Source organism: Akebia trifoliata, chromosome 13 (genome assembly GCF_017979445.1).
Source record: "Akebia trifoliata isolate Shusen 1 chromosome 13, ASM1797944v1, whole genome shotgun sequence".
In the NCBI taxonomy this organism is placed as follows: domain Eukaryota; kingdom Viridiplantae; phylum Streptophyta; class Magnoliopsida; order Ranunculales; family Lardizabalaceae; genus Akebia; species Akebia trifoliata.
Window position 1 is genome coordinate 25,237,269 of NC_141387.1, and position 122,774 is coordinate 25,360,042.

General features: G+C 36.0%; 1 protein-coding gene and 1 long non-coding RNA gene across 5 annotated transcripts; one reads left to right on the plus strand and one right to left on the minus strand.

Moving 5' to 3' along the window:
* Positions 1-51,652: 51,652 nt before the first annotated feature.
* On the minus strand, positions 51,653-73,512 carry LOC147388119 (putative LRR receptor-like serine/threonine-protein kinase At1g56140). Its single transcript, XM_086420285.1, has 22 exons — positions 73,207-73,512; positions 70,148-70,337; positions 68,855-68,926; positions 68,520-68,591; positions 68,317-68,388; positions 67,618-67,689; positions 66,488-66,559; positions 65,674-65,745; positions 65,487-65,558; positions 65,335-65,406; positions 65,170-65,235; positions 64,208-64,273; positions 61,020-61,064; positions 55,953-56,017; positions 55,428-55,804; positions 54,307-54,505; positions 54,047-54,217; positions 53,691-53,809; positions 53,263-53,473; positions 52,922-53,153; positions 52,692-52,842; positions 51,653-52,289 (listed from the first exon to the last, which is right to left on the minus strand). The coding sequence occupies exons 1-22, from the start codon at positions 73,298-73,300 to the stop codon at positions 51,900-51,902; spliced, it is 2,952 nt and encodes a 983-aa protein (XP_086276411.1). The 5' UTR covers positions 73,301-73,512; the 3' UTR covers positions 51,653-51,899.
* Positions 73,513-77,746: 4,234 nt separating this feature from the next.
* On the plus strand, positions 77,747-112,055 carry LOC147388120 (uncharacterized). 4 transcript variants are annotated; one of them, XR_015171286.1, is made up of 5 exons: positions 77,747-78,100; positions 78,761-78,839; positions 79,574-79,693; positions 110,150-110,203; positions 110,531-112,055. It is a non-coding gene; the product is annotated as an uncharacterized LOC147388120 (long non-coding RNA). The 4 variants fall into 4 exon arrangements; XR_015171288.1 differs by lacking the exon at positions 110,150-110,203 and having other exon boundaries at positions 77,748-78,100; XR_015171287.1 differs by lacking the exons at positions 110,150-110,203; positions 110,531-112,055 and adding an exon at positions 96,653-99,011 and having other exon boundaries at positions 77,748-78,100.
* Positions 112,056-122,774: the final 10,719 nt, after the last annotated feature.

Below are 122,774 nucleotides of genomic sequence, written 5' to 3' on the forward strand. Positions count from 1 at the left end.
ATTAATTTAGAAAATCTAATATTCATAATTTTCTATTTTGGAAAATCATTTTTATAAATTTCTAATTTGGGACTCATCAAATTTGAAAATTTCTATTTTAAAAGTTTATTTTTCCATGTTTCCAACTTGGGAGCTCATCATGTATTCATAAACTTCTAATTTAGGAAGTTTCAAATTTCTAATTTAGAAACTTCATAGATTGCCAAATTAGAAATTTTGTATTCATAATTTTCTAATTTAGAAAATTTTCATAAATTTATATTTTAATTAATTGAAAAAATATTTGTGTATGCGGATTTTAATTGAAATATTGTCACGTGAACTTTGAAGCATGGGAGGAAATTAAGACTTTTTCAAATATTTCCATTTTGTGCGGAATTCGAGATATCATGTAATATTTGGAAAAATATTAGCCATAAGATTTGCCTGACACATTCGATATAAATTGATGATGATGGGACCCTAGCTTGACTTTAGTCTCTGCCCCATTGACCATAGGATAGTTTTAGATCGTAGTAGAGACTAATTATCTTTATCGGGTAGGTTCGGTACCTAACCCCTTTCGAAACCCATAATCTGACCCCTTACCCATTTCTCTTACTCGTGGACCAATCCGATCCATTTTGAAGTCATCTATGGTTCTTATATTAAATTAGGTGGTGACTCCCTATTCCCTAAAATCCCCAATTTACCAATTGTATCTCTATTTACTATTTAGTGAAAAAGGGTCGAGGTGATTTCAGATACTCAGATCAAACTTATGCTACTAGGCAGGTCTAGTCTCTACTAGTGTTGTCCTATCCTACCAAACAAGATAGATACCACTATCTTGGTCTATCATGCAATTGGGTAAGGTCGGATGCAATGGCTTACACAAAATACCACTTAATCGGCTTAGACACGTGTATGATTTGGATAACGTACTATTATTATCCTCTGCAATTACCCCTTCTTGAGGAGATGTGAAGTTTCGCCGTTTTCTCGAGACACATGTTTCCCTTCTCATTGATTGCCATGATTTGCTATCATTACCTCTGTCATGAACTTACCAAATATTAAATACAACATTGTTTCAAATCTTCTTACATGGATGAGACGAATCGTCTCTCATCTGTAGCCGTCTACATGTCCTACTAACGTCTCCACTAAATCAAAAAGCTGCGATGGTTATATCCTCCTCAAGCATACGTCTTATTTCTTGCTCTTCTATAAATAAGGGACTTGCATCATTTTCCCCTTCTACTATTTTTATATCTCTGAAATTTAATCTCTTAGTGCCTTCAAAGTTTTTCAGTCTTCCAGCCATTTTTACCTCTTTCGTATTGAGGTAATATTCTCTATTTCTAACTTTTAATCCTCTATAATTTCCTAATTTTCAATAGCCATCAAAATTTCACAACTTCATAAGAAACTTTTTATCCCCTTTTTGTGTCTGTTAGAGTTTGCAAAGACCCTAACAATCCTGTCGAATGTCGCTAAGGGAAATCCTGGTGTATGTCGGCCAAATCAAGGTTGGTTTATGTTTTTTTCTCTCCCCTTTCCTCAGGGAGGTGTTGAGCAAAATCAATCGGGCTCTTGGCCAAATGTCAAACAACTTTTATTGATTAGTGGAGAGGATGGAAGAGTTGAGGATAACCCTCAATGACTTCCTCTCTTGGTACAACCTGAAGGCCATTCCCCAGCGTCTTAGGTACTACTCGTTGTCCTCCAAAAGTGTAGCTGTCACACTGGTGCCATCTCTTCCTAGTATTGACAAAGGGTGGTATAAGGACCCCATGATCATCTCTAATATTGAAAATTTGGCTCTGGGGTCTCTCGTGAGGAATTTAGAATTCCTCAAACCGTTCAGGGTAAGCCATATTTTAGGTTTTGGTAATATTTGTCTTTCCATTGTGTTTTCATTGCACAAGTCAATCTAATTTGAACTTGGTTCTTTTGTAGATTCTTATGTATTTTCTGTTGCAGAGGCTAGGAAAAAGTAGCGTAGAGCAGCCAAAGTTAGGAGGGTGGTGGCAGTGGGTCTCCAAACGAGGGTGATCGATAGGGTGATCAAAGGAGAGCAAACCTGTCATTCCCTTTCTCTCCTGCCTCAGCTACTAGCACGATGTGCCCCTATTGATCAGGCCGAGCAGATCTCGGAGAGTATGCCCTCATCCCTAACTTTTGCACTTCCCTCTCTTTTATTTCCCTTTCCCTTTGTTTTAGAATCCCCTTCTGACGTTATGAACATTAACTTCTTGGTGTTCCCCCTCTCCCTCTCTTGCTCTACTAAGGTAACTCCTTCCGTTGACTAGAGCAAAAAGAAGAAGAAGAAGAATCTGAGTCCTCATGACCCCACTCGGTCTGTTAGGGTTGAGTAGTTAACATTAATTCGTGATGATCAAGCTATTGTTGATCTTCCTTAAGGGCCTCCGCCTAGGTGGTACAGAGCTTTGACACCAACAAGGAGGTCAACCTTGCTCATGAGCTTCAACAACGCAAAAGGTGCAGGCATAGGAGGAGGAGCCCTTCACCACCAGAGGAACCAAAACAGGAGAGCCTTAACGACTACAAGGCTTCTTTGGAAGATCTAGCCTTCCATTGGAGGAGTCGTGAAGTACTCTTCCACGGTGGGAATGTGACCAATACTTTCTAGCTTGACATACTACTATTGGTATTAGCCTGGTCAACGACAAAAGTAGCAGGGTGAGAGATCTTGTCACCATTGCTTCTCTACTCTCTTATCCCATTACTCCCAAAGACTGTGATCTTATTGACTGGGCCAACCTTAATCTAGCCTTTGGGAGGTTTGCCCATGACCTTGACCAAGTAACTTACTACTCTTCTAGCATTATACCCTTTGCTTAATACTTTGTTATTTTCTTTAACTATTTTTTTCCTTTCCAAGTAAAAGCTTATGGATCCCTGGCATTCATAAGTGGCATAAAGCTCATAACCATGAAACTACCTTAACCAAGGAGTATGAGGAGAAGCTGGCTCTACTCTAGAGCGAGCTAACTCTTTTAATCACTTCACCAAAGAGGCCAAGGAGGAAATGGAGGTGGACTTAGCCTAGTTCACCAAGGTAAATGAAGCCTTGGAGGCCAAGAATAAGAAGCTAGTAAGTTCCCAAGCCCAACTTCAACATGAGCTTGTAAGCTACAATGAAAGGGTACAAAAGAGATACGCAAAACTTGTGGATTTTCAAGAAAATGTAAAACAACAGTACCTTGAGTTGGGCTCCCTCAAAGCTAAATTCGAACGTCGCTTGGAAACTAATCTTAGCACTATTTTGGCAGCTCAACTTAATCAGCACAGATAGAAGCCAAGGCAACGTATGCCATGGAGGACGAAACAGAGACCAAGAAGCTGTTGGATCAACTATAGGCTTGCTACCCCCAAGTTGTGGAGGAAGCTTCCACCAAGACTTACCATGAAGGCATCTAGGTTGCTCGACTTCAGTATGAGGAGGAGAAGTCCTATGATGGTCCTATCCTTTCTCCTTACAATAATAAACCCATTTGGCAGGGTGACTTTGGGCGAGTCACTCCATTCCAACTGGACGAGCAAGGTCTATCAATTGCTATTCTAGACCACGTTTATGGTCTGGTTATGGCTCATAATAAGGTAATTGATCTGGATTAGGTCGAATAAGTCAACTGATTTACCCCTGCTGGGGACTTTCCTCCTGATTAGGTCATTGATGTTGATTAGGCCAAGCTAACCAACCTACGTAACCCTATTGAGGACTTGCCTATTATTGAAAAAATATTTTTTCTCTAGTCTTGTTATATTTTGCTTTTCTTTTGTGACCTTCTTGGTATTTCATTGTACATATTTTCCATTATTAATGAAAATTTTGTTTGCAACTATGATCTTCTCTATGTACTCTATTTTTTATATGAATTTTTTTCAATGAATGGTCATTCTCTTCTATTGCAGTTAACGAAAACTTTTCCATATTAGTTTTAACTTACCTAAGCCTTTGCAGTGTATTTAGTAAAGAATCTTGCTCTACACTTTAACTTATACTTGACCTAATTACTATAGTACAAATAATATAGATTTTTCCATATGAAAAATCTTAATCTTTTTCAAACGACACTTGTTCTGGTTTTTGCAACCTTTGCATTATCCTTCCAACCTTTGCACTAATCTTCCTTCTCCTAAGTGCTATCTTAGATTTCTTCTTCTACTTTAGGTAGCACCCTTTTGTGAGGGTAAGTGCATTATACTATCCCATGATGCTTCATACTACTGATCAAAGAAATGTAGATTACTTAGGGCCTTTAGCCATATAGGTATTTACTATAAGCATTACTACTTTTGACCCACCAAAGGGTTTGACTTACTGCTTTGTCACTTAGGATAGAGCGTGATCACAATTGACCTGGCTTCTATAGGTCAAAAACTTGATGCTTTGCCATTCAGGACAAAGCATGGTTAGAATGACATAACTTCCATAGGCCCACAACTCAATGCTCTGCCACTCAAGACAGAGCGTGGTCACGAATGACCTTGCCTCCATAGGTTCATAACTCAGTACTTTGCCACTCAAGACAAAACGTGGTCATGAATGACCTGACTCCCAAAAAGACCCAACTTAATGTTTCACGATTCAAGACAGAGCAAGGTCACACCCAACTCTACACCTTATCCATTCAAACAGAGCAGAGTCACGAAGACCTTGACCTCGAAAAGGGCCCAACTCAGTGTTATGCTACTCAAGACAGAGTAAGGTCACACCCAACTCTACATTATGTCCGTTAAGACAAATCAAAACCACAAAGACTCCTACCCGTAAAGGTCATGAATGACCTGACTCCCAAAAAAACCCAACTCAATGTTTCACCATTCAAGATAGAGCAAGGTCACACCCAACTCTGCACCTTATCCATTCAAACAGAGCAGAGTTGTGAAGACCCTGACCCCAAAAAGGGCCCAACTCAGTGCTATGCTACTCAAGACAGAGCAAGGTCACACCCAACTCTACATTATGTCCGTTAAGACAAAGCAGAACCACAAAGACTCCTACCCACAAAGGTCATGAATGACTACACTCCCAAAAAGACCCAACTCAATGTTTCACCATTCAAGATAGAGCAAGGTCACACCCAACTCTGCATCTTATCCATTAAAAAAAAACAGAGTCGCAAAGACCCTGACCCCAAAAAGAGCCCAACTCAGTGCTATGCTACTCAAGATAGAGCAAGGTCACACCCAACTCTACATTATGTTCGTTAAGACAAAGCAGAACCAAAAAGACTCTTACTCGCAAAGAGGCCCAGCTTAGTACTCTTCTACTCATGACATAGCAAAATCGCGCCTAACTCTACACCATATTCGATAAAATAAAATAGAATTGTGAAGACCCTGACCCCAAAGGGGCCCAACTCAGTGCTCTGCTACTCAGGACAAAGCAAGATCATGCTCAACTCTACACCCAATCCGTTAAAATAGACTGATCCACGAAGACCCTGACCTCCAAAGGGGCCCAATTGATGAGTGTCTTCAAATACTCAATTATACGCACACTTTCTGGATATTTATCTTGATTTTTGTAGCTATTTCTCCGTATTAAGATAATAATCATGATAAGCCTCAAACCACCACGTTGCATGTTAATTGGGCTTAATTATATATAAATAAATTCATTTACTAGATAAATCTAATTACGTGTGTTTCTTGTGCAGAAAATCAACAATTTGGAATCAAAATCTCAAGGCAAAAGCATTTGGGCCCACTTTGGAATGTCCTAATCCTTTGGAATGCCCTAATCCTTAACTCATATTCTCCTCTTTTGTCTTTTTGTGCAAAGAAAAGTGGAGGCTACTTTTAGACTCTTCTACACACATTTTTCTCTATAAATAGAGCTTTCATTTTTAGATAAAGGGTCCCATCTTGGTTCTCTTATCCAAGACTCTTAGTCTATTCTCTTATTTTTTGTATTTTTATTTTCTAGTTATTTTCTTTTGGTTAAATAGTCTTGTAAGAAGTAGAAGAAGAAGAAGTTGTAATTTTCTCCATGAAACGAAGAAAAGTTCTTTCATCTCTTATCTTCCCTCTCTTGCAATGGTATTAGACTAAGTTCCCCTCCATTGGAGAGTGAAAAAGCCTAGAGCAAGTTCTTGTGTTATTTCTAATTTCATGTCTTTCTTTTATTTAAAATGCTTATGAATTATCTTTAAGTTTCTTGCACCTTTTATTCTTAATATAGATACTTTATGCTTAGATTAGATCAAGATAAAGTATGCTTAAACTAGATAATTGATAGTAGGAAGTTTTCAAAGAATTCAACTTTGTTTATGTTCCCTCATTTCATTTTATTTGTAAAACTTTCGATCTAAGGAGTTAACACCAAGCCCTTACGATTGAGTTATAAAAAGGTTAGAGACTAGGAATTGCTTATCAACATGTTTTAGGTAGATCCACCTCCAATGGTGCTTTAATTTCATAAGGTTACTTACTTTTAATTTCATTTACTTTAATTCATTTTCTAGCAATTTTACATCTTCTTATAAGTTCAAAAATACAAAGAAAAACTGTTTTAATTCTTTTTAGTTAATTTGAATTTTATCCTCTTAGCTTAACTTTATTCTTTCTTTCTCTTGGGTTGGATCCTCTACTTGCCCCACAAGTAAGGTAAAAGTAAAATTAATATTAAATCTGGTGAGAAGAACAACATAGTCTCATCAGAATTTTGACGCCGCTGTTGGGGAAAGGTAAAGGTAGTAGTGATAAGTTTTGATTTAAAATTCATTTCTTTCATTTTTATTTTATTTTATTTTTTCTTTTGGTTTTTTTCTATAAGTTCAAGTATTCTTGAGATTTTAAGAGAAAAGAAAGAAGAAAAAAACTTTGAAAAAAAAAAGTCATTCCCATTTTTTTTTCACCCTTGACAGCAGAACTTAAACTGACTGTAACTTTCTGCTCTGATCTCCGATTATCTATTATAGTATATCAATTTGGGGTAGAACGAAATTTTCTATAAAATGTGACAAAGTCAGCAAGATTGTGGTAAGTCAAATTCTATTTTTGAGTCCGTTTACTATTATTTTTACTAACATTTCTGTTTTATTTCTTGTAGGTGAACATTTTTTTTCTTCTTTTCTTTCAATTTCCTTTCATCTTTAGTTAGGTTTATTTTTTTATTTTAGAAATACTTATATAAGATTTTTTGTAATTTTTTTAATTATCCAAGAAGGCTTGGATTGTAATAGGCTAAGGAAGGACGACGGGTGGACAATACCATCATGGCTCCTTAGGTTCGCACACCAAAATTGGAATTGGTGGCCTAAGTCGACTCAAACCGTCTTCATCCCGTTTAGCATGGGAGGTAATCTCGAAACACCAACGCCTCTCTTTGTTAGTGGGTTATTCCTTGTCTTTGTATGTTATTTTTTCAATTTGCACACACTTAGAATAGTTAATTAAGTAGTAAAGAACACCCCTCTCCTAGGGATGGCATGATAAGATAAGGATTGAAAGTCATTACCAATTCCTTACTCTAATTAGGATAATCAACTCACTAGTCATCCAATCAAATTAATTAAAATCAATTAGACTTGACTATAGGGCTTACGAGTTCAATAGGAGAAATTTCGCTTCAACTTGTGTCAATTGCGCTTCTTGGTTATCTTTCGTATCTAATAAGATCTTACCCTTTGAGGGGATAGACTCAATCTATTCAAGAAATGAAGGTATTTAAGCGTGCCCTTATTTATGCATTGTGCGCCTCCTCCGATCTAGAGATCCGAATGATTCAAACTTGACTTCATAGAACCGAGTTGGAAGGCTAGTTGCGCTATTTCTACCCAGTTAGGAGCTGTCTAGCTTTAGGCAACCTATCTAGGTCCAGTCTTTTCTTTTTGTGATTGTTTGATCGATTGTGTGATTTGCATGCTTGATAGACGTTCACAAAACAACGTGTTAAAATCATTTGGTCCTGAGATCGAACGTACCATCAGTAGGATACACAAGACACCATTAGTAGTTATGATGGGTGATCGAGAGCGAACTCTCAATGAGCTCTTCTCTCTAGCTTCCGCATCTCCTCCTACGTGCATTATTTTACCATTAAACAATGCACCTCAGTTTGAAATTAGGACGGCTACCATTAATATGCTCCCTAAGTTCCACGGTTTAGAGCGTGAGCAACCTTACACCCATCTTAATCGATTCTTGACTATATGTCAAACTTTTAGAAATCAGAATCTAGATGAGGAGAATATGAAGCTTATTCTGTTCCTGTTATCCTTGGAAGACCATGCAGCTGTATGGTTGAACTCCCTAACTCCCAATTCCATATCTACCTGGGATGTTCTATCCAAGAAATTTATGGCCCCTATGGCCAAAACTGAGAAAATGAAGGACTCCATTAGAAATTTTAGAGCTCGTCCTGATTATGAATTTTCCCAAACTTGGGAAATATTCAATGATTTATTGGTCAAGTGCCCACACCATGGCATTGACAAAGCATAGTTGGTGCAAAGTTTTTATAGAGGATTAACAATGAATCAACGTACATTAGTCGAGTCAATGCATAAGGGTGTCAGTTCATGAACCAGACTCCCAACTAAGCATACGATTTCCTCGTAGAGTTAGCTGAGAGTGCTCAAAATTGGAGCACTAACCAAGAAGATTTTGATAGAGACGATCATGTTAGGAAGACAGGCATGTATGAGATAAAGGCAGACCCTGATCTCAAAAATGTCATGTCTAGTCTAGTGATTGGGATGAATAATCTCATGAAGAAGTTAGATGCCTTTACCATCTCAACATCCAAACCTCACCTAGATCCTCGTACAATTTCGCAAGTGACTGTCGAACCAAGTTCTTTGTGTGTCATATGAGACGGCAACGACCATTTAGTCAAGTGTTGTCCTACCTTGCCTCAAATCAAAGCTGAACAAGAAAATACGATTAATGGCTATAGTGCTTTTAGGAAGCCAACTCCAAACTCTTTTAGCCAAACGTATCACCCAGATAATAGGTTCAATCCTAATTTCTCATACAGACAGAACGAACCTATTCAATTTAGTGGTTCGTCAGGTTACAATAGGAGTTTTCCAAGGCAATCTGGTTCTTCCACAAACCAAGTTATTATTCCTCAAGTCCCTTATCAACTCCAACAATCTACAGATTCCAGAGCCATCATACCAGATCCCATGACCAATTACTAGCAGCCTGCCCAACAACAGTCGTCCTTAGAATCTATGATTGCCGAGTTGATGAGGCAGCAACAGCAGTTCATCCAAACTCAACAGCAAATCCATCAAAATCAAATTCAGATTAACCAGGTCACTCCGCAATCCATAGCTAAGATGGAAGTTCAGTTGGGGAAGTTAGCTCTCTCCTTGAGTGGGAGAAAAAAAGGTCAATTTCCTAGTCAGACTATCCCTAACTCTAGAGGTCAACCTTTGATTCCAAATGGATCAAAAGGTCAATACGAAGTAGGAAGTCATTCTGGAGTTCCGCAAGACTCAATCCAGGCTATCCACACCTTGCGTTCGGGAAAAAATGTGGACAACAAGGTCCAACCTATTGACACAGAAAAAAAGTCTTAAAGAAGGATAAAATTCAAAAAAAAATCATAAAATCTCCAACAGAGAAGGAGAAAGATTTGAAAATCCTTCTATCATTTTGCCAATTCCAAAAGCTCCATTTCCCCATCGTCTTAGAGATTCTAAAAAAGATAAGCAGTTTGAAGGTGTCCTAGAAGTCTTCCAAAATGTGCATATCAATATCCCATTCCTAGATGCCATTAAGCAGATACCTTCTTATGTGAAATTCCTAAAGGATTTGACCACAGCTAAAAGTAAAACACCGTTTCCTCGGGAAGCTATCATGGCAGTCCAAGCTTCGTCGCTCATCCAACAAACGATTGCACCAACATTTAAAGATCCTGAATGTCCGACAATTTCTATTCATATTGGAAATCAAGTGGTCAAAAAATATCTCTTAGACTTAGGGGCCAGTGTGAACCTTTTACCATATTCGGTTTATAAATAATTAGGTTTGGGGGTTTTAAAACCCACCGATATCACGTTGAGTCTAGCCGATAGGTCCATAAAAATTCCAAAGGGCATAGTTGAGGACATAATAATTAAAGTCAAAGATTTTTATTTTCCTGTTGACTTTGTTGTCTTAGACACAGAGCTAGTCATCAATTTGAACAATCATATTCCTATCATTTTAGGATGTCCATTCTTAGTCACGTCTGACGCAGTCATTCGTTGTAGAAAAGGAATTATGACTTTAGCATTTGGGGATATGAAAGTGAAACTAAACGTCTTCCACAATTTCCAAGGAATTGATGTAGATGATGATATAGAGGAAGTGAACATGATAGATACGTTAGTCAATCAAACGTATCAAGAGTTAGGGTACTCTGATCCCTTAACGAAATCTTTGGCTCATTTTGGCCTTGACTTGGACGTAGAAGAGTCTATAAGTGAAGTCAATGCTTTTTTTGAATCCGTTCCACTCTTAGATTCTGTGCGGTGGCATGCAAAAGCTGAAAGTCTTCCTCTGCGCACATCCAATCTTGTTCCTTCTCATGCCGAGCCTCCAAAATGAGAACTCAAGTCGTTTCCAGAGACCTTGAGATATGCATTTCTTGACAAGAATCAAACCTTGCTCGTGATCATTTCCTCTCACCTCAATGAAGTGCAAGAGGGAAAGTTGTTAGGAGTATTAAGGGAACATCAAGAAACTATTGTTTGGAGCATAGCTGACATCAAGGGAATTAGTCCATCTGTGGTGATGCACCACATTCGTTTAGTGGATTTTGTTAAACCTTCCTTAAAACCTTAGAGACAGTTAAATCTTGTCATGAAAGATGTGATTCGGATAGAAGTGATGAAATTGCTAGATGCAGGTATTATCTATCCTATCTCTGACAGTCGTTGGGTGAGTCCTATACAAGTAGTTCCTAAGAAATCTAGTATCACTGTGGTAGTGAACCAAGACAACGAATTAATACCCACTCGAGTCCAAAATGGATGGAGAGTGTGTATCGATTATAGGAAATTCAACTCGATGACTCCTAAGGATCATTTTCCCTTACCTTTCATTGATCAAATGTTAGAACGTCTAGCAGGACATTCTTACTATTGCTTCTTAGATGGTTATTCCGGGTACAACCAGATACCTGTTACTCCAATCGATCAAGATAAAACAACTTCCACCTACCCCTTTGGAACTTTCGTGTATCGTCGCATGCCTTTTGGATTATGCAATGCACCTGCTACTTTTCAACGGTGCATGATGAGTATATTTTTTGACATATTAGAAAGATATCTCGAAGTATTCATGGATGATTTTTCAGTTTTCAAACCAAGTTTTGAGGAATATCTTCATCACTTGACTTTGGTTCTTGTACGTTGCAAAAAGGTCAATCTAATCCTCAATTGGAAAAAATACCATTTCATGGTAACATCAGGGATTGTGCTAGGGCACATTATTTCTGCTAAGGGGATTGAGGTAGATAAGGCAAAGGTAGGTCTAATTGAAAAATTACCACCTCCTAAAACAGTCAAAGAAATTAGGTCATTCCTAGGTAATGCGGGTTTTTATCGTAGATTCATTAAAGATTTCGGAAAAATCTCGAAGCCTTTATGTGAGCTATTGGGAAAGGATGTTCCTTTGGACTTTTCAGAGTCATGTCTCTCTGCGTTCAACAAGCTCAAGTCCGAGTTAACCTCGGTACCCATTATTCAACCTCCAAACTGGAGCATTCCATTCGAAGTTATGTGTGACGCTTCAGATTATGCAATAGGTGCTGTTTTGGGTCAGCATATTGAAAAACAACCTCATGTTATCCAATATGCTAGTAAAACCCTTAATGATGCTCAACTTAACTACTCTACAACAGAGAAGGAAATGCTAGCAGTGGTCTATGCCGTTGAAAAATTCCGCCCCTACCTCATAGGATCTAAAATCGTGATATACACAGACCACGCAGCATTGAAGTACCTTCTATCAAAGAAAGATGTTAAAGCAAGGTTAATCCGTTGGATTCTACTTCTACAAGAGTTTGATCTCGAGATCCGAGATAAAAAAAAGGGGTAGAAAATTTCATAGCTGTTCACTTGTCTATGATAGTTAACAAGCCATCCGAGGAATCCTTACCCATCTCTGAATCCTTTTCCGATGAGTAACTTATGCAAATCTCAAGCCAATGCTCCATGGTATGTAGACATTGTCAACTACCTAGTTACAGGTCAATTCATACTCGAAATGATTAGTCAAGAGAAACTTCGTCTTCTGTCAAAAACAAAATGGTATTTCTGGGATGAGCCATACTTATTTAAGTATTGTCCCAATCAAATCATTAGACGTTGTATTCCAACCTATGAGCAAGTCAATATCCTAGAGTTTTGTCATAATCATGCCTGCGGCGGGCATTTCATTGGTAAGAAGACCGCCATGAAAATCTTACAATGTGATTTTTTTTTGCCTAGTATTTTTCGTGATGCCTACGAGTTTAGCAAATCTTGTGATAGATGTCAAAGATTAGGAAAAATCTCTAAGAGAAATGAAATGCCTCAAAATCCTATCCTAATCATCGAAATTTTTGACGTGTGGGGTATAGACTTCATGGGACCCTTTCCTATCTCCCAGGGTTACCAATACATCTTAGTTGACGTTGACTATGTGTCAAAATGGGTCGAAGCTGTGGCATGTAGAACTAACGATCACAAGGTTGTGATAAAATTCATCAAGGAAATGATTTTCTCAAGATTCGGTACTCCGCGAGCTATCATAAGTGATGGTGGCTAGCATTTTTGCAACAAGATCTTTGCTTCGTTGATGAAGAAATACCTCATAACGCATAAGGCTGCCACACCTTACCACCCACAAACAAGTGGGCAAGTGGAGATTTCTAATAGGGAAATAAAGATTATCTTAGAAAAAATAGTCAATCCTTCAAGGAAAGATTGGTCGTTGAGATTGAGTGATTCACTCTGGGCCTATAGAACTGCATTCAAGACACCCATAGGGATGTCTCCCTACCGGTTAATTTTTGGCAAGGCTTGCCATCTCCCTGTAGAACTAGAACATCGTGCATATTGGACGATCAAGCGCCTCAACTTTAATTTTGATAAAGTCGGTGAGAAGCGAAAGTTACAACTAGATGAGTTAGAAGAGATTAGAAATGACTCGTATGATTGTGCCAAAAGGTACAAAGGGCGTACCAAATTCTTTCACGATAGGCACATTCTTAGGAGGAATTTCATTCCTAATCAAAGAATTTTGTTATATGATAATAGACTCCACCTTTTTTCAGGAAAACTTAAGTCTCGATGGACTGGCCCATATATTATCCAAATAGTCTACCCCCATGGTGCTGTTGAAGTCCTTAATCCTAAGGACGGATCCACTTTCAAAGTGAATGGTCAACGTTTCAAACCGTTTTTCGAGTATGTTCCGCAGGAGGAAGTTTTTTTTCTCGATGATCTCGTCTATCAAAATTAACTATGTTTTCGTCTAGCTAAAGACGTTAAACTTAACGCTTCTGGGAGGCAATCCATGCACTTTAAGGGACATTGTGTTAAATATCAACATGACTATAGGGTCTTTCTCAGGTGCTATCTAACCCACTTCATTTCATTTTGTCAATTTCAATTTTACTTTTGCATGTATATGTTGAAATATTTAAGTTTGGGGGTGTATGGGTCAGATTTCTACTTATTATTTTCTTCTTTCAAAAAAAAAAATTTAGTTGGTGACTTTGTTGTATTTTGCTCAAAATCTTAATTTGTATCTTTAAGCACTTAGTTAAAAATATTTAATCAGTCTTTCATTGGAAGTTATGATCTGGAGTCTCCATTTGTTTTTCTCTTAGGCAAAAATTAGAGCAAAGTTATCTTTTGGTTTATAGTTACTTCTAATAAGGTTACCAAGAGTCTAGATTGTATTAAAAGAGCTTGTTACCTTCTTTCTACCTAGAGTTTAAAGAAAAACTAGGTTTGATGAACTTTGACTTCATTGTTCAATTGGTTGGCTGATTAGAAGAAAAACATAACTGGGTTGTATACACCTTGTACAACAACCATTGAATTAGATTGGGTACCTTAAAAAGGGCTGTCTACTTTTCTTAGAAAAAATGTGAAGAAGTAATAGAAAAAAAGGAGAGACCTTTAAAAAAAAAAGTCAGATCCAAAAGTTAATGTAAAGTTTTAGTAGGGTGAAAGCCATCAAGTGTAAAAATGTGAGTATACTGGAATATCACAGATAAAGTCCCTTACATGTATTAAAGTGAATATCCACACTTCTCACTACCCTTGAAAGGATGCTAAGTTTAGAATTAAACCCTAAGTTACTCCAGTTATTCTTGAGTAGTTAGAAGGTTGAAACTCAATTTAGAAAATCGAATCTCTTAAATTTCTAAGTTAGAATCACTATCGCTCAAAGGTCAATTTAAGTCTAAGTTTTGTCTTAGAGAAATAAGGGTTGGGACTCTATACCAAGCAGTACTTCCAATTGATTGACAAAATAAAAAAAAGGACTTGTGCTTTTCAATATAAGTTTTGATTTTGACTATTTTTACTTCAAAGTTATTTTCAAAATTTTGTGGGTATATTTTCTACAAAATCCTCACGAGTCAAACTCGTCCACTAGGGGTAACCTAGCAGTTCAAGGGCTTGCTGCATTCGCTAAATGCAGTCGAGGTGCCTACGAAAGTAGTAGTTTTATTTTTTAGGGACTAGAAAAAGGTAAGTTTGGGGGTGTGATGAGTGTCTCCAAATACTCAATTATACGCACATTTTTTGGATATTTCTCTTGATTTTTTTACCTATTTCTTCGTATTAAGATAATAATCATGATAAGCCTCAAACCACCATGTTGCATGTTAATTAGGCTTAATTATATATAAATAAATTTATTTACTAGATAAATTTAATTACGTGTGTTTCTTGTGCAGAAAATCAACAATTTGGAATCAAAATTTCAAGGCAAAAGCATTTGGACCCACTTTGGAATGTCCTAATCCTTTGGAATGCCCTAATCCTTAACTCATATTCTTTTCTTTTATCTTTTTGTACAAAAAAAAGTGGAGGCTACTTTTAGACTCTTCTACACACATTTTTCTCTATAAATAGAGCCTTCATTTCTAGAGAAAGGGTCCCATCTTGGTTCTCTTATCCAAGACTCCTTTAATCTAAGGCTCTTAGCCTATTCTCTTATTTTTTGTATTTTCATTTTCTAGTTATTTTCTTTTGGTTAAATAGTCTTGTAAGAAGTAAAAGAAGAAGAAGTTGTAATTTTCTCCATGAAATGAAGAAAAGTTCTTTCATCTCTTATCTTCCCTCTCTTGCAATGACATTAGGCTAAGTTCCCCTCCATTGGAGAGTGGAAAAGCCTAGAGCAAGTTCTTGTGTTATTTCTAATTTCATGCCTTTCTTTTATTTAAAATACTTAAGAATTCTCTTTAAGTTTCTTGCACATTTTATTCTTAATATAGATACTTTATGCTTAGATTAGATCAAGATAAAGTATGCTTAAACTAGATAATTAGTAGTAGGAAGTTTTCAAAGAATTCAACTTTGTTTATGTTCCCTCATTTTATTTTATTTGCACAACTTTCTGATCTAAGGAGCTAACACCAAGCCCTTACGATTGAGTTATAAAAAGGCTAGGGACTAGGAATTGCTCATCAACATGTTTTAGGTAGATCCACCTCCAATGGTGCTTTAATTTCATAAGTTTACTTGCTTTTAATTTCATTTACTTTAGTTCATTTTCTAGCAATTTTACATCTTCTTATAAGTTCAAAAATACAAAGAAAAATCGTTTTAATTCTTTTTAGTTAATTTGAATTTTATCCTCTTAGCTTAACTCTATTCCTCCTTTCTCTTGGGTTCGATCCTCTACTTACCCCACAAGTAAGGTAAAAGTAAAATGAATATTAACTCCGGTGAGAAGAAGAACGATAGTCTCATCACCAACTCAGTGTTTCCATGCACAGGCTGCTCACGAAACAAAAATATTTTCTTTTATTGATAATATCGCTTGAGATTACAAGTGTTCCATGGTCTAAGCAATTTTTGATCATACATGGTGGACAAATAGTAGACCCTTTTTGGTCGATTTTTATCACTCTATAAGGCCCTTCCCAATTTGGACCTAATTTTCTACTATTCAACTCTTTTATATTTTGAAACACTAAGCGCAGTACTAAGTTCCCTTTCCTAAACTACCTGTGGTGGACTTTCTTGTTAAAGTGATTTTGCAGCTTTTGATGATAACTTTGTAACCTTACCAACATTGCTTCTCGCTTCTCTTCAAGCAAGTCTAACTCTGCTACTAGCTGCTTGCTACTCTGGTCAGTCTGAACTACTTTTGATTGAGTCGTAGGAAAATTATTTTATGTCGGTATCACTATTTCCATTCCATAAGCCATAACAAATGGAGATGATCCTGTAGAGGTCCTTGCAGTTGTCATATAAGCCCATAATACCCCATACAACACTATTGTCCACCTACCCTTTACCTCTCCTAATATTTACTTTAGTATGTCGATAAACACTTTATTTGTGGCTTCAACTTGATTATCACCCTATAGATATTGAGGTGAAGAGAACAACTGCGTTATCCTATATTTTTTGCAGAATCCCTTGATCTGCTCACCTGAGAATTGTCTCCCATTATTTGACACTATCGTGCGAGGCAGACCTAACAGACTATGTTCTCTTAGATGAGCTTCTATACTTCTTGCTGGCAAATCATGGATAAGGGAAGTGCCTCAACCCATTTAGTGAAGTAGTCTGTTGCTACTAACAAGAATGTTAAGTTTCTTCGAACCCTAGGCAACGAACCAACCAAATGTATTCCCCATTGTGCGAAAGGCAACAAGCTGATTAGGAAATTGAGCTGAACAACTGGCTGATGGATAAACCTTTCGTGTTTTTTAAAAATTATCACAATACTTGAAATGCAGGACAACATTTTTTTGCAAATACAACTAAAAATATCCTTGGGAGAGTACTTTATGTGCCAACGACCTTACACCTTTGTGGTTGGCACAGTCTCCTTCGTAGATCTCACTTAACACTTTTCTTTACTTCTTCAAACGTTAAGCAATGTGGAAGTGATCCACCCATAGAATTTCTGTATAGCTACCCATCCAAGAACATGTAGTGCTTTGCTCTGGCCTTCATTCGTTTTGCTTCCCTAGTAGGGTCATCCAGTAGCTATCCTGTCTAAAAGAAAGCAATGAGAGGACTCATCTATCCCTGATCTCTTGATGTGACCACTAGGCTAACTAGTTCAAGCTCATCGATAGATGGTCTTTCCTGGTGATCGAGTTGGAGTTCTTTTCTATTTTGTCCTACAAACATCAAAACCACGTAGGCTAGTCTATTTTCATGCCTGATAGTCGTCCTAGGCATGTGCTCTACCCTTACTTCCCCTACATGAAGTATCGCAGACCTAATCTTCTCTAGGTAGAGCTGCATTTCTAGGATTTTGTGCCACAAATGTTCTGTTGACTTGATTAACTACTAGCTGTGAATCACTGTAAACAGTGGCTTCTCTGACTCCTAACCCTGCCAACGTGTTCAAATCAAACAACATTGCTTCGTACTCTGCTTTGAATCCCAACTTGACTATTTTCTCTAGTCTGATACCATCAGGGGTGAGTATTTCCACTCTTGTCCCAAAACCTTTTAGGTTTGATGATTTGTCCACATAGACCTTCCATCATTGGTGGTTGCTTGGATCTTGCCCATATTTTACATTTTCCAACTCTTCTATCAGTAGGTCTGCTTTTTCTTTTGTTGGGAAGCCAACTAAAAAATTCACGATTCTTGCCCTTTCAACAAGACACTAGGTTTGTATTCAAGTTCAAATTCTTCTAGCTGCATTGCCCATTTTTCCATTTTGCTTGACCCTTTTGTCTTTCCCAAGATTTACTTCAATAGGTATTCCGTGATTACCTGGACTTTATGTGCTTGGAAGTAGGGCCTTAGTTGTAGATCTGTGTAAAATAAAATCAGGCCCATCTTTTTAATTTTGGAATACTGAGTCTCTATGTTTATGAAAGTCTTGCTAAGGAAATAAATAAACTAGTCTATTGTTGTCCCTATTCTGATTAGGACTGAGCTAAGTGCGTATTTCGAAATGGCCAAGTACAGCCCTAATTCATCTCTTATTTCTAGCTTTGAGAGGATGGACGGTCGTTCCAATTACTTTTTCAATACAACAAAAGCACGTTCACACTCCTTTGTCCATTCAAACCTAGTATTCATTCACAGCAAATGGTACAGAGGTCTACACGTGTCAGAAGATTTGGATATGAACCTATTCAGAATTGCTATCCTCCCAACTAACTTTTGGACCTATTTTTGTGTCTTTGGAGAAGGCCTCTTTAATAGTGCTTTGATCTGATCTGGGTTAGGCTCTATCCCTCTTTTCGTGATCAAGTACCCTAGGAACTTTCTTGATGTCAACACGAAAGTGTATTTTTTCGGGCTGAGCTTCATCCCAACCTTTACTACACGTGAGAAGACTTTCTCCAAGTCTGCAACATGGTTTTCTTTCCTTTTGCTCTTTACCAACAAATCATTGATATAGAATTTTGTAGTTTTCCTTAACAGATCTCTGAATAACTTCGTCACTAATCTTTGATAGGTTGTCCCTGTATTCTTCAAGCCAAAAGGTGTGACTCTGTAGCAGTAAAGTACCTACTTGGTGAAGAAGGTCGTCTTTTCTTGATCCTTAGGGAAGAGCTAAATCTGATTGTAACCAGAGTACTCATCCATGAAGAACAACTTTTCATGATCCGAAGTGGCATCTATCCATTGATCGATTCTTGACATTGGAAAGCTATCTTTTGGGCATGACTTATTCAAGTTTGTGAAGTCGATACATACTTTAACATTCTCATTCTTCTTTGGTACTATCATAATGTTGGCTATCCAGTTTAGGAACTGCACTTCCCTGATGAATCATATTCTAATCAATTTGTTTACCTCTTTATTTATTGCTTCTCTCAAGTATGGTACTAGTTTTCTCAACTTCTACTTTACTAGCTTCATGCCTGACTCAACGTTCAAGTGATGGCAAATTACTTTAGGGTTGATTTCGGGCATCTCCTTTATTGACCAAAGGAAGACATCCCTATTCATTTTTAAGCACTCAATCAGATCCTCCAATTTTTTTACCTTCCCCTATGTTTATCATTTGGACGTTTTCCAAGCATAGGGGTCCACTCTGCTCAGCCTCGCCCCGTTGTAATTGTTATTACTGGGTTTTATCTTCTGGGCACTCCTCTTGACCCCTAGTACATACTTGGGTTATCACCTAATCTCTCCTGATGTCCCACATCCCCTATGATGTTGGGCACCTCAAGACTTGGTAGTACGTTGACAGGACGACCCTCATCTCTTGCATCTACCATCTGCCCAAAATAGCATTGTACGAAGAGCTTGCCTCAACGACCATAAACCTGATCATCAACGTCACAAGTTCTACCTGTATATGCAAAACTATCTTCCCCCAAGGTTGGCTTGTCCTCCCATCAAGTCCGATTAGGGGAACTCTTGCTTGGGTTAGCACGTTCTTTCTCAGGCTCATCTTCTAGAAGGTTGAAGTGTATAGGATATCGACTAAGTTGTAGCTATCAATCAACACCCTTTTAAGTATAAAGGTGCCAACCTGAAGGGTGACCACTAAAGCATCATAATGTGGTCTTACTACCCCCTCTAAGTCTTTTTCTATGAAGGCCACAATCTACTCTCCATATGGCTCAATCTGCTTTGTGGGCCCACTCCTAGCCATGTAAACGGGTGCAAAATGTTCTATCCGACGTCTTTTTTACTCTCCTGTCAATCCTGTCCTACCTTGACCTCTTGGGCTCTTATTTTAAGACAACATGGATCACTGTTGGGCTTTTGTTTTAGCATTCTGCAAGAGGCTGCTCTGGCCTTTGATTCTTTTCTCGAGGACGGTCTCGTATTTCTCTCCTTGATAGATCTCTTAGTAAGCCTTACTCTGTCAACCTCTACAACAAATCTCTTAGATCTTAACATTTGTTGGTAGTGTGAGCCTGCATCTTATGATACTCATAGTACCTTTCATCCTATTTTATTTGATCTCGAGGAAGTGACACTGGTCACTTGAAGTAAGGCTCGTTCACGATAAGGGGTAGGATTTCACTAGGGGGCATGAGGAAGTACATCCCCTATCTCTTCTACCCTGTGCCCTACTCAGGTTGCCTTTTCCTCTTTTTCGGATGTGGCTGTTGTTATTTGCTGGGCTTGGCCACCATGTGTATTACTTTACTTTTTCTGACTATGGTTTGAAGATCATCTTCTAGTCTAATATATTTTTTTATTCTTTTGAATACTTAACTCAGCATTTCTGACCTCTTCTTCACAAGCGACTTGTATGACCCCAAGTCAGATGGCAAGGAATTCCTGAATGCCACTACTACAATTCTCTTGTCGCAGCTCTCCAGGGCTATCATCTCATCCTTAAATCTCTTGGTGAACTCTATGATGTTTTTTCACTACTGCATCCATATCTCCGCCAATTTTTCTGTTGCCAATATAGTGTGCTAGAAAGGTAGTACATAGCTCCTTAAAAGAAGCTATCATCCTACTCGACAGCTTATGGGACCAAGTTAGGGCATTACTTTACAAACTTAAAGGAAACAACCTACACATCAAGCCTTCACTCCCCTTCTATGGTGTGAGCATTTTTTGAAAGTGGAACAAGTACTTGATTGGATCCTTTATCCCTAAGTAGGGGTAAAACACAACTACACAAATTATTTTGGGATCTCATCAGAAAAGATCAGTCGTAAAAGGGTAATTTTTAAATACCCCTAACGGCATGCGTAGTCACCAGGTCTATATCTACACTTTTTACTGTCTCCTTCTCCTTCTGGATCATGTCTCTGATTTTCTCTCGAGTCAAACCTATCATGGGCTCAACTTGAGTTGTTATAGCAATAGTAGTTTTAGTATCCTCCATCTCAATTAGGTCCCACGATTAAGAGCTGCCCTTTGTGTTTGAAATGCGACAGTCTCCGATTAGAGGTGGGAGATCTTACCTTTTTTCTATTGGTTTTCTATGACTTGACTTTGCGTTTGGTTCTATTCAGCCAAGTCATCTGTTTTCTTCTACATCTCCTCTTGTTGCTTTTTCATCTGTTCCAATAGACTCAAGAGGTTAGCCTCCGTAGATGGTACAACAGGCGGAGAAGTGTTAGCTTTAGTAGATATTGTGGATCTCGTCATTCTTTCGTCTAAAATCAATTTGTTGTGGCGTTCGTACGGTCGACGCTAAATTTGTAGAGGAGAAATCTGGTGATACCTTGATAGACTCTACCCTACTGAACCAAAGTTGCTCTTTCATCCTTCTTATTAGTACTGGTGTGGTACTTGTCAGTGACCCTCTGATGCTCAAGTTAGAGTTGCAGAAGAACAATAATAAGATAAACCATATCTCTTTCAAATTGGCTAAAAAGATCATTTTGCCTTTGTTGATCTCTCTATTTATAGGTCCTCTTCTCGATATTTCCCTTTAATTAGGATGTGATCATGATCAATCATTACAAAGATCCTAAATGGAATTGGGAACTTTGGGATTGAGCCCTTGATTCTGGGGAAGGTCTCATCCGAGATCCCTAGGATTGATATGCATAACCCAAGATTACGTTGATACTTAGATTAGACTTGCCCTACTGGGCAGGTTTGGTATTTACTAATGTTTTCCTACCTTACTAGACAGGGTAGACACCACTATCTTGGTCTGTCCTGTTACTGGGCAAGGTCGGATGCAATGGTTTACATAAAGTACTACTTAATCGGTATGGACATGTGTACGGTTTGGATAACGTCTCATTATTATCCTCTACACGTGGTATTCTTTACTTATTTTTGGGATCTTGTCGAGTTTGATGTGTATAAACTATAAAACGGTCTTGGATTTTTTTTAATCATGGGAGAATGTTGAAGGAGTTAAATTTGACCTATTGTGTTAATCCCAAAAGAGCCGAACTCTAATAATTTTGATAAATTCAGACCCATTTCATTATGCAATTTTATCAACAAAATTAGCAATAACTCTTTCAATTTGTAGTTTTGCTAGTTATCTTCCTTCAGTGATTAGCCAAAATTAATCAACTTTTATTAAAGATTGGAATATTACTGATAATGTCATGTTGGCTCACAAGCTAGTCCACTATCCTCATTTATCTTCAAGTTGCCCTTCTTTTTCTATTAAATTTGATCTTAAGAAGGCCTATGATAAATTTTGGTAGGATTTTCTTAGATACATTCATTTTCAAATTTGGTGTGTTGAAATCTGGGTAAACTAGGTAATGGAGTATATTTTTACCCTTAGATTCTCTGTGTTAATAAATGGGATGAGTCATGGTTTATTTTCCAGTCAGTATGGTCTTTGTCATGGAGATCATTTATCTCCTTATTTGTTTACTCTGGTAATGGTAGTGTTCTCAAGTCTTTTGGAAGAGTGAGTGAAAAAAATCAGATTTCTATTCCAAGAAAAGGAGATCTTCTCGTTGTCTCTCATTTGATATTTACTCATGATATCCTTTTGTTTTCTAATAATTCAGTTGTTTTAGCTCAGAATATTAGAAAAATTCTTGATGTGTTTTATCTAGTTTCAGGTTTACAAATCAACAAAGAAAAAAATAATGTGTTTTTTAGTGCTTCTAGTATTAATAAAATTGAGATTCTAAATGCGTAGCAATTCTGTGAAGGATCTCTTCCCATTCGTTATCTAGGTCTTCCATTATTTTCTTCAAGATTAACTACCTCTTAGTGTCAACTCTCAATGATAAAATTATCAAGAGGGTAGAAGGCTAGAAATCCCATCTATTATCGTATGCAGGTTGTGTGAAATTGATCAAATCTTTCCTATCTTGCTTCCAAATTTTCTAGACACCCCGTTTTGCAATTCCAAAGGGTGTTATGGTAAAAATTGAACCCCTTTAGAGTTAGTTTCCTTGGAGTAGTCCTTTAATTCGATCAAGTATCCTATTAGTTGAAAATTTGTTTGTAAGTCTTATAAAGAAGGGGGACTTGGTATTCACAAAATACGAGATATGAATTTGATTGGTCTAATGAAACTCTATTGGAAAATTGTAAAAGATGACTCCATTTGGAGTAGATGGATGGGGAATGGTGATATCTGATTTTGCATTTGTCCAAATGATGCATCCTAATCTTGGAGATGGATTTTAAATGTTAAAAACCTTGATGTTCCTTATATCAGATACATTGTTGGCAATAGTTTTACTATTGGATTTTGAAAAGACCCTTGCTAAAAGATAGGCCCATTATCATGCAATATGGGAGAATAAGTATCTATTAGTTGAATAGCCACTCGAACACTATTGTATCGGATTTTGCATGTTTTAATAGTAAAATATTCGAAGAGATGATGATGATAGACGTCAGGAAATTTTTAACAAAGTAAGGAAATCACTCAGTTTTATGGTCGAATGAAGAAAACATTGGTTTGGACTCTAGTGTCGATAGGAAAATTCTCTTTTAATAATGTTTGGGAGTCTATACAAATGCTTTGAAAAAATTGATATGGAATAAATTTCAAAATCCAAGACATTCTTTTATTACTTAGATGTTCATATATAAAAATTAATGACTGCTGAAAATTTAAAAAAGATGTTATATTTGCTGTCAAAATGTAGAAATGTCTTCAAGTACACATTCAGTATTGCACTATGGAATTATAAAGAATGTGGTTGACTCGATACTAGATTTATTTTACCTTCTAAAAAGTCATTTAGGGTATTGTGCAATGATGAATTTGAGAAAATTTTGATTTTCATAAGTTTTTATGAAAAGATTTTGCAGAACATTGAAAATAAGACTTATTGTGGTTATCGTGATTATGGCTATGTCGTTCAGTTTTGTCAAGAAAATTTTATCCATGGTGCTAAGTATAAGGTGATTCCTCTAAAAGATAGTCATATTGTGTTGGGCCGAGGTTGGATCTCACATGTTCAAACTACGTTTGATGTGGAGAAACATATTTTTTGTGTTATTTCAGGTAAACAATATCTACTCAAGGTATGTCTATGGAAATCAATTCCTATGGTACCATCAATCCAAGAGTAGATCGAAAAAAATATAGATCAAACATCAGTTTCAGAAGATGGTATGCCTATAGTTCTAGAGTCAACACGAGAATAAGATCATGAAGTTGAAAAAATGTCAAAAGAACCTAAGGAAGATCTTTTGGAGATAACATTTACAATTTTTGTTCATGATGCAGTTGTTCCATCACTAACTCAAACCGACTTAATCATCTCCGATAGGTACAATGAGGACTTTGCCAAAATAAAAAATTATAATTTGAAGTTAATGGTTTAACAAAACATCAAGACATAAGAATGAATATTTTCTAAGAAGGATGAACCACAAATTATCATGATCATTCTCAGGTATTTTAAAACTTGAGGACGAGTTTTCTCCAACTAGAAGAAAATAATGCGGAACGCAACTGATGATAAGAATTATTACAACTTATTTTGCAAATGCAAGACGTCTTCCTAGTTGAGGAGAATTACGAAGACATCAAATCTTGAATAGTATTTTTTAGTTTTTATTTTGATTTCTATTTTAGAGTTTTATCTTCATGTTTTTTGGACTTATTTGATGTTTTATTGGCCCATGGTCTTAGTATAATATTTATGGACAGTTTAGTAATTTTAGTTTATCTTTTATAATATTTAGGGTTTGAAAATTGGGAGAGAGAAAGTTACAAAAATTAGATTTATTTATTTGGTATTTTAGTTTGATTAGAATTCTTGATTTATTTTCTTTATATAAATTATAGTAGGCTTTTTTTTATTATTTATTAATGATAATGGAGATTTTAATCAATAGAGAATGAGTTTCTTTTATGGAGTGAAATGAATTAACCACTATTCTTTGTGTGATTCCAAGATTCGATCTTTCTATCATTTTTTTTTCTTTTAATCTTTATTTTTCTATTATTTTATTTTACTTTTTTTATTCTTGATTCCTGAAATTCTTTTTTTGATTCTAGATTCTTGAAACCTACAAACCTCGACTCTTAATCATTCCATACTTTCTTTGACCCTTATTTCATTAATATTTTTCATATTTTCTTAACCTATAAACCTTAACCTTTAACCTTTTTCATGTATCACATCATTATTGCAAAAAAAATATATTTTACTTTTGGATTTACTTATCCTAGCCCAAATCCCCAACTAGAATTCTCTAAACCTCACATTCTCTTATCTCCCCTCATCATCCTGCATCAACTTCTTAGTGATAAAATTATCAAGATGATAAAAGGTTGGAAAGTTCATCTATTAGCATATGCGGGTCATGTGGAATTGATCAAATCTTTCCTATCTAGCTTCCAAATTTTCTAGATGCCCCGTTTTGCAATTTCGAAGGGTGTTATGACAAAATTTGAACCCCTTTTGAGCCAATTTCTTTGGAGTGGTCCTTCTTTAATTCGATCAAGTATCTTATTAATTAGAAATCTAATTGTAAGCCTTAAAAAAAAGGAAAACTTGGTATTCACAAAATACGAGATAAGAATTTGATTGGTCTAATGAAACTCTACTAGAAAGTTGTAAAAAATGACTTCATTTGGAGTAGATGAATCAGAACAAGGTATATAAGGAACGGTGATATCTGGTCTTGCATTTTTCCAAATGATGCATCCTAATCTTGAAGAGGGATTTAAAATGTTAGAAACCTTGATGCTCCTTATATCAGATATATTGTTGACAATAGTTCTACTATTGGGTTTTGGAAGGACCTTTGGCTAGAGGATAGGTCTATTATCATGCAATATGGGAGAAGGGGTATCTATTAGTTGAATAACCACCCGAACACTTTTGTATCATATTTTGCATATGCTAATGGGTGAAATATTTGAGGAGACGATGATAATAGAAGTCGGGAAATTTGTAACAAAGTAAGAAAATCACCCAATTTTATGGCCAAACAAAGAAGACAGTGGTTTGGACTCTAGCGTCGATAGGAAAATTCTCTTTTAATAGTGTTTGAGAGTCTATACAAATGAGCGATATTTCGATGCCCTGGAAAAAATTATATAGAATAAATTTCGTATTCCAAGACATTCTTTCATTGCTTGGATGGCCATAAATAGAAAATTTAAGAAAGAGATGGTTGGTTATTATTTCAAGTTGTCATATTTGCTGTCAAGATGTAGAAATATCTTCAAGTACACATTCAGTCATGGAATTTGGTTGGAGGTGTTATGGCACTATGGAATTATAAAGAATGTAGTAAACTTAGGGCCTGTTTGGATACCAGGAGCAGAACTACTCTTCCAAAGAACAGAAGCTGAAGTACTCTATGGAGGAGTTGGAAAAGTAATTCTGTGCAGAAATGGCGTTTGGCAATCAACTCTATCAAGTACTGGCAGAAGGACTTTTGTGGGAAGTCTGTTTGGGAACCATGCTGATTCTTATGACTTCTAGAAAAAAGACCAGAATACCCTTATATATCCAGGACTGTTTTTTATCTTTTAGTGTCATAATATGCCTTCAAACTATACTTTTTTTGACATTTTAACTATAAATATTAATATAATATATATAATAAATATTAATATATATGTTTAAATCCATTATACTTAAAAGTTTTAAAAAAAATTGACTGACTGTTTTGACAAAATAGACATAATATTAAAAAAAAAAAAATTGACAGACTGTCTTTTAGTGTCATAATATACCTTCAAACTATATGGTTTTTACATTTTAACTATAAATATTAATATAATAGAATATAATAATAAATTATTATATAGATAATATAATATTTTAAATAGAAATATTAATATAATGTGTTTAAATCCATTATACTCAAAATTTAAAAAAAAAATTGACAGACTGTCTTTTAGTGTCATAATAGCCTTCAAATTATATTATTTTTGACAGTTTAACTATAAATATTAATATAATAGAATAATATAATAGATATAATATTTTAAATTAATATAAGATAATATAATAAATATGAATATAATATATATAATAAATATTAATATAATATAATATAATATTTTAAATATTAAATATAATATAAATGTGTTTAAATCCATTATACTCAAAATTAAAAAAAAAAAATTTAATATTAATAAATGTTTCTTTTGTTTGATTTAAGGGCAAATGAATTAGAAATATTTTCATAGAAAATTAATAAGTTAGGGGTATTTGGTAAAACGAACCGTTAGATTTGGACTCCCCGCAAGAAGAGTTTTGAGAAATAGTTTTCTTGACTTCTTCATAAAGAGTAATTTCTTGCTCTTGCGCGGAGTAACTCTTCGAGGGAGTAGTTCATACAAACGCATCCAAAATACATAAAGGAAGAAGGTTATTACATTCCCAAATTTAAGTGGAAATCCAAGGTGTGTTTGACAGTACTGAGAGTCTTGATTTCTTTTGTAAATGATACGTGTTCCATTTTCAAGAATTGGAGGAGCTGTAGAGGTGAAAGGAAGCTGAGGCGGATTCAAGTTTGCTATTGGCTTCCCCCAGGAAGATATTATATAAAGATAAATTTTGATGGATCGTTGTCGACAGATGGGAAAGTTTTTGGATTCATTGCAAGAGATTCAAAAGGAATATTTCTTTTTGCAGGCATAGGAGTGTCTTTGCAAAATGACATTGCAACAATTGAATTGGAGGCTATCCTTGAAGGGTTGAGTTGTGCTAATCAAAGAGGTTTCCATAATGTGATCGTCTGCTCTGATTCTCAATATGCTACCAGCTATATTAAAAATAAAATGGAAGCACCTAAATTTGGTTAGAAGCATTGCTGAGATGAGGAATAAGTTTCTCAGTTCAAGAATTGAAAGTCTGCTCTGATTCTCAATATGCTACCAGCTATATTAAAAATAAAATGGAAGCACCTAAATTTGGTTAGAAGCATTGCTGAGATGAGGAATAAGTTTCTCAGTTCAAGAATTGAATTTGCAAGGTGAGAAACAAATCAAACGGTAGATTTCTTGGTGAAATATGCTTTGGGTTCGAATAGGGTGGAAATTTTAGACGGTTATCATGCTCTTCCTCATGAGCTTAAAGTTATTATTGACAAAGATGTAATTAATGAATTCTATCATTTGTAATCCTTTGATTTTATTAGTATAAAGGTGGGGAACTTTATAGCCTAAACTTACTGATTTAAAAAAAAAAAAAAACTCAAAAACATTGTTTTTAAGATTTCAAGGGCTGAGTCTAAAAAGCCAAATGAGGATGACTCTATTGATAAGGAATAGAAGGGATGGTTTCAACCAATGGCACATTTTCTAAGGAACTTATTGCGTGGTGCAAATGTGGGGTCAAAGGTAATATTAGATTGTCGTTTGATGCATAAGTGGTTGAGGTATTTTTTTTAGTAATCATGGTCATCTTCACATTGAGGCATGGACAAATGCAGATTATATTAGTTCAGTAACTGATAGACGGTCCATTTCTGGGTATTGTACTAAAGTTAGTGGCAACTTGGTAACTTGGCGCAATAAGAAGTAAGCATAAACAATTAGAGCAACAGTTTTGCCCTGGGAATGGCACATAAAAAGGGTATGATCAATAGAACTCTAATGGAAACCAAACTAATGCATTGCCTTAGTAAAACGCTCAGACCATGTAAAGAACGGCGAAAACGAAAAATATGTCCAGAAGAAGTAGATACAAGAAAATCAAGAGGTAAGACCATATAGATTTCTTCCTAAAGATCACTATTAAGAAATACATTCTTAACATTTAATTGAAAGAGAGGGCCATTATCTGATAGCAGCAACAGAAAAGAGAACTCGAATTGTGGTCATCTTGGCAACAAAAGCAAATGTCTCCTTGTAATCAATCCCATAAGTCTGAGCATAATCTTTGGCCACTAGACAGGCTTTATAACGAGCAAGAACCATCAGGAATGGTGAAAACCCAACGGCATCCCACAACCTTTCTCCCCGACAAAAAAGGAACTAGTTCCAAAGTCCGAGTATTTTCAAGAACATTCAATTCATCAATTATAGTTGCTCGCCACTTAAGATGGGCAATAGCATCTGCAATATTATTAGGAAGAAAAACAACATAAACATAAGCTAGAAAATTCTGATAGGAGGGTGAGAGAATGGAATCAGATACATAATTGGAAATGGGATAAGTAGAAGTGCACTTACCCTTACAAATGACGATAGGACGATCATCATAAGAGATAGTAGGAGACGGAGCTAGAAATGAGGAAACGAATTGGTCTGGCATAGAAGTGATGGTAGTATTGTGTGACTACTGAGAAAAAACCTACAATTGAGGAGGTGACGAACTGATAGGAGATAGACAATAAGGAACAAGTATAGAAAGAGGAAATAACAAGGGAGAAGGGTTATCATCAGTATAATTTAAAGGAAATCACTCAGATTGATTGCCAACTTACCCAGTGTAGTATGGGGTATGCTTAAAGAAAAAGATGTCTTGAGAAATGAAATGCCTTCAAGAGGGAGGACAATAACAACAGTATCCTTTCTAGGTAGAGGAATAACCAAAAAAAAAAAATATTTGATGGCCTTAGAGTCAAGTTTAATGCGAGTTTGGTTAAGAATTTGACAAAAGTAGACACATCCAAATACACGCAAAGAAAATAGAAATAAGGGACAATCCTGATGGAGCTGAGAGAAGGGAGTGGTAAACTAAAAAATCTGGAAGAGGGTCTGATTAATAAGGTAAACAATAGTAAGAATTGCATTGGCCCAATAGGATTGTGGTATGTTCATATCAATAAAGAGGGGACGAGCTAACTCCAGAATATGATGATTTTTTTTTTGATCGATTATTTTGCTTAGTAGTCTTAACATTGAACATTTGATGCTTAATGTCAGACTCTAAACAAATATTTACTTTATTATAGGTGTACTTTGTACCATGATCAAAACGAAAAATCTTGATGATACGACCAAATTGAGTATGAACCATAGCAAGTGAAAGCGTCCTCGATCCGCGGGGTGCGCGGATCCGCTTTTGACCCTTGAGGTTTGGGAGTCGCCACCTAGTTATTACGGTCTAGGAACCGATCAATGACTCTAAACGGATAAAAACTAATCTAAAACAAAAAAAAAACTGAATTCGGAGATCAAGTTACGGAGTTGGAAGGTGTTAGGCACCAACCCCGCCCGGCCATAGCCGGTCTCTACTAAATTCCCAAGTAAATTACATTGCTAAAACCTAGATAAGAAAATAAATAAAAATAAAGGTTTACCTTTCCGATGGCAAGGACTTGGTTCCCTCAGATCTGACAAAAAGAACTCCTTGTACCGTGCTCCCTTGCTTCGTTCTGCTTCCGGATTTGACTTCGGATCTCCGAGGCAAGGTATCTCCTTGTTTTTGAATCTGAACTCTTCAAGTTCGTTGCGGATTTGGGGTGTTTTTAGAAGGCTTTTGGGTGTTTTCTAGACTAAAATTGAAGGAGGGATGTTAGCTAAGGAGTTGGGGCTCCAAAACTAGGGTTTATGGGGGGCTAGGGGAGCTTCTAGACCTACTTCTCTTAGGGTTTATAATTTGATACGAAAATAGGGTGTGAGCACCTCTATTTATAGATGTTTTTAGGGGTTGATTTGGGTAGAGTTAGTGTTTAATTAGAGATCTTTTAATTAGAGTTGTGTTTTAGTTTGACTTATTTTAAGTAGAATTGTGTTTTAATTAGAATTGTTTTAGGTAGAATTATTTTTAAGTTAGAACTCTATTAGATAGAGTTATTATTTAATTAGAATTCTATTATGACTTTTGGTCTTATTTGATTGACTTTTAATGTTTTGACTTTAGTCTTAATTGATTGACTTTTAATATTTTGACTTTAGTCTTGCTTAATTGACTTTAATTTTGACTTCAGTCTCACTTGATTGACTTTAATACCTTGACTTCAGTCTTGCTTGATTTACTTTTAATTTTTGGAGAACCCCCCTCCATTATTTCTTTAATTCTTTGGACCCCCAAATGGAGGGGTCCTTAAAGAAATATCCCACGAACCCTCAACAATTTTGCCTGAGAGTCCGATTGATCGATTTTTTAGGTTCAAATTTTTAAATTAATTTCATTAATGTTTAAATTTAATTATTTAATATTTTATTTATTAATTTCGAATTTTTTATCATGAAAATTGTGAAATTACCGTTTTACCCCCGGAGAGGACTTTTCACGTTTTAAGTCGGTTTTTGATGTTCTAGGATGTTTTAGAATCGTTTTTCGTAAGGAATTCAATGGAAATATTGGTTTGTGTCATTTATGAAAATTTTTATGTGAAATGATTGTGAACTTTATGAGGGGCATTTTCGTAATTTTGTCAAATTCTGTTAAAATTGGTGAAATGATTTATTTGGTTCCGATTTGTTATTTTATGTGTTCGAGAGAGTTTTCCTAAGCGTAACGTAGGCTCTAGGGTTGTTTTGAGGTTAGGGGTATTTTGGTAATTTGGTCAATTTTTAGTGATTTTTATCGTGAAGCTTCTTTTTGGTCTGCAAGATGATGATTTCTATGTTTCTGGGGTCGTATTTTCCTAGCGTAGCGTGGTTTCTAAGGTTTTGTCAATTCGAGATACCTCATCTGGATTTCTGAAACAAATCTGGTAACAAAATAAAGCAATGGAATACACATCCATCATTGGGAATCCTTGCGATCGGGTTGACGAGTTGATTAATCAGGCGGATGCAAAAATGGGGTGTCTACAGATGCCCCTCTTTGGCAGAGGGTTGAAGCAAACTAGATAGCAAATCTATTTTGGTAGATAGTGCGATATCTGAATGCCAAAGCTAGTGACAGTTCATTTTGCAGCCTGATTTAGCAATTCGTCAAGGTGTTCGGATCCTTGAGGGTAAAGCTCTCCCCGAATTAAAAGGTTGTCAGGTCCTTGAGCGCAAACTCTCACTGACGGTGTCAGATCCTTGAATTTTAGAAAATTCTCCCTGACTAAAAAGTGCAAATGTGCAAGTGTGTGCATTGTGAAAATTGAGTAAAACCTGAGCATAAATTGAGCATAGACTGAGCATAAACTAGGCATAATTTGAGTAAAATTTCGAGAAAACCCTCGACGATAACTGAGCAAAATCCAAGATAACCCTTGGCGGCATCTGAGCAAAATCCAAGATAACCCTTGGCGGAAACTGAGCAAAATCCAAGATAACCCTTGGCGGCAACTGAGCAAAATTTGATAACCCTTGGCGGCAACTGAGCAAAATCCAAGATAACCCTTGGCGGCAACTGAGCAAAATCCAAGATAACCCTTGGCGGAACTGAGCAAAATCCAAGATAACCCTTGGCGGCAACTGAGCAAAATCCAAGATAACCCTTGGCGGCAACTGAGCAAAATCCAAGATAACCCTTGGCGGCAACTGAGCAAATCCAAGATAACCCTTGGCGGAAACTGAGCAAAATCCAAGATAACCCTTGGCGGCAACTGAGCAAAATCCAAGATAACCCTTGGCGGAGACTGAGCAAAATCCAAGATAACCCTTGGCGGCAACTGAGCAAAATCCAAGATAACCCTTGGCGGAGACTGAGCAAAATCCAAGATAACCCTTGGCGGCAACTGAGCAAAATCCAAGATAACCCTTGGCGGCAACTGAGCAAAATCCAAGATAACCCTTGGCGGAAACTGAGCAAAATCCAAGATAACCCTTGGCGGAAACTGAGCAAAATCCAAGATAACCCTTGGCGGCAACTGAGCAAAATCCAAGATAACCCTTGGCGGCAACTGAGCAAAATCCAAGATAACCCTTGGCGGAAACTGAGCAAAATCCAAGATAACCCTTGGCGGCAACTGAGCAAAATCCAAGATAACCCTTGGCGGAGACTGAACAAAATCCAAGATAACCCTTGGCGGAGACTGAGCAAAACTGGCAAAGAAATGAATGAATTTTGGAGAAAACTGATTAGAACGAATCGGAGAACGAATAAATCTGGAAGATAATGAATCTGGAAGAGAAATGATTGATTCCAAGAATGATTGAATCTGGAAAAGAATCTGGAGAACGAAAGAATGTTATATCTCCTATGTGAGATCCAAATGCTTTTGTTTGAACCTCAAGGATTTATCAAAAAGTTTTATGAATTTAAAACCTGAGTTTTTATTTCTTTTGAACCTCAAAAGTTTTTCGAAAAACTGTTATCAAGAGGGTAACCTTAACTTTGGGGTTCCTATTATTTTTTAGGATTAACATTGCTCGAAGACAAAATGCCCCTAGTTTGACAATGACCATGGCCTTGAAAATAATTGAACACATCATAAAAAAAATGCCCCTAGTATAAGGGGGAAAAGTTACATTAAAAAAAAAAGAAAATGCCCCTTGTATGAAGGTTTGAAATAATTGATTACCACAAGCGCAATAAAGACTCAACTTTTAATTTTGATTAATTTTATTGAAGGTTTTGAGTCAGGCTCAAGAGTACAAAATTATTTCCTTTCGAGTTTCATCATAGAATTCACCCTTATCTCCCTTGGTTCACTTGGGGAAGTAAACATTTTCAGATCGATCGTAGACAAGATACTTGTGGCTTCTGAGTCTATGCCTGGTTTAAGCTAAGTATTGAACTTGATTATTCGGACTTCTGATGTTTCAGCTCGGACCGCTCTCAGCTTGGGATTTTCTTCTGTTTTTCTTTGTTGCTCTAACTTTTGCCTAGATCGCCTTTTCAGGTTTTCAATCTAGCGAGCTTGCTCTAGCTTTTGCCTAGATCGCCTTTTCAGGTTTTCGATCTAGCGAGCTCTTCTCTTTTTCTTTGCTCTGATTGTTGCCAAAGTTGTCCTTTCAGATTTTCAACCTTGCGAGCTTGCCTTAATTTTTGCCTAAGTCGCCCTTTTCGGGTTTTCAACTTAGCAGGCTTCATCATTTTTTATCTTTTTCTTCTCTTCTGAACTTCTGGAGTTGCTGTCTGATCATGCTTTGCTATCTTCCTTGACTTCTCGCACGGTACTTAGGAGGACTTTTATAGGTAGGCTTGGGACTGGGTAAAAAAGAAAGGATTTTGAGGCTCAAAAACCCAAATGCCCCTTGTGTGGCATTTCCTTTTAAATTATTTCTTTTTCTTTAAATTTTCTTCCCCATTTTGGATGATTTCTTTTCTTTTGAATTTTTTTCTTGATTTTTTTTTATTATTTTGTGGGGAAATAGATTTTTTTTATTGATGTGGTCGGGCCTGAAGTAACTTCTCAGGTTGCCTACGTACCCCAGAATTTTGGGATCAGACCAAAACGTAGTTCGAAACTTCCCTCCCCTAGGTTAGGTGATCGGGCTAAGAAATACAAGGCACAATATAAAAAAGGCTGCAAAAGGCTGAGAAAGGAGATAATGAACTGGGTAGCAAGGAAATTGATTCGGCCAAAGATGGCCTCCTTAAATGTAGTACCGTTTGACTTGGTCAAGGTTGGTTGGTTCTGGTAATTCGATTCCATCATGATCTTGAAGTTTGACAGCTTTTCCTGGTAATATTTCTTTGATGATGAACGGACCTCCCCAATTTGGTTTGAACTTCCCCCTGGGATCAAAAATCGGTGCCCTGTTCTCTTTGAGTACTAAATCCCCGACTTGTAAGTGACGGGCCTTGATTTTCTTGTCAAACGCACGGGCGACTCTTCTTTGATAAGCTTGCACGTGATACAACGCTCTCAGTCGTTTTTCCTCGATCAAATTCAACTCTTCATACCGTTGACGAACCCAATCTGCTTCTGACAACTGACTTTCTAACAAAATCCTGAGAGATGGAATCTCCATTTCAACTGGCAAGACTGCTTCCATGCCATACACTAAGGAGTAGGGAGTAGCTCCAGTGGAGGATCGAATTGAGGTTCGATATGCCCATAATGCAAATGGCAGTTTTTCTGACCAATCTCGATGTGATTGGCACATTTTCCTGAGGATAGTCTTAATATTCTTATTAGCTGCTTCGACTGCTCCGTTAGTCTGAGGTCGGTAAGGAGATGATTTATGGTGTGAGATTTTAAACTTTGAACACAATTTGATAACCTCAGCTTTGAAGTGCGACCCATTATCGGATATCAACTCTGAAGGTACTCCGTATCGACTAATGATGTTCGTTTGAATAAACTTTGCAACTCGAGACGCAGTGAGGACAGCATAAGAGGCAGCTTCAACCCATTTGGTAAAATAATCGATGGCAACCAGGATGTATTCGTGCCCGTTCGATGCCTTAGGTGATATTTTACCAATAATGTCAATTCCCCAAACTGAGAAAGGCCATGGTGAGGTCAGACCCACTAATTGAGATGGTGGCACATGTATCAAGTTCGCATGTATTTGGCACTTATGACAAGTTTTGACCATGTGATGACAATCTGTTTCCATCGTGGGCCAGTAGTATCCTTGTCTCATAATCTTCTTGGCTAACATTTTCCCACTCATGTGAGGGCCACATTCTCCTGAATGTAGTTCAATCATTATCTGTTCAGCTTGATCTTCATCAACACACGACAAGTGAATCCCATCATAAGACCTTTTGTATAAGCTTCCTGCGCACAGGATAAATTGAGACGCTAATCTTAGTAGGGTCTGTCGTTCTTTCCTCGATGCTTCTTCCGGGAATTCTTGTTTTTCCAACACTTTCTTTATGTCTGTGTACCATGGCTTTCCATCGGGTAGTCGAGTAGCAATGTTGATCTGATGGCAGTATGCGGGTTTATTTTGACTTCAACCGTGATTGGCCTCAATTCCATGCCAGGGGGCAAATGGATCATTGAAGATAAAGTTGCTAAGGAGTCAGCAAATCTGTTATCTTCCCTTGACAGGTGTTGGAACAGGATAGCTTTAAACTTACTGACTAAGTTTAGCAAATACTCATGATAGGGTTTCAACTTTTCATCTCTAGTCTTCCATTCTTCCAATGACTGATGTATGACCAAGGCCGAATCCCCGAAAACCTCAATTTCTGTAATGCCCAGGTTCAAAGCAGCTTCGAGCCCTGCGATGCACGCCTCATATTCAGCCGTGTTATTAGTGTTCGAGAAAGCTAACTTAATAGCGATAGGAATATGACACCCTTCTGGAGATAACAAGACTGCCCCTATTCCATACCCATTTTGATTGGCCGCTCCATCAAAGTATAACTGCCATGTTTGGTTCTGCGGTTCTTCCTTAACATGCAAGATGTTCTCATCTGGAAATTGATCGACAGGCCTTATTCCTTCTACTACAGGGTGATCTGCCAAGTATTCTGCTACAGCTCTCCCCTTGATGGATTTCTGCGTAACATGCGTGATGTCAAACTCTGATAGCAACAGTAACCATCGTGCGGTTCTCCCTGTTAACGCCGGTTTCTCAAAAAGATACTTGAGAGGATCCATCCGAGATAATAGGATAATTGAATGAGACAGCATATAATGCCGGAGTCTCTGAGTAGCCCAAACCAATGCTAAGCAAGTTTTCTCCAAGGATGAATACTTTCGTTCATATTCTAACATCTTCTTACTGATGTAGTAGATGGCCCTTTCTTTGCGAGTATCTTTGTCATACTGTGCAAGCATGCATCCCATAGCTTCTTCTGTGACTGACAGATAAAGAAGAAGTGGCTCACCCGGTGTAGGTGGGACCAAAATAGGTGGATTTAAGAGATACTCCTTGACTTGGTCGAAAGCCTTTTGACATTGCTCATTCCAAACTGTTGGCTCATTCTTCTTGAGAAGCTTGAAAATAGGTTCGCAGACATTGGTGAGTTGAGCGATGAACCTGCTAACATACTGGATTCTGCCCAGAAAACCTCGAATCTGTTTTTCAGTCTCGGGAGGCGGCATCTCTTGGATAGCTTTAATCTTTACAGGGTCTACTTCGATTCCTCTCTGACTGACTACAAATCCCAACAGCTTTCCAGAAGTTACTCCGAATACACATTTCTGTGGGTTGAGGCGGAGTTGGTACTTTTGAATCCTTGTGAGAAATTTTTCTAACACTGTAACATGCCCTAGTCGTTCTTTGGATTTGACTATCATATCATCTACATAGACTTCGACCTCTTTGTGTATCATGTCATGTAGTAAAGTCGTGGCTGCTCTTTGATAGGTAGCTCCAGCGTTCTTCAAACCAAAAGGCATGACCTTGTAACAGAAGGTCCCCCACTGTGTGATGAACGACGTCTTTTGCATATCTCGAGGATCCATCTTTATCTGATTGTACCCTGAAAACCCATCCATGAAGGACAACAACGCGTGTCCTGCTGTACTGTCTACTAGAACATCTATGTGTGGTAAAGGGAAACTATCCTTTGGGCTTGCTTTGTTTAAGTCTCTAAAATCCACACACATTCTAACTTTTCCATCCTTTTTCGGCACCGGGACGACATTGGCAATCCACTCAGGGTATTCTACTACTTCCAAAAATCCAGCGTTAATCTGCTTCGTAACTTCTTCTTTGATTTTCAAAGCCCATTCCGGCTTCATACGTCGAAGTTTCTGTTTGATTGGTCGAGCATCAGGATATAACGGAATCCGATGTTGGACAATATCTGTGCTTACTCCCGGCATATCCTCGTAAGACCACGCGAACACGTCTTTGAACTTTCTGAGTAAATCTACTATCCCTTTGCGTTCATCGGGAGATAAAGTGACCCCTATACGAATTTCTTGAGGACTTTCTTTTGTTCCGAGGTTGATAACCTCTACTTCCTCTATTAGAGGTTGAGCCTGACGTTCCTCTTCTTGTTTAAGTAATTTGATTATTTCAAAGGGAGGTTCTTCGTCAGAAGACTCTCCCTCCGAAGCTAGATTATTAGTTGAATTATTATTGCGCTCAGGGTAATCAAAAATTTCTTTCATTTCATTGAAAAGAGATGGGGTAACAGGACTCATTGCAGGCTTGACAGACTCACTCGACTCAGCAGGAAAAACAGACTCCCTATAAATAACAGACTCAGCAGAAACAACTAACTTACTCGACTCAACAGAAATAAATGACTCAACTGGCATGTCAGACTGAACAGGACTAATGGGATCGACAGACCCAGCCTTGACATGCAACACAGGACTGACTACATGATAATTTGATAGAGACCCAACAGCGGGTTTGATTACAGACTGAGGATTTGGGATTCCTTTCCCAACTGATAACACTAAGATACTATGATCTTCAATGAATAGCTGATCGATGTTGAGGGAGTCCAGATCGAGTTGCCAGTCTTCAACCTTCTTCTCCTTAACTTCTATGCTTGCTTCCTCTTCGGGCCGTTCCATGCCAAAGAAAATTTCAAACCCCGGCAGACGAGTACCTGTGATGTGATCAATAAATGGCTCTGGGAACCCACAGTAGCGGAAGTCTTCTCCTTCTTTCACAAAGTAACCATTGAGGGTCTTTCGATAGGGCTTCATTTTAATGAGATCTGTGGTACGCCTTTGCCTTTTAGCAATGGCCTTATCCCGTTTTGTCTTCCAATATTGGGCCCAATCTTCCTTAGTAGGCTTATATCCTAGTCCGAATGTGCCGATGGCCTCTTTAATTAATGGTGCCTCTTTAATACCTTGCTGTTTGCGACCTAAGCCCATACCAGGGAAGAATCTCATTTTCTTGAATATATTGGCCATGCAACAATTATAGGTATTTTCCATTGGAAAATACTCCTTCATGGCTTGATCCCATTGGACTGAGCATACCTTTTCAAACTCGAACCCACTGAGCTCTACTCCCTGTTGTTCTGGTTGAATCTCAAGCAACGGCTTATCCTTAGCCTCAGTATTATTTATGATCCCTACAATTTCAGCATCTCCATGAAGAGTAATTACCAGCCCATCCTTGACCTTCTGGTGTAGCGTAGAAGGGATGGCTTTAATCTGGTGTAACCATGGTCTCCCTAACAGTAGATTGAAAGAGGACTGGATATCAATAACCTGAAATTCCACAGGAAATTCAGCTATGCCTGTGGACAGTCGAAGGTGCAAAATTCCCAATACATCTCTCTTGGTGTTATCGTAAGCTCTAACACCTTGATTAGTAGGTTTGAGATCTTCAGCCTTAAATCCGAGACAAGTAGCCGTTTTCAGCGGGCAAACATTTAGTGCACTCCCGTTATCAATCAAAACTAAAGGTACCCTCATTCCGTTACAGTCAACTGTAATGTGCAGTGGCTTAGTATGGCTTGCCCCTTCTTTTGGGAGATCTGAGTCCGAGAAGGATAGAATATTCTCCACGTAAGTTGCCCCCACTATACTGGCTAGCTGATCTGGAGAAGTATCAAGGGAGACTTGGGCTGTGTTTAGTGCTTTGAGAACAGCCTCCCTATGAGCAGTGGAAGCCATGAGTAAACCCCATACTGAGATATTAGCCCCTGATTTTTTCAACTGTTTGATCACGGAGTTATCCTCTTCGATGCTTTCCTTAGTGGGATCTTCTCCTTCTTTTCTTGCCAGGGCTGCAGGATTTTCAACACAGAGTTCTTGTGGCTTAAAAACTCTTCCACCTCGAGTCATATGTCTAACTTCATCACAGAAAAGGGAGAAGGGCTCATCTTCTTCAGTCAACACGTATGGATCTTCGTCTGTTAAAGATACAGGGTTTTTCAGATTCATCTGGGCCAATAGGTAACTAGTGAACGCGGGACTATCGTAACGAGGCGGGGATAAACAATAGGTATCATCCGAGGTTAAATCAAACGGTTCATAGTTTGTAGTGAAAACCTCATCAGTGAAGGCTATCCCGGCAAGGGGGTAACTGGGTGGTTTAACTCGGATTGGATGGATGAGAGAAACAGGGTCGAATGGTAATGGGGTGTGAGAAACCATGTTCAGGGTTGGTGGAGGTTGATAAGCAGGTAGTGGATTAGTGGTGACATTTGGTGCGCTAGGGATCGTGATCTTTTTGTTATCAATAAGGTTTTGAATTGCATGGCGCAGGGTGATACATCGATCCGTGTGATGGCCAGGATTTTGATGAAATTCACAGAATAAGTTGGGGTTGTGTCCGGCTGGCAAGGGATTTGGTAAAGGTCGGGGTTGAATCGGGGTAAGCAAACATTTCTTCAACAGTTTGTGCAAAGCTACGGTAAGGGTCATCCCTAGATTGATAAATTGACGCGGAGTTCGAGGTTGACTTGGGTGAACCTGGTTATTATTCCGGGCTGGGGGTTGAGTCGGGGTAACTGAGGTATTGGCGATGTAAGTATGGTTGATGTTGGGTTTGGGAACATATGGTTTCTTAGGCTTGTTATCTGAGGGGTTAGAAAGGATCCCAGAGGCAAACGCATCCTCAAGTTGGCTCCCGGCTTGCAACAAGGATTCAAATGTAGGGAGGTATTGGGCCACTAGGTGTTGAGCATATCCTTGGAGAGGTTCTTTAGGATAATTGCTACTTGTTCCTTCTCCGAAGGTCTATCCCACATTTGAGAAGCCTTGGCCCTCCAGCGACCAATGAAATCAGTGAATGTCTCCCCATTTTTCTGTTTAGTTGCTTCCAAATCCCTTCTTGAAGTCTCAATCTCGGTACTGTACTTATACTGATGCCAGAAGGCCTTTGACATGTTTTCCCATGTACCCACAGTAACTGGATCTTGAGACATTAACCACCGTAGTGCTGATCCGATAGAGTTCTTTGGAACAACAATGTCATTTGTTCGTCGCTGAGCCCCATAGTGCGCATGTTGGTAACATACACCTTAAGATGTGTTTTTGCACACCCTGTCCCACTGAACTTGTCCATTTCAGGCATCACAAACTTTTCTGGCAAATGGATCTAGGGATGCGATTCAAAGCTTCAATGCCTGCTGCGATTTCATCAATACCCTTTATACTCTTCATTGCTGACTCCAATTGAGACATTCTATTAGATAATGCCGGATTTTCATCAACATACTCTTCGTCTCCGTCGAGCTCGAAGACTTCACGTGGACGTTTCTCTTCAACCTTTTTTCCCTTTGGGTCATCTAAGGGAATTCCCGTTGATTCCGAGGTCTGTTCTAACATTTCCACTTTGCCTTTTATATTGCTGATATCATTGGCAAAGGCTGCCAAGATCTTACGGATCTCTGTGAGCTCAGATTCTGACGCCATCTCTGCTTGTTGACTTGGTACTGTGGTTCTTTCTAACCGACTGGACTTACGACTCCAACTAGGAGGTGGACGCTTGAGTTTAGGCGCAATGATAATCCTATATGACCCCATCAAAGGTAGATTTAGTCAATTTCGTATTACCCCCTTGATAACATTTTTAAGAATCATTTTATTGAGGTTTGTGCACCAATCCATTAATTAATCCATTCACACAATGAGTATTTGAAAAGATAAATATTATTCAAAAAGAAAGATAGTTTTATTGAAAATGATTGACAATATGTTCTTATTAAAACATCTTTCAACAAATTTGATTTGAACTATTTTTACATGGACGCTTGGCTTTGTCTTGATGGTCATCAGGATTGCTGTCAGGCTTGACCCTCTTGGTTCTAACAACTGGCTCTCTGAATTCTGCTGGTCCGTCTGGATACCCTAAGGTGCGCTTGTTCCATGCTTTCTCAATGAGGTGTACTAACTTTTCAGTCAAAGGCTCGGGGGAAAAGAAAGCTTTGGGTTGAGATAAGGATAACTCTATGGGTACATCATACTGTTCTGGGATCAAATTAGGATGGTAAAAAGATGTTTCTTCTAAACCATCAGACGGACATAGTAGGATCCTTTGGTTCCTAGAAGGGGGATCAGTCATCCACCAAGGACATCTTAAAACCGATATGACGAGCTAAGCGAGAGTCTAACCATTTACTCCAGGCTTTGACTGAGTTGTGACGCACTAACAGGTTTCTCTTGGAGAAGTGTTCTGGCCCATATTCGAGGTTTGAGGGAACATCTACAATCTTAAGACGATCACAAAGCCACATATAGAGTAAGTGGGGACTTCCTTTGAAGCTTTCCCGCTCACCATTTTTTATGGCATCTAGACCTGAGAAGGTTTCAGCTAAGATGAGGGGTACTGGGTTGGCTTTCCTCGAGAGTTGAGAGGCTATATCTATGAAGGACTCAGGGATAGTTTGGCCATCACTATTAGAGGTCAGTATGTATTGGGCTAGGATTCCTAAGCATAATCGATAGTCTCTAGTGGCTCGCCAGGCTTCGGGTTTTACATTGATAGGATGACTGCGGGAGCGGTACGGGCCCAGTAAAGGTACTAAATCCAGTCTCCCGTTATGGATTAGGGCCTTGGCTTCTTCTTTGGAAATATTCAATCCTGTGGCGAGGGCACCAGAATATCCGGTCTTCAATGAGGGCCGGACTAGAGGTCCTGAAGTGGATATCCCCATAATACCACAAAAATCCTCGTGAGTAGGGCACAAGTGTATACGCCCAATGTGGAATATGTGAAGGTAGGGGTTCCATCGTTTAGCCATAGCATGTAAGAGGTTCCAGTCTATCTCAAACTCATGGAAGTAAAGAGCACTCCTCAACATGAATCTCCCAAAATTGATCTTCTCTACAGGGTGCATCCCTATGACGGTTGTTTTGACTAACTGATCGATTGGGTTATCGCCGGCGGCTAACATCCTGGTTTGACACAAAAGAGGATTTTAGTACTCTTCCAATGGTCCATGTAAAAGATTAATTTATTTTCTTTTGGAAAATTTCATTCTTATGGAAAATATTTTCTGGAAAATATATTTTCTGGAAAATGTTTCTTCTAAAGAACACTTCTTTTGGAAAATAATCTTTTTTGAAAAATATTTTCTTTTTCTTCTTTGAAAATTCGATTTCCATTTTGATTTAACTGGCCCGGTCCATCATGATTGTTGGATCGGGATGGACTGGGTCATTATTGTAAAAGAATGGATTCTTTACTGGGTCGGTGCACCCGTTTTAATTTTCAAAAATAAAATTTCTTTGATCCTTGAGGACAATCATACACTTTGATCTCATCATTCACATCACTCACATACATTCATCCAACAACAGGACATTCATTCAATAAACAACCCGGGAACACCCACGATAAGTTCGAGTCGTGACCTATGGGGAAGGTTTCTAGACTCTAGGCTTACTACGTGCAATGCATTTTTATCTGGCCACCCTTGCCCAAGCACACCTATATACCTTTCGATACGTGGTGACTTGGTTTGATATACCGTATAGGTGATAATCTAAAACCTCAATTCACTTCTCTGAAGCCAAAAAAGCCAGTTTGATCTCCAGTTGAGAGGTGGCGCACAATGCTGAGCAAGGGCCCACTTAAATACCTCTCGTCTAGAATAGACGTAGTCTATCCCCCTCGTACAGTAGGGTACAGCGGGGCAAGATCTTGCTTAGGCACCGGTTTTGACCAAGAAGTGCAATTGATATACTTAGATTACCTTTTATACCTACGGGTACGAGTCAAGAGTTGTAGCTTTCATAAATGGTTTGGCATCCCACGAGGGGACCGACCACGTACTAGTACTACGTTGGCAATCGGGACATGTGACTGTGTGGCTTACAATAGGACAAAGGCTCAGGTCACCCCAGCATGGGTGCATCAATATGTCTCTCAGAATCACCTGATCAGACGGTATTGATGCCCCAGTTCGATATACCCTAAGGTACGTGACTGGAGTTGTGGGTTTCATGAATGACGTCGCATCTCCGAAGAGACCGGGCCACGCACTAGTGCCACGTTGGCTAAATGGGACGTGTAAGTGAGTAAAGCGGTAAACGTGCATGTGGTGTGTGCAAAGTAAGGTGGGGTGTGCCCGGGGCCTTTTCCAAACAAATGGGCCCATGGCCCAATCAAACCAATCATTATAACATGAATTATATGGATCTAAGCACCATTCCAATCACATAATATTTAATCATGATCAACATTGTGACCAACATCAAACATGCATTCCCAATGATATTATGGCATATTAAATAGGCAATTATCATGAATTAATAATATGGTCCGCTTCACGATTTAAACATGCACATATATGATATGTGGCAATCAATTAGACCCGATCATCGCAATGATTTGATAAATTTTATAGTCCAATCAAGGGTGTTTTGGGGCGACCCGAAATAATTCGAAATTTCTAAGGGTATTGAATTAAAGGTATAATGATGATTGATGAGATAATGAGGATGGTTTTGTTCATTTATTTTTTAATTTTTTTTCTAAAATAAATTGAGCCCAATCAAGGAAATTCAAAAAACAAAACAAAGAAAACTTGAATATATGTTGCTATTGGTAACATTTAGAAAATGACTTTGTTGTTTTTTTGAACTCCTTTTTTTTATGAAAAGAAAATCTCCAATCTTTTTTTTTATTATTTTGATTTTTTCTTTTTTAGAAACAAATTAATTTCCTCTTTTTTTTAAAAAAAAAAAAATTGATTTTGTTTTAAAACAGCAGGATAACGTCGAGCTCAACGTCGAGATCAACCTATAACAGCAGCCTAGTCGTCGAGATCAGCAGGTTAAACCGTCGAGATCAGCAGGTTAAATCGTCGAGATCATCCTATAACAGCAGGCCAGCGTCGAGATCGACAGCAGACCAGCGTCGAGCTCAACAGCAGCTTAACGTTGAGATCAACGCTTAACGTCGAGATCAACCCTTAACAGTAGATTACCGTCGAGATCAGCAGAAGCTTAACGTCGAGATCAAACTCATAACAGCAGACCAGCGTCGAGATCAACTCATAACAGCAGACCAGCGTCGAGATCAACCTATAACAGCGTCGAGATCAGCCTGTAACATGGGATTTTTCGACGAATTGTTCGCCATTTCAGCGCTGTGATGAGAGAAATCTCTTTCTGGACTTCTTCTCCAGCCGTTCGTTCTTTGAATCAATTTTCTTTTAGTTCAACAGAAATCAACTCACCGCATCATCAACGATCGTTCAACCTTGAATCATGAGTTCAAAACCGTACAAAACTCCATGAGAATGCAGGTTTTCTATTTCTAAGTGAACACAAGGGGAGAGTTTGAGGAACCGCGATGGTCTCCCTCTCGTTATTTCGGTTCATGGTTCTCATTTGGCCGCGAAGTATCAGACCAAAACAGACTCAAAACCTCGGGATCGTTCGAGCTTATTAACCAAAACATGGGGTTTGGAACTTTCGAGGAAAAGACTTCTCGAGTCTCTATCGAGACTGATCACATGGGGAAGAAGACTTCCCTTAAAAGAAAGGATTAAAAAAATAAAAGCGAGATTTTGCTTATGGCACCCCAATGAAAATCGTTGAAAAAAGCTCACATCGCTTTACTTGGGGCGCACCATTGAGGCTTGGCAGTTGTTGCTTTTTTTTGCTTTTTTTTTTTTTTTTTTTTTGAAACTCTATATGCTGTCAATGGACAGCATGTCTTGCCTAATAAACTAAAATAAAAACGAATACCTACCTAATAAGCGAAAAAACAAATAACTAATAAAAATATTCCTTCGAAATCTCGTATTATTTCGGATCATTCCGAATGGCCCTTGATTAAACCATAGAGATGATATGTTAAATCAAAGTGCTCCAAGTAGAATCAAACAATCAATGACGTACCAACAAGAATAAAAATAATAAAGAAACAATAACATGAAACTAACTAAAAATTAAATAAAATAAGCAAAACAAATAAAACTAGGTCATTGGCAATGTCCCCATACTTGGGGTTTTTCAAGTTTGATCCTCAATGTCCCCAGTGGAGTCGCCACTGAAAGCGCCCTCGATCCGCGGGGTGCGCGGATCCGCTTTTGACCCTTGAGGTTTGGGAGTCGCCACCTAGTTATTACGGTCTAGGAACCGATCAATGACTCTAAACGGATAAAAACTAATCTAAAACAAAAAAAAACTGAATTCGGGGATCAAGTTACGGAGTTGGAAGGTGTTAGGCACCAACCCCGCCCGGCCAAAGCCGGTCTCTACTAAATTCCCAAGTAAATTACATTGCTAAAACCTAGATAAGAAAATAAATAAAAATAAAAGGTTTACCTTTCCGATGGCAAGGACTTGGTTTCCTCAGATCTGACAAAAAGAACTCCTTGTACCGTGCTCCCTTGCTTCGTTCTGCTTCCGGATTTGACTTCGGATCTCCGAGGCAAGGTATCTCCTTGTTTTTTGAATCTGAACTCTTCAAGTTCGTTGCGGATTTGGGGATGTTTTTAGAAGGCTTTTGGGTGTTTTCTAGACTAAAATTGAAGGAGGGATGTTAGCTAAGGAGTTGGGGCTCCAAAACTAGGGTTTATGGGGGGCTAGGGGAGCTTCTAGACCTACTTCTCTTAGGGTTTATAATTTGATACGAAAATAGGGTGTGAGCACCTCTATTTATAGATGTTTTTAGGGGTTGATTTGGGTAGAGTTAGTGTTTAATTAGAGATCTTTTAATTAGAGTTGTGTTTTAGTTTGACTTGTTTTAGGTAGAATTGTGTTTTAATTAGAATTGTTTTAGGTAGAATTGTGTTTTAATTAGAATTGTTTTAGGTAGAATTATTTTTAAGTTAGAACTCTATTAGATAGAGTTATTATTTAATTAGAATTCTATTATGACTTTTGGTCTTATTTGATTGACTTTTAATGTTTTGACTTTAGTCTTAATTGATTGACTTTTAATATTTTGACTTTAGTCTTGCTTAATTGACTTTAATTTTGACTTTAGTTTCACTTGATTGACTTTAATACCTTGACTTCAGTCTTGCTTGATTTACTTTAAATTTTTGGAGAAGGCCCCTCCATTATTTCTTTAATTCTTTGGACCCCCAAATGGAGGGGTCCTTAAAGAAATATCCCACGAACCCTCAACAATTTTGCCTGAGAGCCCGATTAATCGATTTTTTAGGTTCAAAATTTTAAATTAATTTCATTAATGTTTAAATTTAATTATTTCATATTTTATTTATTAATTTCGGAATTTTTTATCATGAAAATTGTGAAATTACCGTTTTGCCCCCGGAGAGGGCTTTTCACGTTTTAAGTCAGTTTTTGATGTTCTAGGATGTTTTAGAATCAGTTTTTCGTAAGGAATTCAATGGAAATGTTGGTTTGTATCCTTTATGAAAATTTTATGTGAAATGATTGTGAACTTTATGAGGGGCATTTTCGTAATTTTGTCAAATTCTGTTAAAATTGGTGAAATGATCTATTTGGTTCCGATTTGTTATTTTATGTGTTCGAGAGAATTTCCTAAGCGTAACGTAGGCTCTAGGGTTGTTTTGATGTTAGGGGTATTTTGATAATTTGGTCAATTTTTTAGTGATTTTTATCGTGAAGCTTCTTTTTGGTCTGCAAGATGATGATTTCTAGGTTTCTGGGGTCGTATTTTCCTAGTGTAGCGTGGTTTCTAAGGTTTTGTCAATTCGAGATACCTCATCTGGATTTCTGAAACAAATCTGGTAACAAAGTAAAGCAATGGAATACACATCCATCATTGGGAATCCTTGCGTTCGGGTTGACGAGTTGATTAATCAGGCGGATGCAAAAATGGGGTGTCTACAGCAAGAAATTGCTTGAAGATCCCATATATTTCATTCTTATGTTTCATAAGATAGATCTAAGTGGTACGACTGTGGTCATCGATGAACAAGACAAAATAGTGAAAACCAAAAGTGAATATGACGAAGGAAGGACCCCACACATTAGAGTGAATTAGGTCAAACAGAACAGGTGCAGTAGTATTCGTAATAATAGGATAATGAAAACAAACATATTTATATAATTGACAAGTTTCACAAGAAAATCAAGTAAATTATTATTATTAAATAAAATAGGGAACATGTATTTCAAATATTCAAAGGAAATATAGCTTAAGCGTAAGTGCCAACGCATCACAAGTGCCTTATTGGACTGACTACTACTAAGCTTAGAAACAAAATGAGCGTTAAGTGAAACAGATGCGTCCAATAGATACAAATCATTCACTCAAGTCCAATGACAATCATCCTCTTCAACCCCAGATCTTGAAAAATACAAGGAGAAAAATAAAAAGTTACACTACAATTCAAATGCTTGGTAATGCTACTACTAAAGATAAGATTAGTAATAAGTTAAGGAACATGCAGTGTATTAGTGAAGGATAAAGATGGCGTAACAGAAAATTGACCTTGACCAACTGTAGAAGATAAAAAACTATCAACGAGGTGAATCTTGCAATGACCAGAACAAATATTATAGGTTTTGAACATGGAGAATATATTGGTCATGTTATTTGAGGCACCAGAATCAATGATCCATGGTAAGGAAATGGTAGAAACACTATGTGCAAATGCAAAGGTACTTAAGTTAACGAAAGTAGATACCGACTAAGATGAAATCTCTATCTAATTGAAGAATTTCCTGAACTTGTCAAGCTCAACTTGGGATATAGATACCGAATCCGAGGAGGAGGTAGTAGCTGAAGGAAGTGTCGGATTAATAGTTAATTGAGAGATTACATGAACTAAAGATCATTGAGACAGTTGACGTTTCTGATTAGGATGACCATAAAGCACATGGTAACTGGCCTTAACTTTCTACAATGATCACACTTATGTCGTTGACTTGTAGACATAGATCCATTGGAAGGCTGTGAAGAAGGTATGCGAGCAAGTATAACAAAGTGGTATCCTAAAGAGTGAGGTAGGACAATTGTGCGATGACTCTCATCAGGTAAGAAATAATAATACGTAGTCTATAGGGATGGAAAATGATCCATACCCAATAAGTGAACTCTCGCATACTCAAATTCATCCCGAAGACCTGCTAGAAACTGAAAATTTTGATTCTTATCCAGAATCGACGCATATAATATCTCATCAAGAAGGTCCCAAGCATAGGAAAAGGATTAGAAGGTCAACTTTTTCCATCGAGCACGTAGCTGTGATATATAGGTGGTGACTAAAGAGTCACCTTGCGAAAAGCAAGAAATCTCATGCTCAAAATTAAATATTCTAACATTATTTTGACGTTGTGAGTAGATACTCTTTGCGGAATCTCATATTTATTTTGATGTCTTGGAGAACATAAAACTAGTCGCAATGTGTGTTTGCATAGATGTAGCTAGCCAAGATTAGACCATAGAGTCATTAGTAAACCATTAGGGGTAAGTAGTGTCAGTTGGTGCAGGTTGTTTGTCCGTCTTTGTGAGATAACTGTTCTTTCCTTTTCCACCAATAAACATTTCAACCAATTGTGCCCAAAGAAAATAATTAGGACCATTTAATTTCAATGTGGTAATTTGAATTCTTGGAAAGTTGGTCAAATAAGAGGGAAAACCACTCGATCTATCACTATTATTGGTGATCGAGGAAGAGGATGTCTCAGAGGCTATCAAAGAGTTGATGTGTTTTAGTTTGAAGGGAGTTCAAATAAGAAGAGGGGATGACTCACAAGGAAAAACTGATTGTAGCACCCTAAAAGTGGCAATATACAATCGTAAAAAGCATGGAAGATGATCTAACACGAATGTAGGTAACCAAAGAAGTCATTAATGCAATCATAGGGCACTTAGGAGCAATTATGTCGCTACTATAAGCTTCAAACAACAACTTGTTGTTGTTGCAACTTCCAAACAGTAACATTGTTGTAAGCACAGCTCCAAAATAACGCCTTGTTGTGATCGAAACTTCCAAACAACACCTCTGTTGTGATCGAAACCCCCAGACAACATCACAGCTGTGATTGAAACCCACCAAACAGCACCTGCCTCAATTTTTTTTTTAGCAAACAACCAATGAGCTGTTGTTGCAGGTCTCTATGGATGATTTAAGAGCCATCGTTTGGCCTAAAAGCCACCAAAAAAACACCACCTCTACTATTGTCGTAGGGCTTCTAGAAGTTCTAACGATCCTATCGCATAGTGAGATTAGGGTATGAAGAAAGAAACCCCCATAGGGGTGATGTTTTAATTGAAGACGAGTGGTGTTGAAGATGGATTTAAGAGAGGAGGGGGACAATGGGGTTTATAGCAAGGAGGGGGCAATGGAGGTAAGATCTGATACCAAATTGAACTGAGAGAAATAAAAAAGTAATTAATTACTTAGTCCTAATTAAGCTTTAAAGGAATTATGTAGTCTAATAAGTGGAAAAGACTAAAAAGGACAAAAACTCAAAAAAGCTAATAAAATAGAGTTATTCAATAAGGTCATATTACATGTTTCATCCAATGTGAAGCAATTGGTCACTTTTACCTAGGAAGTAGGCAGAGGGCTAAGTTTGAAGGGGCGCAACAACGTCAGGATGGGTGTGCATGTGTCCTTAGTTGGGTGGCTGTAGGGGAGTTTCGTATTATAGATTGACTTGTGTACATGTCCAAGTCATTCATCCAAGGTGCTCAAAGTGCTAAGGGAGATATTAGGCGCATTTCGTGGCTTATAACCAGGGCTACAGTGTTTGGCATAGTGCAATTCACAGTTGTTGCTACGTTCATCCCTCTCACCTAAGCATTTTAGTTAAAAATGCTTGGCAACACAGGCGCTACTCTATGTTCTACTATATCCATGCCTTAAATGTGATTGAAGAAGACACCTCATACAATGAAGGCATCTTACAGGACTAAATGGGCAGGGCAACAATTGGAGATAAAAGGGTGTGTACACAAATCCACGCCAAGGAAAGCTAGTAAGATGAGGAAGACGGTGTTGAGACAAAGATTTTTATTCAAGGACACACCAACCCCTACATATGTCTTCTAGGAACGACTTAAACACCACTATATAGATGTTGCACAACATTGCCTTAATAGGTTAGCACCACATAACTCAGGTTTCTCTAATAGTATCAAAAGTGCAAGCAAAACATACTGTTGAATGGTACGGTGCATGATTCACCGAAAGTAAATAAACAAAGAACCGATTAGGCAAATGAAATAGAGTGACGATGGCATCCAGACGAAGAGCCGCAATTGAAGGAGAATTGTCTTACTTGTGCTTAATATTCTGTTGGTTTGTCTTGTAGTCTTATTTAAGGAGAAAATCTCCATGCCTCAAGGTCTGGATTATGACATGGTCGCAAAGATCACAAATTGGGCAGTAAGACTGAATATTTGCCATTGTCAAAGTTCTTCAAGCTACATAAAGAGTAGAAGCCTAGCATCATCAAAATATTGTACCCTCTAACCACTAATATAACATGACCATCCATCCATGATAGGGGAAGCAGTGAGCTGGACCCCTTTGAATTTGAATTGTTTGACCATGCTGGGCAAGGTTGGGCAACTCCGACTTTTGGGACCTGACAAATCAATTCAATAGGGTTACCTCCATTGGGTCAATTTCTAGAACGAGTCTCCTTGGTAGAGTATTTCCATTCTCAATTTCAGCTATTATGAAAGTACTTAATGCCCGGTAATAATTTTGATTTCCATTCATACTTCCATTGAATAGGTTGAGACAAATCCCCATGAAAAGTTCAATCTCGTTCTAGAATTTCCCTCAGAGATCCTTCTATTTGAATTCCTGAGAGTAGCGAGTCTACAAGAGTGAGTCATCCATAATCAATGTAAGGCCACTGTTCCACACTGACACATTCGTCTTGTCAAATTTGCAAGACAAAAAGACATGCGCCTTTCAGAGTGAAGTAGTCATAATAATAACAATAATAAAATAGTTGGAAGATCATCATAACATTCATTTCTACCGCAATCTGTTGGACCATCTTTTATTTTATTTTTTTCCTTTTTTTGATAGATATAAGAGATTTTGTCAAGGAAAACAGAAACAAAGAAAAAACAATGGAGATCAAGAAGATCCGCCAAACAGAGAAGCAATCTGTTGCAATGCCAACATCGAAGATCAAACAAAATTACAATCTCAAATAACTACCACCATGGCTCTTATGCATCCATATACACATTCATAAAAAATATAAAATCCTTCTATGCACGCTTATTCACATCTACTAATTATATATGAAAATAGGTACCTAGTCTTATGCTTAGTGTTTGTTTGCATAAAACATATATAATGGGGGGACATGTATGTAAAAAAAATGGGAATTCATGAAGGTCTTACATATTGGCAGATCAAAAGACAATCATCCTCATCTTCCATCCCCGATAATCTCATTGAGCATTGGTTGACTAGAGCCATTCACTGGCGAATAGTCACCAACAGGGTTCGGAGTTGATGATGAGCCATGCTGGCTACTAGTTCTTTCGATTGAGGCTTTGGAAGTATCTTCACTCATAAAGCTACTTAAATCATTAAACTGCCAATCTGTCAAGTATCCAGGCTTCGATGTGACGGTGCTTACTTCAATATCTCCTGATAGCATGGCCACAACACGTGACATTGACGGGCGTAGCATTGGTGATGCTTGTGTGCACAAAAGTGATACTCCTAGCACTTTCTTTGCTTCTTCTTCATTGAATTCAGATAATGTTGGATCCACCAATTCTATTGCACGATTATTTTCATGTAGATACCAAGCCTGGGAAATTTAGCAAAATGACAATACTGGTTAGGGGACCATTTTTTCATGGATGAAATTTCAAAAGAAAGGACTGATTGCATAGATTTTGTTTTTTCAGAAAAATCAATTTTTGGGAAAATAGTCCGAAGAAAATGGATTTCCTCTTCCTATTTTTGCTGCTGTTTGATTGCACTTGGAAACATGTAGAAAATAGAGTAAGTTTTAGTTTTGAAGGTCGGGGTAATCAAGAAAGAATAAGAAAAGGATTTTCCACACTGAATATAAAATCATTTTCTCAGGGAAAACGATATATGCAAATCATATTCATGCACCTCCAAAATCACATTTTCATGGGAAAATCATTTCTTCGCCAATTTACGCTTGCAATCATACAAAGACTTTTAGTATTATTTTTCATACCCATTCAAGAAGATACATCTTCTCTTTGTCCAAGCTCAAGTCAGAATTTGGCCTCCCACAGAGAACCTCAAGAGCAACAACCCCAAATCCAAATACATCAGCCTTTTCTGTTAGGTGCCCGCGCATAGCATACTCCGGTGCTAGATAGCCACTTCAATGATAAAAAGAAGTCGGTCATTAATTTGAAATATAAAACAAACAATTTAAGTAAAGAAATGGAAAAAAGTTACATTGTTCCAGCAACCCGAGTGCTTATGTGGGTCTTCTTGTCATCGTATAGCTTGGCCAAACCAAAATCTGAAATTTTGGGGTTGAGATCGGCGTCGATAAGAATATTACTGGCCTTGACATCTCTATGTACAATTCGGGGCCTCGATTCCTCGTGAAGATAAGCTAGACCCCTCGCTGTTCCCAAGCATATATCATAGCGAGTTGCCCAATTAAGATGCAAACCACTCTTTCCTGTTCATGCATACCAAATGTAGCAAAGTGTCCTTTAAGAATTACATTGATGTGAAAAGAGGTTACTATGAATCTTAGAAAAGTTTATAGTTCCAACGAAGGATCTTACCAAAGAGTGCTTGATCAAGGCTCTTGTTCGCTAAGTACTCATAAACTAGGAGTCTTTTATCTCCCTCGATACAACATCCATACAATTTCACAAGATTACGGTGTTGCACAGCTGATATGGTAGCAATTTCTGTTACAAACTGACTTTTTCCTTGGTGGGATGATACCGAGAGTTGCTTCACAGCCACAATTCTCCCGTCAGGAAGTTTTCCCTAAAAGAGTTTCACAATTCAACCAAAAAAGTTAAATGAATAATATTGTAATGTGTCTAGTAAAATATAAAAGCTCAGAAAAATGTATCAACCCATGCATTACTGATTCATGCTGTGTAGTGTACGACTGTATCAAATAATTAATATTGTTCTTGGGTTTTCGATATGTGCTTTTATGCTTCTTATATAGTATTCCTTGATTGAAAAGTAAACTTACCTTATAAACAGGTCCAAATCCTCCCTCTCCAAGCTTATTTGCAGGGATGAAGTCTTCTGTAGCAGTCCTCAACTCTTCATAAGTAAACGTATTTGGTCTAGAAGCTATTCCAAGTAGTACTGCAAATTCAATATGAATGGTCTGTTATGGCTATGCATCTTTATCCAAAAAAATCCCTTTATTATTTTCTTTTAGTGAAAGAACGGAAGGGTGTTTTTGTCATTGTACAATGAAAATTTTGTAAATATCAAAAATCTCAATAACGTTAAAATAAAAATAAAAAAGGTATTTATTGCATAGATTTAACAAGCACCCATAGACTTTATCAACTAATTATTTAGGAATATTAGAGTTACCTTCATCTTCATCATTGCTTCGACGCTTTCTTCTTCGAATTAAAGAAAAGACCACAAAGACAGAAACAAAGCTTACGACTCCAACAGCAACAGCAATCCCCACAATCAGACCTGTTCTATTCTTCTTATTCGTAGTATTTGGTGAGGTATTCCTAACGGTGGGTGTGAAATCTGAAGAACTTAGTGGTTAATATCATCAAAGAATCATCAATTCTACAGCTTAAAATTTGTAATTTTTCGTATCTTTTCTAACATATTACCTGGAGTAGCACTGATGGCCGAAATGGTAGGCCCATATGTACCTTGAGCAGGTATGCAACATGTCCCTTTTCCAGCCCAAAATAGATGGATTTCAAGGAAGTTCTCAGATACCTGAGCCGTGAATGGTTTTCGAACAACTGTGAAAGAGGTCCCGCCTGCTTCCTTACGTATGTCAAAGTCTTTTTGCACCAAGTTTCCCTAAAGCATTAACAAGTAGAAAACTTCAAAATCAATTGTGATCCTTGGGACCATGGTTTTAAATCTTGTCTGGGACTGAGATGAATTGGAGTCATCTTTAGTATCGTCCATGAGCGAGACGGACGGACATGGCGTCTCACGTTTGAAGAATCTTGCGAGACAAACGCGATGACTCGGACGATATTTTGAAAATCTCGTCCGACTCAACTGAGATTGTATACTGTAACAATTTTTTTTAAAATTTAAATAATTATTATCTAAATAAAATATGATTTTATGAATAAAGAGCTTCTAATCTACCTTATTTTATAAAGAATTGATAATAATTTTCATATATATATAGGTTCGGCAGCCAGTGTTAGGAAGCCAACGATTTGTCCTATATGGCTTAAAAGTTTCGGATTAAGCTGATTCTTTTGTAAGGATTATCTCTATTATGAGGAGATCATCCTCACTAAAAATCAGCCCAATCTCAACCTTATAGGCCCATCAAAAGTGATGAGAATTGTGGACCGATAATTTGTAAACCACTTTTGACGGATTTAGAAGTTTCAGATTGGGCTGATTTTTTGTGAGGATGATCTCCTCACCCTAGAGATCAACCTCAAAAAATCAGCTCAATCCAAAACTTTTAAGCCATATAGGACAAAATTGGCTCCCTAATGTTGGCTGCCGAATGCAACCATATATATATATATATATATATATATATATATAACTGTAAACCGAGTTAAACAGTTTATCTTGACCAAGACATATATATATATATATATATATATATATATATATTGTAAACCGAGTTAAACGGTTTATCTTGACCGAGACGATTCGGTCTCATCCAAGAACAATACAAGACATCAAACCGAGTTTCGACACCATGCTTGGGACACAAAATTTGGGTACAAATGTCAAAAACACAAACCTGAAGATAGATATCAAAAACACGCCTTCCAGTACTCTCCCACCTATTAGAATCTGGGAAATCTGTCTCTGCAAATTGCAGGACTACAGTGTAATTTCCATTCTCAAGTCCCAGGCCATAGTATCTTAGTGATCCCGGGGATATCCTTGCTGTTTGGAACAGCTCCGAGTCTAAAGTATTCGGGAATTGAGATTGATGCGATCGGGTATATGATGCATTGTTGTTATCAGCAAACCTTCCAGTGTTGCTAACAGCCCACTGGTCTCCGTCATTCACAAAATACGAAGCTGGGCCAAGTGTGGCATTGTCCCTCTGAAACACAGTCCTATCTGAAGACGTAATCTGTTGCCCACCACACTTGACGGCAAAGGAAGAATCTGCAAATCAACAACATTCAAGATTTACTTGCTACATCTCTGAATATTGTTATGACATCAAGGTGTGTATCTAGACCAACAATGATTGAGTATATATAGCAATATCTTCAAAATCTCTGCAGAAGGAAAGAAGAAAAATATCACTTACAGCGTGGACTGCCCCGATTGCATGGAAAATTCCGTTGAAGACAATTCAATCCTGAAGACAAAACACTGGATGCAAAAGAATAATGTATCTTGATTAAAAGAAACCAGGGTGTAATGAAGTTGTACACGCATAATCTATGAAGATTCAGTGCAAAATGGCTACATGTTTAAAGGAAAAAAGATTTCTTGCTTCTCTCTTTTTTTCCCTCCTAAATTGTCACGTCTTACATGTATTGGAATCGCATGAATCCACTTCTCCATATATATATCACATAGTTTAGTTTGACATGGGCATGTGGGTTGCACTTGGAGATGAGCCAAGGAAGATTTTTGTGTGACTGATCTCCATGATGAGGAGATCCACCTCCACCAAAAAAATCAGCGATTGACTCATGAGGACCCTGGTCGTATCATTTGGTGTGTAAGAAAAAAGTATGAGTGATACTACTTCTTATGCAAGCATTGGACGCTACCAACCTCCAATGCCTTGCTTTTTTCCATTATTATTATATATATAAAAAAACGAAGACCCTTTAAAGCTAACTTTGTTTGATGTTTAATGGCAAAAAACATGGGCTTTAGTCTCATTGTGCAATGCCAACTTTGTACATAGCTTCATGAAGCTTTGTGATATTCATGAAAATGCCATTTCTCACTGAGAATAAAGCCTTGTCCTTTCAATACTAGAAAACAAAAATAAATTCCTTTTTTCACTAAAAAATAAAAGAACTAAGGGTATTATTTGAAAAGAAAAACATGGAAGCCCCAATGAAGAATTGGACAGGTAGCATTCGGCAGCCAAAACTTAAGGAGCTCCTATATGGTTTAAAAGTCTTGGAATGGGCTGATTTTTTGTGATGATGATCTCTATGTGAGGAGATCATCACAAAAAATCAGCCAAATCCTAAACTTCTAACCCTATCAAAAGTGGTTTACAAGTTGAAGAATTGTGGAGCCTCAACTTTTACCATTAATTTGTAAACCAGTTTTGATGGGGTTAGAAGTTTCAGATTGGGCTATATTTTGTGATGATGATCTCCTCGCCTTAGAGATCGTCCTCACAAAAAATCAGCCCTTTCCGAATCTTTTAACCCATATAGGACAAAACTTTGGCTTCATTTTGGCTCCCTAAGTTTTGTGTAGAAGAGCAAACAACAGGTTGATTTTCATATATTATATCATAAATGTGAACAAGGTATTAACTTTTGACATCATTTTTTATCAACAGGGAAATGGAAATATTTGTGGAGATCAATACAATTTTCTTAGGAATGATGGGAATATTGTGGAAACAACGGGTGCGATTGATTGCGCTTCAAAACGCAAATTTATCGGCGTTTGCGTCAAAACGCGGGATTTTAATTTTTTTTGAGTGTTTGATACAACGTTAAAACGCAGCGTTTTGAAGTTTTTAACGCAGTTTTATCATTTTTACCGCTGTTTTGAAAAGCGGGTGTGAGGAGCTTCGCGCAACCGCGTTAAAACGCGATGATATGAAAAGACTGTTATGCCCTTCGACTTTTTTAACATTTACATCCCTATCCGCGATTTTAACCTCGTTCACATTCACCATTCAATTTCACAGCCGACTGATCTCATTGAAGACGACGACCAGCCGACCGCTCTCATCGACGACGACGACCACCGAATCGCCGATCTAACTCTTTGACGACGACGACGACGCCGGTAACTTTGTTCAAACGAAACCCATCGACGACGACGCCGGTATCTTTGTTCAAACGAAACCCACCGACTTGAAAAACCCACCGTCGATCGACACCATTCATCTCTGTGAGCTCTCTCTCTCTCTATCTCATCGATTTCACTATCTATTTTTGACGAAATTGCATATTAACAGAAATTTTTCTGTTAGGTTGTAATTTTTTGGTTGATTTTTATTAAAATAAATTTTTGTTAGAAATATTTGTGAATGATTGTTGTTCATTAACGCCTCTTAGAAATTTTTTTGTTAGAAATTGCATCGATTAATGCCTTTTAGAAATTTTTGTTAGAAACAAGCAATATTTGTTACGAAAGAAGAAAACATTTGGGATATTGAAATTGATTGGGCCTTTACAATGTTGGGATTTCAGCTTTGGGGAGGATTTTATTACATATGACCTTGGAAATTTCTCCCCAATTCAATGAGAGTAATAGCTCACCTTAGAAAAAATTTCAGCTTTGGGGAGGATTTTCATGAATGGCGAGATCATGCCATGTCCACAGCTTTAGAAAAAATTTCAGCTTTAATTTCAAAGCTTTTCTATTATTCTTTATGCTCATAATGCCTACGCCTATATGTTTATGTCATCCAATGACTAAGTGCCATGTTGACTAATACTACTATCTTTTAACCAATGAGATCATGCCATGTGGACTATTGTAACTTTGTCATACATTCGTGGCTCATCCTACATTAGGAATCGAACTTATCTAATATTTTGATCCAACATTTATGGATTCTTTTATTCCAATACAATCCAACTGCAACAAGGATTGGAATATAATTAAACTTGAGGCTGCAAATGCCCCTTGTAAAGAGATTCCATTTTATAATATTTTTAATTATTAAAATATATTGACTTTTTAATATTTTTACTAATAATATGAAGTAGTGTTCATCGGCCAACTAGATCATTTATTAGCTAATGTGTCTTAATTAGTGGTTGTCTTTGGAGTTCTTTCCCTGTGTTTTACGTGTCTTGTTGTGCGTAACTTGATATCGGAAGGTTTTTTACTTTTTTTACTGTTTTCTCTCTCTCTCTCTCTCTGTTTTTGTCTTCTCTCTGTTTTTATAAAGGTAGTGTGGTGTAGTGTGATTTATACAAATTGAGGGACTACGTGGAATTCACAGAGTCTCATTTTTTTTAATTAATAAAGGTCTTAATTTTAATGGGTGGAGCAGCTTAGAGTTTACATTGGTAAGGAAATTATCATTTTGCCCTTTTTTTTAACCTTTATAATTCTTCTGATCTAAGAAAGGTTGTTTACTTGAAAGTCAATGGAGGAAGGATAGGATGAACCTAGAACTAGTAGTTATAACTTATGGGTTATATGTATCACATTCATATTTTGTGGTCCATACTCCCTAACACCAAATAAATATAGCAAATTAAATTGATGGCACACTTTGACTTCAAGATGTTGAAGCAGCCGCTACTACACCGTCCAAAATTTAAAAAAATACTTTTCTTGACTAATAGCCATGAAAGAAGTCATGTTTTGCTCGGAGACTCTCAGTGCTTGCCATGTCAACCATATAGAAGTAGTTTTGTATTTTTATAAATCACAGTGCCATTCAATCCACGTGGGTACATGTGATTGGTGGATCCCAGATTTGAGCAAATGAAATTATTACACCTGTCTTGCATTTACATAATTTTAAAAGTTAAAAAAAAATTAAAATAAGATAATTTTTCACCATTGGATTTGAATTGTAAAATTTGGGATCTAAGTAGTCGTTCATTTCCAACACTTTTGATCAGGTTAAAAAAGAATTTTTTTTTTTTTTTTTTTAATATGATCTAGACCTTGGACTGTAGAGGACGGGGGTGTTATTTGACCTATGTGACAATCCATGTGAGTTAAACGAGTTTAGTAAGATCAGGAGTGTGATTATGTTAGTAAAGCTAGCTTAACTCAAAAGAAAAGAAAAGAAAAATGCTACCACAGTTTTGTATTATATTAACTATGATTATTATGTTTAAATGATGTCAGAATCTAAATGTGGTGGTTGTGGATGTGTTATGTATATACGATGTAATGTGGATGTGCTATGTAAAATGTGAAATTTGGATTGAATATTATGCAAGTATTTTGTTTATCAGGAAAATTTCATATGTTCAATTTCAAGAGGAGATGCTGTCGAAATTTTTATAGAATTTTATTATATTTATCTATATTTAGTGTAATTATATATTTATAGGGGTATTTTAGTAATTTTTGATGCATTCTGCGTACATTATGTTGGATTGTGTATTATGCAGGTATTTTGTTTATCAGGAAAATTTTATATGTCTATTTTTAAGAGGAGATGCTGCCGAAATTTCTATAGAATTATAAATTTTTCTATAATTTTTTATAGATTTATAAACATTTTAAAATTAAAAATAATTATTTTTTTTAATTTTTTATATATTTTTATTATATTATATATATATTTAGTGTAATTATATATGTATAGGGGTATTCTGGCAATTTTTATGCATTCTGGTTGCATTATCAACCTTAAGGGCATTCTGGTCATTTTACCCTACTACAGCAGATTTTAGAAGCTGTATCAAACAGTCCACAGTCAGATTCTAGTCAACAGCACAGCAGTTTTAAAAAGCTCTATCAAACAAGTTTTTCAGCTTTTCAGATTCTGACAGCAGATTCAGACAGCAGATTCTGACAGCAGAAGCTGACAGCAGTTTTAAGAAGCTGAATCAATCGCCCCCAACATAAATTCTGAGGAAATTATTATTAAAATTATAGAAAATAATTAAACAGTTTAATATACTCCTAAGTTATCAAAATACCATAAACAACTATATGGAATGTGAAGATAAAGACCAACAATGTTCTACTACACTTTAACACAAGTATTTGAGAACATGGAAGGAACCAACTTAGTAAGTTGGTAAATCATAAGTGGTAATTTTAGAAACTTTGCTTCAAAACTTTACTTCATGTGTTTATCTACCAAAAAAAAAAAAAAAAACATAGAATCACAAAATACCTTTTGTCCTATAAATCATTTCAAAAATATCGCTTATTCACCATCCCAAGTTGGAGAAAGGTGCACATATCATTGCCTATGCTAATGCAATGCAACATCAGAAAGGGGCATCTCATAAGCTAAGGAGCCACCCTGACACCACCAACACATGGGGAGATTGAGACGAGCATTAATTTTGGAATCTTCTCCTATTAAATCATGTGGCAACACCTCCTTTTGTCCAAGTAGTGACTCCTCAAATAGAGAGACACCCATTGGGTATTACATCGCAACAGCTAAAAGCAGGTGATATAGATAACATTTTAGAATGCCAAAATATGTGCATTATATGGCATCTAGATAATGTACCTGTTGTTTGAACTATCAATTGTGAAGTTATTCACCACCAAGTTCCTACATAAAAACCACAAATGAAACACAATTTCAGTGCTATGGTTATCCTAGAAGATATATTTTACATAAGCATATACTAAAAAGTGTAACTTTTGTATAATTATAGAAAAATGAAGCATTAGTTTTCTTTTATAAGTAGTTGACTTATAAAAAGAAAAGAGAAAAGCCAATCCTAAGAAGTAGTGAAGATCTAAAAAGGCTTCAAAGAAACAATAAATTGACACTCCAGGGCAAAAGATCTGAACAAAACTCTACCCTCCTCCATAAAAAAAAGATTTAATATAAATAAATCCCCAATGAAGGTCTTAGATTATACTCATTTAGATGCCTTCAAGTACATTTGTCATTCCGTTTTTCGTAAGTAGCCAATAGCTTGAATCATCTTCCCTTTTCCATCAAACAGCCTTCTATTTTCAATTTTTTTCCCCATAAACACCAACAAACAACAAACAAAAAAAAAACTTCTAAAGCAACCGACCTTTAGAAGAAAAAAAGCACAAGTAGACAACATCTATAATAGCCGATGTAGGCATCGCCAATGATGAACTCATCCCAAATCAGCGATCAAGAATAAGTCATCAATCTCATTACAAATTGTCAAACTCTACTTGGTTGGTGGATGATACATCATAAGTTGGGGACTTTTGAACTAATTATGACAAACTTACTAGACCACCTAAATCTTATAGATCAAGGTACTAAATGTCAATGTGGAATGTGAAAGTGAATGTCCATAACAATTGTTAGTTGTTACACAGTGAGGGAATTATGCACGAAGATGAGCATGATTATGTTACTTGAAAAACACAATATAATTGTTCATAAATCCTTGTTTCTCGAGAACCTTGAACTTGATAAGTGACACTTGCCTCATAAAATTCACTCTCTTTTCTAACCTTCTTTTATCATAACCTAATATAACCTTTCAAAAGTCTTTGCATATGCAAATCAATTAATTCAGACACCTCCAGAACTATATAGGTTACTAACTATGATGTACATGCTTACTTATATATTTTCTTATTTTTAAAAATTTGTAATTAGTAAAATATTAATAATTTCACATAATTAAACAATCGACTAAATGCATGTGCTCACATACTGACTAAATGCATGTGCTAACATACTTATAAGAGATTGAATACATGTATTGTAGCATTTTCATAATTGTTTTCCAACGTTATAAAATAAATATAATTTAGTTTTCTATTAAACAATCCATCAAAAAAAAGTTTTATAATAAACAAAGTTTATGTTAATTAATTTTTTTTGTTCATTCTAGGTTATTTGGGTTTGTTGGGTTCATTTCTAGTGGCCCCAGGTTGGTTTGACAAATAAGCGGGAGCAGGGGCAGTTTTGTTTGTTAGTAGGATTGGTCCTAGAGTCCCCTCATTAAGCTTTTACGCCTCGCTAAGTAGGCAACAAGGGCCATATGCGCGATGAGGAGGCTAATGAGTATTGGCCGAGTGGAAGGTTTGAGGTCAGAGGAGCAAAAGTGGTTGAAGGCCAATCAATTGAGGAATTATCTAAATGGCTTTTGGATAATATTTTGGATGTGGGGCTATTGGTCAGTATGTCTATCCCTGGGAAAGAGCATGATGCTAAGGTGAATCGCCCTGGGGAGGAACACGGAGATTGGATTGAGCTTTGCTAAAATATTAGTGTCGATGCAGGATGGATGGAAAAATGTTGATGTGTCGACGGCATCGAATGTGGGGAACCCAATGCTTCAAAATGAGGCTCTGAGGTTAAGCATCATGAGACCTTTGTGGGCCATCAACGATAAGAGGATTTCAAGGTGAATGGAAATGTTGGTTAAAGGAGTTTAAAACTTCGACGTTAGTGATCTTTTTTATGAGATCGGTTTGGGAAGGAGGTTGGGGCATTCTATCATGAATAACAATGACAATTAAGATCTTTTCTAGGAATGTTAGGGACGATAGGTCTAAAATGTTTCTGGTCAAATCAATGATTCTTTACATGCGTCCACATAAGGTGGTGCTTCAAAGACCAAGCTAGTTAGTTTTGATGAGCGATTAGTTACAGAGCTAAAAGAAAGCAAGGATAAAGGTTGGTATCATTGTCCTATTATTGGCATAGTGGGGTAAATGATAATAAGTTCATTGTGGTGGAAGATGTACTTGTTGGAGTGCTTTCAATGCTTGCTCTATGCAAGCTCATTGGGGAATATTTTTTGTGGGTGTTTCATTGGAAGGAGCTTGATGGTGTTAAATGTATTGGGACCTTCCTCAATGCTTAGGAGGGGACTTCGATGTGATCTAGTTCTCCATTAAGAAGAATGTTGGCTCTAGCCTTACCTCAAATATGGGAAGTTTGTTAATAGTTCTCTGATTGATTTACTTCCTTGTGGTAAAATTTTTACCCGGTCAAACAATCTAGAGAATCCATTGCTTAATAGGCTAGATTGATTTCTTGTTTCCTACAATTAGGAGGAGCATTATTGTTCAATTTGTAAGGAATGTTTTCCTAATCCGGCATTGGATCATTGTCACATTATGCTTCTAACCAATATTGTAAGAAGTTGTCACATTGCTTTGTTTTGAGAATATGTGGCTGCAGCATCAAACTTCAATGATGTTTCAATATTTTAGAAATGTTACCCAAAACAATCTTGAATGCACACTCAAATCTGATAAAACAACATAACAGATTCATAGATCTAATGCTTTTACGAAACATCCTCCCCCCCCCCCCCCCCCACACACGCACACAGCACACAAACAAACAAACAAATTCATCGATACCTTGAAAATAGTAGAAAATCCCATGTACAACTTTGATCTGCTCTACCACTCAAAAGAAAAAAAAAATGTTCGCAGGTTTTTGTTCAAATGGTCTATTTGTTTTCACATACATGTAGGAATCAACTTCTAGAGATACAATGGAGTTTAGTTTTTTTTTTTTTAAGGGCTGAAATGTCCAATTTCCCTAAATTCCGAAAAGGAATGGAAAGCAATGTCAAAGCTTCAGTGAAAATAATGTCATAACAAAATTTTGTAAGTTAATGTAATATCACCACAATGACAACCTATGGCCATGGAAATCATGGCCATTATAAAAGATAAAAGTCATAATTCCAATATCCAACCAATGATTATTGCACTCATTTTCTTCAAACTTACAGTTGCAAATTTGGTTCAATAACCCAAGAAGGAAGGCTTCCCGAAAATCCATTGTATGACAAATCTCTGTAGTCACAACATATAAGCCATCATCAATGTCACTCCACCAAACTAACGAAACAATCTGAGTTAAATTAGACACTAGAAAAATGTGTGAAGTGACATCCATTGTCATTCTTCTAATTTTTCACAATTTATTGTCAACTCTATAATCTAATTTTCCATGTATCATCGAGTGTAATTATTCGTATCCATAAGATGAAAAAAGAAAAGCATATACTGAATAGATTTTAGGATATTAATCAAATATAGGGATGACATAAGACTGAAACCGACCCATCTCCATCATCTAATGCCTTTTTCAAATTATGGGTTGACAAAATGAAAAAGAATTCATTAATCTCGGTATCATTAAGCAACGAGACGGATATACACTATGTCTCAGATTTCATATCATCTCGCAAGATAAACGAGATGTCTCGGACGATATTTTGTAAATCTCAGCCGAGTCAGTAAAACTTGACCGAGTCAACTGAGATTGTGTATATTTTGATTAAAATAGTTTACTTTTTTAGAATTTAAATATTTTTTATATACGTAAAACATGATTTTAGGACTAAAAATCTTCTGATCTACTTTATTTTATTAAAAAAATTATAATTATTTTCATTTAAATATATATGAATAAATGATTATAAACAGAGTTAAAGGGTTCATCTCGTCCAGGATGATTTGTGTCATACGATACAACTCGGACTCATCCATGGACTAGGCAAGATGTCAAACGAGTTTTGAAACCATGATCTTATTTCATCGTACATTTTCATGATCTAGATCTACTCACAAAACATAGAATAAGAAAAAAGAAATGATAATAGCAAGATATGTTAAATTTACAGAGACAAAAAGCACTAATGAATAATTTAACAAAAGTAGATCGAACATAAGTCAGATGAACATACATATTTCTAAGTGACAGAATTTTCCGGGGAGGCAAATTGCCAGATAATCGATTATTTCCCAGAAACCTGTACATGGGGGAAGTATATCAACACAAATTAATTAAGAAGAATATGTATGAACTTAGGAAAGATATGAAAGAGTTCGGCAAATTAGGTTTTCCTTACAAATAAGATAGTGAGCTCAAATTGAAGAGAGACTCTGGAAGTGCTCCAGTTAGATCATTGAAGCTCAAATCCCTATAAAAGTAGAATAATCATGCAAGTAAGCAAAAAAAATAGAAGTAAGAAATAATCGATGACCAAGAAAAATATCTTACAGATGCGCCAAACGTTGGTACTCTCCAATATTGGATGGAATAGTACCAGATATATTATTATTCCTCAAGATCCTACAAAACATGCACATCTTATCATTAGAACATTTTGAGATGCAAAGGCAAATAAAAGAAAAAATAAACATATAAATTAGTAAATACTATATGGATCAAAACCATGTTGACTTACAAGGTTAGGAGAGCCTTCATATTCCTAATAAATGCTAGAGAGGAGCTCCCGTTGGATAAGTCGCTTATTCGCCTATAAGATTGTATATAGTCAATGAAATAAATTTTACACCAAAGTTCTATACTTCATAATATATATGACCATGTAGAGCCTCAAACGAGGTCCTCATTTGAGCCACATTGACTACCTTGCTAGCCCAGATGTACCTTATCCCTCTAGAGTTGATGGTCTAGATTAGGATTATTTTTTTTTAAATATTTTTGCCTGATTGTCGGCTTTGAAAAATGGATGGTTACTAACCCCAAAATTTAAAATCAAAATCCAACAGTGAAAATATATTTTTTTTTCTTTTTGGAGTTCTTAAAAGTTTGCGCTTCAAATCCATGTGGCACCAAATCATGTTTTTGGGTGCCACAATATTTCTGCATTACAAGTCTAGATATGTTAACACGCTATTTTTGGCATACAAAACACATGCTCATGAGGGGAGGGGATGGGGGGCATAGAGATGAGTTAAGGTTTGGTTTCCGTTGAAGACGGTTTTCTCACCATGGAGATCTCCATCACAAAAAGATCAATTTTTTTTTAAACTTCTAACCAAACCAAATGTCAAGTTCAAGTTAATGGTAAATGGACAAACATTATTTTTAGAATTTGGATTCTATTTTATATGACTACAAATGCTTGAAGGAGCTGATTTTTACTAAGGATGATCTCCATGGTGAAGAAATCATCTTTGTTCACGTGTGTGTGTGTGTGTGTGTGTGTATGTGTGTGTATAAAGTGAAAATAAGTAAAAGACTATAACACTTACAAATCAGTCATCAAGGTTAAATTAGAGAATGTAGAAGGTATTGAGCCATTGAAAGAGTTCCCTTGAAACCTCCTACAAAAACATTTGCAAGTTAGATGATTATTAAGCGAGAGGAAACTGATAACTAATGTATACTAAAATACCTAAAGGTATAGAATGCCATAAGATGTAATATTGTTAAGGAAATTAATTTTGATTTTCCAAATATTATCATTAACAATTAATAAAACTAACCATTAATAAAGAATTAACACATAATATGGGTGACAATGCATCACTATACAGGACAAAATAATGATACATAAAACAAAACCTCATATTCAAATGTATTTGACTATCTGTCATTTATCATTAAATGCATGGTGAATTAATGGTATAATTGTTTGGAACCACACGTTGAATTGCAAAACTTCTTATTTTAAATAAATTGTTATGCCAATACAAGTTTTAACAAAGAACTTGTATTCAGTGTAAGACCACACCGAAAATGTTTACATTCACCAATTTAGTTAGGTGCTTCTCCACGGAGACCATTTTGTAAATTTTCATATTTTTTGGGTTGCAACACACAAGGCATTCCCTTTAAATCTAAGCCTACATGAGCCTTTCATCTTCCCCCTTTCGATTGTATGTAGGCATTATATAGCCATTAATATAGCTCACTGCCTAGATCCAATAAATTACCATATTGCATGCTAATCCATAATCCGGTCCATTATAACCCAACCTTTATAATCAACGTGACATGAACAATGGCATCCACCGTAGTATCATAAACTCCATCACACCATTATGGTGTTACAACATATACTTTTGAACCTTGGTCTTCGCCTCCCTATTCTTCTACAAAAACTATGATCCTTCAACTGATTTCTTTTGTGTAGGTCTACCACGGGCTCACACAAAAGCTCCTAAAATGAACATTATTAACACTAGTTAAGATTTTCTACCATTTACAAAAAGGTCCTCTTAGATAAATTATGCTTCTTTATGTAATTAATTGAGGTAAAAAGCTCATCTGGATTTTGTTTCCTAGTAAAAATCATTGGCAAAATGCAAAACTTCTACAGAATTTACAACATTTTTTATGAAGAGATCATAAAAAGGTAGATAATCCAATTCAAACTTACAATTGTTCCAAATTTATCAAATTCCCCAACTCTGAAGGAAGCGGTCCTGAGAAGTTGTTTGAACTAAAAGACCTGGGAAAAAAAATTTAAACCATCCAAATAAATATGATGGATTGACCATTAGCTAGAACTTTTACATTCCAGAAAATGATGATTGATCATTACGGTAATGCATCTCAAGGTCCTCATACCATCCAAGAGGCAATTCATTAATCAAAAGGTTTAGAATACAAGCTATCGAGTGTATATTTTCTTCAATCTCGGGTGTGTCATACCCCAATTAAGCACTGTGACCCTCTTATATTCATAGTTCTCCCCTTCTCCCACAAATCAGTCTTTAGGAGTAGTTGGTTGGTTAACATGGTATCAGAGCGCTAGGTTCGTATAAGTCAAGGGTTCAAATCTTTCCACCCTTATGGGTGAGGGGGAGTGTTGAGTGTATATTTTCCTCCACTATCGGGTGTGTCATACCCCAATTAAGCCCCCTTACCCTCTTACATTCATAGTTCTTCCCTTCTCCAAAAGATCGGTCTTTTGGAGTAGTTGGTTGGTTAACACAAGCATTGGTGATCACTGACAGATATGATTCCAAGCAAACTTGTAGCTAACATAGGACTTGCACTAGAATGGTACAAATTTGTACCAAAAAAAAAACAGCAACTAAGAGAGAACCAAAAGTCAGAATTAGGAATAGCTTACAGTGAGATTAGATTTGTAAGGTTTCCAAGTTCCTTGGGAAGGTTTCCTGACAATGCATTAATGCCAATAGTCCTAATGACATTTAGAAACATAGAAAAGTTAGCAAATGAGAAATACATGTGTATATATATATTGTGGTGCATATTGGTAATCAAAACATGTCCTTAATAATGAGTTTTAGATCAAAATGGAAGCAAACATACATGTATTGCATATCAGTTAAACTTCCAATGAAAGCAGGAAGGGGCCCTGTTAAGTAATTTTGAGCCAAATTCCTGCAAGAAATAAAGGAAAAAAAAAAATTAATAAATAGTGGTATTTAAAATGTGAATGACACAATGGTCGTATTTTTTTAGTTTTGTTTTTGGCTAGACAAGTGAGATTAGTGTTTAGTAATCAATAGGTGAAGGGCGGGTTTTAAACCTAGGCCGTGGTATCAAAACTCACAAACTTCAACCAACTTAGAACATTGGCACCTTCAAGTATTTGTACGTAAAAGGTAAGTAACACTGTGAATGGGGTAAAAGAGTATTCTTACAAATTGACGAGGGTTGTCAAATTCCTGAGCTCTTCTGGAAATGCTCCAACAACGTTCATGGCATATACTTTCCTTTGAAAGAAAAAAAAAAGATGGAAATACAGACAAATATAATGATGAGTCATGGATCGGACTTGGTCGAACAATTCATACCATCTATGACCGGTAAAATCCTTTAAAATCAGTTTAACTAGATTTAAAAAATAAAATTTTTTATTTAAATAAAATTTTTTATTATAAACAAGATCAATAACTTTTCAATCACAAAACATCATTCTTTTATAAAATAAAAACATTGAAATTTTAGAAGTTAATTTATTCATACTAGCTGGTGGGGTGACGTGTGCATTTGCACATGATTTACAAAAACAGTATTCATATGAGCAGAATTGTCTTTATAATTATTTATATATATATTTTTTATAGATAATATAGCATATGTATCATTTTTAAAAAATTAGAGGGGGTTGGTGTGGCAATAAAACCACTCCAAGATGTGAGTTAATCTTTAGTGATTTACATATGATGAATTGGGATGGCATTAGTAACGTTTGTGTGGCAATAAAATCTCTCTAAAAAAAATTCCTTTTACCTTGGATAAAGAAGATGAAATTGATTCAAGTAAACGAGAGTTAAAACAACCGAAACAAACAAGTTATGAGAAAGATTAAGATTCCCAAACTCTGAAGAAATCAAAAAAGAACATTTTCTAACCTTAAACAACAAATATTATATATCTATATATAGGGTAGTGTTCCTTTGACAAAATCCTAGAAAACATTCTAAACAAAGCATTTTGTCTTATATGGGTTAAAAGTTTCGGAATGGGCTGATTTTTTTGTGAGGATGATCTCTATGGTGAGAAAATCATCCTCACAAAAAACCAGCCCATTCCGAAACTTTTTAGCCATATAAGACAAAACTTTGTCTAGAATGTTATCTAGGATTTTATCAAAATTAATAATCTGACCCACATACATATATATATGGGAAATGTTCAGCACCCAACAATTTGCCCAACATGTTTTGTCCTACATGGGTTAGAAGTTTTGGAATGGGCTTATTTTTGGTGAGGAGGAACCTCACCAAAAATAAGCCCATTCCAAAACTTCTAACCCATGTAGGACAAAACATGTTGGGCAAATTGTTGGGTACCAAACGGATATATTATATACTATATATATATATATATATATATATATATATATATATATATATTATATATATATATATATTATATATATATATATATATATTCTCGCTGAAATTGAAGGAAAGAATTGTTATACTTACAAATGGGTAACTCGGCAAATGGATTGGTTGTTGACATTGAAAGAACAATCACATTTAATGGCGGGATTATAGTCATTGTTGTCGAAGTTTGTTGTGTCAGTGGCGCTACCAGTGCACAATTCTCCGCTTATGTTCCACTGAGTCGACTCAGAAATCCTCCAACGTTGAAATATGGTATTTAAAGCCCTCGCTACATTTACATACATATTAAAAAGTCCACAAAGGTGTTAAAAAAATTGATATTTAATTCTTCCTCAATAATAATAATAATCTTTATTATCTTTTTTATTATAATGAAAGAAGGCGGAGTAGAAGTTGTTTGGCACCAAAATTTGGATTCCAATAATATAATCAGGGTTATTTTAATATAATGTAGTAAAAAAACAATAACATCTTCTAGTTATTATAATAAGAGAAGGTGGAGCTCGACACCAAAAAATTTGAACCTCACAAATGCCCTATTCTTTACATTTAAACTTAATATAATCCTGGTCATTCTGGTAAAAAATCAAAAAAATTGCAAATGATGCAGTGAATTTTCAAAATTCCAAAAATATCCCTTTTAGAGAGATTTTATTGCCACACCAACTTTAGCTAATGCCACCCTAATTCATATATAAATCAATTAAGAATTTGCCCACATCTTGGGGTGGCGTTAGCTAGAGTTGATACAACGATGAAAAATTCTTTTTTAAAAAGGGAAAATTACTTCAAGGACCCTCACGAAGGGACTTCTTTCTAAATAATCCCTAAATTTTTTACGATAGCTTGGTAGGACATTTAGTAAACATTTCCTTTCTGAATGGTCTCTCATTATTGGTGAACGTTATCCAAGTGGAATCTTGTTAGAAAGAAAGGAAAATTTGGGTACGATTCTATCATGAAGAGACCGTCATCTTCCCTGAAAATCTATTTAATGATCTCATACGGGTATGTCTAGATTTGGTTTGAAAGATATGTCCCCCAGAACTCGATCGAGATGCCAAAAATTCAATTTTTTTAATTTATGAAAACGATAAGGTCTAGGGACTGTCAAGAAAAGAAAAGTTTACTAAATGGACTTTTAAGAGACCATCCAAAACTTAGGGACTTTTTAGAAAAAAGTTCTTACGTTGGGATCCTTTTAAGTAATTTTTCCTACATTTTTTTTTTTTTTGATGACTATAAACTTTATTGAAAAAGAGTAATGATCGTTGTGTAACTTGAGGAAAAAAAAAATCTACGGTACTATGCACATGCCACGACACCTGAGTATGTGATATGTTATTTTTTTTTTTTTCTTTTTTTGAGTTTGTTTATCACAACTCAAAAACATAAGGATATTTTTTCTTAGAATTTGAAGATTAAGGCATTTAGATCATTTTTTATTAATCTATTAGAGAATACAAAAACTTGGAGTACGACTAAATAAACTCGGTCAACTAGTTGAGTCAGGTTGAGGACCAACCCTACCTAACCCAAATCAGATTGGTTGGTCGGTCGAGTTGGTTCATTCCTCATTAATACTAGATAATTTAATAACGGTAAACATTTATATAAAGGTTAGTGGTATGTAAATGAACATAAGAAATTATAATCAAATTTAACGAAGAGGATAATGATGATTAACTAATTAAGTTACAACCTCTATTTTCCATTAATTGTAATTTCTAATTATCACAATTTTTCTATATAAAAAAAAATTTTAATTGCAACGTAATTTTGAATAGCAATATAGAATTGCATAAACAAAAGCATTAATAACAAAGTAATTGATTTTTTTATTTTTTATTTTTTTATTTTAAATAATCACAAATCGGATAATCCAATCCTTATGACCGAAGTCAACTCAATTTGATTCAGTCAACACCTAGACCTGATACCGATCCAAATTAGTTGTGTCCGGACCTGACCTTAGTGGGCAAGTTGCAGCCCTACAATAATTAAGAAGACATATGAGACTGTGACATCTGGAAAGCCATACGATGGCTAATCATTTGAAAAAAACTTAAGCTGAAATATTCTAATCCACAAGATCGTAGGACTAAGATGGGACGAAATTCTTAGAGATTGCGCTATAACGGATCCCTAAGAAAAACTATTCAAACGAAACTTGAATCTGCCCTCGACCCTCCAAAGTCCCCTAACAGTATGTTTTGACTTTTTCTTTTTTCTTTTTTGAAGGTGTAAAAACCAAATATCATCTTAATTGTAAACAAAATATATATACATAATTATTATTTTTTATAAAATTTTGTAATAAAAAGTAAAAAAATTATTATATGTTATGAAAGCTGCTATTGACACCCCACCTTTTACTTATTAAATCCCAGTTTCTTAAATTATTTATTACCCCCTAATTAAAGATTAAAACAGATCATTCAGAAATTACAAAATTTTGGTTAAAATTATTACTTCAACATTAAAAAGCATTATAACACATTCAAACAACCTCAACGGTTATTTATAATTAGGGTTATGCTCATATAAAATCTTAAATCTAATAAATATAAATTAAAAAAAGAAAAAAAGAAATAGAATTTCTATTGGCACCCCAACTTTTACTTATTATCAATCATTGACTTATTTTAATTAGGGTGAGATAAGTAAAAGTTGGCGTGCCATCGATAAGATGGTATCATTTTTGGATGAAGTCGTGCACTCGTGCAACACTGGGTACAACACGGAGTTGACCTGATAGTGCACTGCTAATCATAGATTTATTTTCTCGAGATACAAATTAAAAAATCAACGGTTTTCTAGACACTGCCAGGTCAACTCAATGTTGGATCCTGTGTCCAACGCAACGCAGGCAGTAAAGCATTCTCCTTGTTGGATTTTGAGGAGATGTATCTAAAATGATGTTTGTAATTGTAGAGGTCGTCATCAAACATTCATCAACATGTTCTGTAAATCTCGAGGAACATCAGTGGTTTAATTAAAACCCCTAAATAATCCTCTGCTACGCTATCTGACAAAGATTAAAACCTTTCCAATGGACCCACCCATATTTCCCCCCAGATTAAGATCATAATCAGACTTGAAAAACAACTAGAGAGAGAGAGAGAGGTGTACAGTACCTTGTGAAGGATCTGTAGTAGGTTGAGCTTGTGATCTCAGAAGAAGGCATAATACAGAGCATAAAAAGATCGCAAACACATAGTCTCTCGACATGAATCTAATCTCTCTAAATTAAACAAGAAACAAATAGAGATCATAAAACCTCAAACTAGTTCTTCATGGATTTTGAGGGTTTTTTTGGGGGGGGGATTTGGAGTTGCAGAGAAAAATTAATGGGTGAGCGTGAGAATATTGGAAGGAGAAAGTAAATGAAAACAGAACTTTGTCTGTTATTATACACAGCCACAAATGTTGTCGGCTGACATCTTCAATAGCCATCAGAGTAGACTTTGTCTGTTATGTGGAACGATTGACAAACTATATATTATTTTTACACTGTTGTAGGTAATTAATTATTCTAACAAACCCCACTTGAAATCTCGTCCGAGATCGAGATGACTAGTCCGTGTCACCTCGGTATACTCAAGCAAAGAGTTAAACGAGATGACCAGGACAAGATGGTAAAACTTGACCCTCGAATTTTGTATAATTTAATTAAAATAATTATTTATTTTTAAAATTTAATCACTAAACATCTTCAAATCAATCTAATTTCATTATATAAAAAAAAAAAGCTATACTTATTTATATATATGAGTAATAAATATAAACTGAGTTAAAAGAGTTTGTTTTATCTAAAATGAGTTGACTCACCTAGGACAATTCAATCTCTTATATGATAGAGACGAGATATCAAACAAAGTTTTGAGACCATGATATATTCTCTTTATTTGATGAAAAGGTTTAATTTGTGTCAAAGAGTTTTAGGACAAGGACAGCAAATACCTATTTTTCGAAAGAGAACTGACATTGTCACATCAACTTTTATTAATGTTATATCAAGTCTTAGGTAAATCATCAAAGAATTGCACATAGTGTGTGGCTTTAGTAAAAATGGTGTGGCAATAGTAATTCTCTTTTTGAAATTACGTACCGAATAGTCTTCTTCTAAAAAACAAATATAGACTCTTTAGCACTCATTTTATCAAATATTAGTCTAAAAAGGATTTTTAGACTATTAGCTTGTCAATTATTTTTTAGATTTAAAGAAATATGTTTATTTGAGAATATTTGAGATATTCCTATGCTTTAAAATTAATGACATGCCCCTTGACTATGATTATCTCTTATAAATCAATAAAAAAATATATCCCAACGAAAAAAGTAAAAAATAAAACTCTTCTTGAATGTTCAACGAATTGGTTCAACTAAAAAATTAACAAAGTCGAGTCAAATATGATTATATTGATTTTATGAATAACTTTTAATAAATAAATAAAATTATTTTTATTTTTCACATAAATATTAATAATCAAATAAATTGATCAAGCTTGTTGTTTAACTCGTTATATTTTTAGATGAAATCACTCTAAAAAATTGTTAAAAGGGTATTTCAAGTATTTTCCTTGAAAAAACCTTCAAAAATCCTTTATAGATTAATATTTTATTAAGTAGAACTTAAATGGTCTGTATTATTTACTAGGAGACTATTTTGTACATATTCTCAATAAAAAGTCCTTCACAATAATTTTCTCAAGAGTTTTCTCTTCATAGTGGAATTGATGTCGATTCATGGCCTAAATATTAAAGAAATCATGTAAATCTTTTTATTTTATATTTTTTCATGTGTGTTTTCTTTTCTTTTTTTCCATATCATTTTTTATTGATTTTCTTGCACAACTTTCCTTATTAACAAATAGGAAGCATTAGGGATCTTCTTTCTCGAATCATGATTTTGGGAGTCAATTCCCCCAAGAAGTTCATTCCCTGATGTTTGATTCCTTTAATGTTACAAAAGATCCAACAAAGCATTTTTTGCACAACCGTCACTAATTATCCTCTACCAACATAATGGCGCATTAATCTACAAATAATTCCCCTTTATGTTGAAAGAAGGAGAAACTTTTTATATTTTAAAACCTACAATGCTTATTTATCAAGAGTTTTGAGGCATTGGAGGAGGTGTTTGTTGTGCCATCATTCATAATCGAAACATAAGAGTTAGAATTTATGCACTCTTTTATTCGTTGCATAAGCAAGTGTAGACATCTCATTTTGCATTTGCAAGATTTAGCAACTCATTAAGAGTGAGAGTTGTTCTACCTTTTTTATTTGCTATGGGAACAAGTGTATACACCCAATTTTGTATTTGCCAGATTTAGTAAGGGATTTTTAGTGTTTCAAGTTTTTAACTTTCACAAGTTAAGAGTTCAACCATCATCTCTCTTGAATTGGAATTTTACCCTAAAAAGTTTCCATGTGACGTCCTCGAAATATTAACACAAAGTCCCATGTTAAATCTTGAGGTACTAGGTTGCGCCTTGAAATTTCGACATGGTTTCCTCTATTTATGTTAGCAGTCCAAGGCATTCAACCTGTTTCACTTAATAAACAATATACATAACATCATGTATAAATATATATACACAAAATAGAATAATAGTGGAAGCATATATATACATATAATAACGTACGATAAATCAAAATGCGAAAGAATAAACAATATACAAGATTCTACTGAAACAACTCACTCTAATAAGAGTCATAACGCTCTATCATAATCTATAATACAACCTGGACTAACTGACACCGCTAGGGGGTATAGTTCCAGTACTTACCAGGTAATGGACTCTGGTCGTCTATCTGACCTATTAGATAATTTTTATTAACGTTACTCTACACTAGTCTCATCAAGTGTAGAACTTGAAACTAAAAAATGAGAAGGAAATGGTAAGTAACAATGGTTATCCAGTAGGAAAGCAAACAATTCATGTCTGTCGACAATAAATTTCAAATAAATCTACCTCGAGATCCGTGAAATAAGATCGCAAATGATTTTATTGATTTTTGATGAAAAGGAGATACAGATCTCAATGTTTCCTCTAATTAATAGTCAACTATAAAATAGTGATGATGTATGTAGCTTTTCTTCTCTCCAGACTTCACACTTTATCGACCGATAATGATATTTTGACGTTGACTTTGCCTTGTGCTTGATCTTCTTTAGAGGCTTCTGTAGATCTTCTTCTCTCCGGGCTTCACGCTTTATCGATTGAGAAGGTTTTCTCAACTTCCGGAGAAGAGTTTTACACTTGATCTTCTCTTTAGTCAGAGTTTGAATCTCTGAAGAACTTTTATTTTGTCTCTGGAGGAGGGCTTGAGAGCTACTTCTTCTTTAGAGGGAGAGCTTCTGTCTTCTTAGAGAAAGTGATCCAAATCCCCTCTCAATGAGAGAGGTCTTTGAATTTATAGACTTAAAGGTAATTTAGCTTCTCAATTATACCTCAACTTAAAAATGCTTAGTTGATATGTTTAAAAGGCTAAATTTGTCCAAATCCAATTTTAAGGATTTTATGGATTATTATTGGGTCAAATTTATTTATTTTGGTATAAAGCCCAATATTTAACATGGATCACTTGGATTTGCTGGATCATGGGCTTTATTTGCGAAAACCCAAAATCCAGACTTGTAAGAGGCACATTCTCGTTTAATGGACTCAATTTTGATTTGAGACCCACTAATAAAATTAGGGATATTTGTTTATAACAATTTGATAAATGCTTCCTTGAAATTTTGATGCCTACAAATGCCCTCTCAAGGATGAGTTGACGGCAACATAGTTGAAGGCGATGCATCCTTGATCTTGTTTGTGAGCGGATAAATGCTTGAATTGAGAGATATTGGCCACGTGATTTCACCTTGCGACCCTTCAATTATCAATAAACAAACACCAAAATATATATATATATATATTTTAGCCAAATATCCCAACTTATATTTAACTATACCTAAGATGTATGATATCAAGCTCCAAAACATCCAAACTCAAAATTGTATTTGAGATGCATGGGATAAAGACCTCACTTCTAGGCTTTCTCATTTATGCAATTGATATGAGGCTTTTGGTTTTAGAGAGATTGAAGTTATCCATCAAATGTACGGTTGAGATGTTAGAAAAACATTTGTTTCAATTGGCTACTATAATCTTGAACAGTGGATGCTTTAACAATGATGACGTGGCCTCATATCTTCTCCAATTATTTCACGGACTTGGGCTTTAAATGTAATGGGCATTAAGTGAACGCAATGACTTAAGTAAGATTTGACTCTTACTAAGGTAGTAAGCTAAGCTTACTATCCCTTTTCTTTTTGTTTTTACCCTTTTTTTTTTTTTACGGTTTTGTGCAAAATCTTTGAGGTAAAACAATTTAAAAAATGGGGTGTCAATAGAGATTTTAACAAATACCAAAATCCAATGGCCTGTGTGGATACACCTCTCCGTGCAAGAGCAAAAGCTCAATCACTCCCCGCAAGAGCAAAAAACCTCTCCGCGGAAGAGCAGGTCTTTGAAGCTTCTCCACAAAGAGCAAAAAACCTCTCCCCGCAAGAGCAAAAACCTCTCCACGCCAAAGCAAAAATCTATCCAAACGTTTGCTAGCTCCCCGCAAGAGCAGAAGTCGTCAAGAAGCTCTATCCAAACGCAGTGCAAATCTCTTTCTCTGCTTTCTTCAAATCGTTCTTGAGTTTTTGACGAAGAACCGACTCTCTCTCTCTCTCGCTCTTGGCCGAACAACTTGAATCGCGGCACCGCGTTGAACTCCTCCATCTCCATCGATTTCGACGATCCTCGGTCATCACGTCTCTATCCCCAAAACCGTGTCCAAGAAGGACTCCTTCTTCCCCAAACCCATCAAACCAGTTTGGTGAAATTCTTTCACTTCTTCTCTAACACAAATATCTGATTTCAAGAAGGATTCATCTTCTATAAATGGAGCACAAGGCTGCTACTTGGTAATGGTTAATCTTTAAAGAGATTTGTAGCAACAACTCGGTTCTTGGACTGCTATGTGCCGGTAGGTACCCTCTTCTTCTTCTTCCTATTTTTTTTTTTTTTAAATTGATAAAACAATCTGAATTTAAAAGCTAATAGGTGATCAGCAAGCGTCAATTTCTTCCAAAATAATCTTCGATTTGCAACGTTAATGGCTCCAAAGATTCAAATATATTTTTTTTATTCAAGCTAAGAAATATATATATATATATATACATATATATTTTTTTTTTGAAATCTTTCCCAATTAAATGATCCCTTGGACCTTGAAAATCGAAGAAATCATCAAGAAACGAAACATTTGACGGTAAAAAAAAACCAATTACCAAAATCTTTCGATAACAACGGTTAATGCGTGTGGGAACTTTTTTTTTTTTGTTTTGGGTGAGATTCCATGAAAAACCATTCTAGAAGTAATATCAAGCCAATTTCTGCAGAAATTATGATGGCAAAAATGTGAAATAGTTGGAACACACCCAACTGTTTGGTCGACAGTCAACGGGTCGAGCCGAATCGGGTCTTAAAATTTTAATCCCAACCTGGTTTATTGATGTCGAGTTCTTTGATTTCCTTTGCACTCTCCTTATCTAACACAAATAGCTGATTTGAGGAAAGATTTATCTCCTATAAGTAGAGTACACGGCTGTTATTGGTGATGGCTAATTATTGAAGATATCCACAGCGACACATCAATTCTTGGAGTGCTGATTTTTTTGAAGGGATTTGCAGCGACAAGTCGACTTCTTGAGCGCTACATGCCTGTAAGTAACCCCTTTTCCTTCTTTTTTTTTGTAAATTTTGTTTTCTTTTGCATAAACAGGGGCTGCTCCACACCTATACACACAGCCACACACGTGATATGTGCACGCACGCATACACTCACTGATCCATTGAACACATGAACACTCTTCCTATATCTTTTCTTCAAATTTCAGAATTTTTTTTAATTCTTCCTTTGTAGCAGCACCATATGTAAAGGGCAACCTTTTTTATTCTGTTCTCTTTAAAATTTATTTCAAAAAAAAAAAGAACAAACAGGGCCATGCCCCTGATCTACTTGTATCGTCCATGCACCTATAACCCCTCCTTTTAATGAGACCTTTTATTACATACTTTCCCGACATCCTTTAAAGCACCACCCCAAGCACGATGTAAATCGGCTAGTATCAATACCTTTAGAATTTTAAGAGGTTTGAATCGATGGTAAAAAAAAAATTCTTGAACCAATCAAAACTTCTTATTCTTTGGTTCTATTTCTTTTCAACAAAACACTTACTAGCATTAGTAAGATTTCAAATCTCCCCAAAGGGTCATTGATCATACATTGTGATCTTCCAAAGCATAATCGAAGTCATATAGAAGTAGAGGACATGCTTGTAAGAACCTAATTTTTTATTTGGGATTACGGTAGTCATCCATTTTTACACCCTTGATGAAGCAAATAACATATTATTATTATTGTTATTGTTTCAAACTCCATGTTTCTAATTCATAGGGCTGCACAAATTTCTTTGATACTTTGCGAACAATTGCACAAGCACAAACTTCTCGAAAAGACAGCTTCAGATTTTGAGTTCATCTTTCTTCGGACAATCATCAAGAATTTGCTTTATAGGTATTTTGGTATTCTTGACGCATGGATTTGCTTTAACATGTTTTTTTATTGCATGCTAAATTGTCGTGATATCACAAGAATTTGTGGTGCACTATTACCTTTGTCGAATGCTCCAAACTTATGATGGGTCAAGCAACTGAACAATAGATTTCTATTTTATTTGATCTGGATAGTTTCCAAAACATCAATTTATCAATAGTGCTCGAGGGCGGATGACACCAACTAGCTAGAAGAATCACGTAATGTAGGATTTGTACATGCTAATTTACCAATTTCTAGAGCATCTATTTGTTAGTCTGCTTAACGGTGGACAATGTTAAATTGTCAAAAGTGTTGCGTGATGAAAGATGTATACGCAAAAGAACTATGCGACGACCTATTTGTCCAGCTAGTTGACTAACCTCTAAAGCAACTGTTCATCAGTAGTGCTTAGGAGTGGACAACGTCAATTGGCTAGAAAAATCAAATGGCGCAAGATTTGTATATGTAGAAGCACCATGCGACGAACAATTTGTCTAATTAGTTGGCCAATCTTTAAAGCAACTGTTTATCAGTAATGCTTAAGAGTGGACAACGTCAACTGGCTAGCAAAATCATAGGATGCAAGATTTATACACGTAGAAGATCCATGCGACGAACTATTTGTCCAGCTAGTTGGCTAACCTCTAAAGCAACTGTTTATCAGTAATGCTTAGGAGTGGATGACGTCAACTAGTTGACAAACATCAATTGGCTAAAAGAATCGCGGTACATAAATTTGTATGCGCAGAAGAACCATGCGACGATATATTTTTCCAGCTAGTTGACCAGTCTCTAAGGTCCATCAGTGGTGCTTAGGAATGAACAGTGTCAACTGCCTTACAGAATCATAAGACTCAAGATTTGTATATGCAGAAGAACCATGCAACGACCTATTTGTCCAGCTAGTTGACCAACCTCTAAAATAACTGTTTATCAGTAAGGCTTAGGAGTGAACAACGTCAACTGACTGACAAACGTCAACTAGCTAGAAGAATCACGAGACTCCAAATTTGTATACACAGTAGAATCATGCGATGAACTATTTGTCTGGCTAGTTAGCCAATCTTTAGCGCAGTTGTTTACCAGTAGTGCTTAAGTGGTGACGATATCAACTGGCTTGCAAAATCATGGGACGCAAGATTTGTATACAAAGAAGAACCACGAGACGAACTATTTGTCCAGCTAGTTGGTCAATCTCTAGCTCAGCTGTTCATCAGTAGTGCTTAAGAGGTGATGATGTCAACTGGCTTGCAGAATCACGGGACACAAGATTTGCATACACAGAAGGGCCATGCGACGAACTATTTATCCAACTAGTTGGCCAATCTCTAGCGCAGCTGTTCATCAGTAGTGCTTAAGAGGTGATGATGTCAACTGGCTAGAAGAACTATGCGAATAATTATTTGTACAATCAATTGGCCAAACTCTAGCGCCAAAGCATTAACGAGCATGATGACTTTTTTTATTATTCATACCCTTATATATCTTTAATCAATGCGACCCTCGTACTTAATGAGACATGTTATTTATTATTTATTTATTTATTTATTTTTGAATGTGTGTTCAATCCCCCCTTTTTTTTCCGTAGAGATGGCTAGGGACATTCTTTCCAAAGGTCCAAGGAACAAGAATCACTCCAAACAGAGCTTATCACGTGAAGGTTGGGTAGATGATTCTACAGATTCTTCTCAAAAAGGAAAATGACTTTGTTTTTCTCCATGTTATGATAACCGATCATTCAAGAAAAGGGAACATTTCATCTGTGGAGCTGAAGCTTGTTGTGCATATACCGATGACTGGTTTTTTGAAGGTGCAAGATACAGAAAGGGACACATCACTTGATATGACAAGTTTAAGTGAATATCCTCCAACAGCTGACTTACTCCCTGGAGATGAGATTGATACGAAATGTTAACCATCTATGTCATCCTCCACATCATGACCAAACTCGCAATTGTCCACGGGCTGTTTTGGCACAGAAAATCATGCAACGTTTTACTCAATGGGGTTCAGATATTGAATTTCGAGATGACATTTGATATCTCAATGGCTTTTAGGACTGGAGCTTGGATGTAAGCCATAAACTGCAGAGCAAAAAGTCGATAGCTTCCCTTTGTGAAGCTATATTTGTAGCTAGTAAGGAGTACAGTCGTTCTAACGGCATGTATCGAGCTTTATGTGAGTTTTGATGTCCCGAGACTAACATGTTTGTGATGGGTCGTGGGGAAGTTGGCATTTCTTTATGGGAAATGCAGAAGATTTCTGGGCTTTTTATCATGAGTGAGTATTATGAAGAGGTGGTGCCTAGTTTCGATGAACTCATGGGTTGCAACGGTGTTCCAAGGCTTCCCATTTCTTGCCAATATCTGTTCAAGGCATATGCTTTACTGATTTTTGAAAAAAGGAGTGATTGTGTTAGTCATAGTGAATGGCTTGATTTCTGGTACACTAAAGCTGAACGAATTTCTAATCCTCGCTTGACGGTAGAGTACAAAGAAATGACAAAATCATTTTACTTTGATCGTAGTGGCCGTTAGCATCCCAGAACAAAATTACGAAGACCTTTTTCTTCTCGAGTTACTTTGGTTAAAATAGGTCATAAAGAGGAAGAAAATTCATTTATCAAGCTCAGTTTTTTTGCAAATCAGAATATTGAAGATGAAGATATGATAGCTGCATACCTCTCATTGTGGTTGTGTCGTTTTGTTCTCCCATGTGAGAATGGTGATGTTATTTGTCCAGGTACTTTCAAGGTAGTAGCATTGATGGCTCGAGGTACTACGTTCAGCTTGGTACCTCCACTTCTGTGTTGTTTGTTCAAAGGTCTAACTCAAACCTATTGGGATATGAAAACACAGAAAGTTGTAGGTGCTTCCACGAGTTATTGTCTCATTCATTACTTGTTTGGGTGGGTTGGACTTTATTTTCCTCGGAGAGTATTTTGTAGCATTGATGCTGACTTTGGACCTCCTTATTTGGTTCGCACAGTTGGTGTTTCCAACTCATACTTTTATTGGGAAGATAGTGCTAAAGATGTGAGGATCTGATTATCACCATGGATTCTAGTGATTTTAAATGGCATCCTGAGGAGATTTGGCCGCCAAAAGGTCATAGAAGGATACGGACTGATGATGGTGATGATCCTTCTGAAGTTCAAGCTTTCATGATAAGCTGTCGTCCTAAATTTGTTATATTTCGATATGGTAATGTTTGTGAGGTGGAAATGTATAGCCCTCACAAGTATGCTCGCCAACAAGGCTTTCGTCAACGTATCCTTGGAACTCCAATTCCTTTCACAAGATCCGTGGATGGGATATAGTTATGCAGTTTATGGTTGTCTTTGACTCAGACCAAAAGTCGAGTCAACTTTTTTATTCCTCCGAAAGTGTTAGACATGAGCCGACAATTTGATAGGAGTTATAGGGATTGGTGAGTTCAAGACGTAGTGCCTCACTTGGATGCCCTTGATTTTCACTTTCTTGAGGATAGCGTCTCTATTCCGAACTTCAATTTTGATGAAAAGAAAGGAGTTGAAGATCGTGAATCACGTCGTACTTTGCTTGCCACGCAAAAACTTTCTCAAAAAAGAAGAATAGAACATACACATATTGATGAAACGCAACAAGTCATTACGGAGCCTATATTGAAATTGTGTTTCAAAAAAATACTACCAACGCCAGCAACTACTCAAATGGAGTATGCCAACATTCTTGGGGTAGATGTAGAACAAGCTGTTCATAGATCAAGCTCCGTGAATTCTTTGAAGCCTGTTAATTAGATTAAGCCTAAAGACACGAGTGTGACTCCAGATAGGCAAGAAGCTGAAGTTGAGAATGATGTGTCTCCTAGGAAAGGTAATTTTACACACTTTTTCTTTGTTGAAAATTTCACGTTTCTTATGTATATATATATATACATAACTCTTTGTGATTTAATCGTTCTCGCAGAATCATCAACTAATATACACTCCATTGCTAATTTGTTCGTCTTAAAGGATTTTGTAGTCCTCCCTACCTCCTCGAGTATGGGAGATGTTTGGAATGTCAATCATCTTAGTAGGGGGATTTCGAAATTGGTTGATACTGAAAACCCCTCAAAGAGTGATGGGGAGGAGGTTTCTTCATGTCCTAGTCAAAATTCTCGTGGCACTCCATCAACTTCAACTACACATACGGCTCCTATCGCATTGGCGTTACCTACTTCTAATAAGTTGGTTGATTCATCTGTGATTGTTCCGAAGTCGCGTGGAATGCTTATTATTTCTATCCAAACTCGACAAGCTTCCTTGCATGACAGTGATATCGACTTATGCGTTCAACAAACATTACATAGAGCTCGTGATGAATTCCTTTGATTTAGAATTGAATTGACGCTCAATATTGGCTTTTCCAACCTAAGAGAATGGCAATCATTTCATATGCATACCATCATCTTTTCTCTCAAGGATGCTTTCAGAACTGATCCTATGCCTTTTGTGAATTTCTTTGAATCGCTTATAGCTGGAGTAGAAGCGTATCTTTCAAGACGAGAGAAGGTTTTATCATCTTTGTCAACAGATGATAGGGATCTTCAGTTATCTGTCTTAGATCAGGAAGTTTAGCTAAAGTGTCAATCAGTAGATAGTTTACGTATACAACTGACTAAACGAGAAGCTAAGTTAGAAATCGAGTTGACTCAGATCAGAGAAATGAAATCGAGTTGACTCAGATCAGAGAAATGCTACCACAAGTCGCTGCTTCTAAAGAGTTTCTTAATACTCAAGTTCAAGAAGAGGAGGAGGCTCTACTTACTATTGAAGCGGAGTGTACTCGCCTATCTAATGCTCTAATCATTGATGATGATGAAATAGCTGCTTGTGAAGCAGAGAGAGAGTTTTTGAAGAAGAAGTTTTGGAACCTTACTTCTTTATATTAAGTTTATTTATTTATTTATTTTTATTTTTTTTCACTGCATAGGACTTAAGAAATTATAACATTGTTTATTTCATTTGAAATTAATAAAATTCCCTTCTTTCCTTATACAAGTATATTATTTTTTTTATGTGGTTGAACCTGAAGTAACTTTACAGGCTGCCGACGTACCAAAAAAAAAAATTAAGATCAAACCATAACGTAATTCAGATGGATAATACTGTAAGTTTTGCCTAGATCGCCCTCTCGGATTTTCAATCTAACAAACTCAAAATCTTTTTTTTTGTTTTTTTGTGGATCGTTCACAATTTTAACTCATGCGGGTCAGGAGTATCATGTAGTTTAGGCTCGTACGATAATGAGCATTGTCAAACAGTTTAGGTTCGTGCTGGGGAGCATTGTCAAACAGTTTAGGCTCGTGTCGAGGAGCAACATTCTTTTAAGCATAGTATCTTTTTAGGAATTTACCGTTGATTGGACCAAGACGTAATCCTTCTGGTGTTACAAGAAGGTATGCACCATTAGTGTATACTTCTTTCACTACATAAGGCCCATCCCATTTTGGATCAAATTTCTTTCAGAACGGTGTGAGAGGATGATTGGTCGTTGTACAGCTAGAACTAAATAGCCAACTTGAAAAGAATGTGGTCGAACTTTCTTATTGAATGCACGTGACAGACGGGCTTGATAACATTCTAGCCGTTGTTGTGCTTCTAATATCTTTTCATCCAATGCTTCAAGTTCTGCCAGACGTAACTTAGCATTCTCATTGTAGGTCAAACCTTCTTGGATCGTAATCCTTAGGGAATGTATCTGACGTTCCAAAGGGAGAACAACTTCAACTCCATAAACCAATGAGTAAAGTGTGGCTTGTGTGGAGGTGTGGTATGAGGTTCTGTATGCCCATAATGCTTCCCCAATTTGTTCATGCCAACCACTTTTCGATTTTGAAACCACCTTCTCAAGAAGCTTACAAAGAGTTTTGTTGAATGCTTCGGCGAGTCCATTTGCTGCAGTGTTGTACATTGTAGAACATCTCTGCTTAATGTTAAATTTTATGCAGAATTGATCCATCAGTGTATTGCTAAAAGATTTCCCATTATCTGTCATGATATATCGTGGAATGCCGTAACAGAAGACAATATTATTTTTGATAAAGTCGATTACCATTTTTTTTTTGACCTCTCGAAGGGGAACTGTTTCAGCCCACTTAGAAAAGTAATCAGTTGCAACAAGGATATAAAGATGTTGTCTTGAGGATTTTGGGAGTGGTCCAAAGAACATCAAGTCCCCACCTGTCAAAAGGCCAAGATGCGATTGTAGGATGCAATGGCTCTGGTGGTTGACAAATGTAATCCCTATGAAATTGACAAGCTTTACACCTTTTTGCATGGTTTAAAGAATCTTTCACCATAGTAAGCCAGTAAAATCCCATCCTCTTCAGACTATGATGGAGTTTCGGCCCTGATTGATGTGAACCGCACACTCCAGAGTGTACTTCTTCTAAAGAATCTCGAATTTCACCATCTCCGAGACATCTCATTAAGATGTTGTTGAAAGAACGACGATATAACTTATCGTTGAAATATAAAAATCGAGGTGCCCTACGACGTATTTCGATTCTATGTTTTAGGTCTTCTAGCAGCTTCCCATGCTATAAATAGTTAATAAGTGGCTGTCTCCAATTTTTGACTTCAGTTATTTCGACGATGTTTGCTTCGTGCGACTCGCAATTTTCATCTATCAAATGAGGTAGTACCCACTTATGACAGATAGGGATACTCATTATCTCTCCCTCTGGCATAGTCAAACTTGCAGCAAGACTAGCTAAAGCGTCAGCCTGCTTGTTTTCAGTTCTCGGTATATGCCTGATGATGACATCTTCAAACTGACTTATAAGTTGTACAACATAGTAGTGATAAGGCATTAACTCATGCTTTCGAACATCATACTCTGTTGAGAGTTGGTTAATGACAAGTTGTGAGTCCCCATATACATAGAGTTGGTGTAACTTCATCTTTAGCCCGAGTTTTAAACCAATGATCAGAGATTGGTATTCTGCAACATTGTTTGAACATAGTTTTGTCAAGGCAAACGAGAATGACAGTGCTTCATTTTGTGGGAAGATAAAAATTACACCTGCCCCCGCTCCATCTTTTCTAGGAGCCCCATCAAAGAATATTTTCCAAGCTGGAAGTACATCAATAGAGGATACTTCTTCGTCAAGCAAGTCATGAGACAATTCCCATTCAACCGGAATAGGATGATTAGAAAGAAAGTTGGCTAACGCTTGCCCTTTTACAGCCTTTTGAGGGATGTAAATAATCTTGAATTCTAATAAAAAAAAGGGTCCATTTAGTTAGTTTTCCCGACAAGACTGGTTTTGTCATGATTGAGTGGATCAGCTCGCGTAGGGCTGTCAACGGATAGCTATCCGATCGGATAGTGCTCTATCCGAATTCGAATCCGAAAATAAATAATACTATCCGAATTCGAATTCGAATCCGATCGGATATCCTGACAAACATTCGAATTCGAATCCGAAAAAGATATCGGATATCCGATAATATCCGATTCGATAAAAAATCCGACGAAACCCACAGATTTGTTCGAAAAATCACTCCGACCAGTTCAGATCGGAGAGAGAGAGAGAGTATGTACCTGCATGCTCGCTGGCCGGGGAAGACTTGTCGGAGTTCGCATAGTTGAAACGACGAAACCCACAGATTTGTCCGAAAAATCACTCCGACCGGTTCAGCCGTTCAGATCGGAGAGAGAGAGAGAGAGAGAATGCGTACCTTATACTCGCCGGCCGGAGAAGATAGTGGTCGAAGTTCGATCGAAACCAGCTGTGTCGTTTGGTTCTTTACGGCTAAGGTGGGTTAGATTGAGAAGACGAAGTTTTAAGATAAATTTTCGTTGTATGTAACGAATACATAACACATATATACATATAGAAACGTTTTGTTGTAAAACATAAATACATGACATGTAGTGTTATCGGAGCGGATATTATCGAATCGGATATCGCAATATCCGAATTCGTATCCGAAATTCATTCGAATGTTAGAATGACATCCGAATCCGATATCCGATATCCGAAATTTTCGAATAATATCCGAATTTTCGAATTCGAATTCGGATTTCGGCTATCCATTGACACCCTTAAGCTCGCGCAGTGAGTCGAATTGTGTGTGATAACATGTAATGTTGGAGTTTCTTTGTGGCAAAGATGAGCGCTAAACATGTCTTCTCGATTGGTGAATAGTTTACTTCCGTTCCAACAAGAGTTCGACTCAAGTAGTAAAGTGCACCTTCTTTTCCTTTGGCATTTTCTTGAGCCAACAATGTTCCTATTGACATTTCTTGCGCAATAATATAGAGAATCAGTGGCTTCTCGGGAATTAGGTCAGAAAGAACAGGAGGCTTGAGAAGATACTCATTGATACTTTTCAGAGCATTTTCACAAGTTTCATCCCATTCAAATGATGTATCTTTCTTCATCAATCGACTGAAGGGATGACAACGCCCAGCTAAGTTTGAGATGAATCTACGAATGTAAGCAAGTCGACCTTGTAAACTTTTGAGTTCATGAATGTTCTTTGGTGCTGGCATTTTTTGGATAGCTTCAATTTTATTTCGATCGATTTCAATACTGCGATGCCGAACCACGAATCTTAAAAATTTACCCGAGGTAACTCCAAAACTACATTTTAATGGATTCATCTTGAGCTGATACCGTCACAATCTGTTGAAGGTATCACGTAGATGTTGTAAGTGATCTTCCCTTTTCTTAGACTTTACTACTAGGTCGTCAACGTAACTTTCAACCTTGTCATGTAGCATGTCATCAAAGATTTTCTACATAGCTCGTTGGTAAGTGGCACCAGTATTCTTAAGTTCAAAAGGCATAACTTTGTAATAATATATACCTTTTGGGGTACGAAAGACTGTAAGCTCCTCGTCTTTTGGTAACATTCGAATTTGATTATAGCATGAAGATCTATCCATGAATGATAAAGCTTCATGTCCTGTAGTTGCATCAACCATAAGTTCTATGATTAGAAGCGAAAAATCATATTTTGGACACGCATTATTCAAGTCGCGAAAATCTACACACACTCGAATCTGTCCATTCTTCTTTCTTACCAGAACTATATTGGAAATCCAGGTTGGATACTTTACTTCTCGGATGAAGCTAACTTCTATCAACTTGTTGACCTCTGTTTCAATCTGTGGTACCAACTCTGGTCGAAAATGACGTTGTGCCTATTTTATTGGGCAAACTCCGTGTTTAACCGCGAGCTGATGAATAGTGATTTTCGAGTCAAGTCCTGGCATTTCTTTGTAAGTCCAAGCAAATATATTTTTGTATTCTTGCAGCAACTTGAGGTACTTGAATTCTTCACGCTGGTTCAGAAGAGTACTGAGGAACGTGGGTCATGGCTCTTCAACTGTCCCAAGATTTATTTCTTTCAAGTCGTCGACAGTAGCTTGTCCACCTTCTTCAAAGACCGGTGGAACATTTTCGAGTTCTTCATCTGACGACGTAGAACCTTCTTTAGGGAATTCTTCAATGGTAATATGATTTATAGAAACAATATCTTCAGAATTGTCTGTTCCAATAGTTGAAGCTTGGTTGTTGTTCGTTTGGTTTGTGAGGATGATAGTGCGTCGCTTCACAACCAATGCATCTGATATCGAGACCTTTAAAGCTTTTTGTTGTTTCATACGAGATGGAATAGTGTTATGCAAGCCACTACTATCTTTATGTTCCACATGTTTATTTATTTGCTTAGGTTGACGTCGCGATTCTTTTCGTATTTTTACTCCAACATTTTGACCAAGTCTAGATAGAGCAGACACACGAGGTTTATGAATTTGTACATCATGATGATCATCTAAAGCACCTAATCGGTTAAATACCGACGTGGTCGAGATGTGGCCACCAATTCGATCAAAGACCGATGTTCGTGGAACTGGTGTTTCTTTTACAGACTCATCGATGACTTCTACTGTAGTATGTTGTGAAAAAGCCATCTTCATCTTAGAAATTTTGATTGGAGCCTCTGGCGTATACCCTAGCACTGCTCGTGTGAATGAAACTCTTTCTCCAGCTTGAATGAGTTTGACTTGTGTTGCAGTTAAACCATGAATTTGATCAGTTTGTGGTAATTCACCCAACCGCATAGGTTCACCTTTTCCATAATCGGCAATCTTGAATAACTTTGAAGTTTTAGGACCAAACCAACTTTTGGATTCTATTTTTGCAAGGTTGTTTTCATGGTTCTTCGGGATTGACGTAGTTGAGACAACGTTTTCCACCGGTGTCTTTACTATGTAAGATTTTTAGGTGTAACTGAAAAGGTTAACTCTTCTTTCAATGTCTCCAATTCGATTTTAGAGATAGAAGGCTTGGTCTTTGAAGAAATCTCTTCGAACGGTGATTGTCCCAGCTTCTGTCTCGATTGCGGCACGTAACGAAGCATTGGGGTTGGCAACACAATTGTGGATGACGTGTCCACCATTGATTGACCCATCTTGATCTGTCGAGTTTCTAGTTCTTGTTTCTTACTACGTTCTTTCTGAAGTAGAGGACCAGGAGAAATCTCATCGGCATCATTCATAGTATGCTTTCCTTTGTCGGGTTTTTACTTACTAGAAGGAAGTACCGAAATTGCAAGTGCTTCTTGAACGACGTCCCCTCCAAAATAAAATTTCGCATCTGCAAAATGTGTTTCTGCCTTATCAAACGGTTGATCTTCGGCTATTATATGTTTCTGCACACCATCTTGGTAATACTTGAAGCATTGATGTAACGTGGATGGTACTACTCCAATTTCATGTAGCCATGGTCGATCGAGAAGCAAGTGATATGAAGTTTTACAATCAATCATGTGGAAGAGCGCTGTTGACTCCAAATCAGCGATAGAAAGCTTGATTCTTATCATGCTGATAGCTCTCTGACCACCTAAGTTGAAGCCTTGGATCATCAACTTACTGCGAGCAAGTTGATCCGACGAGATCCCAACTTGTTTCATGGTACGAATTGGCATGATATTGATCGTAGAACCACAATCTAGGAGAATTCTTTGAACTTTATTCTCCCTCACATAACCTGTGATGTAAAGCGGCCTATTGTGAAGTCGAGACCCCAATTGAAGATCCTCATCAGTGAAGGTAATTGTGGCCATACACATACTGTCTTGTTGTGGATCTATGTCAGGTTGAACTTTCTATTTTGAATCAGTTGAGCTTTGCTTTGAAGTAAGTTGAACTTTTTGGAATTCACTGGACAAATCCAAGTCGATCTGCAAATATTCTATTTTCGTGGTGCTATTGTCTTTTTCAAGTCGTTGATGTCCATCATTGGAAGTAGTAGGATGTTCTTTGGACCTATCATCAATATTATCTTCTAGCACTTCCGCTTCCACTTGATGACATGACACCGTGCAGATTTCCTTCAAGAGCTTCTTGAGTAAGAATTCTAGAAGAGTAACTGGCACACGGGGCGATTGCTGAAGGATGTCTTCAGGGTCTGTAGGCGAAACTCGGAAAGTCTTCTTCTTTGTTGCTCTCTTTTGTTTCTTTGATCCTGTACTTGATTTTGACTTTCTTCTCCTTCTCTTTGGCTTCGAAATAGAAGGAGTTGGCACATATGTAGGGTGTCTTTTCCGACGAGTGACAACTGTCCACCCTTCTTCATCAACTAAAGCAGACTCTAAGATGTCTGATTTTGAATTTGAAGCCAAATGAGATTGTGGTCCTTGTTGAAGTGAAATGGGAAATGTGATGATTTTTCTTTAATTTGGCCTTGCCCCTAGCGTGGGATAGGCCTTTTCAACATCGAAATGTGCGGATATGAGTTGTGATGATTTAGGTAAAATTTTGGTGATCTGAGGAGATGGAGTCTGCGTAGCATACTGACTTGCCAAGAGTATTGGATCAAAAGATCCAAAAGTGACAGAGGTCATGTTGTAAGTAGCAATATTTTCGACACAGTCAAGTTCAATTTTCTCTTGACGTGCCAAATCCATAATCTTCTCTTTGAAGACAAAGCATTTTTCAATCGGGTAACTAATCACCCTATGATAGCGACAATATTTCGGATCATTGTCGCGACCTACTTCCTTGGGTCGTTTGGACACTGGAAGTTCAATGAGCTTTAATTTCAACAACTCTTCGAACATGCCCAAGACATCAGTATCAGAAAAATGGTATTTTTTTGCCTTAAGCTCTTTGAGAGTTTTTCAAGTTTTTCCTTTTTCTTGTGTTGAATCAGCTCGTGATTGATCTTCTCTTCTTTTACCTGTGATTTTGACAGGTTTACTGGTGGTAGTAGACGCACAGCTATACTTTGTTCCATGTCGTGGGCTCGAGTAGCTAGCTCTTCGAAAGTGTGTTGCTTGATTCCTTTCAAGATGTAAAGGAGTTGCCAGTGCATCCCTTGAACACACATCTCAATAGCAGTAGATTGAGAGAGTCGATCCATGCAGTTGAGAGAAAGATTTCTCCATCACTCAATGTATTTGATAACCGGTTCATCCTTCCTTTGTTTGACGGCGGCAAGTTCCACCATACTCACTGTTCTTCTAGTGTTGTAGAAGCGACCGAGGAACACTCTTTCAAGTTGATCCCAACTATCTATTGAGTTGGGTTCCAAGTCAGTGTACCAATTGAATGCATTGCCGCAGAGGGAGCGAACGAATTGTTTCACCATGAAATCACCGAATGTACCGGCATTGTTGCAAGTTTCGATGAAGTGGGCAATATGCTGCTTTGGATTGTCTTTTCCTTCGAATTGTTGGAATTTTGGTGGTTGATATCCTACCAGAAGACACATTTGTTCAATGTGTTGAGTGTAGGGTTTGGAGTAGACCAATGAGGACTGTGGCATGCCCCCATACTGAGTACGAATGGTGTCGATAATCATTGTTTGCAGTTGTTGAACAGAAAGCGAAACAACAGACCCCTGTGGTGGATCTCGAGTAGCTTTTCGTGAACCAGAATAGTCTGCTTGTTATTCTTCTTCGTGCGGAGCCGTGTATGCTTCAGGGATGAATCTTGAAGGATGTGAGGATTCAACACTTGATTCATTCTCTTTGTCTTTCTGCTCCAAACGGCTGACGAGAGTTGCAATTTGGATGTCTTTGTCTTCCATTGCTTTTGTTAACTTGTTGATGGTGTCTGTTATCTGAGCAACTTGTTCCTCCATCGTTAGCGCTCCAGTTGTCATCACTGCTCTGATGGATGTGTGAGTTTGTGACGGAGAAGTGATCGATAAAGATCTAGACGATCCCTCGCTTGACTTCGAATCAGATCTAGAATCTGACGAGTGGTCTTCTATAACGTCCGCCCACGATTCCTTCGTGGTAAGTACCGATTTTGTGGCACGTTTCTTTGAGTGGTGTTGGAGAGGCTTCACTAGCTTGGATCCACTAGTATTTGTCATTGTTCATGTCACATGATGATCGCGACTAATAACCTGAGCAGATTCAAGATTGGAAGAAAGAATTTTCTTACTTTTCTCAATAGCAGCAGATGCAATAGCGTTGACGTTGCGAGATGCCATCGATGCTTTAGTTGATGTTTTTGCAGTTGACTGAAAGATGAGAGGTTGAGATCGTCCCACTGGGCGTGCCAGAAATTTGTCGACAATAAATTTCAAATAAATCTATCTCGAGATCTATGAAATAAGATCGCAAATGATTTTATTGATTTTTTATGAAAAGGAGATATAGATCTCAATGTTTCCTTTGATTAATAGTCAAATACAAAATAGTGATGATGTATGTAGCTTTTTTTCTCTCTAGGCTTCGTGCTTTATCGGTTGAGAAGGTTTTCTCGGCTTCCGATGAAGAGTCTTACGCTTGATCTTCTCTTTAGTCGGAGTCAGAATCTCTGAAGAACTTTTGCTTTGTCTCTGGAGGAGGGCTTGATAGCTTCTTCTTCTCTAGAGGAGAGCTTCTTTCTTCTCAGAGAAAGTGATCCAGATCCCCTCTCAATGAGAGAGATCTTGAATTTATAGACTTAAAGGTAGTTTAACTTCTCAATTATACTCTAACGTAAAAAAGTTTAATTGATTTGTTGAAAATGCTAAATTTGTCCAAATCCAATTTTAAGGATTTTATGGATTATTATTGGGCCAAATTTATTTATTTGGGTATAAGGCCCAATATTTAATATGGATCACTTGGATTTGCTGGATCATAGGCTTTATTTGCGAAAACCCAAAACCCAGGCTTGTAAGAGGCACATTCTCATTTAATGGATTAAATTTTGATTTGAGGCCCACTAATAAAATTAGGGATATTTATTTATAACAATTTGATAAATGCCTCATTGAAATTTTGATGCCTACACTGTCAATAACCTCTCCTAACATGAATGACTAAGCATTCTGAATCATTTCAATACATGCACAGTTTTACAAGATAAACTATAATTAACTGATACATATAGCCAGTGATGAACAGCTAAACATTTTAAAACTCATATTACATCAATCAGTAGTACTTACTATAATATTTTTTTTGATGCAAATCTAATTAAACAAATGGAAACATTAAACATGCATTTCATTATATATATATCAAAATAAAATCATAGATACATAATACACAATGGTGGAGTAGTTGAATTAGAGAATTAGGATTTATGACTGAATTGCTTCTAGTCGGGACATGATCTTACAATACTTTACTTGCTTTTAGTTCCTGATTTTATGGTCGGTCGATGCAACGTATCACGCTTAATTGACTATTTATCCAGCTCAGTCTGGTTGTTTGACGTGATCATAAGCAATGGGTCTCTTTCCGATGTGTCAGAACGTTTGATTACTATTGATTGTTAGTAATCACTAATTATTCATCTTCATCTATGCCTATCAGGTGTGCATATGATTCTCAATATATAACCCCATTCGTGTACGACTACCTTTACATTACAAGTTCACTAGTAAAGATAAAGAGGAATAAACCCGGATTCCAATTGTGATTCCACTCTCATAAGGTATTAGCTTGGTTGTCCTTATCGTACATCCCAAGATAGTACATTATTCTGGATGATATGATGGACTATCCATTTAGGTATTCGCAAACTCTTTAACAGTATATATATATATATATATATATATATATCATTTCATTGCTTTGGAAACAAATAAGAAATTAATATTATAGAGTTGAGAATGGATATTCAGTTTTCTACCATGTAATTGTGGTCCACTAGCCTAAATTAAATAACAGTACAGAAAAGTAAACCAACGCCTTGTGCTAATAGAAAGTAAATAAACATGGACGTCACCTCGTGACAATATAAAGTAAATTAACCCTGGATATCCGTTCATCAACGTACACATAGCATCACAATATAAAATACAGATATCACCCCTTGGGTGTGATCTTGACATTTTACCATTTCATCCCCCTTTTTAATAGTATTTTCACTTTTCATTTTTCAAGCACAACTTCATTTTTCGATATCCATTAACTCAATATGAATTCATTGAATATTAAATCATTTTTCAAATTTTAAAATTCATTTTTATCATTTAAATAAAAAATTATAAAAATTGGATCAAAATAAGGTACGAAAAGTACACAAAATCAAATTGGCAAAAATAACCTGGTGAAATGTCTTACCCACGTATAATTTGTTATAAAACACAATTAAACACATCAAACATAAGGGTCTTGGCGTGAATTTGAAATAATGAAAAGAATTCTATATTTTTAAAATACATCACACATTTTCGTTAAAAATCTTAAATGCAATTTTCATAATCTACGGTTACTAGTACGAATCATAAGCCCTTACCAATTTCTGTGCAATAGAATTGAAGAATGTGCATGCAAATCAAGATGATCAATACAAAAATCGAGGATGGATCTAAAGTGGAGACGACTGATTTTTGAAGTGGGTCTGATGATTTAAAAGATCTCAACGACGCTATCATTTTCCCCTTCTACAACGGAGAAGAGTTTGGGCTCGAGGTAGATGAAACTTGAGGTTGAAGGGTTGAAATTTCCATTATGTTTTCGACTATTTTCCAATCAAGCGTGAAGAAAGAGAAGAGAAAAAGAAACGGAAATGGTGAGGGTTTATAGAGTTCGACGCTTCGGACATTTTTTTCTTCTTCATCGAGTGTCGAAAGCGTCCCGTTTTCGAAGAAATCGCGACTCTAAGTAGGTTAAAAAATCAATGTTTTCTAAAATTATGGCTACTGGTTTTTGGGTTGGTTTAAGAGACAATCAATAGTGATTTCATTTAAAAATACTTTATATAAGCTGGAGAGATGAAATCGATATTTTCAAAGTTCTTTCGTTTGACGATAACTCGACTTTTTAGATTCCAAAACTTATGAGTGAATGCTCCATTTTATATATATATATATATTTGTTTCAGATCTAATGGAACGATCGAAATCTAAAAGTTCTTATGTTATCAAAAATTCACTTTTTCAACCTGGTTTGACCCAAAAAATCAAAGTTGCTTTCATTTTTTATGATAATTCGACTTTTAGGGCACTGTAAAAATAAGTAAATACTACATTTTCTATAATTTTTTGTTGCGAACCCAATGGTGTGATTGGATTTTAAAAATTCTTACTCTAGCAAAAATTCATTTTTTTTAGCTTGGTATAACCTAAAAATCAAAGATTTTGCAACTTTTCCGTTTAGACTCGCATTTGAGCTGTTTATAGGCTAAAGTATTATTTTCAACCATTTTAAATCCAATGGTGAAGTCAGATTTTATTAAAAATGATCAAAAAATTTATCGAAAGTTTTACATTAAGTCCCATTTTCAAAAAAATTTCAAAATTCCATTATTTGTTTTCCTCGAGATATGAATAAAAAACTCAGGGTATTATATGCCATATAAGCAAAAAGCATATTTACATGCCCAAAATGCCCTTTACCCTGATCTTATACTAAGCCTTTTACTATCGTCCTTTGTAGGTGTAATTATTACATTTTTTTAAATAATATAACATATTTCTCTCACCTCATTGCCATTTTCATTGAAGCTTTCATCGGAATAGTTGAAGAAAATGAAGATGAATGTAAAGAAGATTTCAAATGAAGAAAAGGTTTTAGAAAAAGATTGAAAACACAAATACGGAGAAGAAGTTCAAATGGAAAAAAAGATGTAATTGAAAATGGGAAAGTGCTTTTGTAATAAAGTGTACTTTTGTACCGTAATGTAATTTATTTGTATCGCAACGCATTATCTAATTATATCAAAAATTATAAAGGTGTTGTGTGTATATTGACGTGCCATGCTTAGTCATCACACATCTTTTTAGATGTGAAACGTGTCATTGATACATTACATCAATTTGATATCAATGAAAAAATAGTGGAGTTGTTGTAATAAAAAAGAAGAAGATTTTAGATGAAGAAGAAGTTTCAGAAGAAAATTGAAAGCAAAGATATAAAGAAGAAAAATAGTTCAAACGGAGAAAAAGATATAATTGAGAAATGAGAAAATGCTTTTGTAACGAAGTATATTACCTTTGTATCGTAGTGTAATTTATTTATATTGCAACACATTATCTAATGATATCGAATTTTATAAAGGCATCATGTGTATATCATCATGCAATTTTGTAGAAGTTTTTGTCCTCATCCATGAGTTGTATCATATTTTGTAATTGATATCCATATAATTCTTTCATTTTATATGTAATCAATCACTTTAAGATCGCATTAGGAAGTCTCTAGCTTGAAGAAGCATATCGAAGACAAACTCGTTGAAGATCAAGCTTAAAAAGGTTGGAAAGAATAATGAAGTACCAATTGAGATTGCCACATGCCAGAAAGGAAAATCAGAGAAGGTTAGTGTGTGTGTGTGAGTGTCCATGGTCAGTCGATCGATCCATGTACGGTCGATCGAATACTAAACTCTTAAACCTCTCCATTCTTCTCATTCAGGAGTCTGTACTCGAAAGTTGGGTACCTTCATTTTTGGTCATTCGAGAAACTGAGTCCATTGAATCAATTGAACTTGAAACTAGTGAACTTCTTCTCTTTGCTTACTCAAGCAGGTAAGACTGTTCATTAACCAAACCTGAAAGTCTTAAAGCTCTTGAGTTTGGTCACTTGATTGACCTGGACTTGTTCGGTTGACTGAGCACTTAAATCCCAATTTGCACTATTTTTTTTTGTTTTAACTATCATTTTATCCTAGAAGGACTTTGTCTTTGGTTGTTTTCGAATTTTTTGACTCTTTAGAGAGTCTATCCATAGTTATTAGGGTTTCCCTTTAAACCTTATTCTCCTTTCTCTTTTATAAATAGGAGAGATCTATGAAAGAAGTTAATCAAACAAAAACACAACTAGATCTGAGTTAAGCTCTTGAGTTTTTCCATCCTCATTTTCCTTTCTCTAATTCATTTTGTAGTAATACTATTAGTTAGAGAGAGAGAGAGTTGTTCTTTATTTATATTTTTACAGAGATTTCTCCTAGTGAAGTCTCAGAACATCTCAGGTGAAAATCCTAGGCATAGTATTATGGTAGTCTGCTCACTTTTCTGTTTAAGAGATTGTAATATGAAAGCATTGAATAAAAAGACATAAGCTCAAGTAATTGAGCTTTTCGAAAGTGGAGTTGGGACCGAGGTTGTCTAACCACTATAAATTTGTGCCTCTTGTGTGGTTTGATATTCTCTAAACTCTACTTTATTTATTATTTTGATTGCTTGTATATGTTGTTATTGCTTGATTGGTTCTTTAAGTGTTGTGATAATAAAAAATTGTTAGAAAACCTATTCACCCCACCTCTAGGTGTTCTTTATAGTTATTTCACATTCTTTATGGGGAAATGTGATACTTAACTGTACATTTTTTATTACAACTGTAGTCAATACCAAACTTCGATGAAAATAAACAAAAGTGATAGTGTAAAATAGCTTCCTTTTCTGTTTAAGTAATAAAAGGAGAAATTTTCTTGTCGAATCATAATGTCATTTCACAAAAGCGTTGTGCATCTATAAGATAGTATTGATAAAATTGTTAATCATATTTACTTTTTTTTATATATTTTTACCATGAGGAAGATGAGACAAATGGGTGTAAATTATGGAGGTTGGAGCTAATACCAGAAGTTTCGTTATGTAAAAATGGAGCTTCGTTATTTAATAATGGAGCTTCATTGTTGTTAATCGTATAAAAAAGGAGGGACGAAAAATTATTAATAGCTTAAAGGTGTAAAAATGGAGGAGAAAGCAAAACACTACAATCAAAGTTTCATAGAGAAGGAAGATGCGTGTAAAAATGACGAACTAAGCTTCATTGAGAAATTTTATGTAAAAATGTTTGTACAATTTGCTATGTACTAGATTTTTGGCTTAGGTAACAATTCCCAAGACAAACCTGACAAGGTTGAGGTTAAAATGCCAATTTAAAAGAGTTGGGGCTTGAAGTCCTAACTTGTGAAAATTAGGAGTCCGAAGCACTAAAAGGCCCATTTAGCAACTCGTTTCTCAATTTTGATTGGTTCCTTGTGATGACGAAAGTTTCATAGTCTTTTTTTAACTTCTTTAGATGATTCCTAGGCTTTAGATTGCTTTCCAATGTCCCACAACATTCATAGATATAAAAACAATGTATATAGGTTAAAATTAGACAAAATCTCGAAATTCACCTAACTTTTCAAAAATTAACAAAGTACCTTTGGTTCCAAAATAAACTAAGATAAAATAGGTCATTCCACAAAAAAATGTATTTTTTTTTATAATAACCAAAATTTCCCTGGGGATCCACACCCACTATTCACATGAAAAACTCTAAGACACTTGAAGCCATCATTTTTAATAAATTCTTTGCAAAATATTACTTCTGAAATACTCCAAAATCTTAAGCAACTCATTTCCAAACAAAAAAAATCTATTTAGTTTAGAGGGTAAAATAGTCAATTCTCTCAAATCAATAAATTTTTACCCAAACGCTTGAGTTATCCTCAACAAAACCTCCAATCTAATCTATGCTTTGACATTCACAAAACATGAAAATTTTTCCAAAATTATATTTTAAACCCCAAATTAAAAACTTTCTAAAATAAAAAAGTTAAAGATCTTAACTTTGACCAAGTCAAGTCAAGCATCAATAATTGTTTGATTGACCAAACTCAAAAGCCTTTGAAATTTCCTAAACAACCATTCCTTCTAGGATGTTCACATTACAGTGGTAAGTAGGTTATTTCGTAGAACTTTTAAAAATTAAGTCCAATCAAATAACACTAAATATAAAAAAAATTAAATTTTAAGGCAACCCTCTACATGATGATGGGATCTCACTATTAACAAAAATATAACCTGATCTGTGAGAAATACAAATGTAACATAACAAAAAAAAGTCAAGAAGGAATAAAATCTTTCTAAATTAAAATATCATAGAACTTTTTAAATCTACTAAAAGAACCTTTCTAAAATCAAATAAAATCCTTCTAAATCCGAGTTAAGTAACCTCCTAAATCTCAAATAAAACACTAATGAACAAAACTTGAAGGAATGTGAAGAATATGAGAAAATGATAGTCACCCTTGGAAACCCCATTGGAAACCTCAACTATGTGCAAAATATGAGAAAAGGATAGTTTGGGTATTTAAAATATATTATAATGTGATATGAAACTCATGGACTATTAAGAAAAGAAAAGTTTACTAAATGGACTATTAAGACACCTCCCAAAACTTAAGGATTATATAAAAAAAAACTGTTGTGGCTAGATTCTAATCCATACACAAAAATTGATTATCAAAAATTAATCTCTTCTAATAATAAATGAATCAATTCCAGTAACCAAACTAGAAGAATGTGTATGGAAGCAAATTCAAGTAACAATAAAGAAAGTAGAGAAAGAACACACAACAACAACACAAGATTTGCGTGGTTCATATTCGTTAGTGTTATGTGCAATGGTATAGTAGAAGAAGAACAAAAAAATAAACCTAAGTGGCTGGCAAGTAATGGTCAAATCAATAGAAAGTAGGGAACACTCAAAACTTTGGAAAATAGCTAAGAACAAATTTCAAAAGAATTTAAAATCGATTGGGAGATTTGTTTGATTATGAACTACTAAAAATAGAGAATTAAACTTGAGAAAACTACAACTGAAAGCAAGACATTAGAGAATGTGAATCTACCTAGAACAATAAAGCTTAAGTCTAATTTCAAATCATTTCAAGTCATCTCTTATCTCAATTACTTGGCAACTTAATGCTCTTGGATCAGAAGATAATTCATTGAGGGTCTCTATAGAAGTGTTTTTTGTGATTACCTTGAGATCTCCCATTAGCAATCCGGATGCAATATGGCTCTTGAAAATCGCTCTTGTTCCCTGTTCCACAGAGCCTTCGATGCTTAAGTTAGACTCAAAGAAAATCTTAGCAAATATTAAGTACTAAGGAATTATATTTTTTGCATACCTCAGATGTGGGGATTTTCCCCTATTTATAGAATAAGAAATTTGGCTTTACATGTTTTTTCCCAACATTATCTCCATTTATTTCGGGATGAGAATCATGTAAGATCTTCTCTCTAAGAGTCCCATTTAGTTCTGTCACTCAAATATTGAAATCTCAAGGATTAGACCCCTTCTTGCTCACGGAATTCCGTTCTCCCAACTCATATGGCCTCGGTAAATAATCGAGCGTCTGTTCAGTCACGATTGGAATAATGGGAACAACAAATTCCTTTGATCCTAAATGACACGTGGCTTTATTTCTTATGTTGTAGAATTTATCCCTCCCTAATGCCCCTTCTCAGAAGGTTAGGAATATCCTGGCCTTCTGAGAACTCAATGTCTTACCACCGAGAGGGCAATTCTCAATGTGCGTATTAAATAGCCATCCCATGTGTCTCGCCCTGGTTGGTCTGCAGCCTTGAGCCATCGCCTCTTTACAAGGGCGCATCTACTACTCTCGTTTGGTGACCCCAACAGTTACTTTTCTCCACATGGCGCTTCCGCATTGGCTCAATACGAGGTGTATGGCTATCGGTTGCCTCATTATTTGAACATAATGATAGCAGGGACAACCTATCATGTGCCCTCTATTCTATGTGACCCTGACTGTAGGATGGATTACGTATCTCGAGGATATTTTTCCTATAAATACCATTTCCTTTCTTTTTCATTTTCACTTTGCTCAATTTCTCTATCGAAATACTATTGGCTTGCTTTCTCATACCTTCCTCCGTTCAATTTCTTCAATTGATTTTTCTAACCAATACTTCATTCATCTCTCCTTTTCTTTTCCCTTGTCTCGGTACCTTTCTCAACCTTTTCCTTTTTATCTTTTGTTTAGCCATTTTAGTTTTTTTTTTTTTTTTTTCTGTGATAAATTAAAGAACCATTAGTAAAAATCCTATATCCTTGTAAGGCCTTTTATGGAAGACTTCGGAGATACGTTCTTTGTTCCAGATTTTGTAACTACGGAATAATGCGACTCTCCAGCTCCTAATGAGACCTGGGAAAAGGATTTGACCGTTGTCCTTTAGGGTTAGTTCAAGGTTGGCCTCAGGTTTTCCCTGTCCCCCTTGACTCGAGAGGTCCTAAACTTTACCACAAGCTCCTAGGTAGATGACGGGGAACTTTTACCGTCTGATCTTCATGATCGAGTTGATGAACTCCCGTCTCCCTGAGGGTCAAAACTCGATCTTGTCGTCATTCGAGCCCAGTACAAAGTCTTGAATTCTCTTAAGGGGCCAAGGTTCTTTTGCCTGCTGAAGAGGCAGGGTCGGGAAGTACTGTTCCAGCTCCCCGAGATCGACAAGGAATGGTTCCTTTACCCGGTCAGGCTTACAGGCTCCTGGGAGTATGCCGAGGGGCAATCGACTCCTACCCTTAAAAATCACTACTTCAACGTCGGTAATATATTTATGTATTTTTTGTTCGTTTTATTCTGACCTTTTCTTTTAGTTGTTTGACTACTTATTTATCTTTATTTGATTTCTGTAGGTGTGAAAGATAAGAATCCGCCACTAGTTCTGTAATGACTTGAAAATTTTAATGCGCATCTCTAAGAAAGATTTATATTTTTATCATTGATTTTAAAAGTATGGATTCTTAATTTAAAATATTTGACGTAAACTAACTTCACAAATAGATTCAAAAGAATTAAAAAACACACTTTAGCCTGTAAGCACATTTTAATGAGGAGTTGAACGAAAAAGTTGTCGAATCCTCGAGATTCGTGTCAACTTTTACTCAACAGGTAAAAAGTTAACCTAAAGAAATAATTTGAGAAATCTGATTGCAACGTTAGTTTCGTATCAAAAAATCATTCGAAATAGAGTATAAAAATGTCCAAATTGACATTCGGGAAAAATAATTCTCGAAATGATGCTTAAGTCCCCACTTAAGTATAAATATCAAATCCTAGAGAAAAATCTGATTTTTTTTTCTTCTTCTTCCCCAAACAAAACTCAGTTCCCAATTTCCTTGATCTTACAACTTAGTTTTAGAACGATTTAGGCTGATCCGGGTTTTGTTGCAAGAAGGAAAGACGTTTACCTTGTTGAGTATCTCAAGAAATTTTCCTCTGGTGGAAGCAAGAAATTTTATATTTCACCGGAGGAAAATTTTTGTGATCAGTTGGAGGCGATCATCAACTTCGATCAACCACTGAAAACAATTCGAGGTAGGATGCCTTCCCTTCTATTCTTAAGTTATATGAAATTTTCATAGAAAATTCATTTGATCTTTGATATTGTTATTGTTTTTTCAATTATTGATTATTTCATTAATTTCTTGCATTTTTGAAGAATTGAATCATAATTTTTAGTTGTTTCATATGATTTATTTTTCAAATTCATGATTTGATCATATCAATTTGTTGGAGTTTCTTGTAGATCTATAGTTTAGATTGCATGTTGTGAAAATTGATGTCGAATTGGAATTTAAATCGGATGTATTTTGAAGAAAATTGATTTTTGGTTCATGTCTGGTGGTGACACCGTCTCACATACCGTTAGTGGTACCAACTCCTATTGATAGCCATTCTGTCGATGGCACTGTCAAAAATAACTTTCTGCCGCCTCGAACACTATTTGAGCAATTGATTTACCAATTGTTTTTTCCATCTTTATTTTCATTAAAAACATTTAAGTAAATGTCCTATTTCCATTTACTTAAGTTCTTTAATAAAATTAAGGTTTTACCCCTATTTGAAAACTTTGGGAATGATTTTAAAATCTAAATCTCTTTGTATCAAAATTTGATTTGTAGTTTTAAGAACAAAACGTAAATTATGACATTTTTACCCAATTTTCAAAACTCGATATCTTTATCATTCCTTTGAATGAAGTTATAAAAATTACATGACATTTTTCATGTCATCAAGGACTTTCATTTACGAAAAATTGTTTTTAATTTAAACAACTTTGAAAAATTACTTTTTCCAACACTAGTCAAATTTTCACAACTTTCTCAGCTTTTACATCTTATGACTTTATTGTGATTTTTCGAATCTTTCTACTCAACCAAAACCATCGAATGGAATTGGTTGATGTTATATGGATCTTTAATCACTTTAAAATCGAAAGTACTTTGATAGATACTTAAGACGATAAAGTTTGATTAATGATTGATAGATTGATAGAGATAACATATGTTTCGATTGATTAATGAGACAATGTCTCCAATCTTATGCAATAGCCATGCCACGTAAGATATGATAAATAGATATATGGATGTATATCTCACATTTCCACGATCACGTGAGATATGGTAAATGGATGGATGGAGTGACAAATAGATGTCATTGGAGACCACTACCGAACATTGCTTGTATTTTCAATAGAAATAATAATATACTGTGTAAAGGAAAATAACCGCTCAATTATCTAGATCGTACACGTGTCTAGGACGATTAAGTGGTACCATGCGCAGATCAACATACAGGCACTACCTGGCAGCAGGATAAGACAAAATAGAGAGCGTTTGGTCTGGCTAGAAGGGCAGCACAACACTGAATAAGACCTGGTTTGCTAAGCAGGGCAGGCCTGGTCAAAGATTATCCGTAATCCTGATATGCGTACGTCATGCCCAGAGATCTCAAAGGAGATCTCCCTAGTATAGTATATCCAATCCAAAAGATCCCCATTCCGTTTATGGGTCCAAAGAATCAAGGGATTCCCCAAAATCATCCCCCGTGAGAAGAATGTAAACACCCCATTTTTGCATATGCCTAACTTGACGATCCATCACCTGGTTACTATGGATTCCTAATGATGAGCACAAAGAACTCGAAAACTTGTGAAAAGCCTTCTTCCAATTGCCTCTATCTTCTAATTTCATTATCTTCTTTCTCCCTGCCATGCGACATAAAATTACGCACGCTTAGGATCGCTAAAATTTTCACCCGACTTAGCAAGTATGTACGTTTAGGTTCGCTACACAGTTCGATAACTTAGAGACCTCGCTACGCAAGAAAAATATGATCTCAAGATATAGAAATAATCACATTGGGATCAAAAGAAACCTTACGCCAAAATTAGTAAAAATGGTCAAAATCGATAAAATAACGAAAATACCCCTCATAAATTTTGGACCTCCGAAAAGTCTTGAAGCACTTCCATTACACTCGAAATGGAATTTCAAGTCTAATGGGACCTAAATCGACTAAATCAGAGAAATTTATAAAAAAATCGTAAAATGACCAAAATACCCCTGAAAGCTTTCTCGATACGTGGGTGCGGATCAGCTTTTGATTTTTGAGATTTGGGAGTCGTCACCTTGTTATTACGGTCTATGGTCCGGGGATCACGTTACGAGGTTGGAAGGTATTAGGCACCAATCCCGCCCGGTAAACGCCGATCTCTACTATTTTTAAAAAAAGATTACATTGCTAAAAGACCTAAAATCAATATAAAAAAAAAGTATACCTAGATGATCGCAACGATTTATTGCCTTAGAGCTGGTGGAGAGATTCATCGTATGAGATTCCTTGTTTTGTTTTCGTCACTAGATCTACTTCTGATCTCCAAGTTGAGGTATCTCTCTCCTAGATCTAAGTGTTTTCTATATTTTTAAAAAGTTTCTAGGTATTTTTTGGAAGATTTCTGAGAGTTTTTTGAGCAAAAGTTTGGGTTTTGATGTTAAGTAGGGAGTTGGGATTTCAAAATCAGGGTTTGGGGAAAGCTAAGGGGACTTTTTGACCTACTTTTCGTAGGATTTCTTTGACCTACGAAATTAGGTTGTAGAGGCTCTATATTTATAGAATTTTTTGGAAGAGTTGGTGTTTAATTAGGTTTCTTTTAGATAAGGTGAATTAGGGTTTTGACTTAAGTCTTATGAGATAGACTTGGTCTTTTTAAATTAGGATTTTAATTCTTACGTACAATAAAAGAATATATTTTAAAGTTTTGTAGAGAACCCCCTAACTATATCTTTTAATTATTTGGACCCCCAGATGGAAGGGTCTTTTAATAAATATCAACGGGGCTCCACTTAAATAAGTGGGCAACCATCAACAATTTTGCCTGAGGGCTTGATTGATTAATTCTCTTGGTTCAGATTTTTAAATTAATTTTATTAAGATTTCACTTTAAGTTAATTAATTTTTTTTTATTAATTTCGAAATTAAATTTTTTTTAAATGATAAATTACCATTTTGCCCTTAAAGAGAACTTTTGCGTTTCAAGTCGATTTTTCGATGTTTCGGGATGTTTTGGAATTAGTTTTTCGTAAGGAATTCAATGGAATTATGATTTTGTGTCATTTACGAATTTTTTTTGCATGAAACGATTGTGAACCCTATGAGGGTCATTTTCGTAATTTTGTCAAATTTGGTCAAAATTGGCAAAATGGTTTATTTGATTTCACTTTGTTATTTTATGTGTTCAAAAGGTTTTTCCTAAGCATAAGGGGGTTCTAAGGATGTTTTGATGTTAAGGGTATTTTGGTAATTTGGTCATTTTTAGTGATTTTATCGTAAAACTTCGTTTTGTCTATAAAATGATGATTTCTATGTTTTTGGGGTTATATTTTCCTAGCGTAGCGTGATTTCTATAATTTTGTTAGTTTGAGATCCCTCATTCGAATTTCTGAAATATATTTAGTAACAAAATAGAGCATTGGAATATTCAACCATCATTGGGAACCGTCGCAATCGGGTTGACGAGTTGATCAATTAGGCGAGTACAAAAATTAGGTGACTACAGATGCCCCTCTTTGGTAGAGGGTTGAAGCAAACTAGATAGCAAATCTATTTTGGTAGATAGTGTGATATCCAAATGCCAAAGCTAGTGATAGTTCATTTTGCAGCCTGATTTAGCAATTCGTCGGAATGTTTGGATCCTTGAGGGTAAAACTCTCATGAACTAAAAGTTGTCAGGTCCTCGAGCGTGAGCTCTCACTGGCAGTGTCAGATCCTTGAATTTTAGAAAATTTTCTTTGACTAATGAAATAAATGTGCAAGTGTGTGTATTTGAAATTTGAGATAAATCTCAGAGGGTCTGAGTTAAAATTGAGTAAAATTTGAGCATAAACTGATCAAAATTAGAGATAACACTTGGTGGCATCTGAACAAAACTGAGCAAAATCCGAGATAACCCTCGACAGCATCTGAGCATAATTTCTAAAAACCTCTGACGGCATCTGAGCATAATTCTGAAAAAATCCTCGGTGGCATCTGAGCATAATTAAGAGATAACCCTCGGCGGCAACTAAGAAAAATCCGAAATAACCTTCGATGGCAACTAAGCAAAATCCGAGATAACCCCCGGCGGCATTTTAGTAAAATTTGAGATAACCTTTGGCGGCAACTGAGCAAAATCCAAGATAACCCTTGGCGGCATCTGAGCAAAATTCGAAAAACCCTTGGTGGCATTTGAGCAAAATCCTAGAAAACTCTCGTCGGCATTTGAGCAAAATCCGAGAAAATCCTTGACGGCAACTGAATAAAATCTGAGATAACCCTCGATGACATCTAAGAAAAATATGAGGCATCTGAGCAAAATTTGAGAAAACCCTCGGTGGCATCTGAGCAAAATCTGAGATAACCCTGGGCAGCATCTGAGCAAAATCTGAGAAAATCATCGACGGCTTCTGAGCAAAATCTGAGATAATCCTCGACAGCATCTGAGCAAAATTGAACAAAATTGGAGAAAACCCTCGGTGGCATCTAAGAAAGATTGAATAAATCTGGGAAAGAATGAATGAATCTAGGAAAGAGATGATGCCTTATCTCTTGCTTTAAGTGATAGGGTAAAGAGTTATTATCTGGGCAAAACCAAATATGGGATCAAAAATGCTTTTGTTTGAACCTCAAGGTTTTTTTTCAAAAATTTTATGAATTTAAAACCTGAATTTTAATTTCTTTTGAACCTCAGGGGTTTTCAAAAAATTGTTATCAAAAGGGTAACCTTAAATTCGGGGTTCCCATTATCCTTTAGGATTAACAAAAAATGCCCTTAGTTTGATAGGAAACATTGCACTGGAGATAATTGACCACAATTTTTAAAAAAAATGCCCCTAGTGTAAGGGGGAAATTACACATTATAGAAAAAAAAAGAAGTGCCCCTTGTTATGAAGGTTTGAAATATTTGATTATCACAAGCGCAATAAAGATTCAACTTTTAATTTTGACTTTTTATATTGAAGATTGAGTCAAGCTCAAGAGAACAAAATATTTCCTTTTGAGATTCATTGTAGAATCCACTATTTTCCCTCTAGATTCACTTAGGGAAGTAGAAAATTTTTAGATCAATCGTAGATAAGATACTCGTGACTTCTGAGTCTTTGTTTGGTTTAAGTTGGGTATTGAAACTTGGTCATTTGGATTTCTGATGTTTCGACTCAGACCACCTTTTAACTTTTCAACTCAATGAAGATTTTTTTTCTAACTTTTGCCTAGATTGCCTTTTCAGGTTTTCAATCTAACGAGCGTGCTCTAGCTTTTGCCTAAATCGCCTTTTTAAGTTTTCGATCTAGCGAGCTTACAATTTTTTCTTTTTTTTTCTTTGCTTTAATTGTTGTCAAGGCCGTCCTTTCAGATTTTCAACCTTGTAAGCTTACCTTAATTTTTTTCTAAGTTGCCCTTTCAGCTTCTCAACTTAGAATGTTTTTTTTTTCTCTAATTGTTGCCAAGACGTCCTTTCGGATTTTCAACCTTGCGAGCTTACCTTAATTTTTGCCTAAGTCACCCTTTCGGGTTTTCAACCTAGCAGGTCCCATTTTTCTTTTTCTTCATTTGGAGTTACTGTCTGATCATGATTTGCTACCTTCCTTGACTTTTTCACACGGTACTTAGGAGGATTTTCATGGGTAAGCTAGGACTGGGCATAAAAAGAAAGGAATTTTGAGGCTCAAAAACCAAAATGCCCTTGTGTGGCATTTCTTTTAAATTATTTTTTTTTAATTTTCTTCCCCATTTGACAATATATATTTTTTTTTTGGATTTTTCTTTGTGGGGGAATCTATTTTTTTTTATTTTGATATTGTTGGGCCTAAAGTAACTTCTAAGGTTGCCTACGTACCCCAAAATTTTGGGATTAGACCAAAACGTAGTTAAAATTTTTCCCTACCCTAGGTTGGGCGATCAGGCTGAGCAAGAAAAAATCAATTTTTTTTAAAAAAAGGCTGCAAAGGGCTGAGAAAGGAGATATTAAACTGAGTAACAGGAAATTAATTCGACTGAAGATGACCTCCTTAAATGTAGTACCGCTTGATCTGGTCAAGGTTTGTTGATTCTGGTAGTTTAATTCCATCATGATCTCAAAGTCTAACAGCTTTTCCAGATAATATTTCTTTTATAATGAACGGACCTCCCCAATTAGGTTTGAACTTCCCTTTGGGATCAAACGTGTTAGTGGTGTGTGCCAAATAGAGTGGGGTGTGCTCGAGGCATTTTTCAAATAAATGGGCCCGTGAGCCAGATCACTTCACTAAAATATAGATATTAGAAAAATATGATCACAAATCATAATAATATTCATCACATCAATTAAGATTAACGCACACACATCAAAGATACATATCAATCAGGATCACAACATATTAGATAGGCAATCAATCAGCAAAGTGAAAAAAGAGTAACGATGATCGATTAATCATGGTAGCACACAAAAACAATATCAATCATCAAGTGAACATGGTCATGAAGACAGCCTACAATTCTTCCCTTTTTCATCGGGTAGACTAGTTGCATTTAGCAAAAAAAATCCCTTCATTTATTAAGTTTGTTACTCCACCAAATTTGTGAATGATAACTTATGTTATGTTAACCAATTAAGTAAGATTTGAAACTAAGGGTTTTTGGGTTCACATGGACCATCACATCGACACATCAATACCACAACTTTCTAGGTTTCATGAAAAAAGCTTGGAATAAAATAAAATTCAAAAATAAATTCATCTTTTTTCAAGCTTAGATCCAAGATTTTGAAAATGGACGACTATCGAAATCTAAAATTAAAATTTAAAATGAAGAATTTTTTTTTTTTCAAAATTTTTCCTTAAAAACTCTTAGAATTTCTTCCTCTACAAGCTCGTGATGTTGGATCATATTTTTTCTTTTTCAGGTGCCACGTGATTTTCTTAATACCCCTTAGTAAGAAAGAAATCTTACAAAACTGGTAAGGTTAGCCTATACCTAGTTTTTCTAAAAAAAATTATGAAACAAAGTTTTTTTTTTTATGTTGCTGCCACAACATGTTGCCAACACACATCACTCACACCAATTTCTTTTTTAAAAAGAGTTTTATAAAACAAAATTTTTTATGTTTGCTGCCCTTATTATAAAAAAAAAAAAAAAAAAAATGAAGGAGATTGCCACATCTAAAAATTGTTAATGTTGTGGGTTGTTGGCGACCTCTTCCCATTCATTGGGCCCATGCTCATCCCGTTTTCTCACAAGCCATTGAGAGAAAAATGATCCAAAGGCATCTTTGCTTGATGAACAGATCGAGTCATCTTCGTCCAAGAAATTAGTAACACAACTACCCGTTCTGTTGGTGCTGCTCTTATTGTTGTAATTGTAGCTGTTGAGAATGCAACTCGCAAGGCCATTGTATGCCATGATCCTTTCTTGTTCATCGAAGTCGATGCTCAACTCCTTGTCCCGTCGACAGCAAGCAAGTTTCCTCATGAAGACTCTTTGAAAATCTGATCCACCCAATATGGAATCCCAAGCTAAGCAGCCTTGTTAAATCTTCCACCTCTAAGGAGGCTTCAACAAAGCTCCATCACCATTTTCTAAACAAAAAGAGAGGAGAACAGAACAGAGAATGCAATATTGAGAGAGAGAGAGATGAAGAAGGTAGAGATGTTTCTCTTTGCCGCCATGTATGGAGAAGAAGATAGAACATGTAAAAATCAAATTTTTTACTAGTAGCACACCACCCCTAAAGCCAATGTATTAAAAGAAATTATTTTTTTTTTTTATTTTTTTTTCTCGCCTGATTTTTTTTGTAATTTTTTTTAAAACCTAACATCACCCAATATCTCATTAGTTGCATGCCTAACAATATCATTCTATTTTGCCTCCTTATTTTCTTTTGAAAAATGTTAGACTATATTGGAGTCTCCAACGTTTTGATTTGGACCATAAAAAACACATCCAACAAAAAGAATATCAATTCAACATCATTCCATCCTCAATGAAACAAAATATTCACCATTCAAATAAATAATCAATAATCGAGCCAAAAAGAATGATAAAAAATAAAAATAAACAAAGAAACAAACAACTAAAAATAAAATAAAAAAACTAGGTCATTCTGGCAATGCTTCCTATACTTGGGACTTTTCAAGTCTGATCCTCAATAATTCCCAGCGGGGTCATCATAAAAAGCGCTCTTGATCCCTAGGGTGTACGGATCCACTTTTGATTTTTGAGGTTTAGGAGTCACCATCTAGTTATTACGGTTTATGAATCGAGCATTGACTCTAAATAGATAAAACAACTAATCTACAAATGAAAGAAAACTATGGTCCGGAGATCACATTACGAGGTTGAAAGGTGTTAGGCACCAATCCCGCCCGACAAATGCCGGTCTCTACTATTTTCCAAAAAAGATTACATTGCTAAAAGACTTAAAAAAAAAAGTATACTTAAATGATCGCAACGATTTGTTCCCTTAGAGCTGGTGGAGAGACTCTTCGTATGAGATTCTTTGCTTTGTTTTCATCATTAGATCTGCTTCTGATCCCCAAGTTGAGGTATCTCCCTCCTAGATCAAAGTGTTTTCTGTGTTTTTGAAGGATTTCTAGGTGTTTTTTGGAGGATTTTTAAGAGTTTTTTGAGCAAAAGTTGGGGTTTGGAAGTTAAGTAGTGAGTTTGGACTTCAAAATCAGAGTTTGGGAAGGCTAAGGGGACTTTTTGACATAATTTTCCTAAGTTTTTCTTGGACCTACGAAATTAGGTTGTGGAGGCTCTATATTTATAGAGTTTTTTGGAAGAGTTGGTGTTTAATTAGATTTCTTTTAGATAAGGTGAATTAGGTTTAGGTTTAATTAGAATTTTGACTTAATTTTTATAAGATTGACTTGGTTTTTTTAAATTAGGATTTTAATTCTTATGTACAATAAAATAATATATTTTAAAATTTTGTGGAGAATTCCTTAATTATATCTTTAATTATTTGGACCTCTAGATGGAAGGGTATTTTAATAAATATCAAGGAGGCTCCACTTAAATAAGTGGGCAACCATCAATAATTTTGCTTGAGGGCTTGATTGATTAATTTTCTTGATTCAGATATTTAAATTAATTTTATTAAAGTTTCACTTTACGTTAATTAATATTTTATTTATTAATTTCAAAATTTAGAATTTTTAAAAATGAAAAATTACTGTTTTGCCTGTAAAGAGAACTTTTGCGTTTCAAGTCATTTTTCGATGTTCGAGATGTTTTGGAATCAGTTTTTTGTAAGGAATTCAATGGGATTATGGGTTTTTGTCATTACGATTTTTTTTGGCATGTAACTATTGTGAATCCTATAAGAGGCATTTTCGTAATTTTGTTGAATTTGATGAAAATTGGCGAAATGGTTTATTTGATTTCACTTTGTTATTTTATGTATTCGAAAGGGTTTTCCTAAGCATAAGGAGGGCTTTAAGGATGTTTTGATGCTAGGGGTATTTTGATTATTTGATCATTTTTTAGTGATTTTTATCGTAAAACTTCTTTTTGTCTGCAAAATGATGATTTTTATATTTTTGGGATTATATTTTCCTAGCGTAACGTGGTTTCTATAGTTTTGTTAGTTTGAGATACCTCATTTGAGTTTCTGAAACATATCTAGTAACAAAATAGAACATTAGAATATTCATCTATCATTGGGGACGGTCGCAATCGAGTTGACGAGCTGATCAATCAGGGAGGTGCAAAAATTGGGTGTCTACAACCCTTTGATGTCCAACTTGAACATAGAGACCTTGACTCTTAAGAAAACTAAAATAAAACAACCAACTTGAAAATTTTTAAATCGAAACGAAAATTCAAATTAAAACAATCAATTTGACAATTTTAAATTAATATCCAATCCAAAATTTAATCAATCCATCAACATTTAAATTAAAATCCAAATCAACCAATTAACATTCGAATTAAAATCTAATCGATCAACCAACCAAAAATAAAATCGACCAATCAACACGCAAACTAAAAATCGATCAACCAATCAAAAAATGAAAAATACAATCGACTAATCAATGTTCAAATTAAAATTCAATCAACCAATCAAATTGAAATTAAAATCCAATTGACCGAGTAATCAATTGAAATTAAAATTTAATCGACCGATCGAACTTAAATTAAAATCGAAACAACCATTCAAAATAAAAAATGAAGATTGATCACGATTTAATGGTAGAGAACTATGGTATGAGATGCATGAGATCATACCCTCTTTCTATACATGTGAGTTGTACAGAGTTAAAAACTTGGTCTCTTGATTCGGTCAAAGAAAAAACAAATAAAAAGAAAGAAGAAACAAATAAAAGGAATAATCAATGAATAAATAAAAGAAGAGAAAGTTGCTAAAAAAGAAAACCTAGAAAACACTTATAAAAAGCCTCTCTCTTTCTATACGAAGAGAAGTGGGGCTGACATCCTTAAAAGAAAAGGAGTCTGACATTTTTTTGGACAGCCAAAATGAGAGAGATTTTTTGACAGAGAAAATGACAGAAGAAAGATTTTAGAAATAGAAGAAGGAAATAAAGAAAAGGGCAACCTATACTTTTGGCAAAAGAGGAGACCTCTCAATCTCATTCTTTGGAGTTGGAAAACTCCCACACCATCACAGCAACAACAAAAGTTGATAAAAAAAAAACAAATAAAAGAAGAAGAAAAAAATTTCATTCATACCTTCCTCACAGTTGGGATGCATAGCAGATGCATCGTTTTCCCCTAGCTTTCACGCACAGTAGTAGCCTCCCATATCTACCTCCCTCAATCTACTTCCCTACTTTCTTCTTTTAGTCATCAACAATAGCTACCTTCAAGCCCTCTTCTCTCTCTTTGCATTCTGTAATAGCCACAACACCTTCCATCTTCCACCTTCTTCTCCACCCAATAACTCTTATACTTCTTCTTCCTTACCCAATAATCATTCCCTCCATTAATGTCCTCACCCAGCAGTCCTCGTCACCATTAATACCACCCCTCTCAGTCGTCCCTTCCTCAACATCCACGCCATAGACCTTATCAGCCTTCTCTCTCATTGTCGTTAAGTAGAGCAGCACAACACTTACAACAGCCTCTACCCTCACTCACATTCCACCATTAAAAGCAATCCTTACCTTCATTCATGTTCCGTCATTAAAACCAACCTCTACCTTCAATCATGTTCCACTATTAAAACATCCCCAACAGTCGATTTTCTCCCCCTTTTAACACCCAAACATAGCAGCCCAATAGCCTCCCCTCATTTCTATCTTTGACACCCCAAAACAGCCCCCAATACTTCTTTTTACCTTCCAAACAGTAGCCCAAAATGTTCAGCCAGCATACTTGCTCCTCTCAGCTCCACCTTACCTCCTTTGGTGTCATGAACTTTCGACTTTGTGCCCTCCTCACAAGTCTCTTGAGCTTGGTGGATGCTCAAGCACTCTGAAGGGATCTCACATAACCAAATTCTTATAAGTGGTAAGCTTGATTTTTTTTCTTTTCTTACTCTCCTCTAATCGTTATTTCATGTGTGGATTTTCTTTATGAATGTTAATCAGGAAATTTGCATGAATCAATTCAATAATTTTTGCTTACATTGGGAGTTTAAAGTTCTTCAATAAAATGGGCATGTGAGTTGACTCACTGATTTTTGTGTATATTGGAAGTTTAAAGTTGCACTTTTCTATGAAATGGGCATACGAGTTGACTCACTGATTTTGTGGACATAAGGAGACAAGATTTATTTTTTACTTTTCAAAATGCCATCAATAAGTTGACTCACTGATCTGTGTGCATGTGGCATAAAAATTGATTTCATCTTTTTCAAAATGTGATCGAATCAATTCATTGATTTTTGGTACCGTGTAAGTATTATCAATCGTGGGATTTTACTATACGAAATTTGAAGAATTCACGTGGTAAAAATAATTTTTTGAAAAAAATCATAGTTTGCTAATTTTGGGGATTTATGTAACTTTGGATTTTTCATTGATTTGGTGACTTTCCTAAAATCATGATTTTCTATTTTTGAAAATTAATATTTGTAAATTTGTTAATTTGGGAAATCCAATGTTCATAATTTTTTATTTTGGAAAATCACTTTTATAAATCTCTAATTTGGGACTCATTATATTGAAAATTTTCTATTTCAGGAAGTTTATTTTTTTCAAGTTTCCAATTTGGGAGCTTTTCATATATTCATAAACTTCCAATTTAGGAAATTTCAAGTTTTTAGTTTAGAAATTCCATGAATTACTAAATTAGAAATCTCATATTCACGATTTTCTAACTTAGAAATTTTTTGTAAATTCCTATTTTTGTAAAAGGATTTGCTACGTGGATTTGTGATTGAAATATCTTGCCACATGAGCTAGAATTAAGGTTTTTTCAAATATTTTCATTTTTGTGCGGAATTCGAGAAATCATGTAATATTTGCCATAAGATTTGTTTAGCACATTCGATATAAATTGATGATGATAGGACCCTAACTTGACTTTAGTCTCTGCCCGTTGATCATAAGATAGTTTTATATCGTAGTGGAGACCGATCATCTCAATCGGGTGGGTTTGGTGCCTAGCCCCTTTTGAAACCCATAATCTGGTCCCTTACCCATTTCTCTTACTCACAGACCAACTCGATCTATTTCAGAGTTATTTACGGTTCTTATACCTAAACTAAGTGGCGACTTCCTATTCCCTAAAAATCCCCAATTTACAAATCGGGCCCTTATTCACTATATAATAAAAAATGGGTTAAAGCGATTTCAGTGGCGATTTCAAAGAGGAAACCTTGATTCGCAAAAAGGATCTATAAATAATACTATTTGCACTAATAGGAGGATCTTTTGATGGATTGGAGGTCTAACCAGTTGAATAGATTATTCTTCTACTTCTCGAACTTGAGCGTCGGAGTAATCTTGGCAGGTACCACACCGACATGAGGAGAGAGGTGACAGGACTGAATTCAAACTCGTGAGGTAAAGTTCGTCAGCACCGTTCACTTGATTCTAGCTACACAAAACTGATGCCGTCTGTGGGAAACCAAAATAGTGAAGTTTGGAGAAAATTCTAACAGAGAGACTTAAGGTAAAATACTTAGACTTTGTTCTGTTCATTTTTAATAAAATTGGACTTCGCCATTGGATTCAAAATGGTCGAAAAACATACTTTAACCTATAAGCATGTTTTAATCCAAAGTTAATCGAAAAAATTATCAAATCCCCGAATTTCACATCAAGTAACTACCAAATAAGTAAATGACAATTTAGAGATACAATTTGAAGAATCCGATCATAACATTAAACTCGTGTCGAAAAATCACCTGAAATAGAGTATAAGTTTGTCCAAATCAACATTCGAAAAAAAAACTCATGAAATGATGCTTACGTCTCACTTAAATTAGAAATATCTAAAATCATAAGAAAAATCTAATTTTTCTTATTCTTCTCTCCAACCAAAATATCAACCCATTTTTTTTCGAGATTTGCAACTCAGATATACTCCAAACTAGAACGATCTGAGTCTTGTCGTAAGAAAGAAAGTTATACACGTCGTCGAGGGTTACATGTGGACGCAAGAAAATTCGATTTTCGTCAAAGGAAAAACTTGAAGATTTGGTCAGAGGCAATTTTAAACTCCGTTCAACCGTCGACTATAGTTCGAGGTAGGATGCATTCCCTTCTACCTTTTAACTATGCGATAATTTCATAAAAAATCCATGCGATTTTTGATAGATCGATCGTTTTAGAAAATTTATACATATTTGAATGATTTTAATCATGTTAATGCTTCGTTATGAATGAATTTAATCCATTTGATGTAATTTATGCATGTTTTGAGTAGTATAAGATTTGGAGCGAGTTTGGTTGAGTTTCAACAAAAAATCACCATTTCGAAAAAATTTCTATTTTTGGCCTTCATGCTACCGTCAGCCTTATATGTCGATACTGTCAAAACAGAAAAGGTTGAGGTTGCTTCCAATTTTTTTTTTTGTTACTTCCCTATAGTGTGTATACATATTTCCCACCTTTATTTTATTATAAACATTTAAATAAATGTCCTCTTTCATTTAAATTCTTTAATGAAATTAAGGTTTTACCACCATTGAAAACTTTGGAAATGGTTTTGAGATCCAAATGTCATCGTATCAAAATGTAATTTTTGGTTTCAAAAACAAAACGTAAAATTCGATGTTTTCGCTCGATTTTCAAAACACGATATCTTGAGCATTCCTTTGAATTAAGTAATAAAAATTATATGGTGTTTATCATGTTGTCGAGGGCTTTCAGATACAAAAATCTATTTTCAATATCGACAACTTTGAAAAATCACTTTTTCCAATACTTAGCCAAATTTTCATAATTTTTCTAGCTTTTACATCTTATGACTTTATCGTGTTTTCTAAGCTTTTCTACTCAACCCAAACTATCAAATGAAATTGGTTATTTCTCTATGGATTTTAAATAATTTTAAAAAAGAAAACACTTTAATTGATATGTAGGATGTTAGACGATGGATTGATCGATTGATTGATGGATGGATAGAGAAAATGTACGTTCTCGACTGATTGATAAGACATACATTTAATTTTACGTGAGAGTTACGTAAGACATAATAGATAGATAGATGGATGGAATGTTTGATGGATGGGAATGATAGATGGATGTCATTGGAGGATACTACCAAACCTTATTTGTATTTTTTGATAAAAGAAAACAATATACTATATACAAAACAAAATGATTTGTTTACCAGAAAAAAGTCGTGGAAAACCTACAAAGAGTGATGCGTTCCTGTGTATCTGGAAGTGGCGGGTCAATCTAGGATTAGCACTAGATGTCATATTCTTTTCGGTAGTATGGGATATCTTAGAGCATATTACAGCTTATGAGATCCGAAAATTTCTCTTACTTCTTTTCTGGGGAATGTTCTGTATAAAGGCGGTCTCTGTATAGTGTAAAGGTAGATAAAGTTCACATGTATTGCCTCTTGATAGGCTTCGATGCGAGGGGTCTTCTGGCTAGTTAGTGATCACTATTAGTCTGTAGTCGTCAAATGGTAAGCTTCACCATAAGGTAAACTCACTGAGTTGTTGGCCAACGACCAGTCTGAGTCGGATAAACGATCTCAAAACTGTGGTATGCCGACCGACCACACAATCAGATTTTAATGATGTTACTCACCTTATCCTTCCCCCTTAAGATATTTTAGCTTTTGTAGAGCCTGCCTATGAGGAGTCATTCGAGGAGGTTCTTGTAGAGGGTTTTGCCATGGATCTGCAACCACCGTTAGCTTGAGGATTAGTTTAGTAGTTTAGCATGTGTGTTGTAATGTATTTTGTGAGACTTGATGTATATTATTTTGAAAGAATGTAGTTAGGAAATGGTTATGATGTTATGGATTCGATGAATTTAAGTGATGACGATTAGCTTTCGTTTTACTCTGATTTGAGTTTATCCAGTTTAATATTCCGCTGCGTGTATGTTTCATTTCATAGTATTATTCTCTATGATTGTTTTATCATGTTGTGTGTATGTTTACCTCACACCTCGAGATTCTGACTGATGAATCATAGGAATTCGAGTTGGAATTTCGGTACGTGATAACGTGACAATCCTAGAAACCATGAAAAAACAGTAGGAAGATATGCAGAAAAAGATGGATAACTTAGTCGAAAAGAATCAGAACCTAACTTAGTGTCTTGAGAACCAGCTGTCATGCCCCAAAATCTAAACACGAATCTCGAGGATTCATCTATCAGAATTTTGAGGTAAAGATATCACACAACCTGATAGAACAATCATAAATAATAACATTATGAAAAAAAATATATGCAGCGGAATCTATGTTAGATAATAATCTCAAATCAGATCAACGGAAGCTACACAGTCATAATCATAATTCATGATAAACCTAAACATTATAGTCATCTCCCAAAACACAACTTTTCAAAATATGCATCATGCCCCAAAAATTTGAATTACACTAAACTTGTTATACTACTAGACAAATCCTCAAGCTGATGGAGGTTGCAGATCATCGACAAAATTCTCTACAGGAACCTTCTCGAATGACTCTTCATAGGCAGGTTCTCCAAAAGTTAAAACATCTAAAAGGGGAAGGATAATGTGAGTAACAGGGGAAAGTTACTTAGCAAGATGAAAGCCATTCTAACAATGAGTCATACCTACACAAGTAAACATCTACACAGTTAAATAATGCAGTTTTTCATAGTGCAACATACGATAAATGTCACAACATACTCCATAAACAGTTGTAAATAACTTCAATCTATCATTTAACATAATATATACATCTTCTAAATGAAAAACATCTATCAATATCATAAAATAGAGAAAATACATAATAAGAACATAGCGATGTAGTCAATAAGAAAGTAGAGGAACACGTTGATATAACAACCTCGGCATGACAAATCGATATTTCAAATTTCAAATCCGATGTGGAATCCCATCGTTAGAATTTAATTGTGTGGTCGGTCAGTATACCACAATTTTGGGACTGTTTATCTGGCTCAGACTGGCCGTTGGCTAAGAACCCAATACTGAGTTCACCTTACAGTGAGGCCTACCGTTTGACGACTGCAGACTAATAGTGATCACTAACTAGTCGATGAGACCTTTCCCGTCGAAGCCTATCAAGAGGCAATATATGTGAACCCCGCCTACCTCTACACTATACAGAGACTGCCTTTACACAGAACATTCCCCAGAAAAGAAGTAGGAGAAATTCCCGGATCTCATAAGCTGTAATATGCTCTAAGGTATCCCATACTACCGAAGAGCATATGACATCTAGTGCTGATCCTAGATTGATCCGTCACTTCCAGATATACAGCAATGCATCACTATTTGTAGGTTTTCCATGACTCTTTTCTAGTAAAAAAATTATTTTATTTTGTATATAGTATATCGTTTCTTTTTATCGAAAATACAAACAAGGTTGGGTAGTGTCCTTCATCGACATCCATCTATCATTTCCATCCCTCAATCATTCCATCCATCTATCATTTTATCAAGTCTTATGTGGCATGTCCATATGTAGAACTGAAGGCACTGTCCCAACAATTAATCGAGAACATACGTTTTCTCTATCCATCCATCATTCATTCGAACAATCCATCGACTAACTTCCTACATATCTATCAAAATAATTTTGCATTTAAATTTATTCGAAAATCATAGAGCATCAACCAATTCTATTCGATGGTTTTGGTTGAGTAAAAAGACTCGAAAAGCATGATAAAACCATAAGACGTGGAAGTTGAAAAAGCTGGCAAAATTTGGCTAAGTGTTGAAAAAGGTGATTTTTCAAAGTTGTCGAAATTGAAAATGGATTTTTATAATAGATAGCCCTCGATAATATGAGAAAAACCTTGTAATTTTTATAACTTAATTCAAAGTAATGCAAAAGATATCGTAATTTGAAAATCAGACAAAAACGTCAAAATTTACGTTTTGTTCTTGAAACTAAAAATCAGACTTTTATCCTTTGAGTTTTGGATCTCGAAACCATTCCCATTGTTCCGAAATGGGGGGTAAAATTTTAACTTCATTAAAGAACTTAAAGTGCCATATTTAAATGAAGGGTGGGAAAACAAGAGAACAACCTAAAAGTCATAGCTATTTTGAACAAATTTCTATCGGTGGCAGAAGCATCATTCTATCAGTGGAACCAACAGAATGGCCTTCGGCAGGTGTTGGTGGCACCGCCAGCTCCTGCCAACAGGATTGAACCATTTCACGAATTCTCGATTTCTCAATCCATTTTTCAGGTTTTTCTTCCATTTTTTGAATACTTCAACCCACCCATGAATCTAATGTTAAATCTTGATAAAAACATGTCAAATCTCTATTCCTATCACGAAATCAAATTAATAGAAACCTAAAACCATGCTTAACTCAAATCGAAACTACGTGAACTTTGTCGATTCATCGCTAATTGTTTAGATAAAATAACATCAATGATTAGAATCATATTTTATTGGAAAACATCATATAAATTGAGGGTAGAAGGGAAGGCATCCTACTTGTGTGGCTTTCGACGATTGATCGGAGGTAAAGAGCGGCACTAAGATTGAGGTTGGGTTGTCTTTGATGCGAAATGATCGATGACCGTGGATACCTAGATGATGGTTATTTATCTTCCTTCTATGGTTGAAAACGAACCTTCCTCGAGGTAGATGAAACCCCACATGGAGTGTGTCGAAACCCTCTCGTTGATTCTCGATGGAGAGTGGGGAAGAAGGATGGAAAACTATGATTAAAACCCAGGGGAATGTAGAGTTTGTCGACGTCGACAACTTTTTTTTCTTTATCGAGACTCAACGACGGCCCATTTGTGAAGGACCTTGAGGTGAAAAGGGTTGAAACCCTTGGTGGCTTGCTCAACTAGGTTTAGGTTTATTGAGATAAAAGAAAATGAAATAAAATAAACCTTAAGTTTCTTTTATAATGACTTGAAGGGCAAAGTTGATAAATTTCAAATTATTTTTATTTTCGACGATAACTTGACTTCCCAGACTCAAAAATTGACGAATGAAAATTTCGTTCTCTATAATTTTTCGTTGTGGACCCAATGGTGTATTTAGATTTTACTAATTTTCGCTTTAACAAAAATTCACTTTTTTTTTATCCCATTTGATACGAAATTCGAGGATTTTATAATTTTTTCATCCGAACTCGAATTCGAGTGTACTTACAGGCTAAAGTATGTTTTTCGACCATTTTGAGTCCAATGGTGAAGTCATATTTCACAAAAAATGAACAGAGCCAAATCTGAGTATCTTACCTTAAGTCCCTTTATCCGAAATTTCTCCAAATTTCATTATTATATTTTCTCGAGATACTAATTAGAATTCGGGGTATTACACCAGCAGTTAGCAAGACAAGATCTCCCATCGAGGGATCCTCAATATTCTACTAGGGATGATCCCACTCTCAATGTTGAATGAAGTTTTCAATCGTTGATCCCAACGGGAGAGGAAGAGATAGAAGTTGCTACTACAACTACTCGGGCAAAGGGTCTGACTCGAGAAGAGATCAGATAGATGATCCTAAAAGAAAAAGAGATGATGAAGAGTGTAGATATTGGCACAGTGACAGCACAAGTTGTCAGGAGAATTCATAGGTCTCCCTTTACAGCGAAAATATTAGCGGGAGAGATTCCGAAAAAGCTTATGCCGTCGCATTTCACCCCTTACTCAGAGACAAAAGACCCAATGGAGCATCTATTCCACTTCCGACAGATGCTTGCTCTGGGGGAAGAGAACGAGGGTTTAATGTGCAGGCTGTTCCCTTATAATTTGTAGGAGAACGTATTAACTTAATTCCACAAGTTGCCATGTAAACCAGTAGCTTTTGTCGAGGAGCTTTATACTACCTTGTCATGCGGTACACAGGCAACAAAAAGAGTGAAGGAGATGTAGACGCTCTGCTCAGCATGAGGATGCAGTCTGGGAAAGCTTCGGAGAGTTTACAAGGAGATTTAAGGAAGAAGCAATATCCTTGGAGAGC

Coding starts and splice junctions, on each gene's coding strand:
- LOC147388119 (XM_086420285.1), bottom strand. CDS start 73,300: ATGTCGAGAGACTATGTGTTTGCGATCTTTTTATGCTCTGTATTATGC. Junction 66,560..67,617: donor TTGATAAATTTGGAACAATT/GTAAGTTTGAAT, acceptor ATGTTTTTGTAG/GAGGTTTCAAGGGAACTCTT. Junction 64,274..65,169: donor ATTCTGTCACTTAGAAATAT/GTATGTTCATCT, acceptor TTGTGACTACAG/AGATTTGTCATACAATGGAT.